Raw genomic sequence first — 144179 nt, 5'->3', positions numbered from 1 at the left:
AGCAGCACATGACCCCAGTTGTGCAGCCGGGGCATGCCCCAATTATCGACCGGCCGCAGGACTAGGAATCTCCTCCGAGGACGCTGACTGGCTGCAGACCTGCCAGCCCCAGCACCTCCCTGCTGTACTCACATGGTTAAGGCCACGACTTGATGCTGAAAGAGACAGATGGCCCTGCAGTGAAAGGGAAGGCAAGACAGGGGCATCAGAAAATTGGTGGAAGAAAAGAACAGGGACTGACAGTTTTTGGTAACCTTTGGAGTCACAGTTTATATAATCTCTATATTATCAAATGAACGTACAGTTGACCATTCACAAAAAAACCCTTAGTTACTGTTTCTTTTGTCCATTTTTTCTGTTCTCAAACAGCATGTAGGTCTATACAGTTTACAGTAACAGTGGCAAATTTACCACTTTAAATTATTATGTGATTTTTTTGAAACAATGGATCTTTGATTTCGAAGGGAGAGAAAAGCAGGTGGCTGCAGATTTTGCCATCTGAAATTACAAGCTAGTTAAACTAACGCAAGGTCCGAGAGTCTGTTGAAAATATTGGATTTAAGCATCCACTAGATAATTGTACACATGGTGTTATGTTATAGCTGCCGCAAGTGATATTTATTTTATTAAGATAAGTGTTATATAGCAAAATGCCTCTGTGCTCAGCATTGTTATTGTATTGCAATTGGAGTCCTAAGACCCAGAGAAAAGCATTTTTACACTTACAGTTTTGGTTCAGTGCCTGAAATAAGGTCTGTAGTTAACACAGGCTTTGATTTATATGTTTTGCTGTATGGCATGAAATATGGCAATACATACCTGACATCTGATTTATATAGCATTTACGTGTCTTAAAGAGGGTGGCTAAATGAGACTATAAAGGTTGTCAGGGACATTAAGCGCGATCACGCTGAACACGCATGTGGCCCCCGAACTATGACCCTTACCTAAACGTAACCAAGTAGTTTTTGCTCCTAAACCTCACCTCAGTGCAACTGAAAACTGAAAACAATAAGTCATTTTACTCTTCAACAAAAAGCACTGACTACACCTGGTGTACATAGCCGGATATCTGCTGTGTGACAACATTTAGTGCACATAGACAATCCAAACTTTACTCTCCAGGATGGTGATGTCATTACCCAGCCTACTCTGCCTCTGCTTTGTTGCCTTCATTGGTTGTTTGGTTAGGCTCGGGCATGGGGAATGAGATTGGGTATGCTTAGAGTAAGAAAATCAGGATTAGCCAGACACAGGCAGAGTAGGACGGGTCATGACACCACCATCCTGGGAGAAACAAAACATCTCCCAGAGGACGGCTCAGTGGCTCAGTGGTTAGCGCTGCAGCCTCACAGAGAGAGCTCAACCACACGGCTGTGTTCTGAGCGTTCCGTCCTGTGACCGTGTGGGTTTCCTCCGAGTGCTTCGCTTTGCCCCCACAATCCATCGGATGAATAAAAACATTTTAAAAAATCAATAAAACATTCAAAAGTAAAATTGGTTCCTCCATACTTGTATCTTGTAGTAGTCATCTGTCCTGGTCATTGGTTGCCTAGCGTCATAATAGCAGGTCTTAACATGAAAACATGATCACTCACATGATTGGCTCACTCTGTATTACTATACAATGATCATGTTAAACTGCTGGGTGGCAACTCATGATAAACCATGAGCGCTTTACTTTGAGCTGGATGTTCCAGTTACACTCAGAGGTTGAGGAGGTAATGTAGGGGCGGCTGTAGCTCAGGAGGTAGAGCAGGCCATCCAGTAATCACAAGGTCCGATGGTTTGAATCCCCGGCTCCTCCAGCAGGATGTCAAAAGAATCCTTGAGCAAGATACTGAACCCCAGACTGCTCCTGATGAGCAGGTCGGCACCTTGCATGGCAGCCTCTGCCATCAGTGTATGAATGTGTGTGTGAATGGGTGTAGACTGTGAAAAGAGCTATAGGAATGTCCACTGACCATGATGCTTGGTGTTATTTTAATAACGAATAAATGATAATAATAATAATAATAAAATAATAATAGTTCATTATTTCTCAAAACAAGCTTGAGCAGTTAACTAACAACATAAGAATTATTTTAAAAAAGTTTTAATAGATCTCGTTTTTATTTATTTATTTGCTTTTGGCGGAGAGTAATAATAACAACAATAATAATAATACAGCTAACCAATATTAAAATAAACTCTTGAAAGTGGTCATACATAATCAATACTTTTTCTTTTAATACTAATGCACACTTTGATGGGATAGATTTGATTAAAGGTGCAGTATGTAAGAAACGTGCTCCAAACAAATAGGGTTAGGGCAGCATATCACCAGAGTGACCGTTAACTGTAGCCGCCATTAGCTAGTAAGCTCAGTTAACCATGCAGCTAGCAGTCGTATTGGCTGAGTTTGTCTAGACTGGGAGCTCGCAGCACCATAGGAGTGTTGGTGTCATCCAATCGGACTATCACCTCTTAAGGTACAATGTGGCTAAGGGCGAGCTGGTTAGCATGCTAACACAAGACATATATGTCTGGCATACATTAAAAAAGTTATTTCTTCACATTCTGTTGATGAACTGAACTGACTGAAATAACTAATAAATAAATTCTTACATATAGCACCTATAAGTATTATGAAACTGCTACTTTTCCTTAAGTCAACAACTGCTGCCAGTGGCCGCGGGGCCCTGAGCAGCTGTTACAGGAGCCTGAACCAGCTATGACTACGTGTGTGCACCTTGGTTTATTCATAGCTCAGGGGGACTGTGGACTGTTATCTCCACATCTGAGTGACAACTCCCTGTCAGCCTCTACAAAGTTACTGCTTATCACCACTGGCAAGCATGTCACAAACCAAACTACAATACACCCACTCACTCACACAATCTTCTCAACCACTTTCCTTACATCAATTACTTTAAAATCTGAACCACATATTATTTCTGTGCACCAACAACACTGACCCAAAACATGGTGCCCTTCAAAAAAAAAAGATTTTCACCAATTTTAAGAACCCATGTATTTTTAAAATGAGGTTTTTGACAGCATAGTGTTAACATCTGGCAAAGCCCTAAACCTGCTGCGACATTTACATTTGCTAAGCTATTGGCGGAGGCGTGTAGACGACTATCAATTCATATGCACGACCATATGCACACAAACACAGATAAAAAACATAATCCTTGCTAGTAACCCTGAAGGAGTGCTGATGTGAGGAATCACGTGTTCACAACGTACCTGTAACCTTCAGGAGGTCTGCAAAGTCAGAGCGAGAGAGAAAGAAATAAAGGAAGAAAGGGAGGGTGATGTGGAGATGAGGCAAAGAATACACACATATATATGCGCACATACACACACTAACAGGTAATCAGCAAAGTCAAAGCGCAGGCCCTGAGCAAACGTTGCCTCCTGCAGTGGGGCTGGGAGCACCGAGGAGGCCGGCTCAGCTCCGGATGACACGGGGAGATGGATGGAGGGAACTAAAAAAGGAAAGGGAAGATGTGAGTTTCTGCAGTTCTGCCTACACAACACACGGCTCTGCATGGCTGCATGTATAACAGGACAACCGGGAGAAAGGAGAGGAGGTGGGAAAGAAGGAGGAGGGAGGGTGACGAGGGAGAGGCGGGGTGCTGTGCCTGGTAGTGTTTTTGCAACCCCTGTGTCCTCTGGATGTTAGGACATGAAGGCTACATCTGTATGTGTGTCTGTGCGTGTGTGAGTGTTGTTCTGTCATTATCAACGTTTAATTAATCCAATTTATTATATATCATAAATTAAATTATATGATACATATTATAACAATTTGTGTGCTGTTTTCTGTTAGTAAAACTGTCACACTCATATGCAGGATGACAGTGGCAGCAGGAGGAAAGACTTTTATAGACTGGAGTCCCAAGATGGTATGACAGGAGTGTCGTTTGTTGTGTTCACACAATTTAATAAAATGCGTGTGTCAAGTCAAGTGTGTGCTTGACTCATTCATCCACCTCAGTCTGTAACCTGTGTAGTTCACTGTGTATCTGAGTGGAGCTGAGTTTTGGCATTTTAGGGAGGTTAGTCCACACTTCAGGCTGCGAGTCACCGTGAGCACCTGGTGGCTGACCTGGATACGCAGTAGATTACACATTCATGTTGTATATATTTTGATTTAAAAACTCTATATGCTAATCTGATGTGGTGCTAAATGACACACAAATGTTGGTAAACATAGATGCTGCACATCTAAGGAGCATTTTAGCATCTTTAAGCTCATTGTTTTGGTTATATAGATCTCTCTACTGTTCAGTTCAGCCTCACTGCTGTCATTAACAGCAGGCAGTTGTTTTTGATGGAAAATAATACACCCATTGTACGCTTCCTGCCCAGCACCAAACTGCAGAGAGACAATAGCGGAGCATCGAGCACCTAAAGAGCCCAATATTTCTCAGTAGTGGGTGGAGACCAAAACAGAGCTAAAAGGAGAGTTAATGTTAGACTTAAAATTGTCGGTTGACCAGAAACATGACAACGAATGAATGTTTGTCAGCTGATCATGTTAAATGATTGTAATTTCAAAAGGCTATATAATAAGTCGGTGCTGTGTTTCCAGCTTGCTTCCACCAAGAGACCGAAAATAAATCATTGCTGTAACATTAGACAATTTTAGATTTTTGATTGTGTTAGATTTTTAATTAGACCATCTTGCGGCATCACATCAACCCCGACACCCATCAACATGTTGCCATTCCGACCCTTGACGACTGATCATCAGTATCATGACTATATCTTACACAGAATCTTAAAGAGAGAGAGATACTATAAACACCAAGAGAAATACAAAAAGCACTTCTGTGGTAGCCCCCGGTAGCAACAACATGACACATTTTGCCATGATGACACACATACACAGAGAGACTCACCAACTGAATACATTACCAGCCGTTGTTGTCGCAGCTGGTAAATATTTGTATTCATTTAGCCATATTTGCATATTGCTCTAAACAACATATTTGGTATTGACTTTTCATGTATTTTCTTGACATTTTGGAGTCAATTTCGGTTGTCATCGGTCTGCATAAGTATTAAATCCAAATCAGATTAATGGGAAAATAAATCTGTGTCCAAATAATGCAAAGAGGACTCAGATTATTTTAGATCCTAACTGGTAAAAACACTAAATGAAATCCTACTTTCACTGGATAACATGAGGAATAATGTATCGTGTTCTTATGTGTACCATAGGGACGTGTTCATGTTGGTGTGTGCGGATCTACAGCGTTTGGGCAGAAAGGTTAAACTGTGATTAAGCTTCGTGGGGTTAACATGATGAGTCGATGCAAAGCGTGCTGGCGCTCACATCAGTGTGTACACACGTGGAGAGATGAGGTTTTAGGCAAAATGACGCACACTGACAGAGTCGTGCGTACTGTATGAGCAGATGGTGTCGCGTCTTTCGTGTGCTCGTACTCCGTGTCACGTGTTGCGCAGTGATTCTGTAGCAGCCTTCAAATGACAAATCACGGCATCACACGAAAGAATTTTAATATTTGCATCGCTGCTCTCTGATTATCTTTCCTACTTATTGATGTGTTTTATACAGAAAATGACTTTTTTATCAGTTGAAAAAGTCCCCACAGTGATCCATCTCCTGAAGGCAATTTCGGCAAAGAAAGCCAAATCCTCTGCTATCTGCTTTGCTGCATTTGTCTCTGTTAAACCTAATCATCCTCATCCATCTTCTTGACGTTAAGACAGGAAATTAATTATGAGGCCAACTTCCTGTTTAATGAATTCGCAGACACACACACAAACACACGGACGGCATTAGAAGAGAGCGAGGGACCAAATCGTGACCGGAGTCCACGTGCTCGGCACATCAACGCGCGGTACACTGCATCCACGCTGCATTGTGATGAAGCTTTTATGTGCAACAGGAAGGAGGCATGAGGTGGAGGTTCGGTCGGGGCACATGGGCACGACACATGGAGACATAAGACAAGGAGAGAGCAAGACAGCAGATAGGGAGTCTTACATAATGATGCATCAAATATGAATAATGTAATGTCTGTGTTTACTGTTTGCTATGAATAATGCACAGTGTGTGTCTGTAAGTTGGCGTTTTGTGAGTGAGGGTGTGTACTTCTGGGTGGTGTCCCCTTGAGTTGGCGGATATTTGGGTGTGTGCGTGTGTGTGTGTGTGTGTGTGTGTGCATGTGTGTGTGTGTGTGTGTGTGTGTGAATAGCCGAGATCAAACAAACCCAGACAGGCACGGGTGAGGCAGGGTGCTCAGGATTCGCTTTGAACTGGCGAAGTACAGGAGAGAGACGGAGCGCGAGCAAGAAAAAGAGGAGGAGGAGGAGGAGAAAGAGGTAAATCAAAGAGCTGGCCCTCACTTTCCATGTTTCATTTTCTCACCCTGTGATCTCTCTCTGCACTTGTTCAAACTCCTCCGCATCACGCATGATGAGGACTTCTTCGTTTCGGGGTCGCCCTCCGGGAATTTTCAACGTATCGATTTTTGTAATTAGAGCTAACATGCGGGACGTATGTGCGCCATCAATATATAACATGACAGTCATTCCGAGACTGTGTTTTACTTGAAATATAATCCACTGAACACGAGCCAAATATCACCAAAGCTCAACTGAACGGAGCCTAACTTCTGAGATTTCTTTGATGTTCCGAATAAAATTAGCCACATCATGTTCAATAACGCCGCTGTTTCTATCCTGTGAAACTGGAACTGGGTCAAACATTCACTGACTGACACATAATATTGGCCATGAAAAGAATCAATCATCCAGTGGACAACAGAGTCACTCATGTTTGTAGAGTCTTTTGACAGTGTGGCAGCTCTGCCTGCACGGCTAAATGACGAAATGCTTTGATAGCAACAGTGTGTAACAACTGCATGAAGTTTCAAACTTGCTCCATGAAATGCTATTTTGTATGCGAGTGAAGTAATGAAAATAACAAGCATGTAAAAGTTGGGCTTTTACACCCGCGTGTCGGCAACTAAGGTTAGGATCACACCAAATTAAGTAAACTTTGTGGGTGCACCATCCTGCTCTGCACACATGAAACCCACCGTGATTACATACGTAAATATTGTTTTTGTTAAACATTACATCACAGTGTTTGGCATTAAAAATATGATCTGTATCTAGATATGTCATCTGGAAAAGTAGAAATGTTTATGCAATAATGCATTTGGAATGTGAATGAATCGGCCAGACCACATATTCATACGGGAAAAATCCACCCAGCAAGTTGAAAGCTCATCTAACTTTTCATGCTAACTCAAACTGCCCAGCAAAAGCTACAAAAAGTAGCAGTACCAAGCAAGTCTTCTCTGGCTAAGACAATGAATGGCATCTGTTCTTAGCCATTCACCTTGATCTTGGATGCACCATATTCGTTGAAAAGTCACAAAGATCACAATGCAGGAGGAATCTGGATCACCACAAGAGTTTTTGGTAGCAGGTGTAAATACAAAGGCCCATGGATCAGACGTCTTTATCCATGTTAATTTATGAACTTGTGATTGCTTATTTGTACACTATGGCAACAAAGTGGTGACCAGTGGGATCAACGGGTTAGACAGGACACTGGAGTGATTTTATTAATTTTTTTTTTTTTTCATTTTTTTTTTCAGAGTGTCAGGAAATGGAGAGAGAAAGGAGTTAGTATGATGCAAAGAACCACAGGGTTCTTTGTATCATACTAACTGATTTGATCCAATTAATTCAGTTTCCAATCAGCCATTTCAGTTCAGTAACTGTCAAGCACTCCAATACACACTTAAATGATGAATTGAGTCACTACAGGAAATAACAAAACAGACCTGACAGCATTACACAGAAAATGATGCGTGTCCCTCCTCCTCATCTGTCCTCGATGTAAGGTGTGATGTAACAGGCTTTTAATTTGAAAGCAAGAGGAAGTGTGGACAACAGGAAAATGGAACAGAGCAACAGTTAATGTGGAAACAGATCCATGCTGCAATATCATTTCATCAAATTGTATTTTAAAACAGAGAAATCAGAAATAAAGGACTTTAAAGGCCTGGTTCTCTCTCCAGTGGATATAAACACCCCTGTACTAGTTAAGAATTTACTATTTTTATATTCACTTCTATTTATTATGTAGTCCTGCAAATTTGATGCATGGAAAAAATTTCCTTTAACCTCAAATTTAAATAAGCTTAAAAACGCATTTCTTTTGTTCCTCCATTTTCAACTCTTATGGTAAATATGTCAAAGATACAGTGCTTCATAACAAATACAATAAAATAAATGTGATGCAGGCTGCTGTGTTAACACATCATCTAAGATACAATGAATTTTTAGAAACACATGCATCCGTGTTATTGAATGTGATCCCAATCTATCACAAACATGTGCATGTACACAGATAGACTGCTCACACGTACGCACACAGATATGAAGCCGCACACATGCTCCTCTGCCCACACATGCGATAACAGATGTACAAAAACACACAACAGAGATGAGCGATGCTCGTCCATCTGGACCACATACCGCTGTGTGTCATGATAATCACAGGAGGATGAAATGGACACAGAGAGACAAACTACAGTGCGACAGGGGAAGACAAAAGGAAAGAGGCTAACGGAGATCAAGGTGAGGGAGCAGAAGAAGCGTGTCTTGGCATGAACGGGTTCGTTTTTAATCTCTCTCTCAGCTCGTTCCACACAGCAGGTGCACAAACACTCTCTCTCTTTGTTTTGTCGGTCCTCGTTCTATCGTTTCTTTTTACCGCTGACCTCCCTTGTTTCTAAGCTCTCAGATGCTTTGGCCACGCTGAAAGCAGAGAGAATTGACACCTTCAGAGCTTTTTCCCGGTCAATTTCGCTCCAGCATGCTGAAAAATAGAAAGAAATAGACACCGGGATCGCTCTGTGCTGTCATCGTTTAGCTTTTACGCTCGCTGAGGGCTACTTTTGAAGGTCTCGCAGTGTGAGGTGTTTTTTATAGGGGCAGTAATGATGAGCGAGTGAGAGCTTCAGCTCCGCTACCGGCTCTGTCAAGATGAGGACAAAGAAAACACACACACACACACACACACACACACATAAAGAGATAACAGTCCTAGTGTGACCTTTATTTGCCCCTTCAATAAAAGTGTGGATTGCAGATGGGGGGCATTTTTCACGGTGCATGAGCGCACAAACCAAACACACACACAGACACACACGCTGGGTTTTCTCCCAGTAGGAGAGCTGGTGGTCAAATACGTCCAGCTGAGGAAGTCACCCCACCACCATATGTCACACCCACCCGCCCCCAATCCCAGATCTCCATCGCTCACCCAAACCTTTCCCTCCCTCACCCGCCACCACCGTCACAACCAAAAATCGACCTCGTCTCTCATTCGCCAAACCATCCCGCGCCACTTTTTCTCTCCCGTCAACTGTTCGCTGGTGTAGTGACATCATCTCCGTGCAGGCCGACACTTAATGCATAAGTAACCTGAGCAGCCGACTGTGTGCGACACTGACACCCAAAACAGTCGGCTTATGACTCAACTGCCCATTTAGTCACTGTTGGTGAGGAGAGGACCAGAAATACGGTGTCTGACTCAAGTTGCCTGACTTTGCTCAAATTTAGTAAAAGTGTAAAGGTAAAAGGGTCATGAAGTAACTATGAGTAATAATAAGATTTAAAACCAAATGTCATTTGAGATTGGTTTGCAATTCTCAAGTTGGGGGTAAAGACCAGAGACAGTGTTTTAACAGCCATGAATCAGTTTCTAATAGTAATGACGGATGATGATTTGTGTTGTTCAGCTATCTCATCATTTTCTGAAGAAATCATCAGGAGGCTGATGCACATCCATAAAGCCCTTGCACATGTTACGTTTCCATTTCCACCACCAAGGAGGTTGTGTTTTCAACCCTGTCGTTTGTCTCTTGGTTGGTTGGTTTGTCAGCAGGATTACACAAAACTGTTGAACACATTTTCACAAAAATTGGATGGAGGAAGGCATCTTGGCCCAGAATAGACCCAAATAAGTTTTGCTGCTGATCCGGATAAAGGAACAATTCCAGGAATTTTTTGTCATTTTATTTAAAGGCGCACAATGTCGTGTAGGGGAAGAATCAGAAGAGAAAGATCTTCATTGACTGATTTTTTTATGAATAAACAAACTAAATAAACAAACTGAATAAACAAACTGACCTTAAAGGCCACACACATACTGTTTTACTTTGTTTATATTTGGTGGACCCTGCCACCTTTCTAGCTTCAAACAGTGTTCTGGGGACCTTATTTTCCTCTGAGAACAGCATGTTTATTCAGTTTTGGAAAAAATAAATATTTGTATTATTATCTCATTAAAATTGTAAATATTAAAATTCTGAGTTGAAATTTCTTCTCCGCCCCTTTAAAATTGTGACATAGGGCGTTTTTCGACATTTTTGCTCATTTCTGATGGAATAATGCATGGATCTTGATGGAAAAGATCTGCCGTTTTTCGTTTGCTGGAATCCATGAGGAGTGAGTACAATTTGATGCTGAATGCCTTTCTTAGTTTTACATTGAGAAGTCAAGGCAAAAAGTGAATAAAGACATCTTTTCTAGTAAGATGTTTTTTTTTTTGGTTCAGTATGTACCTCATCTCCACTTTTGCCTACTGCCTCTGGGAAAAAGCCCCGGCCTTGTCCAACACTTTCGCCTTCACTCTCAAAGTGCAGCTTTCATGTACTACTAAAAAACTGCCAGCGATCAAAAGGGAAACATTTGGACACAGCGACAGATGCACGAAATTTACAGTGGTTAATATTCTGTTTCATCTCCCGCTCTCTTCCATTCTATGTGAACATTTGCTAATAAATAAAACCACTCAAATTCACGTCTTGGCTTTGTGTGCTCAACCGAGGCGAACTTTGACCAGCAAATGCAGCCACATCCAAAAGCAAAGATTTCAAAGTGTGTCACATCCTGTACTGCCCACATTCAGCACTACCAGGGGACGGTCACTCACCTACATAATGTGTGACTGCGCCCTTACAACATTGAATAGTGTTAGAAACTGATGTGGAAAAAAACCTTGCACTGTGACAGATACAGAACAGTCACACCAAAACCTTAAATAACATTACATTTGCTCTGCTTTATACAGTTGTCATACGTCATACAGATTCCCGTATCATCGTGTCATCCGACAGGAGGGCACCAGACAGTATTTGTGTGATTCTTGGTCAATTTCAAGAATTAGCTCATTCGGGAATCTCTTCAAGGATCATTCAAGGCTTTAATATGTACCTACAGACACCCAGAGTCTGCTAACACAAGTATGCCAAGTGTGAGGGACAGTGGGTAACCAACGCACAAATGAAACATTCTTATGAGATACAGAATAAAACATGATCACACATTCCTCTCACACAATCTCACTGAAGCTACACTTGTCATCCTCCAATACATTTGGACTTGGTAAAGTTTTTTTTATCGTAAAAAATATGAATACACAAGTAGCATCAACACAGTTATCACAATAAGTAAAATAAAACACCTCAAGATTTCAGAATCTTTCTCTTTCTTTTTTTTTAAATCTCCTAACATACTTATTCATGACATTGTTGGTGTCTTTTACGGTACAGTTTTCAAATAAATGCACTTGATTGCATTAATGTCTGTCTAAAAATGATTTAGAAAGCCAGAAATCTTCAAACAAAGTTGTCCTCAGATTGCCCTGCTGCAAGCAAAACTCTTGAGATAAACTGCAGAAGAGGCTAAATTGAAAGCTACAGTGTTTTAAAGAGAGCATCCCGACATTAGATGAATAAGCTGAGATAAAAGATGAAATTATTACAGTTGCTGCTATCTTCGGAGAGCTCACGGTGAAACGACTCTAATAGGCCCTCATTGCATCTTATTACATCACTGTTACAAAAATGATGAGAGGCTGGAGAGTTGAAACACGGTCCCATTGACTTGGAAAGTATGAAAGTATTTTGTTTTACAAAATGAATGTTTATGCTCAAGATACTCGATCTGATAGAAATTGTGTCTATACCATGTTTCCCTCATTAATGCTCATAATTTCAACCCCACCCAAACAAAAAAGTAGATGAATAATGGGATTGGTTGATGCTCGGGAAGCGGACCTCGTCGTCTGTACGTATAGGAAAGGTTCAGAGGGCTAGCTCAGCAAAGGGCGGTGGAGTGCGGCCCTGATGAGGCTGAAGAGAGCATTTAGAAGAAGAGGGCAGAGTGCGGCTGGAGTGTCATACTTACATTCTTCCCCTCTTTTGTCCTATTTATGACCATAATTCATTTCAGCATCACTATGGAAACTGGGAGGCCACAATCAGCGAGCGGCGTCCTAAGTGGTGCCTGAACAGAAAGACAATAATGAAAGTAAAGGCTGGAAAACACTGTCGACTTCGGTGAGAGATGGGGAATGAAGGGAAAAAAACATGCAAGCGATGATTTTGTATTGTCCACGGTGAAAGATTGGATAAATTAAGTATTGAATTTAAGTGCAATTTAGGATCCTTGATAATTTGAGAGTTATTATCCTGGAGACAATAAATAAGAGGCAATCAGTCATCCCTAATGAGGGAGTGATTGGGAGCACTTTAGTGAATAAAGGCGAGAGCAGCTTTGCCAAGACTTCAGTGTCTTTTCATTGGGTGGGGAGATTTTCAACAGAGCCAGGGTCGCTTTGTGTACAGCTTTTACAGCGTGAAGCCAAAACCTGTTAGGCATTTAAAAAAAATAAAAAATACTCACACACACGCTTAAACACTGGCCTCCCAGCTACGCTCACACCTCTCAGATGGGTGGCGGCTGCACGTCATGTGGTGTCAGGAGGAGGAGGGCGTTTTAAGCTAATGAGACATGTTGAATAAGTGCTTATTGTTTAAGGGTAGTCTTTCAAATGAAGTCATTCAGGATAAATGTGATTTAATCTAATTAGTTCGGGGTGTAAATGAAGATTAACACATTATTTGGATATAGTAACTGTTAATAGCTACAACTTCCAATGATGCAGACAGGCTGGAGGCTAAACTCACAGGTTTAGGTTTGACTTTGATATTCAGTGAGGTTAACCCTCAATAACTGTTCAGCAGTTTTCACCAGATTTGTAGCCAAAAAGTTTGACTGATAATTCACATGATTGTTATGCTTAACTCTTGATTTGATATTAAAGCCTGGTAATTGGCTCAACTTGACGGCAGACAGGAACTGACGAGCTGAAGTTAGTGAACGTTTTGTCAGCTGCCAGTTCAGACCGACTTTATCTGGACCTCCTCCAACAACCGGCTTTTCTTTTCTTCTTTTTTTTGAAATGCACTATGACCTATTGAGAAATCATGGACTATTTTAGCCATGCTAGCAGGATGTCGATGTTGGTCCACCAGACTGAAATGGCTCAACAACTATTGGATGAATTTGCCCTGAAATTAGGCACAGATGCATCCTCAAACGACAGTCGGGTTGTGTTAAAATGGAATGTCCACTATTAAATGTACTGCCAAAACATTTGGTTCACATATTCAGGTTCCCATCAGGATGAATTATAATACCTATGCCTCACAAACAACAGCAAATCATCAATTACCTTGAGCTTGAAGAAATGTTTTAAGTGTCATGCCCACGTTGCCTCCACATACAAGCACCACACATAACATACACATAGTCTGGTAGATGGCATCAAAGCTTTGCCAATAAAAGGCACAACCGTTTGGGCATTTGAAGAAAGTATTTGCGTTTCTGTTGGATTTTTTTTTAGCAAAGGAGGTGGCCAATTATACAAAGGCAGATCAGGAGGGAAAACCCTGCATGCGGTTTGGCCCAAAGAAATCCCGACTTCTATGTTCCCCTGTGAAAACCTTCTGTTTTAATCCCACCATAGAAGTGACACATATTTTATTCAGCCTCGGCTTAGAGATATTGTGTATATGGATTAAGTAAATGGATTGTGTAGGGATTAAATATTATTATCTTGCATATTTGTGAGGATCTAAGTGAAAAAAAAAAAACATTCCAGTGTTAAGACGTGGAAATTCTCGTTTAATTAAATAAAAATCAAACCAAGATCCGTTGCGATTCTAACCTACAATTAAAAATTATTGTTAACTACAAAATACCAACTTAACCATTCCTATTATTTACATTTTTGGCAATAACCACACCCAAACCAGAACTTCACCATCTCAGCTGAGTGGACAGAGTGATGAAACATGGACAGACGCCCCCTCACCTTGGTGAGCAGATCGGTACCACAGCAGGACAGAGCCAAGTCCAACGCACCCTGGGGAGGTGTGTGTCTGTGTTCATGTTTGGGCATGTGTGTGCGTGTGTGTGTGTGTGTGTGTGTGTGTGTGTGTGTGTGCACTCAGCAGCGAGACACACTGGCAGCCTGAAGCCCCCTATAGAGAAAGAAGGAGGAAGAAAGTGAAGGAGGGGAAAGTAACAGAGGGTGAGGGGCTGAAGGAGTACAGAGAGACACCTAGAGCGGAGGAGGGAGATGGATGATCCTGATGATGAAGAGGGGATAAAAGCAGTGATGAAGCAGGGTAAGATGAAAGAGAAGCTGTACTGTGGGGGAAAAGAGAGTATGGAGGGAAAAAAAGGAGACGGGGGAGGGGATGTGAAGTGAGAGGGAGGTGTTACTGTGCGGATGGCTGGATGAGGGGGTTTAGTTAAAGGGAAGGCTGTGCAGAGGATGACTCCCCCTCATCGCTGCTTCTGTCTGGCTGAGAGCATCATCACTAAAAAACTCCTCGTTGAATTATGAACAGCAGCCAGGCGCCCTCACTGCAGAGAGCATGCACACAGTCAGTGTTTCACCACCTTTTAGGGCCCATGTGAATCATTGATGATTTAAATTATTAGGCAGGATCGTGGCCTTTTCAACAACAATATGTTAGTTATTTTGTTTGAGCTATTTTTGCCTTTTAAACGGACAGTTCACCCCAAATCAAAGTGCATATTTTTCCTCGTACCTGTAGTTTATCCATCTAGATTGTTTTGGTGTGAATTGGGGCTGTCACAATATCACCGGACAATTATCAATATCTACAGATCATTTGAAATAAACTGTATATGTTTGCTATTGGGCAAATGAATCCTTAACTTTAACACCTTTTGTCTCTTTTTTGTCAAAACAATACACTCACAACTCAAAAGGCCTAACATCTGCCATCAATGCAATGTCAGAACCACTCTGATGTACTGTAGGGTACTGTGACGCAGCGAGTCCAAAAACTCCCACACTGAGTGTCTCACTCTCGCCTGTTGCAGCTGACAGTGACTGCAATTTCTTTTTCTTCTTCTTTTTTTGTTTTAAGGCATGTGGCAACAAGCGTTAAGCTGCACTACAGCCACCTATTATGACAGAGCAAGAACGGAAGTGATTCAAGAGGCACTGGATTATTTGCACAATATTATCATTTGTGTATTATTAACACAATATCAATATTTCATTTCTTCACATCTGTCCAGTGATAACGTTTGTGGTTGTAGTAGAAAATAGTTCCGACATGATTATCTTGAGTATGATCTTGAGCTTGAGGTGATGATTCCCGGAAAGAGACGTTGCTGTTTATTTTTTGAAACACGTTTTCTGGCCATTTTGAGAACCAGTCAAGTGCCGTCTATTTCCATTATATTCAGACGGCAGACATCTCTGCGGCTTTTATCTCGAAAACCCAGCAACTCTCACCAAAACAATATAGTAAAATAAATAGCACTCCAGGCAAGAGCAAAATATGTATTTCTGATTTGGAGATGAGCTGTCTCTCTGGAGATACATGTCTACACACCTCCTCATCCGTGACCTAAAAAAGCCACAGAGCGACAATGACCTTATGTTGATATCACACACCCCTGTAGGTCCAGATAGCCTTTGTGGCCAAATGTCATTTCTCCTGCTCTCTGTGTGTGTTTTGTGCCGCTGCTCCGACCTTCTGTGTGTTTGTTTTATCGCCCACATGTCAGTGTTGAGACTTAGATGTAATATCACAGTAATATATCCAGCCTGCCGCCACAGTTCCACTCTGCGGTCACTGCCAAGACCTTTGTTTCTGATGTCCCTGTTAACTTATAGTAACATGACCACACATATGTTAGCACTGATTAGGTTAATGGGGTGTTTGGTGGTGGTGAATCTGCGTCACATCTGAGCCAGTATGCTGCACTGAAGTGCGTAAAATCAAGCATAAAGCATTTTATTGAAATGTCATCCTAGACACAGATCTGATCCCCGTGCCTTGTTACATGTGCGACTGTGACCGCGTGAGTGCGTGTTTGTGATCACGTGAGTGTATGTGTGACTAATGTAATCTTGATTGGCTGTGATTAAAAAGCAGAGCTAAGCACGGCATCTGTGATCTGTGATATTGTTCCTGAAGCCAACAACCTCCCACCGCACTGGCAGAAATCCCTCCACTGTAGCTTGAAATGAGGAAGCATTACAGCAATTGAACACACACACACACACACACACACACAATGCTTTGTGCAGACTGAACTGAGAGCAGCTTGGTTCATCCATGGCTTTATTCTGATCAATTATGGACAGTGTGAAAGGCTGTTATTGCAACTTTGCAGCTGCAGAGCTCCTCCCAAGCAAACGGTGCATCTGCTGGTGCTCGGAGATAATGATCTATTATTTATTTTCATATCATATCATTATGTTAGTCTGTTTATCAAGGATTAAAGGGCAACCTCATTCAAAGAAGTTAAGTTTGAATGTTCATTACCGTCCTTCGAAATAGCAGCGTGACAAAGAACAGATCTCAGGTCCACTTACGCCACTTAATTGTGACAACAACTGAACTGTCTTTGCATGGTAACATTTATTTAGTCAAAGAAAATAATATTTTTTCACTCTCTGTACCTCGAGTCGTATCCAGTCATGCAGACAGCTGTGATGTATTTCCTCCTGTTTGAGATATTCACCTCTGAGACTTCTGCCTCCATCTTAGCACAATGGAGGTGAGAGGATTGTCAGTTCTGTTGTCAAAGCGATAAAAAATATTCCACAAAAGTTTTTATTTCAGCTTTTTGCCGAATAAACCTCTACAAGTTGTATCACCGAAGCTTCCCTGTTATCTCCGCCGGTATTGCCAGCTGTTTTTTTTCCCCGTAAAGTTGCTACTGGCTGCTTACAAAGCAGGGTGAAGTATTCAGATCCTTTACTTTAGTAAATGTGGCAATACACACATGTAAAAAATACTCTGTCACACCTGAGCAGATATGGTGGACCCAGATTCAGGAGACAGGACTTTAATACAAACTAAACTAACGAGGGGGTGAGGTGCAGGAGGGGTGAGGCAGAGAAACACAGGTGAGGGTAATGAGTGGAAAAACACTAGGAGCAGGGCCGGGCTAACGAAGGTGATGCAGTGCAGGTAAGCAGACTGGGGAGGAGCACAAGGACACCAGATGGAAACAGAGCAAAAACATATGAAACACATGGAACACATAAAATGAAAGAAGCGGCTGTAAACGGTGAATATATTTTTTGGAGCGTCACAACACTTTTATGGAAATGCGTGGGGCCACTGACCAGGCCGCTGTATTTGATGCGTTGGGGGTGAGTATCACAACACTGTGGCAACATATTTCCAGCCCCCTGCTGCACGCTCATCTCGCATTGTCAAAGCCCTTTACAGGCAAAATTACAGGCTGTGATGTATACACTGGAGTCAAAACACAGTAATACCGCTCCCCATCATCCAATGTAAAGAAATGCCACAAAACATCGAAGTGTCCGTACATAACAGTGTCACAGTAAAATGCTGCTCTGCTCTTTCAACCATTTCATTACAGCCGCGGACAATGAAATGGATTTTCTCCCCTACAGAACACACTGGAAGCAGACCTGGATATAATCAAATGTTGAATTATAGACATCAGCCAGGTGTGGTTTCTTTTCAAGGCTGCACATATATACACACATACATACGAAGGAAATGGAGGGATGTTGTTACACTGTACAGTACACGGGGAACCTTTTACACTCTTTTTCCATTTCTTGGCTCAGTTAATGGTCTTATCTAACAGAAATCAAGACTAGGAGGAGGAGAGGCGATTCAAACCACTCTGTGTGCGTGTGTGTGTGTGTGTGTGTGTGTGTGTGTGTGTGTGTGTGTGTGTGCGCTACCGTCACGAGGTTGAGTCTGCTTAGATTGCGCTGATCAATAATGCAGTGAGAGAGGGAGAGACAGAGAGCATCATCTCTGATTCAGATGACTCACAAGGATACGCTGGAACAAAAGAGAGAAGAGGATAAAGAGACCGAGGACAGGAACAGAGGAGCGATCAAAGGTGGGAAGATGAGCACACAGGAAGCAGGGAAAGAAGTGTGACAAAGAATCACAGAAACACAAAGATAGTATCAACATAATCAGCATTCAATTAGTCCACAATAAGCCGAATATTAATGACTCTATTATCACTGTGTGAACTCTGGAACCGCAGGCCAACCCACATGCTGCTCAGTGTTAACTTTTTTAAGGGCTTGTGTGTCTGTGTAATGAGGTGTAATGAGTACATATTCTCACACAATGTATGTTGACGGAGACTATTTGATATTGCCACATAGGGACTCATAAAGAACACAACGTTGAATTACTGCAGGAATATTGCTTCATTCATTCGGACAATTAATACCTTCATCTGCTGTCGTCTAGTTAAAAGGCACAATGATCTGCAACCAGCACATAACTTCTCTCTTCTCCCACGGCGGTGCTGCGACTTCAGTCTGTCAAAGCACTTCAAATATCAAATTCACAGTATGGATATTTTTTGCTATGGTGGATTAGTGTTGCTGAGACAGGCCTGTCTACAAAGCGCTGGAGAAATTACTTGACTGTATGAAATAGTTGACACAGCCACCATGACGTCACCCGTAGGTTTCTGAAAAGCAAGTGCTAGCTAATCAAAAAAGGGCAAAGAGGTAGTCGGTGAGTGGAGCTGAAGTGAGAAGGGTTAGTTAAACAAGGCCAGCTGTTTAACAGCACATTATAGTTTATTTCAGCTCATCTCTGGCGCGTTACTGCAGAGAGCTTGAGAAGAGAAAGTGAAGATAAATCCACTACTAAATGTTAAGCGCTCTCCTCAACTCCGGGCGTTTATTCCTCCAGAAGCTCCGGGCTCTGCCCAGGGCTATTGTCTCCAGAGGTCACGAGCTGCAGCAGCTGTCTGCCGATAAACGATAACAGAGCTGCTTGTAAATCCACTTAACCGCACAGCAATATCTGCATTAAAAAATAAAACGCACCAACACCACAAACATGGCAGAGAGGTCGGGATCAGTGACTCAGTTTAGCTGAAATAAGGCCTGGCAGACAGCTCACGGCTAGTTGTAACTCAAAGCATCCACGCCTGTAATTATGTGTAAATTTAAGTCATTTAAAAGAGTGGCTTGTATAAAAGCTCATCCCCTGAACAGTTGTCATGAGTGTGGAAATGAGCTATAGGGACGAAAAAGCATTGTTTGTACCGGGCTGTAAACATGTTTACCTCTGCTGTAAAGTTGGGCATTTTAAGAAGCAGTTTTATGAGGATTGCATTGGGAGCCAACCTCAAGTGGCAATTCGAGGAAGCGCAGTATTGGGTACTTCCACATCAGCTTCATTTTTCAGCCCTTGAGATTGCCGCTTGCACAATCCCTACATACTGGTGTACTGTGTTTTTTAAACCAATCACAATCATCTTGGGCGAGAATGTTGCCTGAAATAGGCATCCAATGGCAGGGTTATACCCACAGTCTACATCCGGTAAGTCACAGATCCCATCTATCAATTATCTGCTGAGTATTTTCAAGATTTAAAGTAATACTCACCAAAACTTTCATCCCTAAAGGTTTGACAGGCTTTAAAGTGTTTTCTCGTTGACAGAGAACAGCAGCTGAGGGATTCATACATGGTTACAATAGATTCATGTAAGGCCAATCTTTATAGGCGATCCAGTGATGATGTCAAGACACAAGCAGGTGAACTGGCTTGTCACTCAGACATACCCGACACGCCAAACACCTCCTAAGACTGAAACATTCGACTTCAGGCAGCTAGCCAAAGTGCCAAAACATGATGGCGTTCACGGAACTGGGACATTTTCTATCTTTGAGCCAAAGGGTTTCTCAAGTGTGATGTGAATCTACAGTATACACACACAAACCCACATGCACGGGATTCAGACACACAGTTTGCTGTCTGTTGGATTTCGGCAGATGTGCAACACATCCTGAGAGGACAGGGGCTGTGGAAAAACCTCGTTTTCGACAAGAAGTGTGTCACAGAAGCACTGAGCTCTGTCCAGCCTGCCAGGCCAGGAGTAGACCGTTACCATAGACACATACATACATCTACACACAAAAGTGTTTAAACACCAAAAACACTTGTGAGTCACCCTGCTCTTTCTCTGTCTGTCTATCACACTGACCCAGATACAGTAGCTACAGGAGTGAGAGGGGGTGGGGAAGCGTGCATCCACAAGAAAAAGAACAAGAATCACTCTGGGTTGTGTACATAATCAGGGTGTCTGACTTTCATTTCATCACCAGCTGCATCGACACTTGTCCTCTTTAGCTGAGGCCGCTTCCCTGTGGTGAATTTGTCGCGCTGCAGAGTGAGCGCATGTTTAAGTGTGTCACCTTTTTATACCAAACCTGCTTTGAAGTTCTAGTAATAAGACGCTGACTGCTCGGAGCTTCTTTGCAGCAGGGGAACGAGCAGATTTCAACAGCGGGGATGAAAACAAAGGAAGACTCAGATGTCTTTGCAAAACATGTGGTTGGTGATTTGGGAAATACTTGTAGTTGGCAAACTAGTGTAGCTGGCTACCTTTAAGCCAGCTGGGGACATGCTAGCGCTACTCAGTCAAAATAGCTTTTCAAGCTTCTCGTTTTATTTCCTCTTTTTCTCACGACTCATGTACTCCCCACTGGCATTTTGTTATCCAGCTTGTACATCACTTAATCCAATCCTGAGAAGCTAAAGAGGGAAAAAAAAGTTAGCAACCTTGCTAGCTTGGTTGCGGGAACAGCCTGACATTCCGAAACACCTCCATTACGAAACCCCTCCATCCCGACACACCCCACTCCGACACACCGCTGTTCCGAATCCGACTTTCAACTTCCAATAACTTCCCAATATGGTTAGGGTTAGGGGTGAGGGTCAGGGGTACCACAATAGCCTTTTCGGAATAGCGGGGTCTTTAGAAAAAATGAGAAACCACGCCATTACGATGAATGGAAGTCTATTTTCGGAACAGCAGGGTTTCGGAAAAGCGGGGTGTAACCCTTGGTTGCTAATGGGTCAATGTCCACACAACCTACAATTCAAGGGGGGTTATGTGGTTGCAGCCCACAACACGCAGTGACCATGATATTGATTTTGGGACAATGACATGGCTAGCTAGCTAGTGTTGTTGTTGAACATACTGTTAAATTAGATTTACTGTTTGTTTGCCGTACGCAACACTATTGAGTTTTATGCTAGTTCTTGCTAGCATAACGGTGGCTTGAGCTGAGGGAACTAGTTCATCTCCCATTGTAAGTCGTATCTAAGGTTTGTCCTGTTTAAGGAGCAGTGAACAACGTTTCCATTGAATTAAAACCTTATGGGACTGTAATGATTGTTCCAGCTATTAGTCAATCTCTCAGGTGTTGCCAGGAAAACTGATTTATTGTTTGTGAAAAACTTTATATTTTGATTGCAAAATGAAAATGAAAATATACATTAATGGTCTAAATGTCTTTCTTTGGCAAGTGACTCTTGTGTAAAAGAGATAATAGCCTATGAGACATCCATAATCAGGAATGAATGGCCTCTAAGTCGTCCATTAATTCCTGATAATTGACACCTTGGGCATTATCCTTCATAATGTGTTAATTATTGCTTTAGAGGTAATGGTATGCAGGGATCCAGCCGTCATGCCAAGCTAGCTAACCAGCTGCTGGGTGTAGCCTAATATTGAAAGGTCCATTGTGTAAGAATCTGGACGAGGAGGAGCTTTTGGCAGAAAGGGTATTTAATATTTATAATTATGTTTTCATTAGTGAATAATCCCCAGAAACTAATTGTTGTGTTCTCCATACATTAGAATTAACCTTTCATATCGATAGGGCCACCATGTTTCTACAGTAGCCCAGAACAGACAAACCAAACACTGGTTCTAGAGAGGGCCTTTAACGCTGTTACGTGTTTATGGCAACCACCGTCGGTGAGGGTGAGCGAAGTGTTGTTCAGTTGGTTGCAGTCTGACACCTCACTGCTAGATGCCACTAAATTTGACATGAAAGTATTCTGTTTCCCAAAATATCAAGCTGTTGCTGTAAGAACATATTTCCCTGTTGCTGCAGTTGTCAGCACTGCAGACCCTGTGGAGAATCCATCACTTCAAACAAGAACAGATACCAAAACACTGAGTTGAGTGGCAACCTTTTCCTCCCTAAATCCTCTCCCAGCTACTTCTTCTTGCCTCTGTGTCTGGCCTGACTTCCACCCTGCTGGCTCCTGTGTGTTCCCAAATACAGTAAGGGAGAGGTTTAAACAGCCAGGCGTGAGATTAGGTTCAGAGGGATGATTACTGCCAGCCCTTGTTTTCCTTCGTCCCCGTGTTCTCACTGGCCCCGGGGGTCAGGGGTCACCGGTAACCCGCAGCGGTATCGTGACACCTCATTACTCTTCCCCCCGCTGCCCGATCACCCCGCTGCCCGATCACCACGTTGCGTTGTTATGGCAACGACAAGACAGAAAGCTTATCTTGATGCTGAGAAAATTGCACCTAAGCACCGAACCCCAGGGCGTAGCCTGTGCACATTTGCGTGTGTGTGTGTGTGTGTACATGGCATATGGTGTCCGCTGCATGGGGAGGTTGTGGGCAGAGATGAGAGGAGAGTTCCTCTCATGCTGTGTAATGTTCATACACCCCCACAGTGATGGAGGTTTCCCAAATAATGAGGACGAGGCGGAGGGGCAGAAGGTAATGCCCAACCATCTAAAAAATGTATATTCATGGCTTAAATCCTGGCCGGAGGGAAAAGAGATTTGGAAAGGTGAAAAGTCATCTTATCACAACCCGTTTTCATATTAACTGGTATCATTCTGATTCATTCGGATGTTTTAGAAAAATATTCCAAAATCTACATCCACTTTAATTCCTGGAGGCTTTTTCACCATCAGCAGTGCAGTAGGAAATTATTTTTATATAATATAATAAAAACCCACATTATCAGTCCGTTATTAAATCAGATTTTTCTGTCGACACTAATTGAGATGTCATAGACTTGTATTATTGAAACCAGTTAATTGTATCCAGTAAGTCACTGACTGGAGGACTTTTGCACACACAAGAAAGGACAGATTAGAGCTGAGTTCAGAGTGAAACACAAAACCAGTGAGTCTTCTAATTAGCTGTCGGCAAGCTTCTTCCATAACCAGCTGGACTCCCCAATACATACTAATACTCGTCATGCAAGGGCTCAAGACGACCATGCGCTCGCCATTGGAATGAATGAGTCAACATGGATTCCTCAACCTGGCTCCACATCTCTGCTCCCATACTGGGTTCAATGGCAGTGCTCAGCTGCGTTATGAAAGAGAGACCTCGGGGAACTTTAATAACTAGTGACAGACTAAATTGCAACTCTCAAAGATGATTGAACATGATTGCACATGTGTGTGTTGAATCTGAGAATAGAGATGCGGCAAAAATACAATCACACAATATAATTCTGTTGTTTTTGCAGTGGTGTGTGAAACGGTGACATCCAGGTGTTAGTGCATCAAAATGTAAATACATAGCTTCACTTCTAAATCTAATATGCATTTATCAGGTGTGCTTAATAGGTCCATGTGTGGTCAGACATGCAGACAAGCTGTAAACAAAACACTATTATTTTTGCCCCATTACAATTTACACGTTCTTCTGTATTTGGAGGTAAAACTGAAAGAGAGTTGAGTGTGCTGCACTTTATGAATTAGGAGTACATCAGGTCAACACTGAACCAGGAAGTCGGTCTGTTTACTGGACTGATGTGTACAACAGACAGTTTCAATGATAAGTTCACAGTTTACGTTCATTTTCTCACGCTAACCAGTTAACATGTTTGAAAGCTTCAATGATTGTGCAAATAATCGATTATGCATTAATTTCAGTTCTTTATCAAGCAGATACGTCATGTCTGTGTCACATTTAATGGTTCCATTATGTAAATTGTGAGTTCTGGGCAGTTGGTCGGACAGATGAAGCAGCGTGAGTGTTACCTATATATAATATTATTTTGACAGTTTTCTGACACATAAGAGCAAAACGATTCTTAAATTAATCAAGAAAACAATCAGATTATTCGATATTGAAAATAGTCAGCGATCAAGAACTGATGGGCCGAGTCACAACAAGAAAATTCAAACTGTTGCTTCATTTAGGTAAAATAATCAAATCATTTACAGATCAAGCATTACAGAACTAATCCAAAAACAACTGACTCTACCAATTGAAATGTAGTTTGATCACTTTTTCATAATGTAATCTCATTAGACTACACAGATTGTAGCCCATATGTCCTCGACCTCGACACTCAACATTCACTGATGACTCTGGCGCTCCTTTTACATCAAGTGGCTGGCACTGGACCACGTCCTCTCCCTTCAGTAGTGATCAGTTGTGTGATTTAGAAACAGAAACACTTTAAGATGTTCGATCACAGATAAAGTGAAGGCGAGCACACAGGGTCAGACTTTTAATTTGGAGCTTTAATACGCTCCTTCTTTTATCTCTCTGTCTCTCCCTCTCTCACCGCTTGACAGTCCTTTTATTGTGCAAACTGGTAAGTGATTGTTGGGGTAGACAGTTTAAGGAATCAATGTTCATTTACAAGTCAGTAAACACCCGTCACACACATACACAAAGCACACACTCAGTCTGACGTAGCTCTAGATGCGAGTCAGACAAAATGGATATCTGTTCCTGTAAGGGCTATCGACTGTGCTCCATTTCCCCGTTGCAGAGATAAGACCCGCCCACCCAGAATAGTTTGGCCTGTGGACAAATTCAGCTGATAGCACCAATGAGCTGTCCATCAAGCTCCAATGTACCAGTCAAGCCTCTATTGAACCAAACCAAATCAGTCAGACAGATTGAACCTCAGCTGGCATGATGAGAGTGACTATGTCACTCTTTTTGCAATATCTTTCCATCTTCTGGCCCTCCCTCCTCCTCCTCCTCCTCCTCCTCCTCCTCCTCATCCTCCTCCTCCTCCTCATCCTAGTGTTTGCTTTCTTTCATTTTTCATTATTTCATCAGGTGCTTTCATTCAAATTGAGATTCTTGTCTCAGGACGAACATGAGCACAAAAGAATCCATAAAAAAAGATAATCAAAGTAAACAAAATGAGGCAGCAATCAAACAGCCAGACTGGGATTCACTTTACGAAAAACAAAGTCAGACCTCAAAGAAAATGTGAGACGTAGGCTTATTTAAAGGGGTTTTGCTCCATTTATAAGATGCATAGCACTTGCTTTGTTGAGAATAACGGTGGGGAGAATCTGAATCTGACTCTCAATGTGATCTGGCACCATAAATAATGGATTTCAGAGAAACATAGTAGCTTGAGAAGTTGAGTCTGGTGGATACTTTGAATCTGATGCAATTCCCTTCCCCTGGGGAACATCAACTTTCTGATCCAAATCTCCATGGTTACTGTAAAATGCATTGCCTCAAATAAAAAACAAGGCACTGAAAATTCACCCAGAACCTTCAGACTAGAAGGCAACATGTGAATAGAAAATGTCTCTATAGTCACTGTCAGGTGTGATGCTCTTTTTTTAAAACAATAACTGGTCAACAGTTTAGGGAAAACAGGGATGCTAAACGAAATGAGAGTTTGCAAACTCCTTTATGCTACACGAACAATAGACGATATACATTCATTTACATACATATATAAATAAAAACGTAGTATATTTTTTGAATCTGCGTCGGGGTGTATGTAAACAGCAGCAACAAGATGGTGATGATAATACTGTATGGTCGTCACCCTCGCATTTAAAGTCTGACAACAAGTAAACACTGTCCATCAACTTTGACTGCATGTGAGCACCAAGCATCAATAACTTACACAGAGAGTCCACCTCTCCTCGTCCCACTGTGGCCTGCACTCTGCCTGCCCCGAACACGGCCTGCCCATCAAATGCAGTAGCTTGATCTGAGATGTTGAGGTGCAGACAGGTCTCTGTAAAGATGCCGGCAAAACAGTCTCTGATTTCCTGTTGTTTGGCCAGCCTGTGTCCCGTTTGTCCTTTTCAATTTCCTGCAACCAGACATTAGCCAGGAGCAGCCTCAAAGCCAGGCTGGACGAGCGAGGCACTTATCCTGGATCTCTTCCTCTCCTCCGTGGGGCGAAAATGACCCAGTGAAAAAGAAAATGTCCCATCACTAACGTAGGGAGAGACCAAAGTTATGAGCAGGATTCACATTTTTAAATCTGTGTAACAACATTTACCCCCGAGGAAAGTATTAGGAGGTCCCTGTTGTTCCAAGTCTTTATGCTAAGCTAAGCTAACCCACTCACCGGTATCATGTTTAGCCTACAAACACCTAGCTAACTCATCTGGGAGTGCATCTACTGTTGCATCTATTGTTTTGGTTTAGTTTTTTTCCTGTTTTATTTTGTAAGTTCTCTCTTCATGTGTCATGTTTTGCTTTTCATCTCATCCCTTTGTCCTTTTCCCGCCTTTTTTCCTGTTCACACATGTTTCATTTGTTAATTGGTCCCTGTCTTTTAATCCTGTTTTTCTCGTACATTTTTTGTCAGTTCGTCTGTTCTCTTTCCCCTTGTTAGTCCTTTGTTCCTTGCGTTCCTGCCTGTGTTCCCAGGTTTTGTGTTTTATTTAGTTTTTGTATTTTTTGGACTTCTTTCATTCTTGGATTTGCCTCTCGTTCTGTTTTTGTCGTCTTTTGTTGCCAGCTTTTTGTTGACTGCCTTTTGAATTGGCCTTTTTAGATTTTCTGGTAGTTGGACATCAGCCTGATTATTAATGCTCCCTTTTTGTTCTGTCATTGTCACCTGCCTGCCTCAGTGTGTCTTGTGTTTGGGTTCTCCCTTTTTGATATCCGTAAAAGTTTGCTGATGTTTTCAGAAATATATTGTAATTTAACTCTTATAAAGTATTCTTTCATGAAATGTCTGGGGAAAATGTCTATATTCTCAACAGTCTCATCTTATTTTATGCCTATGCATTTCTTGCATGCAGTTACCCACTTGCTAGCGTGCTAAATTGTTAGCCTCAGTAGCCCTTAGACACTGTTGCCTAGCAGCGGTTTTCTCAGGACTTAATCACCTGAACGGCAGGCGTACCATGTGCACAACTTCCCATGTCTTAACCACCAGCTCACGAGTTCCATTAGCAGGCAGCTTGTGTTCCCACAGTCCTGTGGGAGAGCACATATAGAACCGAGGAACATACCCTTTGTCACGTTCCCATTATGTGCCATATAATTCTGGGAATATAAGAATGACTCCACTCATCTAACGGCGAGGAAATGTATAAGCTCCTCCTCTCTGTCTAACCATTTCTTTAAGAAGAAGGAGACACAATAATCCAGTGTTTCAGCGTCTCCTTTGCTGGTTCCTTCACCGCTTTTTGTTCCTAAACCCTCCACACCTCATCCACCTCTCCCTGCAAATTCTCGACTGTGTTCCCCCTTCACAGGGAAACAGAAGGTTAATATTTACATCACTTATTGTTCGTCACTGCTGTGTTTAATGCTCATTAGCTTCTCCTAAAGTAAACCAGTTGCCATGGAAGCCAGTGGAGAGAGGCATACATACAGAGGCTACAGGTGCAACACGCTGAGATGCGATTGCACTATGTTGGTGCAGTGGATACTTTAACATCATACTGTACTGCAGTCGTGCTTTACTGTAAGAAAAGCTTCATGTTGAATTTAAGTCACGACTAAAAGGTGGTGAATTTTTTCACTCTCAACCGGGAGAAGTCAGGGCTTGAGAGGAAAATAAATACTTTATCATCTCCACTCCTGTCATATTATTTTGACTCAGCCAGAAAAAACATAACAGCACTGCACCGGCATCCACAGCCGGTGCACTTAACTGCTAAATTGAACATTTTCCCTTTCATTCCCGGTTTGCCAAATCACGACCAGCTTATCCCTGAGGTCATCGGGGATGTCAATAGCCCCAGAAGATAGAAATCTTTCATTAACCTTTCATTCCATCGCAACCTCCAAGAATATTCAACACAATGCAAAACCGCGCCGTTCCATTTGTCCTTCGGCAGGAATGTGAAAATGGGAATAAATAATGTGCTCGAATGGTATTGTGCCGATTTAGCTGTCGTGGTGTTTGAGTGAGTCGAGGCAGCATTATCGCTCTGCTTAAAAAGAAGCACAGCCTGTTCCATAAAACTTGGAGGCCTTTGGAGTGGGCAAACACAGACGATGAATCACGCCGTTTCAGTGAGTACAGCAAATTGGGTGCATTGCATCTTTCTCCAGTGATGCCTGTATTACCGATGTACTGTGGAGAGCTGATGTTTATTACCAAGGCCAGTGCGCGGAAAGCAACCAAAGGGCTTTGGATGCTCCAGCAACACAATAACCAAAACATCATAAATTGCCAATACGCTGGGATTGGAGCTTCTTTGCTGTGTTGAAGAGACGAGAGGGGAGAGCGCATCCGGATGAGATTTACAGTAAGACAGAAAACACACCAGCAGATGCGCTTTTCTGGTTCAGACGTGGTTGATTTCCACCGAGTTTTGACCCAGACTGAAATAATCTCGGGGCAGTTTCTACTCGCAGGTCATGAAATATTCACCTCATGTGGAATGAATAATATATCCAGTATTACTCACTTTTACTCAAACGCTGTTGCAGTGCTTTGTCTCCCTCGCCTACTACTGTCACAACAGGACAAGGAATGAAATGCAGCTAATAATATGCTGACATGTGACTTATATAACGAACAGTGTTGTTCGGGGACCGATGGAAGAGGGTTTTTTTTACACAGCGCAGTCTTTCAAGAATGATGATGACATATTCTGACATGTCTGCATGTGTTCTTGACATGTTTCAGATGAAAGCTCACTGTTTCCAAACCAAAGCCCACTCAGCTTTTCACCCACTTCTCTTGGAAATCAATAAAAATGTGTTGATTTTAATGGATTTTGTCTGCTTTATTTCTTGATTTACTGGGCTATAAATGGATTCCCCTGACGGAGAGCACATGAAACAGCGCTCCCTCCGACGAAACCTCTCTCTCTCCCATCTGTCAGCCACCGCAGCGAGCTGCGTTCCTCTCTCCCTTCATTCTTTCACTCATCCGTCCTTCTCACAGGGGGATCCGTACAGGTGCCATCGATTTAGAGAGAGCGGTAGCGGGAGGCTCACAGTTGAAACCTTGGCTTCACCTGACACAAAGCATTACAACAGGCACGGTGACGAGCAGGATCACAATTATGGATTTGTTACAGTAGGCACATCACAAGGCTTATACCTTCTAATGCCACAGAAAACTGTAGTCATGAGTGGACTACATAGCAGCATTTTCTGCACACGGCTCACTGGCCAGTTGGAACATTTCCTAACTTCAGACGGTCATGAAACTCTCAGTTGAATCTTCAGTACAAGTGTGAGCAACTACATTACAAAACACTTAATTTACCTTGTAAAACATAAAAAAGCTTGATGTTTTATATGCATGTTGGCATATGTCCAATAAGATAGCTTAAAAGTCTGATGTGATGGAAGCTACAGTAAAGTTTAGGTGTTGGTGAAACTTCATAAAACATTCAGCAGTTTAAATCAATTCACTTTCCAGATTCAGCCATTTTGGCTTGCTCTTTTGGTCCCAATTTCACAGATGAAGTGTTCTGAATTTGCTCCAGCTGTGATTCACACCTCTGGCTGTCTGCTCTTTCATCCCTGCATGTATGCACAGTATTTAGAGTTATGTGCTGTAGCCAAAATAATTAGCGTGGCACCAAACTTTTCATGTTAACAAAGCAAAAAATGACATGAGCAGCTAAACAGACAGATGTTTTCATTGGTTGAGACCCAAACAGAGCTAAAAGTAGAGTGAATATTACACTTTAGCACAACAACGACCCAACATCCGCACATCTTTTCCATGTTTCCCCACCTCATCACACCTGATTCAGATGAATGGGTCGTTATCAGGCTTCAGCAGAGCTTGATGACGAGCTGATCATTTGAATCAGGTGTGTTGGAGCAGGGGAGCATCTAAAACATGCAGGACGAACAGCGGTGGCAGTGGCTGTATGTGGTGGGGCACCCTAGAGGGCACTTCACCATGTTTAGTCCACTGGAAGGGCAACCTGGAGGGTTGAACTGTATTAAAATGTTAGAATGGCAGTCAGTAGAGCTCATACCTCTACCAAGGCCCAACGGCCCCATCTACTTCAATCAAGCCCAATCCAATATCAAACTCAATAGCCCTGAATAACTCTAAATTTTATACCACCCACACCTGCTTAACCATAATTTATCACCTGATCGCCACATCAGATTGTCCTCACTCCTAGATACCACCCACCTCAATATGCCAGATTTCCTGAACGCTCTATCTCTCAATGTTAAAGAAAGTGAGAAAAAAATCCTGAATCTGTTTATCTGGATCCACACTGAAAGTGAATCGGATCTATTCTGGCCCGAGACCCATCTTCCATCCAAGTTTCGTGGAAATCCGTTCAGTGGTTTTTGTGTAATCCTGCTGACAAACCAACCAAACAGCGGGATAAATTACTTCAGAAAGTACTTTCTGCAACCACGAGACAGAGAGGAGGGATGGCAGGTTAACAAGCAGGATGCATTTCAGTCATTTTGATCACAAGGGGCATGTCATCCCTCCTCATCCTCCCTCAGATACCCGAATGTCTTTACCTGGAACAATACAATAAGAAACCCTGACTCAGGAGAGCCATGCTGTGGGATATTCTGACACCTGGCACTGCCTCATGAATCCCCTCGGGTCCCCGGCAGGTTATATAACTGCTCCTGTCCTCTGCTGTTTTGTCGCGTCTCACCTTGTTTCACATCCCGACCTTTCCTGTCCTGTCTACTTCCATTTAGCTCCCTCTCCAACTCTCTCCTTCCTCACACTCCAGAACAAACCCAGCAGATACTGTATCTCGCATCACTTAGTGTTTTCCAGGATGGGGACTGCTGGTGAGGGGATGGTGATGCTCCATATGGCCTAGTAAGAGTTAAACGACCTGACAGGTATTTGCCAGGAGTGTTCTTTCTTCTAATTAACGCACTCCTCCCTCCCCCTATTTTCTCCCCCTTCTTTGTTACTCCGCCCTTCTCCTTTTTTGCTTTTTTCCCCCCCGTTCCTCCCTGAACAATCGAACACATTAATTCCTCCAAGGACCCCGACAGCATGGCAGGAGTTCACTATATGACAGCCAATCAAATGTTAATCGCTGTCTCTAAGGAACGCCGCTCTCCTCGCCATTTCCTCTCTCTCTCTCTCTCTCTCTCTCTCTCTCTCGGTCCTTTTATTAAACCATCCTTTTCTTCTCCAAGGATGCACTTTCAGACTCTCTTTGTTCGCTTATATTAACGCCGTGCATCACAGTGGGTGCAGACGCCGCGGCCCTCTTCTGACAGGTTGAGTGGTTTTTGACAGTCAAGGATGGCGCGAGCATCTTGTTGCGCCACTTTAATTCCAAAATTATTCACAACTTCCTCACAGCAGCAAATCTATAGGTGTTCCTTCAAGGTGGCGTTTCATAGGAAGGTGCAGTTTTCTGGTCATTCAGTCACAACTCCACCAGTTTATTAAAGCTTTATCTGCAAGATGCTCATTTAGACTTTAATTAACTTCAAGATTCATTTATTTGTCCCGTGGGAGATTTGCCTTGGACAAAAGGCTGCCACATAACAGTACATACATACACAGACACAAGACATAAGTGCATAACACAAGAGCAAACAATACATTGTGCCACATACATTCCACCCCTCCCCATCGTCATACCCCGCCTTATGGCCGAGTTGAGGAGATTCACTGATATGGGGAATGAATGAGTTTTGTCTACATATCTGTGTGAGGCTGTCTTTCATTGCTGTGGTTTTTTATTTATTTTTTGCTCAGTGCTTCACAGAGATTATCTGCACATCAAATAAGTGTTTGGTATGTTTGAAGGTACCAGAAGACTTCTCCTATGAAAGACCGAGCAGAGACAGAGGGTCCAGAGAGCACATTTTTTGAATTTTTTATATCTACAATATTATTGAGGTAATAAAACAAACTCAGAAATATTTTTTTTCCATAACTGAATAAACAAGCTGTTCTCAGAGGAAAATAAGGTTCCCAGAACACTGTTTGAAGCTAGGAAGGTGGCAGGGTCCGCCGCATATAAACAAAGTCAAACAGTATGAAACTGTGTTGTTCTTTAAGGTCAGTTTGTTTATTCAGTCATGAAAACAAAGAGTGTTTGTTTATTAAGTTTGTTTAGACATAAAAAAAAAAAACAGTCAATGAAGATCTGTCTCTCTGATTACAACTTCTCCAAAACTACATAGTGCACCTTTAAAAATGTAATATATCACCTTAAAGTGTGTGTTCTACCTGCAATGAAATTATCATTTTGTCATCTGAGCTGCATCAGAGCAGGAAAGGAGACGATTCAGACTTTACAGCACCACAGTCATCAGCATGAGGTTTTGTTTGTGTTTATTCTCTATATCACTTTGTCTTTCTCTTTCTTTTTCTCAGGCTCTCTCTCTTTCTGTTTGTCTTTCTGGATGGATGGATGGATGGATGGATGAATGGATGGATGGATGGATGGATGGATGGATGGATATGCAGACAGTCTGTCTGCCAACACCATGTCTACCACTCCCCCGAGTGCACTGTAGACTAAATTGACTACACAGCGGCCGAGGAGCAATGCTATGATAATGATATGATAATTGGGAATAAAATAGGGTTGAAACTGAACATCCGCCTGGATGCATAATCACTGAGGAGTCTCAGGCTGTTTGATCTGATGTATGCTAATTCGGGACATGTGAGGCATGGTAATTTGATAGCATTTCATATTCGGCGGGGCTACCTCCCACCCCCAGCCCAACCCCACCCCCCAAATCCAGCATCTTAACCTTTCCTTTCTGCATACCTCAGCACTGTCAAGATGTCAGGACTACTGTGCGCTCAGGATTGCACATAAAAACAAAGGCAATTAACTTATCATCTCCCGGAAAGAACGGGGAAGTGAAATGAAAAATGCAAATGGTGGATTTATTCCTTTTCCATGTGGACTTTTCATGCGGCCCAGTATTCACACACTCTGAGCTACTTTGTTGATTTTTGGGGCTGCTTTATTCTGACCGACAGAGGCTGGTGTTAGAGACTGTGATTACATTCATATGTAGCGATCCACAGCCACACAGAGCAGGAGAGACAGGAAAACCTGTGTCTTTTTTGCTGCTTTGTTTGGTTTTTATCATTAATCCTAATAAAAAAATAATTTTTCCTTTCCTGTCAGCTCCAACTATGAATACATTCATTCTCTAGACATCGTTTTGTTTTTGTTTGACACCTGAAAAATGCTGGTTATGATCAATTTCTCCCCATTTTGCTCCCACCTTACAGAAATATTGTTGCTTTTTGATATACTACGCTGGCAAAGTGGGAATGGTTTCCATAAGACAGCATGACGTGGTGCTGGTTCTAGCCCAGTCACTTCAATCTGCTGGAAATAAGAAGACCTCAGTCTTTCAAATTGTGTGCAGTATGTAGACTAAAGTCCAATTTTGCGTGCAGGTGATTCATCAGTCTTTCCCATTAAGTTCTGTGGAAGACAGATGTGTCCAAGTGATACGATATAAAGCAGCGTTTTTCAATCTAGCTCCTGGAGGCCCCCTGCCCTGCATGCTTTAGATGTTTCCCTGCTCCAGCATACCTGATTCAAATGATCAGCTCATCATCAAGCTCTGCTGAAGCCTGATGACAACCTATTTGTTTGAATCAGGGTGGAGATTGGACTTGTTGGGGGGGTCAAACAAACACAGGACTGTCACCCAGGAGACCGGTGTTGGTGTCCTGTGTGAAACTAAAACTCAACATTGACTTATTTTAACATATTTCCATGAGATACTTACATATTTAATCTGTACCTTTTCCTTAACCAAACCAAGTAGGTTTGTTACCCAAACCTAACCCAACTGCGACTGTTGTTTGTTTATGTCACCCACGCGGTGAGGGGTGTCTCATCCTGGGTTTTTCGTCTCGTGAATTTCATGTTTTATTTTGAAAAGTAACTCTCCTCTCGTTTCAGGTCACTTGCCCTTCCTCATGTGTCACCAGTCTGACGTCTCCCCTGATCCCTGATTGTTTCCACCTGTTTCCCATTACCCTCTTGTGTCTTATAGTCCGTGTCTCCCTTTGTTCTGTGCCAGAGTATTTCGTTCATTCATGTACCTCCAGCCAATGTCCACAGTCCTCGCCTTGATCCATGCCAAGTGGCCCCACGTTTGTATTCTCAATTCCTTGCTTCCTCTTTAGAAGAGTGATTTTGTATTGTAATTTTGTCAGCTCAGTTTTGAAGCCAAGTTAATTTTGTAGCTGTAATGTTCATAGTTTTTTCAGCTCAGTTGTGTAGCGTAGTATATTTTTTATAGCCTAAGCATCTTCCTCCGTTGGAGCGTTTTTTGTTGTTAAATTTTTATAGTGTTATCCTCATAAGAGTGGAGTAGTTTTCAGCCTTTTCTTTTCCTCCCTTTGGAGTGATTTTTTGTTGTGTTTTGGTTTTGTGTTTATTCCTGGATTTCCTGCTTGCCAAGTTACTAGAGTTCAATAGCCTATTTGGCTGTCACTCTGTCTAAAGAGTAAACAAGCGATTTTCAGAATAAAAGCCTGCTTGAACTGTTCTCGCTCTGCATCTGAGTCCTCCTTTCTGCCCAGGCCTGACAGTTTATTTGTGTTGCCATGACAAGGAGGTCACCTGATCTGTTCTCCTCTGGAAGTTAATTAGAAGAACTCGCATATCACCTGCAGGCAAAATTGGACTTGCAACTGAAGAGTTATCTGTATTTTGAGATTGCTGAGACCAGGTTAGCTGTCCTGCACCAACTTGAGTAAAAGGAAATGCTTGTTTGCACGAGCAGTATCAGTAAGTAATAAAATAAGGCTGATATGTAAAGTAATATGACATGACTGTCCAGCTTTTCACAGCTGACGAGACTGATTGTGTTAAATACAGGATGTATCTCTTTACATTTTACAATCTGCCCAGATCAGCCTACTGAAATTGTTGCTATGAGTCACAAATATCATCACAATGTCCCTGTTTCCTTCTACAGAGGGAGGGGTGTGTCTAAGGCGTGGCACCTACACCTGAAGTCTCATTGGCCAGCTGAAAACTACTGCAGTTGATTAAACATCTGCTTTTACAGCCATTTAAAAAACCAAAGACCAACTCCTTGCTATTAATGTGAATCCTGCCCGGACTGTCTGGAGGCAGGCATCATTGATTACCTCTGTTTACATCTCCACACGAACTCGCATGCACCCCAGAACAGCATCGAGCCACTTTATGCACGCCATTTATTAAACTCTGGTTCAACGCTGCCACTCTGCTGGGCCCGCAGAGAAACACAGATTAACAAGATATAAACAGATGAGAAGAAGGACTCTGAAAAACACTCAGACACCTCATGAGGAGCCAAGCGAGGATGTAATCTTAAAATAGCCAGGCAGTGACATGGCATGGTGACGGCGTTTTTGCTGTGTCATCCTCAGCCGTTTGCCAAATAAGGGGAGAATCACTCATGAGGCTGCAAGAAGTCGATTACATAAAAGCTGCTCTGGGCAGCACTGTCACTCCAACATTTACTGGCTGGCAACAAGCAGCTAGTTCATGCAGTTATACATACTGTATGATTGAATTGAATTTTAATACGAATTACAGAACATTGTTTGGATCACTCAAGATCTGAAGCCGAGCACCTCATCGATGACGCTCTCATGGGAAAAATAAGCTTAGCCCCATTCAATGATCTGGAAGTGTGTGTGTGTGTGTGTGTGTGTGTGTGTGTGTGTGCGGCTGCGTTTAAGCCCCTTATTAGGGGCTATTCCTGTCTGTGCCGACTGTAGCACACAGGTGCTTACATAAGCTGGAGGATGAACCGCCCTGAGTGACCAAAACATTGTGTGTCTATATGTGTGTGAGTGAGGCTGACCTCGCACAGTGACATTCAAACAGAGCAGAAGGCCAGATGACACTCACATTATGAGGCGATCTGCGTCATTTATACACTCCACACACTCTGCCTTCGCTGCGCTCAATCTGTGACTCCCTCTCTCTCTCTCTCACACACACACACACACACACACGTTCATCATCACACACGTACGCACATGCTCATTAGGTAGAAATTATTGGTGAGGGGCGTAGATGTGCGTATATATAGGCCTACTCTGCAGATGGAGTGTGACTGGCGAACATGGATTAATTAACACATATAGCAGGCATGTGCACACAAGCCCATCAATCAGCATGCAAATGATCTCACCAACACACTGGCAAGGGTGATATGGCACCCATGTTCACACACACACACACGCACACAAACACAGCAAAAAACTAATCATGCAGAAATAATAGTCAGTTGAAAGCCTCGCTATAGAGTGAGTACCTTTATGAACATAGGAGTGGAAATCGCTCCCTGTGTGTTAGTGTGTGCGTGTGTGTGTGATGTATTGTTTATCATGCCTGATCTCGACCCCAGCAGCATCTCTAAGACCTAAATCTGTTAACCTCCATTACGGAAAACAAAATCCCGGCGGTGCTGTTCCGTAAAAAACAAGTCATTGTAAATGTGATTTGGCCATGCACACAAACAGACAAGCACACACACACACACACACACACACAGTGAACCGGTCCACAAACTCACAGTGTCCAGTCACTGGCTCCCCAAAGTGAAAAACAGCTGGTGGTCCATTATTTTTTAGGTGGCTGAGTTCAAAAGCACCAGGGGAGTGCGAGGTTCACAGCAGAGGCTGCAGTCGAGCCGTGTGGACCCTCACATGTCCCCCTTTAATGTTGCCACATCAGATGCAACCAGATGGCAGTATGTGGTCCGTTTGTGCTGCGTTTCGGTCTGTTTGTGGCGTTCAAACCATCTTCTTTTTTTCTCCCAGCATTAGCATCCATATCTGAAATGTTATCAACTGCATGCAATTTAGATCCAGACATTTGAGAAAATATGCTTATTAATTTTCCTGTCAAGAGTTAGGTCAGCACTTCACTTTGTTCAGTTCTTTGATCCATGACCAAATAACAGCAAAAATGTTAACATTTTTATCAGCCTCAGCTGTACTTCATTATTAGTGCTAATGGGTAAATGTTGGCATGCTAACAAGCTAAACTACGATGATGAACATGGTAAACGTTGCCTTTTAAACAGGGAGTGGCCATTGTTCCAGCAGCCCATTGGTCCAAAAAAAGTCCCATTGGACCGAAAGCCTGTTATCCTGAAAACCAAAGCCCACTGCTACAACAGCCTATTGTTCAGAAGATAAACACTCACCACAGAGTTTTTTGCATGTTTAGGGTGCTGCAGATATACCGTTTTTTGGTTTTCATAATAGCAGGCCTTCTGAGCAATGGCCGTTTTTCAAATGGGACATTTTTCAGACTACCGGTTTTGGCGTCATTATTAGCATGTTAGCTTGTTGACATTGGCATTTAGTTTCAAGGTACCACTATGCCTGTTAAACTGCGGTACAGTTGTGGTACACTTTTTCAGAGATGTTGGCAAATATATCTCTGATCACCTCCAGGAGGCGGTCTGAACCATGATTTCCTTGTGTACTTGCTTTAGTGCATTTTTCTCCATCACATCACAGTCTGATCATCCTGCAGGCGTGTCGGTGTCAGATGAACGGTGAGTTACATCAGCTGTAGCCTGAAGGTAAAAGAAAGGGTCTTGAGCCCAAGAAGTCAGTGGTGCAACTCCCCAGGTGAGCAATGTATTCCCTACCATCAAGGTGCCCTTGTGTTAAAGGCCAAACCTCCATCTGTGATAGAAGCAGACATCTGTAATAGGTCTACTACAGAGCAGCTGATGTGAGCTGTGAAGTAGTGTGTTGGAGAGCAGTGTGCATGCTGATTATTCCTCTCGGACTCTGGAGAGTTGACTGTCTTAGCCTTAGAGATCTCCAAAACATCAAGATGGAGTTCTGCCTGTTATAATTAGCACAACTCCCCCTTTAATACCAGTGCCAACATAGTGAGACTGATGCTAAAATGAGTTTAAGAGGGTTTGCTTTAATTAATAAAGATTAGCCTACTTTTACCGCAGACCAGAAGGAAAGCAAAGGCTCAGACACACCCCCATCCAGCCGGAGTAGTTTCCCTTCAGCTTAATTTATTCCAGGAACCTATGTGACATACTTCCATCCCTTGAGCATGAACTATGACGTCACCGTCTAATCCATCCTCATCCCGTCCTATTCCTGTCGAGTGAAAGGAGCGAGGGTGACCTATGCGTCTAAATAAAGATGCAGAACCTTTGGCTGGTTTTCGCACAGACGTCATGGTGGCACATGTTGTTTGTTTCTGTGGATCTGTGACTTATGTCAAAGCTATTTCCAGGTCTGTGCATCTTTCACAGAGAAACACGGTGTGAGGACTCTTGTGATATTTTATTTGAGGGATTTTGATTCTTTGATGAGAAACAGGAGCCAACAGATCAGAGATGTAAAAGCAGCAGCAGGTTCACATGAAAGGATGACTTCTAATAAAGGGCTCTGGCTTTGAATAAAAATGTTTGGGTTTTTTCTATTGTGAGCGATGAATATGTATAAAATGTATTTGTGCAGAGTGCGTGCATGCCCTTTTGTGACTGTGTGTGTGTATATGTGAGGGTGTGAATGCTGCTGTGATGTGAGAGAGGATTACTGTTGTCCTGACTCTAAAGCAGGCAGAGTCAGACACGTAAAGGACACACAACAAACAAAAGGAACATCCCCTGAAAATCACCTGCATTTACTGCATTACAGTCTCCACGCTACGTATCCAACCAGGGAAATTAAAACGTGTAAATCCAGACAGATTAATTGTCTTAAGTAAGCTTATGGACATGGATAAGAAAAGCCAAAGACATCCTTAGCACAGCGCTGCTCTCGCTTCTCATTGTGTGGAGGCATGAGGAGGGGGAAAGTGGGTTAAGGGGAAAGAAAAATGAAGGCGCAACGGCTGAAAAATTAAATGCAAAGCTGCGAGGTCTTTGGGAAAGGATTAGTCCATACTCCCTGCGCACTCACAAATGATCTGACACGCAGTTTAAGTCCAAGCTATATCGCACGAGAATTATTTTAGGGATGAAGAGATGGATGTACAAAAGGTCTCCGACTGTGACTGTGAGTAAAGGGAGCGATTGCTGATCTGACGTGTCCGACCGTGACCTTATCAGTGCTCTGATGTGTCAAATAAACCTTTAAAGGGATTATGACAGTGTTTCCTGGGATATGATTTCTTCTTTATGTTTGATCAAATCAAGGTTTTGCTCTTTGTAATATGAATGTGTGTCTTTCAAATATGAGGACAACATTATAATTTGCCCCTCCACTGAACTCTTAAAGGGGCAGTCCAGAGATTTAAAGTAGAATTACACTTTCATGAACTTGGAGGACTCACATTAACCAGCTAAGATAGGCCATGAGCTAATGTTAGCAACATGCTGATGCTAAGCAGGTGTGATGTTTGCCATCTTAGCTTTACTCACTGGAACAATCTAATCAGCACTGAGCACTAAGTACAGCTGCATCAGATGATCTATTTATGATAAACTACAACACTGGACAAAGTGCTTCTTTGAGCTTTGAGAGATGTTGTTACAGTTCATCCTCAGGGGAACATGAATGTCCGTACAACGTTCGTGGTAATCCCTCTAGTGGTTGTTGAGACACTTCACTCAAAATCACACTTGTTAACCTCATGGTGGCCCCGCAAGGAAACGTCAGGAACCACAAACAGCATTAAAGATGAATCCTCTGAGGACCATGAATGTGTTCAAATCACCAGGATCTCAGTCTCAACTCATCAGATATGGCAGCTTTATCAGTGGCCCTACTCTTCAAATGATAATGCACCATGTACCCCTCCTGAGTCAGTTTTGCACGCGCAGGACTCCGGACTCAAGTTATCAGTAATAAATATATGCAATGCCAAGTTAGTCAAAATAAAGCGTGCAACAAAACATTTCACATTTTATGAATTTTGAATGTGCAGGAAAGGACGAAGCCAGGTGATATTGGTCAAAGTCAGGTGAACTTTGGTGTCATGATAACAGTAATAAACATGCAGCTAACGTTGTGACAAGGCTGTAGTTTTTAGGTTTAGGCACCAAAATTAAGTGGTTGGGTTTAGGACAGGACCATGGTTTGAATTATGTGAGTGTGTTACTTACATAGGTTAAGTTACGTAACAGAAGTTAAGAAGAAGTCAACATTAACTTTTGGTTTCACATGGGACACAAACCACAGCTTCCTGGGTGAAAGTTCTGCATTTGACACTGACAGCTACCCTGGCCTCCTCCCAGTGTGAAACCAGATCAGCAAAATCATCAGGATTTATCCTCTGGGAAACATGGATATCTGTACCAAATATAATCAAATTCCCTAAAAATAGCTTCTAAGACATCACCGTCTGGGCCAAAGTGGTGTGGTCTGACTTACCAACCAACATCCTTTAGTGCCTAGAATCAATCAAATGCTGTGTCCTACATTTCCTATAATGCAAACAATAGTTTTTTCATCAAACTCTCCATGTCGCAAGTGCCCAACTACATGTCCCCAGTTTGTAATGTAAGCTTTTTGTTACAAATTTGTTTCCAAGCCCAATCCCAGATAACCCTGACAAAAGACCTCCAGAGCCTCAGAGGAGGTTTCCTCAGGCTGAGTAGTCCTCCTCATGACCAGTAAACATCATGTGTTAAATAGATTGCGTACCTACGGAAACCCTGAGGGGCAAGTGAGAGAATATTTTATATGGTGATCCATTTTCTGTCTGATTGAAATTGTTTTCTCTACTGTGTTTATGACTTGAGAACTGGTGTAAAAAAGTTCCTTATACATTTTTCTTTTTAAATCTATGAAAACGAGTGAATGGATTTCAGAAAAATAGAAATTCAGGACAGTTTTTAAACAGAGTTTCGACAGGAGAATGTTTTTTTGTAAGGCTGATTTTTCTGAAAGTTATTAACAAAAGTTATTAACAAAGGAGAGAAAACAATTTGGATCAACAGAAAAAAAAAAATCCTCACTTGTCCCTCAGGGCTTCTTTAAGTGCCTCTTTTCTGCAGCAAAGAGAAATAAGTAAGAGTGCAGATTGGGGCCATCTTGACACGGTTTCTATTTAAAAAACACTTTTTCCACATGAACCTCCCTTACTGTACTTTACCTTACTCCTCGGCTCTCTTAATTCTCCACGTGTGTTTGCAATGAAAAGACAAAACGCTGACATTGTAAGAATGTCAGCAGCTCATGACTGTGCACTTTAAACTAACCCACAACCTCCACCACCACCATCGCCTCCACATCCACCCTCCCTCTAGAGATTTAAGCAACAAGGCAATTATACATTTCCTCTTTTTGTAATTTCTAAACGTCACACAGGTTGACGTGGCGGCTGTACGAGCATGTCCACAGAGGCAGGAGCGCACACATTCACATATTCATTGATTTTAATGCTCTGTGGTACAGCAGTCATGTGAGCCAGCACCAAGGTCTGCTTTCAGCCTCGTCAGGAAGGATTGCTTCGGGCATGCATCATCACTGCAAGCAGGTGTTGTTGTTTTTCTCTGCTGCTTTGTTAATTCACAGTCATCACTTTCACCTGGACAAAACACTTTCACAACCACAGCTATACGTCGAGAAGCAGGAAAAATAGTTATGTCCTTTTAACCATTTCTAATCCTCAACCCTGCACTAACTTATTCATGGAGCTGACTGAGTGCATTCTCTCAAAAAAAAAAAAAGTGTTTGGTTTGGGCCTTGAAAGGTGAAAATAGTCCAACTCACATGAAAAAAGCGTAAATATTTGATGACCTTGTCTTGGCAGCTTTTTCTCAGGTCTAATGAGTCCAGCATTGATTCACCACAACGCTCAGAGAGGTTCTTTGAGGACAGCACAAATCTTACTTCCAAATTAACTTGTCCAACGGCTGAACATTGGCATAACATTTGAATTATGCCTTAAAATGTCATGGTTCCAAGAACATCAGTCTCGCAGCTGTGAGAGAAAGGCCACATCCAGTTCCATGACGTGGTGTTATGTAACTCTCAGCCAGCGTTGCCACTCTGCCAGTCAGGACAAGCCATTAAGCTGCTCGCCCTGCGAACACAAGTTAACTGGGTCTAAATTTGACAGCTTAGGCTTAGCCAGGCGGCGATACACTGACTGACTGAAAGCAAAGGGGATGACCGGAGACTCTATGTTTTACTCTGGGAACAAGCTGATTCTGGCTTTAGCCGCAGTGTGAAAGCGTACGGTGTGTGTTTGGTGAACAGCAGGTGTAAAGGGTGAAGCGCAGCGGCCGTGAAGGTAACACACAGCAGGATTTAGGTGTTTGGCACTGAGGTCTGTTGGACGCAGCCAGTGAAACTATTATGTGACATGCTGATACCGGCAGCGTTTCCTGCCTAAGCTGCTACATTTGTGACAGGCTTGGTGTGCTTCCAGACTAAGCTCTCCTTGGTTGTGTCCTACTGAAAAACACTCCAGTGCCTTCTGATGGGCTATTTCTACTGTGGTCCGCGGTCGACACAGCAACGATCAAGGTGTTCAACCAAAGGAGGAATTGCATTAAGACCCCCCCCCCCCCAAAGAGGTGTCACCAACAGATTTAGGAGAAGGGTCGAAACATCAATATATCCTTTTCACCTGTAATCCTGAATATTAAAAAATATTTTCCATATTAATGCCAGGAAGAATCTACAGACATCCCTACAGTGGACCATGTCACTGCAGTGGCTCATAGCCTCATTTAAATCACTGTTCATGTGGGTCGCATGGTTAATGTACAGTAGACGCTGTAGGTTAATATAAGTAGTTATCTAGCTAGTGTAACACTCTTTAATTTCTAACCTTCAGTATTCCTGAATCAGATTGTATTAAGTGTGTATGGATGAAAGCTGACGTTAGCTAGTTTCTAATTTTTGCTCAACTTTTTTCGAAAAAGATAAGGAATCACTCTCCCTTAGTCCTACATTATGCTACCCATTCATTTTGATGTTTGGATCAGTACAAGATACACAGTGTGGAATGTTGATTTAGTTTTGTTATTAGACCATTTTCAAAGTGAGTAGATATTTTTATTCATCATGACTGATTTGGCCTCTTCCTTGGACTTTCCCAAATTGTGGGTGTATACAAACTGCACCTCCTATCAGCTTTGTAGCAGCTGTTAGTGTCATAGTTTGAGTTTGTGGTTTTATTTCCTGTTTCATTTTGACGTTTTATCCTCCCACTCTCTACTTCCTCCCTTGGTCCGTTTTCCCACCTTTGTGACTGTCTGCCCCTCCCTGATGTGTTTCACCTGTGTCCAATTATCCCCACCTCCCTTGTGTATACAGTCTGTGTGCTCCCTGCTCTTATTCAGTTCCTCTGTTTAGCTGCCCTGAGTCTGTTCCTGTGTCTCCGTGTCCCATCTCCCAGTGTTTTCTCTGGCATTTGATTCCTTGTGTTTTCCTGGTTTGTACTTTGTTTATTACTTTTGTTTCTCGGATTTCTCTGGTTTTGTTATCTGCCTTTTGCCTGCCTTGTGTTGTTGCTTCTTTTTTTGGATTCTGGATTTTGGATTTATTAGACGTTGGTGTTCAGCTTTATTTAATAATGCTCACTTTTTGTTATCTGCCAGCACGCGTGCCTTGCGTTTGTGTCCCTTTCTTGTGTAATCGGACAGTTAGCTGCTTTATCAATATGGAATGGTTTGTAAGAGAAGGAATGCAGTATGTCATTACAAACACTTCACCAACAATTTGCAATCTGACCGTATGGTAAATGCATGTTTAAGCTTAGACTGCTGTTAGAAACATCCAAAAAAGTTCTGTTGCACCAAAAAGTCTTCATTACAAAATGTCTGTAAACTGCGAAGAGAGCAGAAATCCTTCACACTATCAAGCTATTGTACTCTTTATTAAGTTATGACATTTCAGTCAATAGACCTTTATCGAACACGATTCTCATCAAGTACACTACCAAATGAAAATGTCATAAAGCGACATCCAGACAGAAAACAGCTCAGCATTAAAAATTTCAATGGTATAGTTGTTGGGGGCGTCTTGTATGAAGTACAGGTGAGATCCAGGCAGTTTAGTTGGAGTTACTGATCCCAAAAATGTATTTAACCAAACAACCAATGCTTTCTTTTCATTATTCATCATTATTCACGCTCACAGAAAACTGCACACGTGGGTCATTGTAAGCCACGTCAACACGAGACCAACCTTGTCATTACTCACGCTTGAATTTCCCGAGTTCACAGTTCAAAAAGCCTGACACATCATGGCCTCGAGCAGTGTTTACTCTCCAAAATAAACAGCATTAAGTGGAAATGAAACTCATCCATTTCGCTGTGAAGCTGAGCCCGTAAGCCAACATCTGGACCTCCTCCAGAATCATTAGGACCTTAATGAATTCTGCTGGAACATCTTGATCAAAAGTCATTAGGCAAGCCGTGGGCAAACATCGGCCTGGTCCTCCCACCTCGGCTGAGGATAGAAAGTCTGCGCCGGTGAAGCTAGAGGAGGCAGAAACAAGAGAGTGGGAGGCACAGAGAGATGAGGGATGATTTAATAGTTCTTTTGTCCATTCACTACTTCAGAATAAGTCAAGTGTAGGCATCAGGTGGGTTCGGGCAGTGTGGGTTTGCGTCATCCATGAGGTGGTGTGTGCGTTTGTGTGTGTGTGGGCAACACAATCTGCCTCCGACCTGATCGAACAGCACACGTAATTGTAGGGAGGATCAGGAGAAGCAGAGCAAAGTGAATTTTGTTTATCAGATTACCGCAGGTCCCTCTGCACCTCTTTACAGCTGGAGATATGGCTGCCTGTTTGCTTATGTTACGTGTTTAAAGGAGCATCACGCTAAATTGTATTACCCCGATGGTGTGAATCATTTCTCTAACACTGTTCCTGAATCTCTGGAGCTGAATGACGCCTCAAGCAGAGATATGAATATGTGCGTGTGTGTGTGTGTGTGTGTGTGTGTGTGTGTGTGTGTGTGTGTGTGTGTGTGTGTGCTTGTGCAGAATCAGAGAGTTGCAGTAGCAGCTACTGGTGTTTTATGATGTTGGTGTCACATAATACCCCCCCCAGCTAGACTTTGAATTAGACTACTGTGAAGACCCCACCCTGTCCCAACACACACACACACTCCAGGGAGTTCACACACTGCTTCACATTTAAATTCTTCAGCGCGCGATGGGATCAAACTGAACGCACCAGTGGCTGCGCCTGCAAATATGCTCACACGAGCACACACACACACACACACACACACTAAAGAGGCAGACAGAAAAAATGCAAACATGCAAAATGCAGCCCCACACACAAAAATACACACACTAAAGACAGTGATTAATGAGCTTTTGTTGTCGCTGTGTAACACCACATCTGCTGCCACGGGGGCTTCAGCACGAGCCGGAAACAATATGGTCTTCTTGGCCCATTATACAGTGGCCGGTCGTGTTAAATCACACACACACATGCACACACACACTTGTGCCCTCATTATGCTGGTGGCAACCTCATTTTGTCCCAAACCAACCCCCTCCTACACACACACACACACACACACACACACACACACATGACCCCCTGCAAACACACACATATGCCCATTATACATTTTGTATCCATCATCCCCCCCAAAGACCAGGCGACCTGCATCCGTAAGAACTCCCACAATGCTTCATTCAGGCTTTCTACAAAGACCCCCCTCTGAGTGTAACCTGCAGAGAGTGAGCTCAACCACACCACAAACCAAAAAACAGACTGAAACCATGATTTCTGTCTCTTTTCATGTTGCTTTTCTTGCAAGAGCAGCAATAACGTGTTTTAATAAGAACTAGAAACTAATGAAATCCTCAGAAAAAACATTAAAAGACAGATACACATTAATATATATGTATTAGCCTGTTCCCTGGCTTTGTTGGCTCATTAAAATAAAAACAGCTAAAAGTTATGCAAAGTAAGAACTAATCCTGCATTTCTGTCTCGATCCTCTGGAGATACAATCAGTTCTTTGCCTCTCCATGTCTTCCCCCTCCCTCTTTCTTGCTTCCCTGCAGCCCTCTTGATGTAAAGGCCTGGCGCGCGGTCAGATGTACGTGGGCGGAAGTTTGTGTGATGTGCATGTGGCCAGGTCACCTTGTGTGTGTGGTGGGGTGTGCGCTGCGCATTTGTTGGGGAAAGGGGGGGGAGGGTGGGGGTTCGACCAGCTTGGCATTTATGTGATGACCTCCGCGGGGGTCACATCAGAAGACAGAAGTTGAAGCCAAATGGCGAAACAAAGGCAAGGCGTGGCTGTGAGTTTTATGGAGCCTGGCGTATGTGTGTGTGTGTGTGTGTGCGTGCGTGTATGTGTGTGTGTCCATAGGGATAAAAGAGACACCCCGAGGACAATAGAGGTGTGTAGCAGCTGACTATGGGGGAAATTATTCAAGAAACAAATTAACATTTCACTCGACCACTTGGGTCTCCGCCTGTTAATGTCACATAGCTATCATAAAATGATGTGCAGCGTTCGCCTTTAAATACATTCTGTTCATCTAATACAGGCTGGTGAAGCTCATCTATGATTCAGCCTGGTTCATTAGAATCGGGCATTTAAAATTTCACTTTATTTTCTAAATTGATCAATAAATCGTCTGGACCGTAAAATGTCAGAAAATAATCAGAAATTACCAGCACATTTTTGGGGATTCGTGACGAAAATTTCAAGTTGCTTGTTTTGTCTGACCGGCAGTTTAAAACCCAACGATACTCAGTTTTCTGTCGAACACATATGAGGAGTGAATCCTCACACCTGAGAATCATAAACTGCCATTTTTGCTTGAAATTTCACTAATATGAGGAAATATTTATTTATTAATAAATATTATATAAATATTGTCAATGTAGATGGTGATTGATTTTCAATCAATTAAAGGTCCAATTTATGATAAAGCCGATTTTTGAGTCTCATTGCTAACCTGTCAAATACTGACACTGGGATTGTAGGTCAGGTCGGCGCCATCTCAAAGCGTCAGTATTCGACAAGTTGGGAATAATTACAAAATAGACCTTTAACCAATCAATCAACTAATCGTGTCAGCGCTATACGTAGAAGTATGAACAGAAAAATGTAGCCTACTCATGAAGTGTCAAAGGTAGAGCAGAATTGTCAGTGTGTTATTATTGGATTGATTTCCCTGTCTGTTGGTTGGTTTGTTGGTTTGTCACTAGAATTACACAAGAACTACGAAATGGATTTCCAAGAAACTTGGATGGAGGATGAGTCGCTACCCAGAATAGACCCCATTAACCTTTCGAGCAGATCCAGATAAAAGGACAGAAAATGTGTATGTGTACGTGCAAAACGACTCCAGCAGTCAGATAATAATGCAGTGCAAGATTTTGAAATGTACAGCCCAGTCACCAGGATAAAATGCTGCCATTACGGCAAACCACGTTGACATTTCTACAAACATGTCACAACACGTACACATTACGTGTTTATGACCTCAGTCTCATATCGGACGATGGAGGGGATGGCGGGGGAGGTTCAGGTTTCAAGCCAGTGACCACAGTTCAAAACTGTGTTTCAACATGAGCGTGACAGCAGTGAATGTTTTTAAGGAGACATTGGGACAGCTTCCACCTCTGTTTGCAGGCACAAAAACAAGCTTTTCTTTTTGTTTATCCAAAACAGGATCTTTCGCTCAACCTAACCAAGTGTTTTTTGTGCCTAAACCTAAGTGCATAAGCACAGCATGGTCACACCATTAAATTTAAAAGATCACCTCTCGAGTTTCCACTACTGCTTAAAGGTTAGTTTGAAATCTATAATATAAAGTCAAGTTGGTTAGCGTGAGCAACATTAGCCACAGTAGGTATACAGAGAAAGATAACTGTACAACAGCACCACAGCAATGATCTCCAGGGTGTTTCTTACAGCACACACTGTGACAAGTCATAGCAGAAAAAACACAGGTGGAATTAATAACATTAATATTAATTTAATTTGCAGCGTGATCACTTGATTGGCCTGCGCCATCTTGTTGTTATCTGTTACACCTGTGCTTTTCGTGAAAAGAAAAAAATGTGTATCTGTTTAATAACAACAGACAGATTTCAAATCAAATCAACCACCAAACAAACAAACAGCATTTGAAACAAAGAAACCGACAACAGCAAATACATAATGAAGCCAAATTCCCCCGCTACTCGTCTTGATATCCTGAAAACACACGGCCTCGGGGCCAAAACAGCCTCTGGCAAACACCAGTATCATAATAGCGGTTGTAAAGATGTGAGAATCTCCAACGAGTGTCTTCCCAGGCATTGTTTGAAGACGAAGACTCGTTTAGAAGCTCCAATCAAAGCGTGGTGCAGGGGAGGGAGCGCTGCACAAGTGTACAGTAAATCATAACTATGAATATGATGGCTCATTGACTTGTAATCACACAGTGACAGCGGGTGATGAAAATGATCGATTTCCTTTTTTCATTGTGTAATAAGCAAGGTTTAAACATCGCGGTGGGATAAGGCTGTTCTCCACTCAGCGCTGCCTTGTGCTCGGTTGTGCACGGCATCGACACACACCGGATGAAGAATATCTCGTACGCGATACACAGGCGCACACACAGATGGCTCACATTTTCACCTCTAACATTTAACGACGAGAGAGGAAGAGTAGGGCCGTCGACAGGCTCAGATAATTAAACCAGGGGGAAATTATAACAAGTCTCCCTCCGCTCCTCCTCCCCCTCTCCGGCTCTTCTCTCTCTGTCTCTCTTTCTGTCTTGCTCACTCCCACTCTTACTGCTTGTCAGCAAATCAGCCTGGCTGCAGATGTAAAAATGGCAATCCAAAAAAGGAGATAGAAGTGAGAAGAGGAGGAAAGCACACACACCGCCAGTTGGGCCACGAAAGCAGGGATGAAAGTAATATTTTCCATCTATTAACTTCCATCTGTGGCGGGGGGGGGGTTTAGCACGATAATTCAATATCTGCTGTTGACGGGCGCTTCGCTGTGGCAGGTGTGAGGAGCATGGTGCGGCAGACGTTAGCCGGCTAATTTATAGTTTTCATTTAGTGTTTTTATCATCCCATTATTGGCCATTAAACACACACACACACACACACACACACATTCAAACAGATACTGAGATCGTCCTCCTGGATCGTCATCCTAGAACAGTCGTGCTCCTCACTAGCCTTTGTGTGGTGTGTCTCATTACTGTTTGCAACACAATCAGGCCCTGCTCACCTCCACAGCAGGGCTCTTTGACTTGACTCACTCTGTATGCCTATGCGTGCATGTATGTGTGTGTGTGTGTGTGTGTGTGTGTGTGGGTGTGTGTGGAGTTAATAGATGTCCAAACGCAGTACGTAGGAGTTTAACTCCTGCTGTGATGTGTTTTGCAATTCATATCTGAGCACTGGAGCACTGTAGAATCACCAACACAAATCAGCTGAGATGAGATGTGGCCTTTTAGCCCAACACACACACACACACACACACACACACACACACACACACACACACACACACTTTTAACATTTACCAAAAAGCACTTGGACACACACACACACAAAGCAAAGGCCATTGTCCAGAGAGGAGAGAGAAAGGGTGGGTGACGGCGAATGGGAGGGGTGTTTCCATGGTGACCAGGGCGACAGAAGGAAGAGGGGGTCCGCCTCCCGACCTTCATTGAGAAGGTGAATGACTGTCACTAAGCTGAGGCAGCCAGTAGTCACAATGCTGCACACAAGAGCGAGGCAGAGAGCGATCAGCAGCCATGTTAGCCCATGGTGGCTGTGGGCCGTGTGAGCTTCACTGGTCAGTCTGAGGCACTTAGCATTAGCATCAGAAAGACATTATGCTAATAGCATCAAAGGCAGCAGCCCCTGCTTTTGTGTTTCCTGCGCCAACCCAAGGGCACGGGAGGATTTTACATTTCAACTGCCGTTCCAGGCCTAAACTCCCAAAGCATTTGCATGGAGATAAAATGAAGAATAGAGGAAAATGTGATGCGTTACACAAACGGTGGAGCGCGGCCAAGTTTCTAAAGGTCCACAGTCCACAGGCACGGAGAGGAAAGGCTTCAAGGCAGCAGGGTAAAACAAGCTAAAGTCAGTGCACGGTACGGGATGGAGAGTCAAAGTGAAACCAAACTGAACCTTCTGTAACACTGTGCTCTAAAAGTCATTTAAAAGCTCATTAACGTGCAGTTACTCAAGATCCCAATCTACATGATAACCTTGTCCAAAAGTATGTCGGGGTATGCTTCATTTGGCAGGACAGGGATGGTAATTTCTTTAAATAAAAAAGTCATGTCTTATGTCTGTTTTCAGTTGCCACTCAACTAGAAGTTGTTAAAGCTGGACTAATACTGATATGTTTGGATGAATTGTGTGTAATGTGACAGGAGCCTCTCACACGCCCTCAAAGAATCAACTCAATTCCACTGTGCTTTACCACCTTTAGCTAATTGTTTGGTTTCATGGCCCGCTAGCCTACTTTACTGTGTGGTTAAGTGTTCATCACCTTTATGTCCAATGACTAGCTTATTTTGTAGCAAAAAAGCTCTGATAAACCCACCGTAGCCAGGCTAACTGCCTAGCACCAAACATCAGACCGACAGAGATGAACTAGCTTGTGAATATTTGAGCATTTAGCAGCTAAAGAGTCAGATATTCACCTCAGGAGCTGGTGGAGATCCAAAATAGAGCTAAAAGGAGCATGAATATCGGATTTACATTCAATAGAGGGATAGAAACATGAGTCAAAATGAATGCTAATGCTGCTCTGTCAGCTGGATGTGTAGGTAGGCATACTCTGCTAACACAGCGACTTTAAAATCGTCTTGTTAAAGCTAAGTGCTGTATCGTAAGCAACTGGACATGTTTCAGTTTCTTTCTCTGAAACACGTCCAGTTGCCTACGATACAGCACTTAGAATTACCATGACCTGGATGACTGAGAACCTTCATCAACATGTTTTGTCAAAGGACGCTAAAAAGCATAAATACTGAATAAACGACTACTACTACCATCCTACTGCTATCCTATCAAAATCCTATCCTAAGCCTATATCAAATAAAATCAAATAAATTAAAAACTGGAGGTTGTTTGCTTTGTGGTGAGTACTCACTCCCTGGTTTAATGCCTTTTGACCTAAATTCACATTTTCAGGTAATTTGATTAACTATTTAGAGACTGCAAAGGCAACACATCACCTGATACCACACCTTCTCAATGTGATACCAGCAAGGCAAGGTCAGAGGCGCAGAGCACTCAAGCCTTTGTTTTTGAAAAAAGCAATTTGTTGAGTGTGCCAGTTACACCGTGAAATCTGAGAAATTGGAGGGCTCTTTCATCAGAAAAAATTTAATATCACAGGATCTGGCAATTACAGTATTAACTTCACCCAGCAAGTTATATGAACTCTGTCCTCCTGCGCTAAAGCACCCTTCAAGCCTATGAGAGCAACAAATAACAAAGCTGAGGAGAGTCCACCTCCACATGAATCATTCCAGTCAACACCGTTGACACACTTCCACCACACACCGCCACCGCTCCTCGGGGGGATGCGTTGGCCATTGAAAGAGGTAAGAAGGTAACTCAAGTAAAGGGAGACTTTGTTCGTGGGCGCACAAGAAGAACAGGTGGGCGGGGCGAAGAGAAAGAGGAGAGATAAAGACTCAGTCACCTTGGATGAGTCATCCACCACACCTCAGCACTTCATACAGAGACATATTTACAGCACAATACCCTGCCCCTCTCCTTCGCCCCTTTTCTGTTTAGTCAAGCCATCACGACACACGCAGTCAGTGTCCCCCCTGTGAAAGGAGTGTCACGGCGCACAGACACAAACACAAACCGGATAAAAACAGCATTTAATTTAATTCCTCGTCCCTCTGAATTGGCTTGTTATTGGATTGAAAGGGTGCCCTTGACCAACACCGCTGTGACTCGCTGCAGCGAGGATGTTCGTCAGCCAGAGACAGAGATGCGGGGTCAGAGGGAGAGCAGAGAAATAGAGGCAGCTGACGGCATTCGATAAATAATGCTCAAGGTGCTCTGAGTAAAAAATAAAAAAGGGATGTTTGCATCCCTACTGAAGGACGGGTACTGCGAGGTGATGGCTGTTCTTATTCTGCTGATGGCGTCATGGGCTTCCAGTTTCTTTGGCACCTCTGAGATTTTTTGGGGTTTAAGGTGTGACGTGAAGCATCGTAAAACATTTTTAAACATCGCTGTGTAATTCTCAGATTTGGACTGCGTGTACAGTAGTTGTCCTTGGGTCCCATTTGGATCATCCCTTTTGTGGTCTCAAATACCAGTCGCAACAAGCCACCATGCAAGGTGCTGGCCTGACTTCTTTGCCCCAACACAGCGACGTCCATGATACACTTGTGGATAAGTCATGCTGGTGTTTTTACTCGGATTTTTCACATTCAGTTCATATTTCCTGTACAGTAAACGCTGTTGGCTCCTGTTGGCAAGCAGCTTCACATCCCTACACCTGCACCAACGCACGATTTGACATTTGCTCTCGCTGCAATTTTCTCTAAAAGGTTCAATTAAGTTTTTACAGCAAATATTTAAATTTAATACTGGCACTCTTTGAGCATGAGAATAAAATGATAAAAAGAAAAGAAAGGAAAGGTCGGCGTCCGAGCTCCTTAAGCTTTATTAGCAAACTGAATTAAGCTTTCTTTTATATTCTCCTTTTTTTGTATCCAGCACCTAGCTCACTAAGGTTTTGTGGATCTGTGGACACAAATGTCCTCGCCAAAAGCAATTATAAAATCAACAGTAATAGTCGGTGCATATTTTTCATGAAAAGGCGTCTTTAGCTCTGAATAGTTTGAGTGTTTTTGGTAAATATGCTTATTCACTTCTTGAAGAGAGTTACATGAGCAGATCAACACCACTCATGTTTGTATGGTAGATATGAAGCTGCAAGCAGCAGCCAGTACGCTTAGCTTAGCTTAGCACAAAGACTGGAAACAGAGGGAAACAGCTAGCCTGGCTCTGGCTGAAGGTTACAATATCTGCCTATACCAACAACTGTCTTTGAAAAAGTTTTTCAAAAGTTTATAAAGACCGTATAATCCTTGGCCAGACTATGACTTCCTCGAGTCGTAAAAAAACAACATGTCGATGTTTCACTTCAGTTTGTGTCAAATTTAAACAAATGAGATATAATGTGCTTATTAGTGAGCTTTGGAGATGTTTGTAGGCGACAGACAAACTTTTCCCCCTCTGTTTCCAGTCATTGTGCTAAGCTAAGCTAACTGGCTGCGAGATGTAGCTTTCATACTTAATGTGCAGACATGAAAGTGCTATCAGTCCTCTCATCTAACACTCTGAAAGACAGCGAATGAATGTAATTTATAAAATGTCCAACTGTTCCTTTCAAAACCAAGAATGAAAACAGCAAAAAAAAAAATATTCCACAGAAATATGTTTATACAAGAGAAGAATGAATCCATACACATTCTATTAACCAAGTTAGAATTCTCTAGTACGTGCAACATCTAAAAAGCAGTTTGAGAAACAAATCAGAAACAGAATTCTCTGGATGTAAACACGGCATCTGTGACTCCTCCTCCCCCAGTAAAAGGAGGAAACTGAGCCCTTACTAAACCGCAACTGACAAAATGAGACGTGTGTTCGGAAATCCTCGGGGGAAGACTGACAACGAGGGAAGACGTCTGTCTGACTTCACTGCATAGATCACAAACCAATAACAGAGCTCATTTCACTCCTTCTGTCCCAGCGGATCGGCCTCCAGGGTCAGAGGGGCGTGTAGCCTGGGTGAAAGCCCCAGCAGGAGGAGGCGTGTTGGGCCGTAACCCGCTTGATGACGCAGGCCTGTCTGTTTCCACAGCAACTATCCCCATCTTATAGACAGGGAGACACACACTTTCACAGTGTATAGTTACAGTGTTTCGGAGGCGACACTTGAGCTGACTGACCCTGAACATATCACCATGTCCATGCAGGTCATGTCTGCAGGTGACACACTGACACATTAACCCATGTTGCAACTGTTTATGTTCACCATTTTGAAAATCATCTTGATTAATAGGATTTGAATATATATAATTCAAAAAATATACATATAATTATAGAATATTTACTTGTAGTGTCAACAGCAAATAAATATAGTAGCACCAGTGTCAGTAGTTGTCAGTCATTTTATTATATAGTATTAGTGTTTTTCATCCCTGAAAACAATATTTTTGGGGAAACATGTATTTGAGTGCATGAATGTTACATATTTACTGAAATAGTCAAATACTATAATGAAATTTCATGTTTCATGTGATCGTATACAATTTTTAAAGATGGCTACCAACTGACTTAATTGATTGAATTTGTTGCCAAAGATGTGCCTTTCCGTCATTGTAATGAACTGACAAAACACAGCCTCAGTCCGGCAAGGATCATTTAATAACAAAAATTATAATACAAACAAGTTACAAATAAAGAGTGGACTCTTTTCTGATCGGCTGATCAGGCACATAATTACCATCAAATAACATTTGCATTCGATAATCGTGGCCGTTAGAAACCTGAGCTTGATACAAAATGTCATGAATGCTGTGTGTGTGTTGTACAAATGTATGTTGCACAATGACTAGGAAGCATTACAAAAGGTAAAGTGTAAGAGTATAAATATACTGTATGTACAACTGATGGAGTCAATTCCGCAATGCAGAATCAGACGGGTGCCGTGTAGGTCTTGAACATCTTCTGTACAGATAGTAGTTTTAGAAATCGCTTCTGCTGCTTACTCGGTGTCCATGCATCAGCAGGGACATTAAAAACAAATATGTCTCCTGGCAACATAAAATTATTTGTTTCTTCTCTCCTCTGCTTCTCCCCTGCTGCTGTAATTGTATTTCTTAAAATTAAGTTTAAATGTTGATAAAGGAGAGGACTGGCTGAGTCAGGATGCTGAGCAGAAATTAAACCTCCTCCCTCAAGGTACGAGTCAGCAACAGCATCACAATATTTAGGAAAAATAATAACAGGTTATTATCATATTCTGCTGGCAACCACAGAGGATCCTGTTTGGTTAAACTCCATTCAGGTTTTCACTTCAAGGCTCACAGGCTGAAGGTCAGGGGTCTTGGTGCAGCAGTCACTAGGAGGGGGCATCTTCTCCATGTATGGCCTTATACTTGGACATCTCCTCTGGGAAGACTTTGCTGAGCTCAGAGATTAGAAGGCTCTTGAATTTCTGGAATAAATGAAAAACCAACAGTAGAGGTCAGATTATTGTTGATTTATAACTACTTTTCATTTCACGTAGAAGACTAAACTTATGCATGTTTATGCCAAGGACACAAGTAATTTAAGACCTGATCAGTACAATCTGCCTTGTGGCCATGGTCAATCTCAATTACAAATAAAATGTTATCAACAACTAAATATGTTATAAATATTGTGTGCAAAGACAGTTGATTTTTTCACCAATACACAAGGCCACATAAACAGAGAGGGCTGTCTCAAGAACATGTCACAAAGGAGATGATCCTTGAAAGGGACACTTTTATCTTTTGAAGAATTCCAAAATATATTTTGTAAGCATTTAATCAGTGAAATAGTTTGTTGGCTCTGTTTATCCTTGCAGTGTCATTGGTGTGGAATCTCAGTGACCCTGGAGTTATCTCTTACCGTCATGGTGTCAATCTTCCCTTTGACCTGCTCGTTCCTCGCCAAGGCTCTCTCCAGACATTCCTTGGTGTACAGCTGAGGGTTGCGACCTTGGTCAATGTATCTACGAACACAAGGCATAATATCAGTCGAGGGAACAGTGGATGAAGCTATGAAGCCTAAATGAAGGATTACATACTCCATTATCAAAATGTGCTAAATTGATGATATATGAGGCTAAATTGATAATATACGAGACCATGAATAGTGGAAACAAAAAGAATGAGCCATTTATTAAAATTGAAATGGTTACTTTCATAGTATGTGTGTGCCGAATTGTAAAATGGCAGCCAATAATACAGAATATAAGTAAACGAGTCATGTGACATTACCAGATTTGCTGTCAAAGAATGACACTCTAAAATCGTCATATTTTCGAATGGGGTTTGGCGTAAAGTAATATGTATTCTCCAAACAAAGCACACACGTGTTTTTACAACATACAGCAATGACAGAGGACAGCAGTGGTGTGAAGACAAGACAATGTAATAACATTTTGTTATGAAGCATGACAAGAACAACAATATAACAGCTACTGGACTCACTCAAAGACCTCCAGCGGTACGTTGATCTCGTGAAGCTGCTGACGGCACTTTTCGATGTCTTGTAGTCCAGATATCATGAAATTTCTGAGAAGAGAACCGACAAAACAGTTTGAGATGTGCTCATTTGCAGATTTGTGCCGTTAAAACGCTCTCAGTAAAACATGACTCACAGTTTCTGGTTGAGTCCTGCCTGGCTGCTGGGCTGGAAGTCGCTGACGATGATTCCCAACTGTCGAATATTCTCGATGAATTTCTCCAGGTGCTCCTCCAGGTTATCAAATTTTTCAGCCATTTCGCGTAACTGTCACTAAACCGCTAAAAATAAATAGAAACTACTCCACGTAGAAGACTCCTTTTGTCAAATAATCGCTGTTTACTGTCAGGCGCCGACTCTACGACAGCCACAGTGAGAAAGTGCTTTCCGGCAATAAAATAGCCAATGGCTGTGGGTTCTGTTCTGCTACCTAGGTGACAACGAATGACGGATTGTCGTCAAGTGGCGCGAAGTGTCGTGCTGCCGGTCTGGAAGAAGCTTCTTTGTGAAGACCAGAAAATGAACTGAGTAACGGTAACTTGACTGCATCTAAACCAGTGTTGTTAAATACCTAAACCAAATGTAAACGGCCTATTTATCTAATAAATATGGAGGATATATATTTATTCATTCCAAAATATGTGCCATATAAAATTATAGTGGTCTATCACAAAAATAATACTCTAGAAACGGTGCTTTACTGTTGTCTATGCTATATTGTATGACTTTGCTTGTTAGTAGCCTAAATGTGCATAGACAGCACTGTATTAACATGCTGATGATTTACATATCTTCTATTTCTATGATAGAAATAAATTCAAAGACAATTAAAAAATATGCTAAATATTGCCTATATTTGTCGTTTTTCTGTAGATAGTCTCAGATATTGTTAGTGTTTGAATGGTGTGTTCAGTCTTCACTGCTCAGTTTACATGAAAATACAAAGAATATATGAAAATCACAATTTCAGACACAGAAATTGTATAATTCTTTTGTTAGTGTCTATTGTTTTGCTGTTACTGATGTCAGTATTCACTCTCTTCATATGGTCTGCCGATTAAATCACATTGCAGGGCAGTGAGGGATGAGCTATATTCAGTCTATGCTATTATATATTCTCTCAAATGAAGCTTACACCTGTAAAAATGTAGAAAAATGTGAGATATGATTCCTTTGTGGTTGTGGGCTACTGCTACTACAGGACATTAGGAGCTGAAGATTTGTGTTAACCCTGCTATCTAAATCCTCCAACACATTCAGTCATGAATGGAAATGGTTCCACATAGCCTGTGTTTTCCAATTGAGCTCTAAAATAATGCGGAGCTCTGCTCACAGTGAAGGGAAACTTCCACTCACTGTAAAAATATACATGTGCTGACGGCATTGGCATAAAAAAAAAAAAAAGAAAACTAGAAGTGAAACTAAAGTACAGTGACGTTGAGAAGTCCTCTGACATCCTTCTTCTTTCAGGTAAAAACAGAAACACCAAGCTGCACACAGTAAGCCAGCTCAAAGCAGGAAATAAGACATGAACCTTCAAAATAAAAGTAATGTTATAGTAACAGGGCACCCTTGCACGTCAATGATGGTAGTCTAAATATTAAATCTAAATATTTAGGAACGACAACAATGGTTTATGTGAGGGAACGATCATAAGTTTTTGCCTTTAAAATATGTTTTCTTGATAAAGTCACTGTAGATTTAAAATAAGGCTTTTTTTTTTGTCTCAGTAAACCCACGGTCAAGTGCTGTGGAACTGCTCCTCATGCTGAAACTTATATTGTTTCATATGTCTATTGTTTTTTATATGTAATCATTCATTTTGTTGTGTGCACAGTGTGAAACCTATGTCCTATTCAATTTATTTTTTCCGTGTCAGACCAGTTGTTCATTTTCATTTCCATTATTAGACAACCAGTCGTGTGGTCATTAGGTTGATATAGCTTTAAATATATGAGTATAGCAGGGTTATATTCTAAATGGCTATGCTGTTATGACCCTTACTGTAATTGCCAACAGGTATATGTCATTTCTGTAATTTCACATACAACATTTGTCACTATAAATGTTCCTATGTGGGTGCTTTGGGGTAACCTAACACCGGGGCTTTTATTTTGAAACGCCGTCGCCGTCGCAGCGCCTCGCCGGTGAGCAGACGGGCTGAGAAGGATTACCGGGGGCTGGCTCGTCCTCGGCTGCATTAAAGCTGGAGCTGCCGCAGCTGCACACACATCAAAGGCTCTCCTCCTCCTCCACCTCCACCTCCTCCTCCTCCACCACCTCCTCCTCACTGCAGCTCCCACCGACGGCAGGTCCACTGGATGGTGGAGCCATTTCTTCGTTTTACGCACAGCGGGATCGGTGTCCGGGCTACATAACGGGACATACAGCGGACATCATTCCAGCCGTCCACGGTAAGCACGGGCTGCTGGCGGACTGCTGCTCTGGTACTGGGTCTGTGTGGGCGGAGGAGGACATATAAAGGAAAATGTATGGTAGTGTCACGATGAGGACTGTATAGAGATCTTATAGTGACTTCATCGGGCTTTAATGGTAATTTAATCCTCTGTTATTACATATTTCTTAGTCTTGTCGTTTAAGACAGTTAACAGTGATCTCAGTAATATTTATATTCATGTGTTTTAATCTTTTACAGCTCGTGTCTCTATATTATATCTAATACCTTTCCTGTAGTGTGTCTAATCATTTGTGATGCGTTCAGGTGTCCCTTCTGGCAGCCTGTGTTCCTGCCATGATATTACTGCAGTATAATCCTGTAGCCTGTGTTATTTCGGTATGCAGCCTTCTGATAAAATGTATTATCACCTCAGTGCTTCTGCGTAACGCATCGTCCTATCATTGAGCAACCGCAGTCATGATGTCGGTCCACTTGCGGGGAGGGAGAAGAGAAAAAAAAAGACTGAATTCTATTGATGTTTTGACGTGATGTGTTTTATTTTGCTGCTATTATTCGTCTAAACTCGCATTCATGTGTTGTTGTTGTTTTTCTGCTGTTTGGTCCTCAGTCGAGCCGTGCGGAGATGCTGCACTGAGGAGAAAACAGCTCAGGCTCCCCCGGTTGTGTTCATCCTGAGGCTGCAGTGAACGGAGGGGGGATTGCGGTACAACAAGGTTAATAATCGGCATCACTGAAGGTCTTCTCTGCGAGCGGGTGCCGACTCGGAAAAGGGTGAATCTTGCCCCTGTGCGGGGGGATCGGCGGAGAAATAGAGTAAAAAATTATGGCCACCCTACTGCGGAAGATCGGTCTCATCCGCCTGCACGACCGAGACACCGAGGACCCAAAGCACCATCAGGGCTCGTTAAAGGGCACCAAAGGGAACCAGAAAAACAACACCAACAAACACTGTCAGACCGCCAACGAAACCAACATCCTGAGCACCCCGGAGATTAAGGCGAGGAAGCTGGACCAGCTGGGCAAGGACAAGCCGTCCGGCAAGGATAAGCAGGGCAAGGATGCGAAGGAGAAGCAGCAGACGGGAGGAGGAGGCGGGAGTAAAGCGACCAGTGCCTCCTCCATACCACCGCTGGCGCCTCACCGGCAACACTGCACCCAGGTCCGGACGCGGCGGCTGATGAAGGAGCTACAGGAGATCAGGAGGTTAGGGGACAACTTCATCACGGTGGAGCTGGTGGAGGACAACCTGTATGACTGGAACGTCAAGCTGCACCAGGTGGACAAGGACTCGGCGCTGTGGCAGGACATGAAGGAGACGAGCACCGAGTTCATACTGCTCAACGTCACCTTTCCCGACAATTTCCCCTTCTCGCCGCCGTTCATGCGCGTCCTGACGCCCCGGTTGGAGAACGGCTACGTGCTGGACGGCGGGGCCATATGCATGGAGCTGTTGACCCCCCGCGGATGGTCCAGCGCCTACACGGTGGAGGCGGTCATGAGGCAGTTTGCGGCCAGCCTCGTTAAAGGACAGGTGAGGGGAGGAAGGGCTGGTGGGTGAGGGGGCTTTGCATGGAACATCATGAATCACACGGCATGTTAATCATCTCGAGCACATTTAAGTACGGACGTGACACGCACTGGATGTGAGCTGTTCCATTTGGCATTCGTGCGTCATGCGTAATTAACGCGTAAAATTGTTTTTACGCATTTACAATACGTCCATAATGGCGAGGCTTTGCGTCTAATTAGGATGTTTTAAGCAGTTGTTTGTATCTTTGAATTAAGTGTCATTTTTGGACACCAGTGGAATGATCTCTCAAGACAACATGTTTATAGGAAAATCCATGAAACTAGTGTATCCAAATACGAAAAAATGCCCAATAGGAGATGGTTTACTCTTTGTTTTTAAAGAAAATATCAATACAAGACAAAATCATTCAGTCATCTGATGTTTTTTGCTGTATTAATAGCAGTGTGAGCTATAGGTGGACTGTTTTAAGGCAGGCCTCTGGTGTCCTCATCCCCATCTCTCTGCTATGAGCAAACCCATAATTGTGAATATTATCAATCTTTATGTGACTTTACGGCGGCCATTTCATGCAACCCTCTGTATCTCCTTGATTCCGGCTCCTCGGTACAGTCTGGGTATGCTCTTCGTTTTTATTGCTTCCATAAATCAACATCCTTTGACAACAAAGACCTGCTGCCATGCAATGGAAAAGTCCCCCATACAGAATCCGATGCAGTCTCACTGTATGTGTCAGGTTATTCTAAAGGAGGAAGAAGACACGTGTGGTGATGGATAGGGGGGCAGATGGATAAAAAGAGACAGCGGGTCGCCTACCTACCAGCCGTCCTCAGTGACTTAGACTGGCTGGATTATGTAATCCTGTCAAATCTGTTTTTCACATCCTCAGTGCACTGCAGCAGCAGCAGCAGCAGCAGCAGCAGCAGCAGCTCTGCAAGTCCGATGGAAATGGCTGCGTCTCCCAATGCACTCCAGGCTGTAATCGTTCAAACCCTGAATAGATTTTTAGTTTTCCACCTAGATACGGATCACAGTTTTCTGATGTTCACAAACGGTCAGTTTTGTGTCATACTCCGGTCATCTCATGTGTAGAGTCTGCCTCTTTCTGCTCGCCGACTCTCTGCGTTTTGACGTCACCAGCATGACAGCACTGTGGCAGGAGACCTTATGTAAACTGTCACCAGATTCTCCTGCCCAGCCCCCCTCCCGACCCTTAGTGCTTTTTTTTGTTTTTGATGATATAACTGAACCTTATTCCCTAGTCATCTGTAGTCATTAAGCATCTGTTACCAAGAGAGGTCATGCAAAAAAACTGTACCCACAGCAGAGAGAGAGAGAGAGAGAGAGAGAGAGAGAGAGAGAGAGAGAATGAGCAAAGTGAGAGGGAAATGTGTGTGTGCGTGTGTGTGTGTTGATCTTGATTTGCTGCTTGAGGAGATGAGCTAGCAGCTCTGCAGTGCTCCCTAATTATGGTGCAGTGTCTTCCTTCTCCAGTTTACTAATGGAAACAATATTGATTAATTATTCCTGTGTGTGTGTGTGTGTGTGTGTGTGTGCCGGCGCGCATCCCTTTATCTCTTTGTTTCCAATCTTTTGTGGATGTGTGCCCACACAGGCACCCGCATGTGTTTCATGTCCTAATTTTCTGGGAGATGTGCTCAGCCTCTCACGCATCACGACGAGCAGAGCGACGCAGGGCTATATATAAACCTAAACACACGCGGTATATTTATTCGTCCTTGGGCAGCGGTTCACCGTGACAATAGTGATGTGGCTCATTTAGAAGCTCCCTCCCTATTTTTAGTGCGAGAGGATACAGGCGGCGACAAAGTGGTGAGGGGAAAGTCAACAGAGACGCACGTGTCTTCACCTGCAGACGGAAACGCACTCAAACACACACACACACACACACACACACTCGGAATCACACGAGCTGAGGCAAGGTGACATTTTAAGAGGTTTGACTGAACTAAAGGCAATCATCAGTTCACCAGTCTGGCTTTCATGCACTTAACTTCCAATTCGAAGGCAATCTCTGTCTCAGTGTAATCTGGCGTGTATGACAGTGAGTTAAGGCCCACAGTGCTGTGCAGGTGGGAGAAATCAGCTGTAGGGAGAGTCAGTGTCATGTCCGATACAGGTGTCTTTGCAGTGTGAGACAATTCTTGGTAATTGATCGGTACTGTTGTGTTGTTGTCTGCAGCGCAGTGTTTACAAAGTGCACTCGTGTCATTTAGATTTATAGTCCATTTACTACTGGCCATAACATATTGTCTTCTTGTCTGCTTGCACTGCAGGAGCCTCCAATTAGGCTTCTTTGCAAACATTTCTTCACTAATTGTTTCTGTGCATAACAATCCCACACACTGTCACTCAACTCTTCAGTCTTCAGACCTTCATCATGCAAGGATTCAGCTTCATCGGAGTTGTTAATTGATCATTAGTCATTTGAAAGTACAGACTTGTTAAAGGCGCACTGTGTAGTTTTGAGGGAGACATTTTAAGAAAAGAGAAAAACCTTCTCCGACTGAGTTTCATGACTGAATAAACAAACTGTCCTCGAAGGACAAAACAATTTCATACCAATTTACTTCTAAATAGCTTCCTCTCTAGCATCAAGCAGTGTTCTCGAGACCTTATCTCCCTCAAGGACGGCTTGTTTATTCAGTTATGGAAATATATGAAGTAACTACAGTATTTCCGAGTTTGTATTATTATCTTATTAATATTGTAAATATTAACTCTGAGTCTGAACTTCTTTTGCAAAACTACATAGTGCAGCTCTAAACGTACCTTGAAATGAAGTGCTAAAAATGACACCCAAAGTAAAAAGTTATATTTTGCAAGATGACAGCAATTTTGATAATTGATTACTCCTTCTATGTCCTTGATTAAACGTATAGTATAACATTTCTGCCACTCGGGGTCTCTCAATCAAAACAAACAAAGGACACTAGTAGTGTGGGATCATGGGAATTTTTGTCTTCATTGTTAAAAAACAACCATTGCTGATGACAATCTACCTTTGTGATTTGTTGTAATGTTTTAAAATGTAGTCACGTTAATGTATGGTGAGTCACGTTCGCTGACAGGTGACCAAATGAAACACACCGTTCCCTCAAACAATATTAGGATTTCTCTGGGTTTGAACATTGTTGGAAACATTTGGGATGATGTTACTACATAAGTCAACAAAATATTTACCAAAAGTCATTTTCAAACCTTTTAATGAATAAATGTCATATCTTTAAGCAAAAACACACTCAATGGTTCCATCTTCTGCTTTTATATAACTCACAATGGAATGACCTTGTGTTAGTATATTGAATAGTATTTTATTCATCTTGAGAAGATGAAATGAGCAGCAGAGGCAGATATATCCTGACCTTTGGCCCAGTATGGGTTAGACACTCAGAATCTTTTTTTTCTCCACAACTGAATAAACAAGCTGTTCTCAGAGGAAAATAAGGTCCCCAGAACAGTGTTTGGAGCTAGAAAGGTGGCAGGGTCCGCCAAATATTTAAAAAAGTAAAACAGTATTTTAACACAATTGTGTTGTCCTTTAAGGTCATTTTTTTATTCAGTCATGAAAACAGAGTTTGTTTATTTAGTTTGTTTAGGCATAAAAAAACAGTCAATAAAGATCTTTCTCTTCTGATTAAAATGTCCTCCGCAAAAACTACATAGTGCACCTTTAAATGCCAAATTTCTCCCAATTCTCTTCCAATGTTGACTTTGTGTTAAAAACTTGTCCTCCAAGCCCAGGCCAGATAACCCCTGATGACATCATGTGGGTTATTTCACTATGGAAATTTCCTCAGAGCCACAGAGGACAGTTCACTGTTTATCTGTTTTCACTGACTGAGTAGTACTCTTGAGTAAATGATAGTAAACTAAGCTGAATATTTGAAATCGGTGGAATTTCCCTTTACAATTTCCTGTTTTATTTGATTGACTTCAAAATCCCCCCTGACTGTGTGCAGACAGAAGAATCTCGACCAATCACGCTAACTTTTAAAAAAACAACACAGCGGTTTTACCCTTTAACGACCCAGCCATCAGTCCCACGGGGCTCTCCTTAATGATCTGATGAGGATGATGATGATGACATTGATCCATGTTTGTTTATCCTGTTATCCTGACCCCTTTAAGCACATCTGCGTTATGCAATCCCCCACCTCCCCTCAGCCCCCCCGGAGCTGCTTCCCAACATGCACTGGGGCCTTCCCTACTCTGCCCATTGACTGATCTCCATTCACACGATTACCCAGCAGCCACTTTACACGAGTGTGTACCTCTCAACGAGCAGGCGCTTAGCTGAAATAGATAAACACTGACATGGCACTGTATAGGCCCGGGGCGCTCGCTCATCTGAAGCGCAACACACACACACACATATGCACACACTCTTTTGTTTGCCCATTCTTTCTCTCATGAGCAGATATTTTTACTTCCTCTCTCCGGCCATCTATGGATGCATCATACTGAGCCATTCTTGTAGATGAATGCCAGCACAATGGCGCTAATTAATGCTCAATTTCCCCTTTTCATGCTGAATTCATAGACTTTTGTGCCGGCTTGTGCATCGATACACACATTCACAAACTCGTTTTCACACACTCTCTTCCACTCTTATGTTAGGTACGTCTGCGTTTCTTTTCCCATCTCTCATTAACACACACACACGACCACTTTTTTCAGCGTTGGCGTACGCAAACAGTCCATCAAATGGGCCCACACACATTGTCGTGTAATGTTCCCCTTATAGGGAGCAAACGAATGAGAAATCGACAGTTATCGTGCTTAAAAACAAGTACATGATGCTCGCAGCGCTTTGCTTTAATGACAAGATGTTCCCAAGATGCCTCGGGTACCCCTCCCCTCGCCATTGATCACCATGGTAATCACACCTCTTTAACAATGGCCAATTGCCATAACGATATCCATCCAAGGCAGCGGCCGCCATTTTGAGGTGGTGACAGCAACCATATGGTGCTATGTGAGGATGTGCTTGGTTATGAGAGAACAACATATCAGAGCTCTCCACCGACGCTCTCTGACAGTAGCCAACCGGGGCATTATCTGTGTTTGTCAACCGGGGTAATCTGCATTACAGGCCTCTGGCAGGGCAGGTTTCAGGCAGTGCCGCTTAGGTGACACCCAGTTGGTTTGTTTCCTAATTTTGGATCAGTTGTTTGAAAGAGGAGGTTGTCTTTTAATGTGGTTTAGTGAAGGAGAGGAACAGAAAGTCCCCAAGAAGATTGAGTCATGCGTTGAGTTTCTCAAAACGAGTGGAAAACCCTGCCAACGAAACAGGAAAGTTTTCAGGTTTCCAGCTGAGATCAACTTCCAGAGTCGAGTCATCGTCATCGGCCCTGACGCCAGCGACCATGTACTGACTTGTTTCAGTTGCGTTTCGTGTGTCAATACAAAATTGACGTTAAATGACTTGTCGTGCTGGATATTCATAGCAGGGATTGATTTCAATATTGATTGAAATCGAAAGTTGAAATAATTGGACAAGCTCTTCAAAGTGTGTGCGCGCTCAACAGAGACAGAGGGACAAATTGAGAGGGAGCGCGAGCTTGGCTAAGCCCCGCTGTGAAATTAGGCCAGTGTTGCTACAGGAATGGAAACTGTAACCCTAATCTCCAGATCGTTCAATGTTATCACCTCATCTCCCTTTAATCCCCTGCATCACTTTTGACCCAAAATAGCCCAGCAAGTACACGATAGGACATACTGATCATCCATCAGATGTCATGGGAGCGGGGAATTAAGTGTGGACTGTTTGATGCATCTCATTGCACAGAGAGGCATTCGGTTCAAAACTGTGGTCGTAAAATCCACTTTTTGGTCGAGGAACTGGGGACTTAAAAAGCTGTGGCACCAATCCTTCCCCTAAGATAATATAGGATAAACTGTTATCTTTTTAAATCTCAAATCCTCGTCTTTATCTTGTATTTGGGCTCTTCTTTCCAGGATTTGAGACAAGGGTAGTTAAAAATACCTTGAGCTGTTATGGTTCGGACGCGGTGGTGAGTCAGTGAGTCAGTTAAGCCAGAGAGGAACTAAAAAGAACCAAGGGAAAGAAAAAACAGAAATACCGAAAGTCCCAAAAACCCTAAACCAGCTACTGGCTAATCTTATTGTAATAAGCAAGCAGGGAAGTTCTTTGACCCAAAACCTTAAAAAATTCTACCAGCAATCTTTTTTAATACGACTCAAATAAAACTCTGGGTGTTTCTAGATTGACTTGACAATGTCGGCTTACTTGTAGAAAAGTCAAAAGGTATCAAACAAACTAGCTCAATTAGCACTGATGCAAACTAGCATGTTATCCCAAGCAGCCATTTTTCTTTTGCTTTAAAATAATTGCTTTAAAGGTGCAATATGTAGGATTTTTTCTTGAAAAAATTATCTCAAACTGTGAAAGACTGAAACGGTTTTGGCTTCATGAAATCTATATATTGTGTTTTAATATATTTACTGAAGTTAGCATGCTAACCATCTAGCTCCGGCTGTACTGCCAGCTGCACAGCTGACCGAGCTAGCTTCCTAACCGCAGCTACAGTTGGCAGCAGTTAGCAGTTACTCTGATGATATTTGTTTTGAGTACAAATTCAACATATTGCAACTTTAACTAGTTAAATCACCCCCAGGTTTTTAAATATCCATTTCTGACATGTGTTGGCCAGGATCAGTTTATTTTTTTACACTTTTTAATAGATTAAACAAACAAGATATGATGTGTTCATTCATGAGCTTTAGAAGTGCTGGTCGACAGATTTTGTTAGCTTCAGACAAAGCCAGGCTAGCTGTTTCCCTGCCCTGTTTCCAGTCTTTGTGCTAAGCTAAATTAAGCTAACCAGCTGCTTGCTCCAGCTTTGTATTTAACTCATGTAACTCTCGGCATGAGCTATTCCATTAACCGCCTGCTGAAACATGAAATGTTGATTAATGCTGCTGTGAGTATCAGATACTGCGTTGCTACATAACAATAGCTTTAGCTGGCTCTATCTATACAGTGTTTTTCTCTCTGAAAAACTGGATAGGAGCGTGCAGCTGCAGCAGTGAGGTGCAGGCCATGGATTCCAAACAATACAAGGATATTTATCTGTACTGCACTGCAGCATGCAGAGAAGCTCCCCGAGAAGAATTTCATTAGTGTTGGTTGGCGGAGTGGCCTCGGTGCCATTTTTTCCCTGCCAGGAACCATCCTGAGTGGAGGGAAGTGGTGCAGTGTTACCGAGTGTGTACAAACATGTACAGTAAAGTAGATGACTTATTATTACACGGATGCTCGTGTGTAGTGAGTCAACTACAGCAGAAGTTCAGTACAGCCGCAGGATGACCAGTGGACAGACCTGTTTGTCATGATTTTGTGGTGTCTCTGTGTTTTATATATAAAACGATGCACTGGTGACATTCATGTGAATCACACCTTTGTTATGGCTTTGAATCCATCAGAGGCTTCAGTGCGAAGACAGTTGTTTCTTTTTCTATTCATGCGCCCACGCACTCTTCTTCAGGGAAGACAGAATAGGCAGCTTTATCATCGCAGGCGACGCCCACACCTTTTTTCTCCCTGTTTTTTTATTTTAGGCCCACGCTTATTATTAGCCCCAGTGTGTGAAGCAGGGACAGCTTCAAAAAGGTGGCGCACTGATGAAAATGTCTCCGTCAGACGTCACAGAGCTCTGAGTGAGATGCTTTTCACACACACACACGAGGCCGACATGCTTGTATACTTACTCTCTGTCATATTTACAACCTTTTCATCATTTAGTGTAGCGACCGCTCCTGGTCTTCACTTATCTCCCCATTGCCTCATTCAGCGGAGGGTATATTTTCACCTCTGATTGAATGTGACACCTTAAAAGCCCTTTCCCCGCCTTTAAACATTGATCTAATGTTGGTCAAACTGCATTCAGACCACTTGTCCTGTCAACATCTCCCCTGCGGCTGTGCATTCACCATCGAGTTCATCCATGTGCACTGTGTGTCTGTCTTTCTATATTTTACCTGAAAAACTTGAAAGAGTTTTTCCAGATGGAGATGACAAGAACGCTTACAATACAGTGAACAAGAGACCCGTTTTTCTTTTGATCTAATGATGCATACAGATCAGAGAAACTATGTTTTGACGTATGATGTTTTTCTTTTGAGTAGACCCAGGAAAATCAATGTCAACGTGTGAAAATCAAGAACTTCTTTCCTTCTCTTGTGTCTGATTTGAAAATATCTTTCTTTGTCATCATCCGGTTGTGGTATCAGGAACGGCATGTATTCATACTGGGGTGGAATGGGCTGAAAATAGGGCTGCAACTAACGATTATTTTCATTTCCATGATTAATTTATTGTGAAAAATGCATCACAATTTCCCAGAGGCCAAAGCGACGCCTTTGAATGGCTTCTTTTGCCCAACCAACAGTCCAAAACACACAGACTGTAAATTACGAAGAAAAGCAGCAGATTCTCACATTTAGGAAGCTGGAACCAGCAAATATTTGACATTTCTGTTTGACTCTAAGACTGCATTATTTTCCCACAGAGAAAAAATGTGCAATTATAGTTTTTTTGAAAGATGCAGAGCTGAAATCTTTAGTTGATGGATTGAGTGAACACAGTAGTAACTGGCAACATCAAGCAAAAACTACCACAATTCTCTTTTTGCAGCTTCTGAAGTGTGGTGACTTGCTGCTTTTGTCTTGTTATGTAATTGTAAACTTATTAACTTTTGCTTTTGGACCGTCAGTTCTGACAAAATGAGACATTTGATGACATCATCATGACCTCTATGTTACTGTGATGGACACTTTTCAGGCCAAACAGTTCATTGATATATCAAGAGAATCGGCATCTTAATCAATAATGAAATTAATTCTAGAAATAAATAAAACTTTTTAATTTAAAGTGAAATTGATTTTCCAGCTGTGCAAACACAACCATAGGACTTGGAAGGAAGCCTCTATCTCCATTAGTTTCATAGTTGTGACTGAACAAAAATACATAAATCCTACATTTAGACCATCACCGGCACCTAATCAATTGTTGCCTTGACTCAGGACCTGTTTATCTAACAAGTTTGTGAAAATTCATTCATAATTTGGGAGTTTCCTTCTGTCTGCTTGAGAAAAGCTTCTTTGGCAGACATGGTATTTTTACCCAGGGCTGTAGCCAGGAATTTAGAAATACTGAGGTCACGAGTCCATCTTCCTCCAGCAAAACATCACCTTTATAACAGCATCTTTGGGTAGAAACAAAAAGAAACTGTGAAATCTTCAAATATTTTAATAAAACAAGACATACAAACACACTAGGTATTAATATTTATCAAACTCTCCATCAATAAGCAAATAAGCCTCCTAAAAAGTCTGCTTTGCTTTAAAAACCCAATTATAGATAATAATAGAAAGTACACGTGTGCAGTTTTACTCTGGTTACTACTAGAATAGGTTTACATGCTTTATTTTCTGACGCTCCTTTTTAGCTCCTGTCTCTTTAAGGCCCCATTCCTGAATACCCAGGCTGCTCTGATTGGTCAACTCGCACACGCCTGAACAGTGCCACTAAAAACAACAGAGCAGCTGTGCTATATTCATTCTCACGTGCTAAACTAGCTTTTAGGCATAAATTGACGTGGGACTACTGACGAGGCGTTTCAGGAGCAGTGTTTTCTGTGGGAGAGAGGAGCTTCTGTTGTTGTGGACTTTGACCTTTTTAAATTTGGAGCTCTTTAACCAATAATCCTTAAGAAATGAAAGAATGAGTCAATGCGTGATGGTTCCAGTTTAATGACTTCTGTATTTTGTATTTTTCAACACAATCCTAACCTCATCTCCCTTCCTTTCTCTGTCTTTTCCTCACAGGGGCGTATATGTAGGAAATCAGGGAAGTCCAAGAAAGCTTTCAGCCGTAAGGAGGCCGAGGCCACCTTCAAGTCCCTGGTGAAGACCCACGAGAAGTACGGCTGGGTGTCCCCGCCCGTGTCCGACGGCTGAGCGCCCGGCCGCCGACCCTCCGACCCCTGCGCTAGCCGGACAAAAACCCAGCTAGCACTGACACGCAAAACGACACACCACGCTAACTCAACAATCTCTCACCTTCACCTTTTGCTGTTTCACTCAAGAGTTTTTTTTCTCTCTTTTTTTTTGGTTTTGTGTGTCCGTGTAAACATTTTTTTTCCTCATCACCACCGAAACTCTCAGAGAGCAGACACGCCGGCTTCATCGTCACCCCTACGACAAGAAGCGTCTTTCGATCCCCTCCCTCTCGCCCAGGGAGGTTCTTTCCCCCATTTCGGAAAGACCTGAGAGGGAGGTGTGTGTGTGTGTGTGTGTATTACTATGTGTGTGTATATTTGTCACTCCATCGGACATCGCCTGGGAGTGTGTGCGGGTGCATCGGAGTGTGCGTTACTGTCGGTGGATTTTTCCTTTTCTTTTCCTAACGCACACCCATGCACGTGCAGCGGGATAAATCGGACAGTGTGGACTTTTCCACCCACGTGAAAGACTACTGAATGAAGGAGACTCATCCCTCTCACCCGTCCTCGCCATCCCCTCCTCTCTTCTATCTCCACCCCTCGCTCCCTTCCCCTCTTTAGCACTGAACTGGCGTCACTTCCCACCGTCTCTCTCTGTAGCTGTCGGGTCATTTACATATAAATGAAGCTGTTAATGTTTAATAGACGGGCAGCGCACTGGCGTTTCTACTCGCTCGCTCACTCCTTCATTTCCCCTTTCTTTTTTTTTTCGACTGTGCCGTTGCTCACAGTTCAATGCAACATGAAGATTGTAATTTACATGGAGCTGTGCTCTCTCTCTCTCTCTCTCTCTCTCTCTCTCTCTTTATCTATCCATCTCTTTCTTTCGCTCGCTCGCTCACTTTGTTTCTCTTTCTTTCTCTCTGTCTCTTGTGGCTAAATTTAGAGCTCACTGTTGCGTAGATGGATATTGATTTCTAATGGAGAGATAAGAAGTCACATGTTGCTTTATGCAGAGACTATGTATGATAAATAGAATGACAGTCAGTCACCTCTCTTTCTTTCTCTCTCTCTCTACTCTCATGTTATCGTGTGTGTGTGTGTGTGTGTGTGTAGGAGAGAAAGAAGACTGTAATTCCCATGATTTAGATACCAGATGGTACAGCTGAAGGCCAGGCCTCAGCACGTGTGTGTGTGTGTGTGTACATTTGTGTGTGTGAGCAAGGGAGACGACCCTTTAAACAGAGAATATGATTTACTGTGAATGACACTAAGGCCTAAAGGGAGTGCTGTTTGTTTGTTTTTTTTCGTTAAATTACTCGTCTTGTTCCACGTTCTGTGTCAGCTCCTGATTATTACTACTGTAAACACGTGCGTGGTTGTGACTGAATATCTACGTGCACATAGCCTCGTCTGTCTCTCTTCGACCCATGAAAAGAAAAGTCAGTAGAATTTACGCTTCGGACGTTAAGCTGTGCTCCCCACACACACACACACACACACATACACAAGAGCTCGTCCACGCGGCACACACACACTCGTGCGTACACCTGCGGCCTTGACGTCAGCGGTGGAAGCCAGGAATGAAGACAGACAGGGGCTCGGGCGCCGCCGTAGACGGAGAGGTGCTCTAAATGAGCGTACGCCTCGGAGCCCGCCTGAGTGATGTCTGCTGAGAGAGAGAGGGAGAGGAGGGGATTGTGGGAGCTTTGATCACTAGCGGCTGCTTCTGGAAATGTCAGGTGGCTCGCAGAATAGACGAAGACAGATATTATTTGCTCTACCTGGCGTGATTACCTAAGAGACACACAGTTCCAACCTTTAAAAGGACTTTATAAATATCTTATATGAACTCTTCGTCAGTCTCAATCAATCGGGCGCCTGCTAGCCACAGACTATCTGTCCGAGCAGTCCAGCGCGCTCCTCGTGTGTTTGTTTTGCTATCTGCCAGTTAAATGTCAGAGGAGAAGCTGCTAATTGGTCTGACATTTCAGCAGAGCTTCATTAGAGAGGAGCAGCTGAGAGCAGAAGGATGGAGGACGTCAAACCTCCCGCTCTGCGCTGACATTTTGTCATTTTCCGCTCCTGGCCTGTTGTTTTCTAGGGAGGCGGGAGGCGGAAAGTGGGCTAGGTGAGGAGAGTCCAGGGGTGTAGGAGCACCTCGACGCCAGTCAGCTCTCAGCGGGCCCTGGCGTAATCCTGGAGCAGGGCGTTTAAAGCTCTGAGATGAAGCCGCGCTGCCAGCATGCCGAGATGGGACCGGGCTGCGTTTCAAAGCCCCCCGCCGCGTTGCGTTTGTGGTCGATAACATGTCCGTCCGTGCGCGAGTGCATGTGTGAGCAAATATGTGTGTTACACTCCCATTATTTAAAAAAAAAAAAAAAATAGGCAAAAGAGTAAAAAAAATAACACACCATCTGGTATGTGATCATGTACGAGAGTGTGTTAGTCCTCTTTGAATTTGGCTAGTCAGTTCAGGGTCGATCGTATAGTGATCTCTTCAGCGGAGAGAACTGTAAACTGAATTATTATTAAGACAAAATATCTCAAAAGCTGAGTGTTTGCTGGTTTCAAGAGAATAATTTTGTGATATAGTTTAGATTGGTAGTTTGCAGACACTAACTGGGTGAACTGATTATGTTGTATTATATCTGCATGTGATATGTGATTGGTAGCTAGCTACTGTATATCTTTTTTCAAGAAAAGCAAGAAAAAACCTGGCGAAAAACAAAAATGCAAATGCTTCTCTTTACCTGTTCTTTTTCTTTTTCTTTTTTGGGTTCTGTATTGTATGTATATTTCTTTTTTTTTTTCTTTCTAAGCGTCCTAAAAATGTCACATTGTGTTATATGAATGTTTGTGTTTTAATTTATTTGTGGTTTGCCAAAATGAAGATTTGAAGCATGTTGCAGGTATTGTCACAAGAAAACGAGAAGAAAAAAAAAAAACTTACTAAGAATGATAGCCTATGTGTTTGTGTGATGGGGGAAGGTGTGTTTATTTGGGGGGATTTCAGGGAGTACAGAAGGACAAGAAGGTTGCAAAGCCTCAAGATTATATAGGGAGTATTTCCTTCATTGGGAGTGCATCAAAGTGGAATCAAGAAAATTCCTACGCTCCCTTGAATACTTCCTAGTCCCCTCCATGATGTCACTACTGTCCCTTCCCCATTGGTCCTGCTCTAGATTTGGCTTATGGGTAACGCAGTCAACACAAAGATCTGGACTGGAAGTTCCCCCCAGTCACAGATCTAGGATCAGTATGACCTCCCTGTTCTTCAAATCTCACGCGTAAAGGGAATGTGCACATCTGACCTGCGATCAGTTACTCTGGGTAACTTCAACCCAACTCCCGACTTGAGTGTTTGGTCGAGACCGAGGTCTTAAAAGTCTAAAAGGTGAAAGGTCATTGCAAGACCAAACAGGAATGTGCAATAAAAGTTACAGCTTATTCAAACTCTGCTGATTGGACTGTGGTTTTGTTTCATATCTGCATTATGAGCTAATGTCACACCTGGGAGCTTCGTTTGCCGCTACACTTACATTTTAATGACCCACTTCAGGCTGCTGTGTCCTCTGCATGGCCCCTGCATTGTCCTACTTTCATTTACTGCAGTCAATAAGACACTGTTTCTACTGTCCCCGGCTCTTTGGCTTTTATCAGGCTGCCTCTAGCTTGATGGTAACACAGTGTTCCCTCTTTGTGTGTGGAGTGGACGCAGGCGGGACCATTTCGACTTCTATCAGGGCACAGTCACGTGTGTGAAAGTAACTTTGGTGAATATTCACCTCCCATTCTCTCATTTTATGCAAGCAAAGGGGTGAATTCATCTATGTTTCTTCGATCTATAAGCATTCCAGGTGAACAACGCCAAAAGTTAACGAAGAACTTGGCTGACCGTAACAAAAAGATCTCTGTGGCGACTGTACTCACAATTAAACCCTCAGCAGTGCAGCCTCCTTGCATATACAAAGAAAAGACACGAGATGACAGAAGTCATTATTATTTAATTTAACAGCACTTTCATACTTGGAAACGTATCTAAATTTTCCATTCACTCGCCTAATTAAGTAATTAGTCGACAAATACACTCCACACCTCCTCCCTATGGGTGCTGCCATCGTTGCTTGACGTCAGACAGCTGCTCCCTCTTGAAGTCAGGATAGATGGATGTGCCCTGAGTTTACAATGAACGCCACTCCAAGTCAGAACCCTACTTGTGAACTTGTGTGAGTCTGAAGTCTGAAGTCGATTAAACATGGACGCCCCCGCAGCAAACTGATGTTTGTCTGTGAACTTCTCAAGCAGCAGATTTAACAGATCAGCACACTTTAAAGAGAGCCAGGGGGAGTAGGCTGCTGCCGCATGCTTGCAAAGACTTCTATCAAACATGAATCAACTGAATGGAAATGAAAGTTGTTGAAGAAGGTTTCACATCTCAAACATTACATAAAGTGAAAAAAAGTGATGAAATGGTTATTGCTACCTGCGTGTGCCACCATACTGCTATGACATCGTATGCGGTATGTCGGTAAAGTTGGACTTGGTGAAACTTGCTTCTGACTTGGAAGTTCAACTTGGATGACAGTTCAATTGCACTTTTCTGCATCAGAGGTCGAGTTCCGAGTACAATGGATGGCAGCACCCATTGTGAGAGGGCAAGGTGTAACTGTAGACTACAGTATTTGTATTAGAATATTTAGACATGTTTCTAAGTATAAAAGTGCCACAAAACAAAATGTATGATGGCGTCTGTTACCTCTTGCGTCATTTTCCCTCTTTTGTTTAGTTTAAAGGAAGCTGCCATGTGAAGGGTTCACTTGTGCTTTTGTTCACTTGCCACAGAGACATGATTCTGTGACGGTCAGCCAAGTTTTTGTCGCTTTGTGGTCTGAAGTTGTAAATTTTAACTTGGAAATTCCGACTTCCTACTATGACTGTAGCGGAGCATGACCTGTGTGTGTCACATCCTGCTCTGCCCACACTCAGCACCAGCAGACAACAGTCACCTGCTCACCTGCATTTGCATATGTGTGACTGTGCCCTTATCCTTATTAGTACTTGGTGACATCATGCCAAGTCCAGGGTGGCTCCACGAGGACAAGTGAATAACATCGACGACAGAATGAGACAACTTGATTTTCTTCCAGTAATTTTTTTTTTTTGGTGCAGTGCATCTGGTGTATTTAATGATGTCACCAGATAAAGAAGATTAAACAAGATGACTGTCATTGGAAATGTTCATCTCACTCTGGTGCCAAATCTTATTTTAGCTTCGGAATGGAAATTTTTCCCTGGGGACATTTTGCATGTCAGAGCAGGAAACACATAGGTGTAAATAAGGAAGTGAATTTAGATGCCTGGTCCTGGTACTGACCCTCTTCACAGCAGACATGTTGACTCATATAAGCAGGAAAAATACAGGAAAAACGTTAACACTGGCTCCATTCTCTGAAGTGTCCCTGGAAGCCATGCCAGTGAGCAGGTACGCACAATTCCAGAAAACAAGCTCACCTAAATGGAATGCAGCCATCACTAATGTTATAAAGTCCATCTGTGCTTTTCCTGCTTCGACTAGTGAAAATGTCTATTGCGCATATAATATGAACATTTATTTAAGAGAAAAAACACACTGGATGTAATCAACAGTAATGTTAGCTCGGAAGTGGTTGAATGCTAACGTTAGCTGTTGGCTCACGGCAGCTAATTTGTTGTTTTACCTTGAAAAACAGCCGGATGTCCCTCCAGAAATGAGCTACCCATCATGGGAAGCGGTGAATTGATGAGGATTAGTCAGATTTCCCATGTTTATCCCACATAGAACACAGCGGTATAACATAAACCCAGCATTCGAGCTGACCTCGGAGGAAAATGGCCGACGTGCGGATATGGGTGATGGCTCACTCAGTCAGCGAAAATAAATGGCGGCATTGTTAATGTTAGTTACACCCGCGCTTTTACTGCTATGACAAGTTAAAATGTCAGCAATAAAAAAGGCAGACTGTATCCAAGTATTCAAGAAACATTTCCTGTACAGCAGCAGGCCTATCAATTAAAGGAATTGTTAGGCATTCTGGGAAAATGCTTAACAATCGCTTAACGCAGCAGGTGTTAGACAGCACTTAAAAAAATTAATGAACACACCTACATCCACCCTTACACACACACACACACAGCTATCATCATTGCTGACATATCCCATTAATTGATCCCTGAGCACTCTTGTTTTTGTCTAGTTGATATTTCCCCACTGCTCATTAGGACGGGAGAGAGACCGAGCAGTGTATGGATCAGAGAGAGCGAGCAAGATATTGATGACACCGTTCTGAATCCTCTGGGGACATGGCAGCAAGCAAAGAAGCTTCATTTGACTGATTAGTTAACACAGTCAGCATGCAAAAAGAAAAAAAAGCCAGTTCCTGTGCTGTGTACGTGTACGTGTTTGCGTGCACTCCTGCTTGAGTGGAAGCAACAGACAAAAACATTCATTATTCAATTGTGAGACAACAAGACTCAATCCCCTGAAGGTTACCTTGGCACAGAATACATCCAAAACAACCTCGGCGAGGCTCAGAGAGACAGAAAACAACAGGAGTGAGACGAGAATGAAAGCAAAGAGGAAGGTGACCATGACTGTGTTTATGTATTCAGGTTATTGCTTTTATTCCCCCACACCCCAAAACAACAACCACAACCCCCCCACAGGAAGCTGTTTATGTGATTTGTAAAAGCAACACGAAGCGTGATGAAATAGCAGCACGGCAATCTGAGAGATGAGAGCATATGGCACCTGTTTTCATGGGGCAAGCTTAGTTGGAATGGGATTTTAATAGGGGTGAGGAAATGGTGATAAGCTGTTTTATGTGGGTGGTGTCATACCTGGAGAACTGTTTTATTCAGGATTAGAGATAAAATGGAGCGGAAAACCTCCTAAATGTAGTCTAGCCACAATTTTTTTTACTTTTCAGAGATATCATAAATCTTTGTGATAACATCAGCGGATACGTAACTGCAGCTAATAGCACACTGGGGTGTTAGATAAGGATAGGGTTGTTTTTTTTCTAGACAAACATTAAGCAAATGGTTTCTTTAAAGTAGCCTGTAGATTTCTGTATACAGTGGTGGCTGTTCACACATCATTTTCCAATCATTAGCTACTAGGTAAAAGAGCTGTGTTCATTATGAAATAGTTTATTTTGAAGGAATAGTTGAACAATTTGTGTTATCAGCTATACTTATTCGCTTGCTGGTGGATTGTTAGATAAAAAATACCACCTCCTTCTCATAATATGAAGCTACAGCCAGCATTGAGTCAGCTTAGCTTAGCATTAAAAAACATATAAATTCAAAACAGGGGGAACAGCTCGCCTTTCAAAAGGTTTAAACAATGGCTAATTTCGCCACCTTTTGAAGCAAGATCACTCCAAACAAATAGGGGGCAGCATATCACCAGAGTAACCGGTAACTGCTGCTAACTGTGTCTGCCGTTAGCTAGCTAGCTCAGTTAGCCTTGCAGCTAGCAGTCCAGACTGGGATTAAAAGACAGGACAGGCCGGGGCTATCTGGTTAGCATGCTAACAGCATTAGATATCTCCGCAACACAATACATGTCTTTGACATCACATTATCACATTCTGTTGATCATTTTAGTTCGTTTTTTTATGGTTTAGACCAAAAAATATTACATATTGCACCTTTAACATAAAACTTCTCATTTGTAAGTATCCTCAAGAAAGAGTATTTCCTCAAATGTCGAAGAATTCTTTTAATAATCAGTTAAATGGTGATTGATAATGATGAATGCCAAAATGTAGTGTATTGATAGTTCGAGGAAAGCACTATCTGAAGTTTGCTAATGTTAGCTAACGTTGGCTAATGTTCTCTCTTTTGTCAAATGTAGGCCAGATAGTTTTGCTTTATTAGTGTCAGATGAATGAATGCCCTTTACAATCTATGTCTCCAAATTACTGATTTTGTCAGATTGAGAGTCAAAAACACAAAAAGATTTAACTTACAACGCAAGGCTAATAATGACATAAATCAGAGGAACAGAGCTCTGATTCAAGAAGATGGAGCTAGCCTATGTTAGCTAGCAAGCTGCATTTTTCTTTATAAATAAGGCCTTATTTATTCATTTGGTTAATGTCCTCATCAGAAAATCAGAGTCAGTTCTTGGTTGACGTAGCCTCTCATGGTTATGCCAGTGCCAGTGATGTATATTGTTACAGTGTTGTTCTCAGCTGTTCTCTTACAAGAGCTAACATTGGTCATCTTATCACGTACATTTAGTTGTCGAGTCTTAAACAAGGTGGCAGATTAAAGCACCTATAAATAATATTTGCCGATTTGTATATGATTATCAATATTTTAGTCCATTAATTGTCAGTCGGCAACTCAATAAGCTTATTATTTGGGTCCTACTGGGGAACACAAAGGACTAGTGACCCTCCATGAAGCCAGCAGAGACAGTGAAAGAAGGGGTTTAATAAACAAAAAGGGATGTAATAAGACAGTGAAATAAGGCCACACAGCCAGAGGAGCAGGGGGTTAGCTTCTCCTCTCTGTCTGAATTATATTAGCTTCATTAGATAAGATGTGATTTGTGAGTCGCCCATTTCCTCTGCCCTGTCCTCGCTGACACACACAACGCCGAGAAGATTTCCCAGAATGACTCTGTGGGAGATCAACCATGTCGAGAGCGTGGCAAGAGGATGCGGAACACACAGACATGAACGCCATTACGCACGAAACACACTCGCACGCGGAAACACTTGCCATTCGATTGGTGACAGAGTTAATGTCAAGAGGATCAGTAGAGGCAGGAAGGGGCCAGGAAAGGGTCGGAGAAGAAAAACCAGAAGGGCCAGAAACCTCCTGGGAGAAGCCATCAAAAAGCCTGTGTTGAATTATAGATCGTCCATCCCTCCCATACATAAGCCAATGATGTATATAGCTGTCTTTCAAAATGCATGAAATACTGGAGGTGCTTTTGCATCAATGATATATAGATCACACATAATATATTATCTGTTGATCATGCGAATTCCCACAGGATGATGTACAATGATGCCGTCTTGGAAAATCATATTGCAGAGTAAGAGCTGAAGGATTCCTCTCCTCCACAGGAGGATGGGAAACAATAGGAAATATTGAGTGGCTCCAGCGCTACATGAGATGAAGCTGTACTATGCAAAGTGACGGACACTGGAGATGTTATTTCATTCTATACAGCCTGCATGCATTATGCATCTATGCCCAACACACTGGTGTCTCGCTTGGAAATATGGCGCTAAATAATGAATTTGTTTTCCCTGTTGATACACCAACGTATGGATAAGATGGCCTGTGTGTATGTGCGAGGGAAGATTTGCATATAGATAATGCGGGCATTGTGCACGTGAGTGAATAAGTGGGTCCATCAAAAATTTATTTTGCTTCATGAGCAAACATCTGCCGGATAAATTAAGCTGTGTGGAGAATGGAAGCTGTTTACGGCAATCAAAATAAATGGAGCTCTGTCAGTGCTCAGTGGGCATAGCTGCCGTCATTTACCAAGCTAGCGGCTAATTTTGGTGTATGTCATGGGCTCTAAATAATACTGATACATGGCAATATGCTCCCATACTCCAGTTCTGCTCAGCATCAGGATCGTGCAGTAAAAGCAACGGAAAACAACAAGAGGTAAAAGAAAAAAAGAATGAAACTATGTACAACATATACAATATCTGCACTTTGTATTGTTCCGTCTAATGTCTCTCTATAAACAGATACTGCATATGAGTGCAGAGTCTGTAGTCTTAATTTTCAATTTTATCTCATGACAACGCTGTGCTTATGGTCTGGTTAGGTTTAGGCATAAAAATACTTGGTTAGGGTGGAAAAACATCATGTTTTGGCTTAAAATACCTGCTTTTGTGGAGATGTCCAGACTTTCAGCCAAAGATATCCAGTTTTTGTCGCCACAAACACTGCTGGAAATTGTCCTGAGGTCTCCTTAAAAATATCCAGTGGTTTCACACTTACAAATGTTGAAACTGTACGTCGTCTATGACACATATGTGAATGTATCAATGGTTTGGAGAAACATCAACTGCCAAGATTGTATACAGGGAACAGGCAAAGGACAAGATTTTGGCATTGTAGGAGCCCAAGTATTAATGACCAATCAAGTTTGAGCAAGCCTTGTTAAAGAGTCCGTGTGAGGAGCAAAAGAGGCTGAATAGGTTGGTTGAAATACACTCTCTGAAACCAACTGAGCACAATTTTGCCTTTTTTTATTTATCTGTATTCATATGCAGTTAAATCTCTCAATTCCAACTTCCTTCTCGCATTTTAAACATGAATGTATTAAGAAGAAACTGGGTGAAGCATCAGAGGTGGGGCCTTGTTCAGTGATTATCAAAGCTGCTCCTTGGAAGCTAAAAAAGTTCGACCTCCCTGTTATAAAATAACACAGATCTTCTGCCTGGGCCTCTACAGCATGTGCACCAGAGCGGCCTATGCTACCACGAACATGCGGGTGAGCAGCAGGAGCTCAGCAGTGCAGCCGCCACGCACTACACAAGCATCCAGTGTGGCCACCCTGTTGCCTGGATATTCCTTATCCAGATGTCCGCTGGTTACACTGGAAGCCCCAAAACACAGGCAGCTGCCCCCAGAGGCTAAATGGACATCAGACCATATCCGATCCCTTCAGAGACTACTTACTTTGACATAATTGTTATCAAGCTAAAACCCCACCATCAAAGGATATTGTTTCATCTGGGATGGTGTCCAGACTATACAGCCAGACACAAGATCAGGAGACAGACAAGGTCAATGTCAGCCTAAATTGTTTTATGCAATTATGGCATGGTATTGAAATCACATTACCAGAGCTCAGTGAATATAGTTTTGAACTGACATCAGAAACAAAGGATGGCCCTCAGATATATGGAAAATGGATTGTTAGAAGCTGTGGATGTTTCATTCATGATATATTTACACAGGTTCTCAGTTCATGTGCATATAAAACAATATACGCTTCCATTGTCACAAAGCTACAGTGCATAATACAGAATCATTGGTTAATCATAAAATCTTATTGTGTTATGAGTAAATTCTTCGAAATGGCTTTTTTTCTTTTCTTTTCTGTTCTTCAATAGAAGGTCAGAGCGTTTCCTCCCACTCTGAGGAAGACAGTCTGTCAGCGTCATCATCCTGTGCGTGCTGGTAACAGAACTGAATGTGAGCTCATTTGTAAATTTGCTGCTGAAAAGTCCACAACTTCCCACAGAGAGGGAGTGCTTTTCCCCAGTACAAATATTGTCAGTCCTAATTATTAGACTGCCATTCAAGTGAAGCTGGCGTGAGGGGTATTTCCTACTTGACAGCTTCGTGAGAAATGAGAAATGAGGTTTGATGTTTGCTGAAAACCCCTAAAATACCAGAGCCTATTGTACAGTCACGCTATTCTTTTTACTGACTTTATTGTTTACTCCTGCATATGATGTCATATGAATACAGTCTAAATCATGATTTTGTGTTATCTCCACACAAATGATGTCTTTCAATGATGAATATCTCCCACAGCTGTAAGCGTGGTAATCAGGACATGCGTAGTCGCGGGCTGTAGGATACAAAGAGGTGATAAATATAGATCCCTGGAGAAAGAACGCACAGTAGATCCAGTCCTCTCTCTCTTCCTGTCTGTCTTTCTCTGTCACTCTCTGTCTCTGTGTGTGTGTGTTTAAAACAGAGTGTAAAGCTCTGTACTCGTCCCTCTCAAACTGCAGTTAGCTCTTATGTAAGCTCTGGCAGCAGGATGGAGGCTACCTCGAGCTTTGGCAGCTACTTCCCCTTTCTCTCTCTCTCTCTCTCTCTCTCTCCCTCCCTCTGTAGCATCTTTGCCATTCTTAGCAGGCTGGGGCTCACTATAAATATTTTATATGGCACAGTGCATGTGGGAAAAATGTATTTTTAGCCTCTTTCTGTGCTTCCACAAGAAGCCAGCTCCGTGTGAAGCCAGACAGCTTTTTTGGTGTGGATTAATTCCACTCTCCTCGTCTGTGCATGTGTACGCGCATGTGCACCACTGCCGGCCTTGATTAATTCGATCAGTCCTGACTGCTGCGCACTGGCAACAGTTACAGCATTGATTCTCGATGAGTTCCTTTAAGGTAGGATACGCTATGTTAGCTCTGAATTCAATAAAAGTTCCGGTTTTAAGGACCTGCGTCCCCAGCGCGGGTGGGATTATGCACAAGGTGATCCCTCTCTCCCAAAGGACAATTAGGCAGATAGAGACACTGACAGCGCAAGACGGGGACTGTGAGGGGGGAGATCAGAGAATAGGAAGGGAGAAAAAAAGCCTTTGCAGACGTCGCGAGTGAGGGATGGGATGTTAAAATGCAAAGCACACCCTTCCCCCGGCCACAAAGACATGCATGCATGAACATGAGCAGCAGCAGACAGCAGTTGGTCACACACTCCCAGTCAGCAGCGCCTTGCAAACACCTGAAGATGTAGCCTTTTGCGAACTCAAAGAAAGGCTTTCTTTTTCAAAAGACGGAGACACTCATTGGTAGTCCAGACATTAAACACATCAGTGATGCAATTTGTGTTTCCGCGCGCAGACATTGGAGGATCTGTTTTTGAATTTTGTCCGTAGAAACAACAAAGACACGATGCGATTTCCTGTCTCTCTGTCCTTCTTTTTTACACCTGATCTGTTAGTTCCTGTATTTTTTTAACAAGGCAGTAGATAAATGGGTCGATTACACAAACGCTCTCGCGCCCAGAGTGCCCTCGATCTAACCTTGAGGGGTCACGATTGGACGGAAGGCGCGACTGCACACCGAGTGCTTCGCTGAGCCGCCTTCCTTCCCCGCTCGTTTTATAAGCTCTCCGGCAAGATGCTGACCGTAAATCAGAGTCATTAAAAGCCACTGGTCGGTCGGATGTGTGCTGTGTGTTGGAACTGCAGAACAACCGTAAAGAAAGAAAAAAGAAAACAAGCTTTCAGAGGGAAATGGTAAGAAAGTGGAACGGAGCAACAAATGCATGGCAACAGCCTTGATGGATGTTTACAGGAGGATTTCACTGCATTTTCTCACCTCCGTGTCTACTTTTCCTCCCTAATTCATCTCCCTCCTCCTGCCTCTCCTTGCCCTCCTTTCCTAGCTTCTTCCTGACAGGAGGACAGCAGCCATCCTGACTGCTAATGAGGGACAGGGCTTTTTTCTATTTGTGTGTGTGTGTGTGTGTGTGTGTGACAGAGTCTGAGGGAGAAAGACACAGAGAGAGTGTCTTTGTTTGTGTGTGCGTGCCTGTATTGGGATTTTGGAAGAGTGTAAGGCCAGGAGCAGAAAAGAGAGCGAGTGAGAAAGATAAAGGGAGATGTGCTCTCCAGCTCTCTTCCCTCGATCTGTTTCCTCTCTGTTACTAGGCAACACCTGCAGGCATGCACTAAATAAAGCCTTGTACCCACTATTCAACCCCCCCGCCTCCAACTCCAACTCTAACTCTCTGTCTCTCTCCTCATCAACCTCATCCATCTCTCCTTCTCTCATTCATCCCTCAACTCTCCAGGACCCTTACCCTTCACCCCATCCACCCAGCACCCATTACTTTCCTGTTCTTTCCTTTGGCGTTGTCCTCTTCCTCCTCTATCACCTCCTCAGCACACCTGAAAGCAGGCTTTTTTTTTTTTTTTCTTCTTCGATTTGGGTTCCGGCCTGACACTGAACAGGAACGACAGCACTCCTCGGTTTGAAAAACCAAAAAATCACCAAGGTTAGGGGCGCAGTAAGCGAGGTAAATCAGACTACAGGGCGCAGTGTTTTGTTCAAGGACTTCCGTCTTTTTGGACTGAAAAGTAGCTTCACGTACTCTTGCCAAAATCAACAACAATGACTTTCTTTTACCACTAATGAGTGAAGAAGAAAAATGCACCTGAGATTCAAGGTTATCAGCTGGGTTGGGCTGCACAGGCTGCTTGTAAATCCATTACATTCTGGGTAAACCAGCTAGTTTTAAAGGGGCTCTACAACTTGCAGCGGTTCAGAAGTGAAAAATGGGACCTTCCCTCCGTCCTTCTTGGTTGCCTATACAAGCCTGCCTATTTATTTCAGGACCTACATATATCAGTGAATATACATTTACACAGACAAAAAAATTACATTTTAGAGCTTCGCCTAAATTTCAGACTCTCAGGAGATCTCATGTATCTTTCTGGGGAGCTGAGCTTTATGTAAATCTGAATAGCATAACTTCCATAAAGTAGTTGAAGGTGGTAAACATTATATCTATTAGTAGTATTCATGCCTAGCTAACCTAGCTTAAGCTATTAGGCCACTCAGCAATGTAGATATTTGTCATTTCTGGTGTGTTGCCATTTTTGTGAAATGTGATTAAAGTCTCAGGTCAAATGTTTGTATGTATCATATTTCACATTATCTCTTTAACACTTCGATCTAAATGGGTCATACTGTATAAGGTAACGTTCATTAAACAGTTACATCTGGAAGTTACTGGGTGAAAATATGTAGTTACAGTTCAACACTAGTACAAAGGAACTGGTTAGTGTGGCGCAACCATTTTTAATTGAGTGATGCATAAATGTTCACTTTGTCACGCTCATGTTACAGCCAGGTTTAAACTTAGCCTGTGCAACCGGCTTCTTGTCAATACAGGTTATTATCAGCATTTCAGACATGGCACTCCCAAACGGATTTAATGAAAATCCCACAGTCTCTGACTCATAAATGCACATTTAGATTGCCTCTGGGAAGCTGCAATAAGTGCTTCAAGGCACTTTTAAAGCATAAAATGCTTTATCCAATGGCTATAACAAAAGGAAAGTGAAATTCTTCCTCGTCAAGGAGAACCTTAGAAAAGAACTTGTGTGAGTGGGTTGATTTCTGACAGAAGTCTGCAAGTGGTTCTTTAGTACAGGTAATGGAGGCTTTTTATTTTATTTTCTAAATGTCTTTTATTCATATTTTTGCTATGTTTTCTATTATTTTGCATGCAGAGTGCCTCTGAACTCCTTCGGAGCACCAACAAACCAGCGTCAACAAACCGCCTCCGCAGAAACACTCTCCATCCTTCTCAGCACTGTTCTTTTAACACAGCTCCTATCTGAAGCATTTCATGCATTCTTTAAGGGTTCTGCGGTGGTAAAAGCCTCCAGGACTATTTTCTGGTACTGTACTTGTTGAAGATTGTTTTAGCCACTTTATGAGCACTCAAGTGCGGAAAGGTTGAGTGGTCCGATGAGCTATATCTGTTACGAAAGATGGATATGAGCGAAGACATTGCTGCCAATTTAGCGCTGGGGAATCCCATATTGATGCTTAGGGTGAACAGGTGACCCGGCCTTCACCTGGATTCTGCCCTGAACCCTCAATTAATTTACAGTGAGAATATTATTATTTCTCTTTCGGCGATTTGTCAGCTGAGAGTGGATGAGGGCCGAGGTTACACAGAGACAGAGACAGATAGAAAGAGAGAGGCAGTAGTTCAAGAAGGCGCACTTGTGGGCACAGGCAGCTAAAACTAACCCCAAACTGTCATTCTGACATAGTACCCCATCTTCTCTCTGCGCTGCTGAGGAGGATAAATCTTTGGACCATATATGAGATCAGTCAACCTGACAGGCAGCAAGTAAGTACAGTATGTAGGCAATGACCCTGGACTGGGCTGTGACCGATAAGAAGGGATTTTTTTTGCTTTTAGACCTCAAAAACCCTTCTTTTATTAAACCATAGTAGATAATATTTAAATGTAATACCATTTTTTTTTCATTACAAATGATAATATAACAATATGATAAATATAAATGTGAATTGTACAAAAAATGTACATGAATTTAAGAATATGTTATTATTTAGTTTTACCCCCTTTTGCTTTAATGACAGCGCGCACTTGACCTGCATGGACTCCACGCGGGATATGCGAGCCAGTCTACATGCGTACCCGAACACGTTGTTAAAAGCAAGTATTTCTTCAGGCCTAAAGGTTTCTAAGGAGGCGGTGCATGGAGCGCTACAACACTTTTCAGAAAACTGGATCAGTTGCATCCAAAGTATGGCCACGCCATCAGAGGATTCATACTGCAGCAGGATATTGACCCCGAACACACCTCAAAGCTTTGACAGAACTACTTGAAGACCAAAGGCGACCGAGGCGCCCTGACTGTCATAGACTTTCCTCCACAGTCACCCGATCTCAACCCCATTGAACATTTATGGGGGCACTTGAAGACTGAGAAAGCTAATCATCCTGTGACATCACAAGAAGCTTTGTGGAACACTGTCAAATCATGCTGGGATAACATGAGTCAGCAGGACATACCAAATACTGAAATTCATGTATATTCTTCATGTGTATTCAATGTATTTTGACTTCCTGGCCCTACTATACATTTGTATGTATTACCTAATTCATTGTAAAAGACTGTATCACATTTATATCAATGATTTGACCAAAGTTGATCAATAAAACATGAATACTGGTCCGATATTGGTCTGATATTTGAAGCAGATAGTGAAGCAGAGAGAGTCATTGTGATGTGGGTGCTGTTCAGCTGTTGATTATAATAATGGCAAAGAGTACTCAAGTATACCTCTTGAGGCATTAATTTGGCCTAATGCAGGAGTGGGTGTTTGTTCACCCCGGTAGAGTTGATTTTATTACACATTAGAGGTAAATTCAGGTTTAAACCCTGGATGCATTCCTGAGAGACAGCACATTCACACACACACACATTTACCACGAGTCCCGGGCGGAGGACGACAGGAAAAAAAGGATTAAAGCCTGTGAAAGCTGTGGCATCATGCGTTAGAGAACAGAGTGTGTTTCAGAGATAGAAATAAAATCGCATAGGTCTCTGTGCATGTGTGGAGTGGGAAGGGAGCTGCTTTAAAATTGTTATATTGTGAGGGTGCACGTGCACACATGGACACAAACACACACAGGCTTTGCACAATAACACTATCAGAGAGAGCCAACATCCATAACCAGAGATTTACCAGCGGATTTTAAAAGGGCGAGCGGTTGTGTGTGTGTTTGTGTGTGTGTGTGTGTGTGTATGTGTGTAGAGCTGAGTGGGATTTGGTTTAATCCAAACATGAAACACAAGATTCCCCCCCACCACACACACACACAAACCACACCACCCCTCCTATCTGTCACTCTCTCTCTCCCTCTAAGTGTGTGTGTGTGTGTGTGTGCGAATTTGCCTCCCTCAGTCTCTTTTAGCGTTGCGTAACAGCTTGATTATATAATCCCAAACATATATGCATGTCCACGAGGCTGAGGGCTAGAGTGCATGAAGCATGCAAGAGCATCAAACTGAAGAGGGGGATGATGTGGAGGAGGAGGAAGAAAGAAAAGAAACGAAAGAGGTGAACGGGGGACAACATCCACACTGCTGTGGTTACTGAGGACATTTCTTGTGTGGCTCAGAGCTCTAATGACATCACACATTTATAACTGTCAATTCATTAATGTTGATTTAAACTCATCTACAGCTGAGCAGAGGAGGCGGCATGTCTCATATTATTAAATAGTGTAAGGTGGCGAGTAAAGATGATGTCGATAGATGTAATAAGATTAAATGTCAGATCTGATTTTGATGGCTGTAGGTCTGACCTGAGAAATGACAGGAAACACAGTTGTCCTTGGCTGTGTTGCGACTGTCCCTCTCACTAGTGCTGGCTTATTGTGTCTCACAGCTGCTGTGTGTAGCTCCCAGCGTTGGCACAAGGTGATGGTCGTTTCTCCTGAGCATACCTTGTGGCCATTGACCAGGTATGATCTTGACATAGGAAGTGCAGATGTCACCGTGCAACACATCGTCATACCAAAACAACCGAATTGGTCGATTGGCAGCGACTCCCAAAATGACATACGTATATCACCGTTCCCAAAACAACATGACTGCATTGCTGTGTACCAGCGACAGACGTAACGGATCGTTATTGTATGCTTTCGTTAGGCTTAGGTGAGAAAACTACTTGGTTGGGTTGAGGAAAACGTGGTTTGGCCTTAAATATTACTTCTGTAACTTCAGTTATAAATGCACCTACGTCACCTACATGACGTAACTTGACTATGTAAGTTAGAAGAACTCACCGTTGACTTCTGGTTTCACCCTGGACACAAACAGCAGTCCAGTCAATCAAAGTCCTGTGCATGTTTAACCCAACCATCCATCGCGATCTTCTTCCTTGAGGGACTGACTGTGATGATTATTATAGCCACAAGAGGTCGCCACCCTTCATTAAACATCCATATTGGTCATAATAGGCTGCTTTCGCAGTCGACCTATGGTGGTCTTTCTGATGAGGACAGGCTACACCATGCCTATCGTCTCGGGGTCGGCTGCTTTTTTCAGCAATGTTTTGACAGTTTTGACTGCTGTTGCTTTGTAGATACCTGGAGTTGTGTGTGACGTGCTTGAATCCCTGGTCTTTCATGTCTGGACCCTAGAACTGAGGCCCATTGTCTGTGACTGATCCAGTACACCATGTCCAACAAACATTGATTTACATTGATTACATTGACTACAATGTCAGTGCATCTTGCCAGGCTCAGCTAGATGATCTCTATGGATCTAGAGAAGTTGTCTACTATGAGCAAGTATTTGATGTTGCTCAGTGTGAATAACAGTGTAGGCCCAGTGCACACAAACTGACTGATGACAAAATCCGCACTTGGATGCCAGTTTATAGGCGTTGGTCGCGCAGTGGGCCTGCAGTGTAAGGCCCCGATCACACTGAGATGTGTGTCGTAAAATAAACCCAAAACTGTCAATTTGACAGCTACTACAGGCGACGCCGCTTCAAAAACACCTTGGAAAGTCCACGATGTCCATGGTCCTCTGGGACTGCGCTCACCATCCTGGATGCAACATTGAGGTGCTGTCCAGCATTTTTGGGCATGACCTGTGCTCTGCTCCGAGTGCTGTTTTGTTTTCCTGATTTGCACTGCATCCACAGTAGCTCTGCTGGCATTTGCACTGTTGAAATATCTCAAAGCCAGTTTCAAATGTTGGTGTATCGTCATTAATAACAGGTGATGAGTTTCTCTTTTTCTGGTAAGCTTTCAAGCACATCTCACAGATATCTCACTGGAGTGGTTTTCCTGATTGATGTAAAAGCTAGTTAGAGATATGTTTTCAGAACTTGGCAACCCGAAGGTTGATCTTGATCTAGTAACTTATAACTGTTATTAGCTTCTAATTAGCTGTTAATAAAGCAGTTACAACATATTTTGTACATTCACCAGAGGAGTTGAAAATTTCAACTTTAGCTTGCATGCTTTCTGGTGAATTCTAAGATTGTCAGAAAACTAATGAAATATAGGTAATTATCAAGATTAACAGCCAACAGTTGCGTTAGGCACGTTGTCTCGTTGAACACTTAACAACACCTGTAACGTAACCTTGTAGAGCTGCTCCTGTGTATTACTTGTATAGTACCAACTCTTCAGTTGGTGGCCATGTTGGTGTTGGTGATGTGTGTTGAGCGAGACAATGTAGTTCACTGAGGGGTTTCACACAGAACTAGATGATATTTACTTTATTTAGGACTTTTTTTTTAAATTGACCAAAATCATGTGTGTGATTCATGGTACAATCGCGTGCCTTTGGCTCAATATGGGCTGAGGCTGCAACACAAACGCACACCGTCACACTACATACATGCTTGATACATTGCTTGCTAGGTTACAGCTAACATCTGAACTAAATTGGCTGTTTGGTGTGAATAAATACAGGCCAAAAATAGGACAATAACACTTTCTGACTGCTTCCACAGTATAAAGTCTTGTGATCCATGGCTGCCATAAAATATCATATAGTGCAGCTTTAAAGTGTACCAATACTCAGTCAATCAATTTATCAGGACTAAAATATTTTAAGTTTCAATGAATAGTTTTTTTATTGCGTCTGTGACACAATGTCTTTGAAGCCTTGAAACATATCTTGATGTACTTTACAATGGACGGTGGAAGAACAGTGCTGCTGTATTGAGGGGAAGCTAAAAGCAGAGACTTAAATTGAGACGACAGTTTGAGAACATTTTAGTATCCGAGCTTCGGGAGGCCGTGAGTGCTTTCAGAAAGCTCTTCCAGGGACAAAGATAATCAAAAAGGAAAGAGGAAGCGAGTGGTATGAACAAAGTTAGAGACAAGGACCGGATGGAAATTTAGAAAGAAAGCAGAAGACAGGAAGAGGAGAGGATGAAGGAGAAAGAAGACATAAAGTTAATGTATGTGTCCCTGTGCCGAGCTGATGTCATTACTAGTATTAGTAGGTTGGCAGTAAACGCTGACGCTAAATGGCAGAAGGCATCACTCACACTGACACACCAGCACACACACTTTTAACACACAAAGACGGGCTTAGTCGAAGCATACACACATATTCACACGCAGGCTTAACTCAAACACACACACCCACGCACACAGACAGGCCTATGACTCAGTAACAACTTTTGCCTTATCTCCAAACCTTTCTCTATCTGTCCAATTCAATTTATTCATCCCCACCCTCTCTCTAACCCTCCATCCACTCATCTCTCTTCATCCTCCCAAGGCTTTTATCATTTTCAACTCCTTCCATTTTCATGCGCTTTCCTCTACTCAGCTCGAAAAAATTGAGCGTTTTTCTCTCCTTGTTCATCCTTGACTGACTCCACGAGCAGCTCCACCCCCCACCTCTGTTATGACTTCACCTTCACTCTGAAATACCTTCTACACATTTCAAAAGATCTCCACCTCTTTTATTCATCCCTCCTTGATCTTGTTTAAACTTCCCCCCTCTTCTCTCGGCAATGTTGTTCATATCAACCATTGAGTCTTTTATTTCCATCTCGTCATATAAGCTGTGAGGAAGTGTGGAAATCAGCCTAATTTGGCAAACAAAAAAGAAAAGCAGGTTAAAAAATGCTGTACAACTGGGCTTACTCTTCCACTAGGTCTTCTCTTCTTGTCCCAGACTTGTCCGCCTCTGCCTCTGCAAACAGTGCTGTCACAGGCATATCCACAGCTGAGAGAATTGACATGACAGCAGTAATACCCGCTGCCGTGCACTTTAGAGGTCACAGATCAAATAAAAAAAGGATGGGAACAAGGGCCAACAGAGGATGAAGAAGAAAAGCGAGGAGGGAGTTGGGAGAAAAAAAAAAAAAAGAGAGGCGAGCAGACGAGTACAGGATGCTCTCTGTGGTCCCTCTGTCCTCTGTTCCCTTTCCGACACCAGAGAGAGGTGAGGGGGCTGGTTGTCATGACGGCTGTTGTCATGGTAGCTGGACTGGGTAATAAACAGGAGGAGAGATGTCCGTCCGTCCGTCCATCCAGCACAGTGAAGACGTGGCTCATATGCTGTTGTCATGGGAAGTTGATCCTGTGTTTTGCATATTTTGATCATCACCTTAAAGTATTATGAGGAACTTTTGAACTGGTTATGAAACATTCTCAGTTTAATACTGATGCCTGTATATGACCTACATATGCAAAAAGACTGGTTGTTTCCATTAGAAATACTTACATTTTAGAGTTTGTTACTTCCTGGAAAATCATTGAAAATGTTGTTGACTCTGCACTCGGAGGCGTATATACATTTTTCATCCAATAAGTGCCTTCTTTCTTGCTTGTATGGATGTATGAAAAGAAGAAAGTCTGGGTTGTGCGTTGCTCGTGACCGGAGCGCATGGATTACTGTACAAAAGCACAACTGTATATCTTTATTTAATGTTTTGGGTGAAACTGGGTCATGTTTTATGGAGAATATTTGCTGGTTTTCCCTCTGCTGCCCTCAGGCTGCTCTGCCTTGAGCAGCTCTGGGCAGGTAGCTCTACTTGTTGCCAAAGTAACTGCTAACAAACATACTGATAACCAACAGTGAACACCTCTGGGGCAGGGCCACAGTCTTGTTTAATCCGTTGCTCCTTCATAAAGATTTATTTTCATGGCACCTTCCATAAATCTGCTAATTGGTTGAAATTACTTTTGTTATTCAGTTTTAGGTTTTCAAGGACAAAGACACAGATTCTGTTTTTCATCTTAGTCAATGAAGAAAAGAAATATAAAAGGACAAGGTTATCCTTTTTGATTAAAAAGGCATGTTTTGTCTTTGCAGCTGAATCTGACTTTGTTTCTGACAACTGTGAACTTGGAAAACTCGCATGCTGGAGACCTTGTTGGGTTACTATGGCAACCAGCAACACTGAGCTGTTGTCATTAGTCTTACCAATGATTTCATGCGAGTTTGATGGTTTTTGCTTGTTTCTTCAATTATTCTACATTTAAAAAACAATGTGAAAAAATGAACTTGCAACACCTTTGTTTATCCTAACCCACTTAATCTACTAAACTTTATTTTTTACCATTTTATTTCCTCATAGCCGTTTCATTCTGTCTGTAATTATCAGAACCTAATCAACCCCATCTCAAGCATGCCCTTCACACTTCAAGAGTCAAAAGTCAATCATTTGACCGGTGACACAGTTCAACCTTCAACGCTTTTAATCAACTCCATATTTCTGCTTAATTACAGGTGTAAAAAATGAGATGGCAGCTCATATAAACCTCTCGAAACATTAGCAAGTGAAAGAAAATTGACGCCACTTGGTCAGTGGAATAATTTGTTAAACCATAAAAAAAAACAGTTATATAAAATAAGACGAGCCATTAAACTAAAAGCTGTCTACTGGAGGGGCTCCAAAAAATTAAAATTCCCAAGTGAGTCCATCTCTGGGAGGGAATCCTTCTGCAGTGGCAGTGTGTTGAACAGAGAAACCCTCCTCTACCACTTAATGTGGTCTCGGACCAGGTTTACAGCTCTTAGAGCTCCAACACGTCTTCAGTCAATCTTCCTTCCTCTTCCTCTCTCTCACAACATCCTCAGCTGCTAGTCCCCTGGTTGCCGCTGTTGGCCTTTGGTTGTGATGATCCATTTTCATCACCGTTCTCCAAGTCCAGCTCCGCCTCATTCTCTGCCGCTCTTCCCTCCTCTCCCTTACCCTCATCCTTCTGTTTCTGCCCGAGGCCCTGTTTGTCTCTGAAGACCTCCACGCCTAACATTCGGAGGTAATGAAACCTCTCGTTACGGGGGACGAAGGCACGGATGGACGTCTTTCCCCTCCAGCCACACAGCTGGATGGAACACTGAGGGTCCACTGGGGCACTGACAAACAGAGGGTTAAGGTGAGTATCAGAAATGACCAAGGACACTACTTTAAAATACATTTTTCCCAAAAACACACAACTTACTCTGGGTTGGGGATGTACTTCAACACAATGCTACCCATATCTGTGGAGAGAATAACAGATTAATGATAACTAGAAATCAATTATGGATTATTCAAAGCATTTCATTTCCATTTTAACTAACGATACTCCACCACGCTCGCCATGCACAGTTACTTACATTCATATCTGACAAGTGCTCAGTGTAAGTACAGTTTTCTTTTGTTGGGACTGCTCAGCTACTATTTTGAGGTTTTTGGGTCAGTGCCTTGCTCAAGGGCAGCTGAACACCAGTTGTTGAGGAAGATCGAGCATTACTCATTCATTTTCTTCTTTCATTTAATGCCAGCCGAGCCAGAAACCTTCCAGTCACTGATGCGCTACTCTAACCTCTAGGCTGCATCTCAGACTCTTTTTGTTGGCGGTATCAAAAGGAAACCTGCTGTAGCACAATCCTATTAATTACACTTTAAAGTCTTTATTTAGTTGAAATACATGTTCTTTATTATGGGATAGAAATCTTTTGGCATGCGTACTTATTTTCTTGGCCTGAGCGTGAGCGTCCTCCTGCAGTTTGCTGAGGAAGGGGTTCTCCTGGGTCAGCAGCACTTTGATGTCCTCCACACTCACTCTGATTATCCTGGAGCGAATGTACGGCTGAAGAGTGTAGATACCCTTCAAGGATAGAGGAGAGAAGTGGTTCACAATCTGAAGAGCAACTAAATAAATCCAGATTCCTTACAGTTACATAGAGCATAAAAGATTAATTCATTATAAGCATATCTGAGTGTGAACTCTGCTGTCTGGCTCTCTTGTTATTATTCATCTGTGTTCATCGCATCTGCAGGGAATAGAGCAATGATAGGAAAAATAACTCTGCATGATTGAGGAGCTGCTTTTATGGTGAAATGTAGTATAAAATCAAAGAATCTGTAAGGTGTCGAGGTCCTACAAATATAAGCTATGATCACTATGCATCACTGCGTGTATCACTTCAATTCATGAGGTTGATTTGCATACAAAAAGGAGATTATGGGAGTAGTGTGAAAATGTGCAGCTAAGGTGTGAATAGAGAATGTTACGTTTTCAAAAATAACAGAGCTTTCAATTAATAAAAAGACACTGCACAACAAAGAGCAGCTGGATTTACAGAAAATGTGTGTGTGTGTGTGTGTGTGTGTGTGTGTGTGTGTGTGTGTGTGTGTGTGTGTGTGTGTGTGTGTGTTACCTCCTGAGCCAGTCTGAAGGCACAGCCAAACTCCTCTCCATCACTGTTGCGAGACCACACCTTCACCCCTGTGTTAATGACCTGAGAAACAAGTGAAACAAGCATGCTGACATATGGCTCCGCACAAAAACAACACAGGATGCCAAATTCTTCTGGCCAACACCACTAATTAACATCTCTCTGGAAAAAAAAAAGGCTGTATAAAATAAAAATACATGACTAATTAAGCTACTTGTGGTGTTGTAGTATTACTGATGTTAAAAAAATGCCTTGCTCAAGGCATCTACTGTACACAATATTACAAAACTGTGTGTAAACACTGTGCAGCTGGTCTGGTGTCCCAGCAGGAGTGGGAGGCAACTGTCAGTGATTTGCACAGGAAAAAATTAACTTCTGAAATAAATATGCATGTTGAATTCTTTACAAACCTAAGGGAGGTGAAACTTGTAAAATAAGATTTGCATGATATTTTAATATCAGAATAGTAAGGCAGGAGAAACAGATACTTTCATTAAACGCTACGTAGATTTTCTCTGTGAAATGAAGGAGGAAGGAAGGGAACACAGGGCCTGGTTTATTAATCACCACATCTAAAATATGGAATCGTGTGGAGGGATGCAACTCACTGTGGTTAAGCCCAACAGAAAGTGGCTTAAAGTGAGAAACATTAAACACAAGGAGGACAACAAAGAGACTGAGGCACACAAACACACATGCACACAGCCACCTGTGCAGGTGCTACAGGGTGGAGGACCAGAGGGATTTGGGATAGGAGAGTGTCCCATCTGTTGTGCACGTTCCCTCTGATGGGCTAGTACATGTACACACACTACAAAAATAAACTGGTGAACCGATGTAAAGCCAATATGTCTGTGCCCAAGTTTGTTGTTTGACTACACTGTGAAGTCTGATCAATACTCGATGCATTGTCTCTAGGAAAGAATTGACTCTTGATTTGTTGCTTCTATTTTTAAATCAGATTAACAAGCTAGGAAACGCTTTATCATCATCACCATCAAACCTAGCTTTGAATGTGTGCGAGTATCTGAATGCAAACACACCTTCATGCGCTCGCTGTTATTGAGCAGCACGTTGCGCAGCTCTTTGGACACCATGTACAAGTGTCTCTTCTTGCCCTCGTGGGTCCTGGTCAGAACATTCATTTTGGGGAAGTTTGGCGACAGATCATAGAAAGATCTGTAAAAAAACAGAACAAGAGCAGTTTAGCTATACATAAGTGCTGAAAACAACCATTTGCATGCCTAATACACACAGAGACACTCACTGTATGGTGGTGAAGACAGGGTCATCTTCAGTCAGGAACACAAAGGGGTCTTCTTTATAACCAAACAGCTTCATCTTCTTAGAGGCTGGAGGCCTGGGGGGAGGAGAGACACATTCATTTATGGCTCTAATTAATTACTAGGGTTTATTTCAAATCAAATCAATTTTATTATGTAGCCCAAAATCACAATCACATTGCCTCAGTGGGCTTTACAAGTTGTACAGTGAACCACATCCTCTGTCCTTAGATCCTCGATTCGAATAAGGACAAACTTCACTTGCAGTCATTTGAAATATTTTTCCCAATATTGAATACTGAACAACTGTGAGGGCCTCTTATAGGGCTTTTATTTTGAAAAGAAAATGCACGATATGCTAATTTTTGCATTTCATTTTTACTGTAAACTTATGATATGATTTTTTTCTGGGGTCTGTACTTAACAAGCATGTTTGATTTGGATATTGCACTTGTTCAGCCCTAAAACAATTCTTCTTTATGTAACGGCTCAAGACTGCAGTATTCCTTTGTTCATTAGCTCACCAGACCAACATGACTCACCCACACACTCCATCTTGTTTCACAGCACTCTCCTGGGCCAAGGATGCTCCTTTGGGTGCCTCCTCTTCTGCCTCACCGTCTACTTTTCCCTCTGGGCATCCCCGCTCCCCCTCCTCCATAGCACTCTCAGGCAGACAAGGAGTGTCTACAGGGGTCGAGGCCGCTGGAGAGTTTCCAGTCTGGGCCGCTGAGAGGGACGAGGCATCCTTCCTCAGCTGGAGACGACGGGGAGGGAGATGAGCAGACAAAGAAGAAAGAAAGAAGTCCCAGCTGTGGTTAGTAACACTGAACAGGTGAGAGATGCAGCGGGGGGGAAAGGGACTACTGCTGGTTCAACACACATACCCACATGGGGGGGAGTTCTGCTCCATTTCCCTCTTCAAGTAAGACTGACAATCTAATCATCCATTAACTGTGAGTGTTTGTGAGGAAGTACCTTGGGATATCTTTTGTTCCAAGGCATCGGGGCTTTCTTCACCAGCACTGCCACAAAGAAGCCTCCAGTGTTCTGGTGATGTGGCAGAATCCTCATACTGACATTAAAAACACACACAAACATCACAAATCATGCCGTTGAGTTTTATGGTGCCACCTACTGTGTAGATAAACAAGGATTTTTTTCAGCATTAAATAAAAAGGTGCTGAGGCAGTGTGACAATAGCTCCATCTGCTGGCTGGCATCGTGTCAGTCTGCGCATTAAAGTAAAAGCTGCAGAGCAGAAATGACATCATCCCCCATTAAGTGAGAGTGCAGGTGTGTACATGTATGTGCATCCATGCAGACAGAGTGTGTGTGTGTGTGTGTGTGTGTGTGTGTGTGTGTGTGTGTGTGTGTGTGTGTGTAGCTGTGCCAAGAAAATAAATCAGACACATTACTCAGCTAATGAATTTGGCATCAATGAAAACAGAAAAGACTACAAGTGTGTGTTTGTATTTCTCTGCTTTCAGAACAAATTACTCTGAGGAGGCTAAAAAGATGAGAAAAATTAGCTAAATTAAGATAGAGGTTTTGTGGGGGAGGGTTCCTTTTCTATACACTGAAGAAATTCCAGCAGGGAACCACCTCCTTATTACAGCACTGAGCAATAGACTACACTGATTGTTTTGGCAATCAAAGTCGTGCCATATAAGGCTTGCCTTGGCTACAGAGCCTTTAGTGAAGTCATTACAGCAGAGCCGACCATATGTGGACTTAAAGATTAAGGTTTGGGGGGTTATAGTCATGAAAAAGGAACTGAAATGTCTTTAAGTCCTCCACAGTTTAGAAGAGTACGTATGTAGAGTACATACTTTTAGTGTGTGAGTGTGTATGTACCATCTCTCCAGATGCATGCTAGCAAGCTTCTCGGGGTCTTTTGGCGGGAACATGGTGGGGCGGATCTGTGTGTGACGACTGCTTGGAACCGCGGACCAATCCGGGTACCACTGGCCCTCCTTGGTCATCAGCTATGGAGACAACAGTCAAATTAGTCAGGACACCGACCTGCCAAACTCAGTCAGACTTTGAAGCTGAAGCGCTTCCATGACTTAAACACCGTTTTCCTGTCTGGTTTGTTTTTGTAGTGGTTGGTTTGTCGTAATGACCGCCAAAGACTAAACGTTCCAGTACCTTCCAGGAAGTGACCCCAGGCATCCACTTCAGCCCTGGCAGATCGGCTGAGCTGTCGGCCAGCTCCAGCGCTCCTGGCAACGGGGATGGGAAAGACATTACAACTTGGCAGAAAAAGACGGAGTGGTTATATTTAGATGTGATTTTCATATACTTTATTCGGATACATTTAGCAGCTCAAAGGTGAAGGAGGTTTTATTGTAAGCTCTACAGTTATAGGCCTTGCGTGTTTCATCTAAAAGTGCTCCAACTCTTATTTTTTTGTGTCATCTGTCCAGTTTTATGACACGATATATATACACACATTTACAGTGTGTAAGAGTGCCATGGCAGAAGGTAAATGAGACGTCCTTGGCAGTCTTTAACAGTAATATATCGTAACAGAAATGTTCTTATTGAGCACTCAAACGTGCGCTAATACAATATTCCTTCATCCAGAACAGAGTCCCTGATGACATTTGGATTGGGCATGGGGTGATATGAGAATCTCATGTCACAACTATCCTGGCCACAGTTATAAAAATTGTTTGTGATAGCCGGCTTTCAGAACCAACAAATCAGACTTTAATCAGCAACTATTAAGATAGCAGATGAGTTATTTCAGTAATTTTTCAAATCAAAATGTCATAAATAATATCTGGTTTCAGGATATATTATAATAAATATAATATTGTTTAGTTTTAGATTGTTGGTCAGACAAAATAAGCCATTTGAAGATGTCACCTTGGAGTTAAAGAAACTGATTTTGTTTTCTGCCATTTTATAGACAAACAATTTATTGAGAAAATCTGGAGAACAATCAATAATAGAAAAAAGAATTGTTTGCTGCAGCCTAATTGATCATAGTAATAGTTCAAGTTTCAGGGCTTTTAAAATGGTTCAACATCAAAACATCAACTTACTTTTGCAACACAAGGTAACCTAGTTGTAAGCCAATTGTAAACATGTTTTATGCTAGCTGTAAGGGCAGAAAAAATGGTCCACGCAAATACACAAACACAGATGTGAGGCAGACGCTTCAAGTTATGCAGGGTCAATTTCATGCATTGTTGCATTCCAGAGTTATGTGTCTGAATGTGTCAGTACGTCACAGTATCTTGCTTTGGTGCCAGACTGTGGTGACAGCTGTATTGAAGTCAATGGGAGATGCATGGAGAAACACACTAAAACCAAACATATCTACGTCGTTTGACTTCTGATGAAGAAATGCCTCCAGGAAATGAAACGCTCTATTTTTAATCAACACGTTGTTCGTACCTCCACAAAGGCTCCTGTTTGCAGTGTAATTGCAGTCTCATCAGCTTGATCACAATATTATCAGCCCTGTCAATCATTTGGGGGGGGGGGGTCCAAATATAAGCCTGTTTTTGCCCTAGGCTGTTTAACGCCATAGGCAACTTGGTGACAGAGATCATCTTTTTAAATCAGATATCTGTGGTGGATGTGGTTGAGTGAGGCCACATGAATTCCTCGTAAATGTGGCAGTGTGTTCCCATTTTTGAGAAATTTAAAGCCGGCCATGTGAAACGATCAAGGCCAAGACTATTGACATGTGTTTCACAGCCAGCAATAGCAACTGAGACGTAAGAGACAAGCAGGAAATGGAACAAACAAAAAATTAGATAACATTAAATAAAAGGAAATAACAGTTGAAACTGTAGATAAATTAAACTAAAATTGAGCTCATTTGAATAAAAACTCTGCCACATATTGCTTTGATTGTATAGCCCTGTGAGTGTTTGCTACCTTCGCTCTTCTCCAGCAGTGCTGCGATGACAGCTTCGTCCTCTATAGGGTTGAGTGAACAGGTGGAGTAGACCATCCTCCCTCCTACAGCCAGCTGTTCAACGCCACGCACTGCAATACGCAGCTGGAGCCTGGTGAACACACACACACACACACACACACACACACATACGCTCTGTAATATTGCCAACTTTTTTAATTAGCACCAAATGAACACACTCCATTCCCTTGTCGTTTCGTCAATTTGGTCTACCACAAAAGTACGTGGATTCCTCTGTTGTCACAAAAGCACAAACACACACTCCCCCCCACTCACCCGTGGAGGTGCAGGCTGTTGCTGGTCGTCCACTTCTTCCACACGTCTATGTTCTTCCTCATGGTGCCGTCCCCGCTGCACAACACAGAGCAGACAGCAACACCAGTCAGACACATCCCCAGTTTGGCCCGAGGCGCTGCAACCACCAGAGATCCCCGACACTTCTCACAGGGCAAAAACTGTCTGCCAAGCGCAAACTGTCTAAACGCTGGGCTTTAGCTGACTGCTCACATCACTGCTGCCTGCCTGCCTGCCTCTCTCTGTCTTCATTACGGCTTTTCCTCCCCTCCCTCTCCCTATGTTGTGCTTGGCAGGGCCCACTGGCTTCAGCGCTACAGCTGGCCAAACTCAGGCAGCATTTGCAAACAAATGCAGTTCTGTTTTGGCCATAAAATGACACTAGATTTCAAGAGGAGAAGGATGTTTTACCACTAAGCCTGTACTGAAACATTAAGAACAAAACACTAGAAACATTCATTTATAAGGACATGTTAATCCTGCATTTAACAGACTGAGTAAAGTATCATCTCCATCTGTCACACAAAATCTCCTCTCCAGCCAAACAACCACACATACTGCACAGTTTATCAACCATATTTCCGTTCTTTATCCACTTCCTCCTCCGACTTCCAAACTCCCACAGTTCTGTAAAATGTGTCAGTGACAGTGTCCTGTGGCCTTTTGCTGACCTGCAGGGCACGTCACACAGGATGCGGTCATAGAAGAGGATGTCCTTCTGGCCATCGGCGTCGATCTTGAGTGAGGGGATGCAGGAGGCGTCGTGATTGATCACCATGATGCAGGGGCTGTTGAGACGCTTGGCTTGGTGAACGAGCAGGTAGCAGCGCTTGTTGTCCACGTCGTTAGCAATGACAAAGCCCTCTGAAGGGAGGAAGAGTGGATTTAGGTTAACTACTGTTAAAGTGGAGGCACAGTGGCAAGAGCTGTTGTTTACTGCTAGGTTATTTCGTACCAAGAAATACAGAGGATTCATACAGAGTTTCAATGATACAATTCAAGCCCTTTTAAACACTTTCAAGGTACCTAAACAAAACAGTTCTAGATTACAATCACATCTAAATAGTTACAATAGATGAAATTGCTAAAATCAAGTTTACAGAATTCCTTTATACCCACAGCAACTAGCATATATTGCAAAATGATTAATTTATGAGCTGTTCATATGAATTTTGATCATGATTTTTTAAATGTTTGTTCATTTTGACACCAGAAAAGGTGTTTCTAGCTTGTAACAAGTAAAAAAAAGATCTGCAAGTATGTGTAAATATCTGCAAGTATCTGTAAAAACAGTCGAAAAACAAGTCCCATTTATCTCACTGAAATGCTACTTTCTAGGTGATATATTTTTAACATGAATTAAATTAAACAGATATACTTGGTAAGAGCTGCGCAACAAATATGATAGAATCCAATATAACGAGATTGCGAAGGATTTTTGGTTTACAGTACATGAGTGATTGTGTAGATGAAACACCAGTTTCCTGTTGAAAATCAAGCATTTTTCAAGAAGTATATTTGAATTCACATAACATAATGGTTAATATCAAGCATTACAAAAACTTTCCCGACTTTCTACAAAACCTAAATATACTGGGTTATGTTTATAGATGTGTTCTGTGCTTGATAACAACAATAAAAGCCTTTTCACGCCAAGCAAAGGTTTTTGTCTAGCTTGAGATCGCCCTGCAGCTGGGATACAATGAAGATGGTAATGTAGCCGATTTCACTTTTGTTCCTGGTATTAAACATGCATGTCTTACCTGGGAATGACACATCCATGTCAGCATGGAGCATCTCAATCAGCTGGGCTGTCTTTGACCCTGGAGCTGCACACATGTCCAGGATCTGCACAGAATCACATGCAAATGAACACTTCAAAACAATATCTTTCTTTGGAAGACCGATATTTTTCCAAGCCACAGGGAAAAGGTTTTACAAGGAGGGACAATGGAGAATAATAATAAATAAAAAATGCATAAAGCACTGACAGACGTGTTATTCTTAACCTTCAAAGAGGGCTTTTACCTTATGGTGGGACTCAATCTTCATCAGGAGAGGAGGGATCATACTGACAGCCTCCTGTCGGCTGATGTTGCCCTGCCATGACAAACACAAAAATGATGCTCGTCTCTTCATTTCTCTGAAGACAACTGACATTGTGTTCTCCTTAATTTTTCAACAACCTATCAAGACCAGTGATTGAGGCCAATGTTCAAGCCTGCAATGCTGCTGTTATAAATTAGCTCTTCTACAGGGCCGCAGGTGTTTATGGTTAATTTCCTGTGTGGTTTGCGTTTGACTCACAGACTCAGTCTCGCTGACCAGAAACTGGTGGAACTTCTCCAACAGGGGAGACTTCCTAATAATCTTCCTGCTCATGTTGGTGTGCCAGGCCTGCTCATCCGGATACCTGCAGTGGACAGGATACAGTGTGTACTGACTTTATAGAATGAATCTGTGTGTCCATTTAAACCAGAGTAAACCATGAGATCTTACCAGCTCAGAGGCTGCGGGGCCTCAATCTTCTGGCCTTCGATCTCTAGCTCCTGAATATCCTTAAAGTATTTGTCCTTCAGACAGTGGAGGATTTCTTTGGCATGGCTAAAACAAGACAGAGAGCAGAGGAAATTGGGCTTGTAGCAACAGAATCCAATTATCAAACCACTGTCCCCTTTACAAGCCCAGATACTGGAGCTTAGATCAAGACGAGAGAAAGAAAAGACACATTCATTTTACACAAAATGTATGGGGACACTTTTACGAGCAAAACAAATATTCTGAATCCAGGTTATAAATCTGCCCAGCCCACCTCTTGTATCCAGTGATGCGGATGGTTGCTGGCAGCGGTTCCCTCATCGCGTCCATAAACTGTTCGAACTCTCCATCAGGCACCAGGCCTTGTTCCTTGTAGTAGTGCTCAAACAGCTTATTCTCCTTGACAATGTCAGCGTAGCCAGCTCCCCAGCCCTGAACACAGCAATGTATGGTTATTAATATGGGTCATATATACAGAATATTTGAACTGCCTTTTTGCAAACTACCTGGACAAGCATCAACTAAAAAATAAACTGAATGTCATTCAAAATTCTATCAATTCCATGTTTACGTGCTTATGGTCCAGTGTAAATAACCTGTAGAACATGTCACATGACCTGTTACAATTCAGTACGGTCTAATGGACAATTCGGCATGTTGTAATCCATAAAATTACTTTTTCAGTTACATTTTCTATGCTTACTACCTTCACAGGATTTTGAAAAGGACATTTGGACTTGGAAAGCATGGCCACTTAAAATTAACACATTTCTGAGCAATGTCTGGTGAAGGCCCACAATCTCTCCTGACAAAAACAAACAGGTACGTGTCTAGACTAATGTTTAATGTGAAAAAAGGCGGTCACACATGGCTTTTAAAACATTAGCAGAGTTAACGGTGGCTAACAGTGAAGCTCTACAGCTGTTAACCAGCGCCACAGCGGCATGACTACACAAGTTTAGTGAAGACAACTTGGACACAGAACCGTGCTCGTCACAGCTCACTTCGCATCTAGTAAATAAAGGACATAAACGTGGCCTGAATGAGCACTTTCCATCCAACATTAGCAAGAGTTGCTGCAGCAGAAGTGTGAATCTTACAGCGTCTCTGTCGTCTCTGCCAGTAGACTGGTTTTTCTGTCGCTGCCTGCTTCTCTTCCCCATGTTGGAGCAGCAGACAACTCTGGAGATAAGTCTGCGGAACAACGTCGTGGGTGAAAGCGGAGAGAAGTGACCTGCGACTCCGGTAAAAATATAAGCCTGCGGAGCGTTTGATGAAGGACTGCTGCTGCGCTGTGTTGTATCCTCGAAACGTGTTGCCTCTGACGCACGTGAATCAGGACCCTTTCGGGGTGGCCACGAAATCTGCCTGAAAAAAAGTAAAACACCTTCGTGGCAGTTGGTGCGATTTTTGAAAACAAAAACAACAATAAAAAAAACGGCTTTAGTGTAATACAAAAGCATTACAAAGTGACCGAATTCTTCTATACATTTTTACGTATTTAATTTCTTTCTTTCTATTATATTTGAATTGCGTTTAATCCAGCTTGAATGTCACGTAGACCAACATACAAGCGTTAGCAACAATAGAGTAACCTACAAAGTAACCAGGTTATTGTCTACAACAAATAATAAATGCAAATTGTATATGAATATGAAGTGATGACGTCAGACAGCCCATACACAGCCGAGCATATGATTGGCTGATAAGGTCCAATTTGGTATGCTCAGGGACCTGTGATTGGTCCGGGATGGGACACCCATGCGTCAGTTGCGTGCATGTACTGCATGCCATTCGTAGCATGTATGGGTACTAGCTTATGATACAGCATATCTTGAAGTAGTTTTAGATATTCGTAACATTTAAAACATTAATATTTTTAGTTGTGCAATAGTCGTCATGGACTGGCTGCTCTCCAGGCTCTTCTCCTCGGAGAACGAGGAGCTGTACATGTTGGACTGCCTGGCTTACTTCATGGTTTTCATGGCAGCCTGCACGTTCGTTACTCTGCTCTTCGAAAACGTCCCATACGGCCGATATGCTACCAGCAAATATGGCTTTCCAGTGAATGTAAAGTTTGCTTGGTTCGTTCAGGAGCTGCCTGCCTTCCTGGTGCCTTTGTGTCTGGTAGTCTGGACGTCTTGTGCGAAAACATCCCTGCTGCCCAACCAGCTGCTCATTGCTATGTATTTCTGCCACTATGTTCAGAGGTACGTAATTACAGTCAATTACCAATCAAGCTGCACTGTATTTAATATGACATCAGTGGTAATCGCTCACTAATCTACACCAGTCGGCCAAAATAAGTATTTGGAATAACTTTGACATTTTTGTTCTGTTGCAGATCCCTCATTTATCCATTTTTAATCCGTGGAGGTAAACCAACACCATTCGCCTCGTTTGCCCTGGCCTTTGTCTTCTGCATCTATAATGGCTACATGCAGATCAGATACCTGAGCCATTATGCTGAGTACCCTGCAGACTGGGTTACACATCCATGCTTCATTGCAGGTGGGTGTTCTGTGTGTGTCTGGGATCCCACTGTCTTCAAGGAAATATGATGCATTTTTTATTTTGCACAAGATCTTCACACCTTTTTCTGTGTAAAATAGACCTGCTTTGTCATTCACATTCCTCACTGTAAGCAGTAACTGGTGTATGTTACAAGGGCATAAGATTAAAAAAGAATTGGTTATATTTTATATTGGCAGAGTTCAGGATTCCTTTATTCCTGCTTATTCCCATCCAGCTCATGTGTTTTTTTTTAAAGCAGTTTGAGCTGAACTATTTTATCTTAAATAACAGTGCACTCTCATTTTGCAATAAAGACAAAATATTTCTGGAGCTTCACATCAAATAAAGAGTAGCAGCATTCACGTAAACAACTGAAGTAGATGGGAACTTGTTCTAAAACATAAGAAAACAACGTTAAGAAAAAAACATTAAAGTTGTCCATCAGCTTGTCCAACATAATCCAAGTCTCCAGAAACCCAGAGATCCTAAATTGATTTGAAAAGACATTGTTTACACCCCTTTTCAAGCATTTTCAAAAATCTACACTGTAAACAAACAAACAAACAAACAAGTCCCCATCTACTTCAGTTGTTAGGACAATGCTGCTACACTGTTTTGCTGTGAAGCTCCGGAAATGATCTATGGATTACGAATTTTCACCCAACTTTCCATCGACATGGGGACGAGTAGATAATGCATGAATTTTTATATTTGGATTAACTTGGATGAAAAAATCATTGCTAGCATGATATTTTATTTATAATGTCATTAAACTGATTGCTGATAAATAGTTAGATCATTGCACTGTTCAGCTTGTGTGATTTCTGTATCTTATTCCCAACACTGTCTGCAAACGAATGGAGGAGCTGCTGTTTTGGAAGACACCATAAAACTGTAGCAATAGTTTGCTATGTCGTTTGCATTCCATTTAAATCCCCCACCCACTTTCCCTCTGCTCTGCAAGTGGCCTCTGTGTGATGTATTTTGTTACCTAATACCGAGGGCTGAGAGGAAGTGGAGCTACTAATGAGAGAGTAAAAATGTTCTGTGTGTTCCTGCAATATTACTGCTGTTCTTTTGTCCTATATTGCGCCCCACAAGATTAGATTTTACCAGTGAATTTGGTAAATGCCAGTGATGTTGGTGCATGAGTGGTGGAGGTTCTCAATGCATGTGAAAAAAAACTTTTCAGTGGCAATCATAAGCCTGCTATTAGAAAAATGAAAGTTTCCTAAAATCTCATAAATAGTTGATTTAAATGCATGAGCAGTTTTTTCTGCAAAGTGATTACTGCGGTTAAAACAGTCGGCAAGTTTTAGTGTTCAAATGGCAAATTTCTATTTTAATGTCAAGTTAAATTGCTTTTAGTTGAGTTTGTTCATTTTTGCAGTTTTTACAAACTACATTTGGTTTTGCTCGTTTTTATTTGTAAACTTTTATTTCTTTGTATTTCATTTATTTTTTATTGAAATAAGTTTTAACATGTAAAGTACAGTGAACTCTTTAAAGTCATTATGAATATCCAGTAGAGATTATTACACCAACAGCTCATTGTGATTTCATAATAACTTCTGTGATTTCATCTAATTACAACACTGTTTGATTAAATCTAAGAAAACTTTTGCAGATTTGGATTTAAGGACATGTTGCTCTGATAACTATTCTAGATTAATTTTAAACCATTTAAAAAAAATAATGATAATAATTATAATTTCAGACTAATGCCAAATGGTCAACATTCTTATCTGGATCAATCCGTTATCTGCGTACAAACAACAGTTTATCCCTTCTCCCCTCCTCTCCTCCCCCATGCTGTCTCTCTCTCTCTCCATTGTAAATGAAATGATATGGCAGGGCTTTGCTCAAAATCACAGCTGTCATTCAAACTGTTTTGTCGTCTCCTGGCTGTGGTTCCACTGCAGGTGCTCCTCACGCTCTCCAAACCTCAAAGTGCTCAGCAGTTTTTCTTGGCTACGCTTGGCTAATGCAGGAAACTGTCAATTTAGGGTATACTGTATGTTTTTCCACTGTAACCGTCCCTTCATGAGCCTTACAGTCTCTCTCAGACCTTCAATCAGCTTCAACTTACAGTTTTTAAGTTCAGTTTTTTACTTCAACATTTACTCGCCATCCTTCACAGGACAAGAAGATTCACAATAGATAGTGTGAATACATGTATACACAGTAAATACATTGTTGACTTCCTATAGTAATGAGCAGTTTGTGTAAATGGAGTAAAATGTGACCAAGAGCTGGACAATAAGACATTATTACATTGAATTGGCAAAATTATGACTCTCCTACCAACCTAAATTTATATTCCAATTTTCAGTCAATATATAAATTATAGCCTGGTAATCTGATGTAACTGCCGTTTTATTTTGAATCACAGAGAAAATCTAAGGTGTCCGTGGCCATTTTTAAGTTGGAACCCGGCTGATAACCAGTAATTACACTAATTGGGTAATTAGCCCAGTCTGCCCACAGTCCAGCCCAGGTTATAGTGTAATTAATCAGGACAAACGGGTCAGAAGTGACAGCAACATGGTCTGAAATATCATATAATGTATGTTTTATTTTTTAAATAACTATGGGTACATGTTTCAGTATAAAGGTGAAATTGATGATATAGATTTTAGGTCATAGATGGCCCTAATATAACTAATATACTATATATACGGAACATGATAAGTGTTTACAAAAAGATTATATCGCGGTCTTCATGTAGTGTGACATGTAAGATTTCAAGTTTATTTTAAAGATACATTATATAGAAATTTGCTTGTGCAATTTGGCGCCCCCCACAGTTTCCGAGTGCAACACCACTGTCGTAAATACAAATCCCAGGTCTGTAACAGTTTGTCAGACGTAATGTAGGTGCTAACTACAAGCACAACTCATTATGTCATAACAATGTTATGTGCTGAAAACTTGTGTGTTGAAATCAACATGTATGTAACGCTGTGATCCTACCCTCTCACTGAAGTCATAGTGCAGAAACAAGTGACAGAGACAGAGGTGTCTGAGACAAATGGTGAAAAATGCTGATCTCAATTTCCGCAAACCCAAAGTTGTCCAAACAGTCCATGACCCAAAGACTTCATTTAACATCATAAATGACCAAGAAAAGCAGCAAATCCTCAAATTTAAGTCGCTGAAACCTTTAAATATTTGACATTTTTGCTTAAAAATGATGCAAATGAATATTCGAATATCAACTAATCATTGTTGCTCGAAGGAATATTAAATAAATACTAGGGGTGGGAAACTCTAGGAAACTCTCCGATCCAAATTTTATATATTTTATATATGATTATCTTTTCTCATTGTGTGACTACGTGGTACTTTTAAAACAAATCACATTTGTAATGACCCATAATTTAAATAAACCGATGAATTTACTTCCATTATCTTTACTCACGCTCAACCAACCTTTGTTACATAAATTGTTACAGGTGATCATAACAACAGTAAAATGTTGATTAGTGACTTTTCTGCATTGAGACATAATCTCTGAAGAAAGAATCACGATGCATCTGAATCTATTTGACCCCCACTCCAATTATTACTGTGAATAAATGCTGTGACTTTTGAATAAATGTTTCACATTTAGAAAATATGCTCATTTTCTCTCTTTCTGAGCATTCAAAGGAAAACGTAGCTCAGACCAAGCTCGTGTCTGTGCATGAAGCATGGGGCTGGAGCCGGGAGGCGATAAGCTGAGATTAGCATAAAGATTGGAATCGGGAGGAAACCGCTTACCATCACACAGATATGAGAGTGGTATTGATCTGCTCATCTCACTCCGGGAAAGAAAGAAAATAAAGAGTTTTTCATCAAAAACACAAGTTGGCTGACTAGGCTCATGGTCAGTAAAATGTCATGCTGAAGCAGCTTTTGCTTGGTTTGTCTCCAGGGTCTGTCCTGTGGTTAGTCGGCTGGCTGGTGAATGTGCACTCTGACCACATCCTGAGGAACCTGAGAAAGCCTGGAGAGACTGGTTACAAGATTCCCACAGGTAAGGGCTTTAATCATGAAGTGCTGGGTGGAATTATTTCTCTCACCACAGCCAACAAGTCTGATACTCCTATTACAATACATTGAAATCTCACAGAGGAAATCTTAGATATTGTACAATTAGAAATACTAAAATTCTTGAAAGGGACCATTCTTTAGAGTATTTTTCATTTTGAGCCCAGCACATATGCTGTTGAAGACGTTTCACATCGCCATGCGACTTCTACTTCAATTTAGAGTTTGAGTCTTTTTTCCACCGCTGCTGTGGGGTGACAAGAAAGTCAAGAAAGCAGTAATCACATCATGGCACAGAGCTCTGTGGTCTTTGTGCACAGCGCTACATGCTAATTTTCCAGTGTGGTCGCATGATTATACAGGATCACACTGTGAGCAGAATCACAGGTTGTCAGTAGTTATCTTCTCCTCGCTGCCTTTACCCTCTGTGAGCCCCAACATTAGTGTTCTAAAAAGGTTCTCGCTGTTTTCTCTCTAATATGGTCCAACTCAGCTTGTGTGTCAGTGACTCACAATACTTGTAGTGTGTAGTTTTGCTTTACGTGACACATTTTCGAAACCGCACAGCGTTGATTGTAATCGTGTGGGACAGTAAGCCAGCCCTATACTGGAACATGCACATTATATGTCTGTACATGTACTGACTAAACCGAATCTGGATTCATGGTACAAAGCATTCAGTCTGTGTTGCCAGTAAGCTTTAATGGCCACTGCTATCGTACTGAACCAGTTCATATCAGATGTTATATTTCGGAGACTTCTGTGCCCTAGTAGAGGATGAAGACCACTCAACTACATTGATGTTGTTGGCAGAGACACGCAACATGTAATCGAGGACCTAACAGTGTCCTGGTTGTGGCCACAAGATGATGAGAACTGTTTAAAACTGGAAAAAAAAATGCCCATGCCATCATCCATATTACTTTCAGGTTTAGTAATAATTGCTTCTTTTTCATGAGACAGATAAATAATTCAGATTGTTGAGATGCAATTATTCTAAAACTAGCTTCAGTATATGAATAATGCTTAAACAAAACAGTTTGACAATTTGGGAGAACACTTTTTTGTCATTAATAGGGCAGTAACTAATGGTTATTTTCATTCTTGATTAATCTGCTGATTATTTTCATGAGTTCTTGATTTTGATTTTTTTTATTGATTTTCTGTAAAATGTCCAAAGATTGTGAAAATGGTCACAATTCTCCCGAGCCAAAAGAGACGTCTTCAAACTGCTTTTTTTTGTCCAACTAACAGTACAATAGTCTTCGTTTACTGTCATAAATTTAAGAAGCCGGAACCAGAAAATATTTGACAATTTTGTTTTAAAAATGTCTGAAACAATTGATTATCAAAATAGTTGGCAATTAATTTTCTTTGGATTTACTTATTATTGCAGCGCTACTTGATTCCAGGACTCATGTTCGCACAGTCAGTATGAAGCTACAGCTAGCAATCGGCTATGTTAGCTTAGCATAAACACTGGAAACACTGGGAAACGGCTAGCCTGGTTCTGTCCACTAACAAAGTTAACTAGAATGGCACTTAGCAAACACATACCTCTCCCCAAGGCCTAACAGTCCCCTTTAATTCAATCAAGCCTCAATCCAATATCAGATAAAATATCGTTTAATCCTCTAGATCCAGATTTTTATTTGGGTCTGCATCATAATGTTGTCACTCATAGACACCAGCCACCTAATAAAGCCACATTTTTTTCATCACAATCCAGGCATTATTGATAAAATGTAGAAAAAACACACCCTATCTTGCCATGTTCAAGGTGCACTGTGTAGTTATGGATAAGAAATTTTAATCAGAAGAGAAAGATCTTCATTGACTGATTTTTTACTAAACTAAATAAACAAACTCTTTGCTTTCATGTCTGAGTAAACTTAATAAACAAACTGACCTTAAAGGACAACACAGTTTCAAACCGTTTTACTTTGTTTATATGTGGCGGACCCTGCCACCTTTTTTAGCTTCAAACAGTGTTCTGGGACCTTATTTTCCTCTGAGAACAGCTTGTTTATTCAGTTATGGAAAATCGAAATATTTCAGAGTTTGTATTATTACCTCATTAAAATTGTAAATACTAAACTTCTGTGTTTTGAATTTCTTTTCTAAAACTACATACTGCCCCTTTAAAGAAAGTGAGAAAACAATTCCTGGATCCAACCATTTATCAGGATCAGCACCAAAAGTTAATGGGGTCTATTCATCTTTCATCCAAGTGTCTGGAAATCTGTTCAGTAGATTTTGTGTAATCCTGCTGACGAACCAACAAATTAACCAAACTTGGCAGAGGTAATAAAATCTGCCTCCGCCTAAAGCTCACCAATTAACGTGTTGTAGCTTGTTTGTTGTAGTTGTACAAAAACCAAGAACTGGGGTTTTACAATCCCAGGCCATTTCTGGTCTAAGCTAAGCTAACTGCTTGCTTCAGCATCATGCTGAATGGACAGTTGTGAGAGTGAATTATTGAAAACAATTCATTATCGAAACAGATGAAAGACTGATTTGATGGTGCATTTTTGCAGTGTGTAACCTTTACTATGTGAAAATGGATGCACATTCTATGAGATGTGACAAGCACAGGGGTGGGGTTGGGTAAACAAGATTTTGGCCCATCTCCAAATTCCTTTTGACAAACAGCCTTGAGGGCGGGATGTATTGGAAAAGCAAGATAAAATCCATACTGCTGCTTTTTTAGGTCACATAATTGGCAAATTCAAGCCATACGTTGGATTTTTTTTCCCCTTTGCTAAATGAATCAGTAATCATAACACGTTCACACAGAGCGAGTGGCTCCCCTGACTGTGAACATAGTCACAACAATAGCACCTTGAGCCTGAACTTGTGGTGAACCTGTTGAAACAATCCATCCCGGGCCCTGAAGGAAAATAAAGTGGAGGAGGAAGCTGTGAGCCGCGCTGCTCCAAATGAACCTCCAGGCACGTCTGGAATCTCTTCAGCCAAGAATCTTTCACATAGAGTGGAGCAACACGACACATGGCCTGCAGTCAAATAGTGAGCGCTCAGCCATCTTTAGTCAGTGTGGAGCTAGTTGTGTGGATGCGCTTTGAGTTTTTATCAGCATGCCCTCTCAGAATTTCATTGAGAGAAGAAATTGAATGGTCGTAAGGGAAAATCCATCATTTTTCCAGGGTAAAATATTTGGGTTGATTTTGCTTCTGGGGAATTAAGAAAGGATGATCACACCTGTCCTGTTTCCTGTCTTCCACCCACAGGCGGCATGTTTGAATATGTGTCTGGAGCCAACTTCTTAGGAGAGATAACAGAGTGGGCGGGCTTCGCTCTGGCCGGCCACTCTGTTCACAGTTCAGCTTTTGCCATCTTTACCGCAGTGGTCCTCGCCAGCAGAGCTGTGGCCCACCACAAGTAAGAATAATAACCCGCTCACACACACGGAGTAAGAAGGTTTTCACAGAGTGTGTTGCACACTTGGAAGCAAATACTTGTATTAATAGAAGAAAATTCCCTTTTTCTCTGTCTACAGATGGTACCTCACTAAGTTTGAAGACTACCCTAAAAGTAGGAAGGCCCTGATTCCCTTTCTCCTCTAAAAACACTGTGGGTACTGGAAGCCTGAGAAGGTACTGGTTTTTACGGTGGCTGAGAAGAATATACGCATAATCCTTTTTTCTAATTCAGGAAAGCTGTGATGTCAGAACAAACCTTGAAGATACAGATTTTGTTTTTTCATCTGATCTGCAAGCAAGCAACAGTTAAAATCCATCATGTTCAAAAGACTTGTACTGCTGTCATTTCTTTGGTTATAATGTCTATGAAGCACAGAGTAACCCCAACAATTATCAACTGAATGTAATGGAAGAGTTTTTATCACTGCTCTGGAGGATATGAGATAGTGATGTGAGCATACCTCAACACTAATACAGTGGATTTATAATGCTCTGCACCAGCAATAAACAGTTTTAAGAGCCTATGCTGATCTGCATATTCTCCCAGATGGAGCATAAACTTGGAAATGCGAAGCAGACCTTTAAAGTTTTTATTCCTTCTCAAGAATCATCTGTTGCAATGCATCTATTTGAATTAAATAGATGAAAGATGGTGCTTGAATTAAGTCCTGCCTCGTTTTGCTCTGGGTGTCACCAGAAAGAGATTTCTTCTTCTACTCTACCTCATCTCAAGCTGCGGGAAGAAAGCCACTTTGGAACAAACGGTAACCACATCATCTGTGCTGAAAAGACTGTAGCAGGCCGGTCCACGGCTACTGAGCTGCAAGGAAGTAGAATGGAGATCAAGCGTGGCCCCTCAATAACTCACCCATGCCTGAAATGAGAAGATGAGAGCACAGACTCAACAGATCACTCCTGGCAGGGTGTCTGAGAAAGAGAGAAGAAGAAAAAGAAGTGAAGTAATGAAGGGGGGAAGTATTGAGAAGCACGTCGAGCATAAATGACTGTGTGTGATTGAATGAAAGACGGAGAGAAAAGTGGAGAAAAGGAAACCTTGGTATCGATCTTAACATCTCTTTTATTCTATTACTGTCTTATAATTACTTTCACCATGAGCCAAATAATCTTCTTCTCCAAGAGTCAAGTCTTAATGTTTAAATACTTATAATGTGATCTGCCTTTTGAATGTTTTCAGAATTTTCACTGTTACTTTAAATAGGTTTAGACTGGAAACAAGCGCAATTACCTCATCATTTTGTTAAAATAACTAAACAAGTAATAATGACATCGGCTATCATGACACAGGTTGCATTCTTTTTTTTACTGAAGTGCCAGCTGCAGTTTCCTCCTGTAACTCCAATCCCTTTCCCAGCGGGGGACATTTCCAACACCAGTATCAGCCAAGGTCACGTCACTGTTGATGTAAAAAAAAAATGTGTTGTACCAGAAATCAATTTATTTTGTCATTGTTTTTACACATGGAGTCATCAATAAATAATAGGACCGCTGTGTCTGAGTGTGATGAAAAATGAAGGCTGTGTGTCGCTGAAGGCTACACAGAGTGACATCCTTCATGTTCATGGTCCCCATCGTCCCTGTCTCTCTTCCAGGCTATTTCCTCTGTGTATCCTCTTTATCCACGCTTCTTGTAATTGCGGCACTATATTACATAGCCAGTATTTACTGTGCCTGCCATCCGACTATAACACCATGTATCTTCCGGCAGACACCATTGGATTTTCTTTTTATATGCAAAGCATTTCAATGGAACGGCTTTTAACTCTTAAACTTCATTTAATTCACACAGGCTGCAGATACTCGGATATTTAATTTGCACTTACCAACATGTAGCACCTATAGGAAAGAAAAGCAGCAGCGGTTTAGAAGTGCAATGGCGCCTTCCACAGATGACGACAAGATGATTCATAGGAATAGCTACTGCAGTTGTAACACTTGAGAAACCTGCACTCAAGCTGGCGTGGACTCCACAAGTTTGTGCAAATCCTGATGTTAGCCCAGCAGGATTTGACAGTGTTCCACAAAGCTTCTTGTGATGTTACATATCCGATTTCACTTTGTGGACAAGCAGACCCTTCAGCCATGGTGACAGGTTTAGGATTAAGGAATGACTGTCAAGGTGCAGGATCGTTGTGGTAATTCAAAAACAAATCAGGAAATCAATATAGGGCTGAATGTTAGTGAGCTAGACAGCGTCTTCAAGTCACTCAGGTGGATATTCACAATTATCCCAATAATGGAAATTCACCACAATCAACTTTTCCTGGATGTTTTATCACAGTCAGTGAAAAAATATTATATTGTCCCATCCCAACTTGTGGAGTCCATGCCAGCTGAAGTGCATGCTGTCATTTAAAAAAAAGGGACATATTCTGACATTCATGGACATTATTCAAAGATTCAACTTTTCACTCAAATTGTTAAGCTGATATCAGTTGTAATGAAAAAAATATAAAATTTTAAACAAATGTAAAATAGAAGTGATTTGACTTGTGCTCTTTCTGACCCTAACTTGTTTCACCAAATAGACCTTAAGTGACTCAAGCCTTGACAATATAAAGATGGATGACACGTCTTCACTTCCTCCCACTGTGCAAAATTGAAGCCAAAATATCCCAGAAAACAAAAAGCGATCTGGCGCTGGTGATGGCTGATTGCTCAACTAAGTTACCACCAGGGCTCATCTGTCAATCATGACATTTCACCCCCTTTTCATAGCATGAAATAACTAATTTAAACCAAACGTATAGAAAAATGAACAGCTGAACATACGTCGCTGTGATAAGAACGACATTTGAAAAATAAAAATGTATTTGCCTTATACTTGGAGCTGTTAGTCCCATGTCCAATCTGCTAACATGGAGGTGCAGGGTTAATTAAGTATTCTGCAGTGAGCCATCAGGGGGCGATGAAGATGTTTTGGCTTCATTCTTTACATGCATGTAATATGTCGTCCGTCTTTATATATGTCACTGAACAACAAGTTTGTAAATTAGGTCAATAAAAAAATGTGTAGATAAAAATCAGACACCCTTTGTAGTATTAAGGTCAAATCACAATGCTAACGGCTTGTGTTTTCCTTGCCTGTAGATGGCACACATCTAGCCTGCCTACTCTACATTTTCAGGTCTGAACTGCTGTTGTTACTTTTCTTTCAGGTGGTACGGGTTGAGTGGACCTGCAGGGCCAGGTTCAGTTCTGAACCTGCTGCTCTGCAGTTGCTGAGATTCTAGTGGCTGGGCCCATTATAACTGTCCTTGTTATGCTGTATAACCCTACTGTGCGGCTGACATGCCACAGGCGATATGTTCCTGTGTAGAGATGTGAAATGGCTGTTGATATAACAGAGTAAATGCAGCGTTCCACTAATGTGGGTTAAATATCTGGAACATGCTGCGGCCTCATTATCATTCGAGCCACATGCAGCCTCAGACTACTGCCTGCTTCCTTAATATTATCAGCTATTACTGTTAAGCCTCGGAGCATACTGTTTACTCCTCTTGGCCTGTCTCTGTTTATGTATGTGTGTGTATGTGTGTGTGTCTGTTAGGCATCTGTCAGCCATGGTCCAGTCGTCACCAATGTGGTAATCCCATAAAAGCTGACAATGAGGCAAACCAGCCTTGAAATCACACACACGCACACACTGGCACACACTGGCACACAGTCAGTGTTGGCGTTAGGCTTGAGCCGAAACTGTGATGCATGAGAGATGAGAGGAATAACCTATTCAATCTGGTGTGTCACTCCAACGCCTGCATTTCATACAGTGTAAGATGTAGAGGGAGATAGAGAGAAAAGCATAGATTTCCACAGGCGTACAGTGGGAGTGAGCAGCTGTGTGTGTGTGCGTGCCGCCTGTGTGTGTTATACAGAAAGCTACATATCCTAGCTGGCATACACTTTGCTCTGGGGGGTTTTCCTTGACTCTGTCACATGCTGCACGTGAGTAGCAGCGGCGGGGGGCGGGCATTATGCAAGACACTCTCTCCCTCACTCTCTCTTTTACATGCATACACATCCCAGAAGGTGCTGGTTATGCCTTATCCAGCCTGCCTCCGCTCCATCATGGCGCTTAATGGGCTGGGAGATGGCTGTTACTGGTGCCGGAATGATCAACACCACCTGCTGTGCATTGCCCCTTGAAAATGAGCATTTGGATTCACAGGCCGCGCCATAGCTACATCTGAAACAATAAACAGGATAAGAAGGAGCTGCGTATACGCATACAGTGAGAATGACCTGTATGTGTGGTACCCTGTGGAATGCAGTGTGAGAGTTCTGCCGTTTGTTTGTATGTGGGCAGCATTTCAAGGGCCAGAGGTCGTGATTATGGCCCCCAGCAGGATTTGAGATGCCAGCTGACATCACAGTGTGGTCTCCCTCTCTGTCTAATGTTTATGGAAATTGTATTTTGCTGAGGAGCTATGTTGCTCTAGTTTCTATTTCCAAGGATTTCAAATGCTCACAGTGGGCGTCTTTTACTGTCAGAGTTTTTCTAAGCAGAGGCACATGAAGCTATGGATCCAAGACTGGGTTACCCACAGAGAAAGACTGATTTCCTGGGGTCCCAACCTGTTAGTGGCCCCTAAACCCATAGCTTTGCATATACGTATGTAATATCCTTCTATTTTTGGGTTTATAAAATATGTGCCGATACTAAAAGGTAGCTTTCAGACACAAGGATGTTAATAGTTACCTGTCATCCCTGCAATTTTCAGCTACTGTCCACAAGTTGATGGGGGATCCCCTATGAACCCACCCACCTCTGATGGCCGGGAGGTGGAGATAGAGTGCTCAAGGACCTCTGGGCTCCCAGGCCTTGTCTCAGGAGCCACTGGACCACGGGACCCTTATTCATTACTGACGTTTTACCGTGTACTTCATTTGTTGTCCAATTAAATATTTATCAAATAAAAATTCAAATATTTATTCTGTGCAATTCATCAACCGGCCGGAGTGATGAAGGAGTGGGCGGATGGGGGGCGCAGTCATCGTTTAAGAAACCCCTCGTAGAGCGCATGCGCATGGATTTGAAGAGAATACGCCATATTGAATTCCCGTAGGAAACGGCTAGCATTTTTTTCCAGCTAGCGGTGTAAAGGGGCCACTTTATCAATGGTCCTAATTCGGTTTAATGTTTAAATACTTCTCTTTTCATTACCCCGGACAGCGTAGCGGCCTTTGAAAGGTCCAGGAAGCGGCGCAGATTCACAACGGGCTCGCTAGCGTTAGTTAGATACTTGTAGGGGGGTTACCAGAGGAAGAAGTTGAATGGATCCGAGGGTAGCCTGGATTCAGCCCGAACAGAAAGGACCTGCGAACGCCTTATGGATGCACGTCTGGGAGACCTCTCAGGGAGTACGGACACTCTCCGCTCAGCAGCAGCTCCACAATCAAAACCACAACCAGAGCGTGAATTACGCTGCGTTGGATGTTTTAAAAAATGTGGCGACCGCGGTGGCATCGAGTAAGAGCATTTGCAGCAGCAGCGGTAACGCTGCTGCCAGTTTGAGCAACGGCAGCAGCCATCACAGCATCATGAACGGCACTACGAGTATTAACGGCACTGCGATTTCCTCGCTGGGGATAGCGCTGTCCAACGGGAACCTACATAACTCCTTCTCGACGGCAAACGGAGCCGAACCAGGTGAGGGTAAAACCTTGCCCCAGAAGACGGGATCCGTCTCCTCCTCGTCCTCTTCACAGGAATCCGGGACGGACAGCCCCCCTTCCAGCTGCTCACTTGAGAGGACTATGGGTGGAAATGTAACGGGCAACATTAATAAAAACGTCGGGGGTGCCAATTTGCTCTTCAACGTGAGCGACAGCATGGACAATAACGTCAACCTTTACCACCATCATCACCGTCACCTACAGGAGCACCCGGCTTTCAATTTACAACAGATTTGCGCGAAGCGCCATCAGGTTCACCCCTCTGTACCTGTAAATCACACACACAATCACCATCCAGGCCGAAGGAAAAGTGACAACAAAGCGAGCACTTATGGGATGAATTACTTGCTTTCAAACTGCACTAATGGCAATTATGCGAGCACTTGGACGCCCTGGAAGACGAGGAAGTACAACCCTGGGGTCCTCGGGTGAGTGGCTGAACACTATAGCGTTAACATCTTGAGGATCGAAAAGCTAACGTTAACGTTTGTCCTTTGCAGCTGGTTTAAAATGGTCAAAGGCCATTGGTAATCCTCGATTATGTGTGTTAAGTACTGTGGTACGCAACACGGGATGTAGCTTTTCCCCCTCAGCAGTCAGATATAACAGTATGCCCAGCATTGCAGAGCACTGGAGTTAGGCTGGTTGCTGGATGGCTAAAAAAGCTACCGTTAGATTAGTTGCGTAAAGACGGCGATTGTCGCCCAAGAAAGACCGGAAGTGCTGTGTTTTGTCTGCTGAAGTTTGAACTGAGCCGTATAAATAATACCAAATGCCAACAAACTACTGACAAGTACGGTTACAAAACATATATAACATGACTGTGCAAAATGATATAGCAAATTACGCCACTGAATTTTATCGAGTAGTGTTTTCCAGGGGGTGATTTATTTAGAAGGTTTTGACCGGATATGGTGCCTTCTAGTGTAGTCCGTTAGCCTGACTTAGCTTAGCTAACGGTTCACCCTGTTGGCTCCGTATTAAAGTTAGAAAACCAGCTATTAAAAGACAAAAACGATCAACCTTAACGTCAACCAAATGAAATTGGGTCGAAACTGTAAATAACAAACGAAAACAAATATGAAGTAGTACAACATGCCCTGGTATTAGCTGACGGGTTGGATAACATTTAACTTGTGTAATGGTGTGTAAGTAATGTGCATCTCCCTCGGGATATCTACAATGTGCCTGAACTATTTTCATATGCGTCATTATAAAAAATAAGCAGTTAGAATATGATCAAACTTTTGGGCTTAAACGAGGAACCTTTTATATTTAGATTAAATGTTTTAATAGTTTTCCCTACATTTCATTACACTTAATTAAAACGAATTAAAACTATTTATCAGTATGTTGAGTTACTACACTATATTCAATTCTGGATAATTGTTTTACTCAGAAGTCATTTTTAGGTGCAGTCACAGTTAGTTCTCTCTTTTTCCAAGTTAAACTTCATGGAGCTCTCTGTCAGTGTGTCAAAACAGACAGAAGTGAGACTTAATGTACATACACTGTCCCATTGATACATTTGTCTTATGTATATAAAAAAAAAACACAGTTTGATTACATCTTAACTTGAGTATATATATTTTAGTTCATGTCACTTTTTTATAGTTTGATATGTATGACTAGGTATGTATGATACCTACATTGTTAATAAAAGTTGTGTCAGTGAATATATCATATTTTTGACACAGTTATAACGGTAGTAATTTTGCTCTGTCAGGAACCTTCTTCAAAAAACAAATGGACGAGGAACTTGCAGCTGTGTTGCAGGACCTTGTGATATTTGTAATGGCTGGTTGCACCCATCTGGGAATTTTCTGTACAAGGAATCGGTGTTTGTCATGAAAGCTCTTCCACATGCTTGAGGCCAAGTTTAACAATAATCCTAACATTAAGTTAACTGGAAATGTAAGTTATTCATTGATTTTATTATTTTTTTGTCCTGAAAATAGTGAATGAGCAACATATTTAACTTTCTTGTGTTTTCTGATGCAAGTTTTGGCGTGTGCACTGACTTGTCTTGCAGTAGTTTGCCTTCAGGGGGACCCCCTTTGAAGTCCCACATAGAGGGATTTGCGCTCCAATTGGAAAAATAAATAATGATGTAATTATGCTGCATTGACGTTTTGATAATCAGGGATGATGTTTGGGTAAATGGGCAACTGTTTGTGTGGCAATAAAATTGATTCCACAGTAAGACACATGGCTGCCATAGACTGCACCAGTGAACAGCATTGATTACTTCAACAGCGAGCCCTAATGTTGTTGAAGAGGTGATGTCTGACTCTAAACTAGTTTGTCAGGAATGGCTGCAGTAACAGTTCTTATTTTGACTGTGTGGGGCCCAACAATAACCGTGCCCTCTGTCAGCGGTGGATTATTGGCATGGATACGCCCCGGCTTGCTGGCAGAGAGTTTTCACCAAAAGAGTGGGCACATGGGCTGACTGCATTTCCTCCAGGGCTCTGGTAATTGATTCTGACAGTCTCCCTGTTCTGTATTTCACACTGACATCATGGCATGCATTCCTAGAAAAATGAATGGCCGCAGGGTTGAACAGAGTTCCTCTGTTCGGAGGCATTTGACTGGTCAGAAATCTTTACATTATATGTGCCCCGCCGCCATACAGGACCATATCAGCAATAACAATAAGGCCTGGGAGTCCTCGGGCATAGTCTGGATGATATGGCCCTCAGTGTTTTTACGAAAGCCTGTTTTCACATTCCTCTCCAAACCTCAAAGGTGTGTGTTGCTGTACCAGCATCTTGATGAAGACCAAAATGTCCTCACTGATAATGAGATAAGAAGGCTTGTGGTTATGTTAAGAGCTGTGGTTAAAGTTGTATGTTATGGTTAGGGCTACGCAGAGTATTAAAGTTAGGTTAGAGAAATAGACCTAAATTATTTGTGGTCCTAAAAAACATTAAGAGGAACTTGCATGTGTTTTGTCACAGTGTTCGATAATTTAAAAAAAAAGAGTTGTGAGTTGTGTCATTGTTGTGATTCTAAAATAACAATCACAAAATAAGTCATGTTTAAAGATAAAAAATAAATGGAGTCATTGTACAAGAAGAGTAATTATAGTTTTATGGATTTTCAGACTTTACACATACATTTAATTACATCAGCACCAATACTGATCCAGTGTATTGCTATGTATCTTTTTTTGCAATCTGACAAGTTGAGTAGAGTCAAGCAGAAGCTAACAAAGCAAAAAAGTACCTAATTTTCAGTACAGTACAGAAGATACTGTGCTGTTGCTTTGATTCCCCGGCTCTGGCATGATGGGGGTTAATCAGAACACTGATAAGAAGGATGCATATCAAAGGGTTATCTGTTTTTTGGGGGGGGGTTTCTCCCAAAAAGCCAAATCTGGCATGTGTGTAAGTCAAGTTTTAGAAGATGTCCTCATGTGATTGTTAGTTGTATATAAGTAAAATGAAAGCAAAAGAAATATATTTCACATCGTACACAATTCCTTGTCTTTAATCTATGTTTCATGTGTAGCAGAATATCTATTGTGGTGAGAATAACCCCTATCTGTCTTCCTCCTTTCTGTCCAGACTGCACGAGGAGGTGATGGACTTCTACAACTTCATGTCTCCTCGGCCAGAGGAAGCAGCTATGAGGAAGGAGGTGGTGAACCGGATAGAGATGATCATCAAGGAGCTGTGGCCCACTGCAGATGTAAGATACACACTCACGCACGCACACACACACATACACACGTCTCTGTTTATTTGGATCAACTTTCCCTCTTACAGGTTCTTAATATCTTAGAGAGCAGTCTCTTAAATCACACAATCCACTCGTGGAGGAGGAATTATTGGCACACAGACAAACTGCCATATCAGATTGCTCATAAATCTTGTTGGAATACTGTTTCTTTTTAAAGATAAGGCACTGTTTATGCAAGATAACACCTACTTCTTGTATATTTATTTAACGTTTTCAATCCACTAACTACTTCACATGAGTGAGGCGGATCAGAGCTTGCCAAAAGTATAGAATTTGTTTGGTAGTTATCCTAATTGTATAAAAAAGACACTTTTGTAGCTGCTTGGGATTTTCTTAAACTTTAAGGAAAAGGTTGACATCTTTGGAAGTATGCTTATTTGCCTTCTTGCCAAGAGTGAGAGAAGAAGATCTCACATCTGTATGCTAAGTATGATGCAACCACCAGCGCCTGGCTAACTTACCTAAGCACAAAGCCTGGAAACAGGGGGAAACTGCTAGCCTAGCTTTGTCCAAAGGTAACAAAATACACGTACCAGCATATCTAAGTGGTATCTCCTTTGTTAAATACGTTAAAAAACCAAAGTCTGAAGATGGCAATTTGCAGGGGGGTTATGTACCAGACTGTTTCCTTGTTTGGGAATAGTAAAATTCCTGGAGTCTCTACTTGTTGCCTAGCAATCAGTCCTGGCCAAGAAATAGTTTGGCTTACAATGTTATTCCTCTTAAAGCTAACCAGGAAGTGCATTACACTGAATCTGCTGAGATTGAAATTAACACACCACAGAAGAGGTGAAGCTGCAGAAGGTAATTTAATCAAAAGTAATTTTAAGTCATTGTGTTTAAAAAAAAATCCATTTATATACTGACGTGCACTCACTGTGTATGTGCAGAAATAGTGATGGAGGGTCCTGCAGCTGGTTGAGTAGAGCAGCGACGTAGGGTTGATGTAATGCCACCTCTCATTACTTAATCATGTAAAACACGCGCTGTGGTGATTTGTTGGCTGCCAGTCTTCCCCCTCTTCCACTGTGAGTCAGATTGTCAGGTAAATGGATCAAGCCTGTGATTTGTACCAGCCTCCCTTTTCATTTCAACGTATTAATCCCGGCCTGTCTTGGTGCCATTGCCTTGTTGTATTTACCAGACGGGAAGGGAAAGAACCCCACTCTGCTTCCTTTTGAGAACTTTCACTTGCTGTCCCCAAACACAGCATTTCTTTTTTCCTAGCTATTGTATACTTAATTTGGCAGCTTATTCAACTTGGCAGCCATTACTGTCTCAGAAGTGGAACCTGGAAATACCTAGTTCCTGATAGTTTACAAACATCATGACAGATGAGCTGTGGTTTGATTCAGGATCTGTAACAATTAGAAGCATGTAGCCAAGCCCTTTATAGTTAGAATGTGATAGGACAGTGTGAAATTGGTAAGGGTCTTTTTTTTTTTTTTTTTTTTTTTAACATATGTGCTGTCTTTAAGGCTAACAGTTGAACTACAGTGATTTTGGTCATTGATTCAAATGTCTTCAACATTATTTTTCCAGGTCCAAATATTTGGCAGCTTCAGCACAGGGCTGTACCTTCCAACAAGGTATTTATAATTGAAGAAAACTACTACAAATTTTTCTACCTGGTGTGATTTGCTGGCTGGTATTTTAACGTTCTGATTTCTCTGTTTTGCCCACAGTGACATTGACCTGGTGGTGTTCGGGAAGTGGGAGCGCCCCCCGCTGCAAGAGCTGGAACAAGCTCTTCGCAAGCATAACGTGGCCGAACCTTTCTCCATCAAAGTGCTGGACAAGGCTACAGTGAGTAGTGGCACGGGAGATGTTTTTACAGACACACGTCATGCTGTGTTCATATCAAGACCTTAAAAAAATGCCACACTGGTTCAAAGCAACAGATGCCTATCAAATACACAAGTGATTTTGATAAAGTGACGATGATATTATGATATTCCATGTGCACTGATGTAACTATAAATGGTCTGGCACAATAGAATTGTTTGACGGTTAATTTTAGTCTTGCTTCTTCACAGTCAGTGATAAAAATATTACAGCTCCAGTAAATGGGAGACCAATTGGAATAAACCCAGCCAAATCCAATATTGGCAGCACTTTCTACATTCGTAAAAAAAAAAAAAAGTTCCTTTGGACTTCAGATGGTTAGTTAGAAGTATAAAGTGTTGGCGCCTTTTACTCTTATCTCCATGGAAATATGAGGGGGAAAGAAGACACTTAATTAGTCTCTTCCATCTGTTTGCGTGATAGGTGGCACACTGCCAGTTGTGTGGTTATTTTTCTGTTCAACTGTAAATTTACAGTTGGCTGTTTATACCCACTGTCATGTTACAAGAGCAGTTGATACTCTATCAGCTCAAGTGCACCCAAAATTAAAACTGGTCATCAGTTACTCACCCTTGAGTCTGTGATACATCACTGTTTGTTTGTCTATTAATTTGAAGTTAAATCATTATTTTGCAGTTTAAAAAAAGCTACATAACGTAATGTGGGGCCTTCTCTGGTGGAAGTGTTTATAGCTACAATCCCAGAGTAGCATGATAGCTCTGTAGCGTGCACTATCATCCCGTGGGGTGTGCACACGACCAGGCTAACCACTGCGAGCTGCAGTGCTGTCTTGACTGACACGATAATAAGCAGTTAATGGCTGAATTTCCTTTTTTGGATTCCTTCTAAAAGGCTGTCAGTTGTGACAGATGGGTTTTTTTCCCTTTAATTTCTGCACACAGTGAAAGTGTCTTTAGCTGATGAGTTGACTGTTATGTTTGCTAATACATGTCACTTTTTGGTCCCCCAGGTGCCAATCATCAAGCTGACAGACCAGGAGACTGAGGTGAAGGTGGACATCAGTTTCAATGTGGAGACTGGAGTCAAGGCGGCAAGCTTCATTAAAGATTATGTTAAGGTGAGAAATGCAGTACCTGCAGTGTACTGCTGTCAGGATCTACAGCTTACGATTAATCTTGTTATCTTAGTGCCATTTTTTTTTTACTGTGGATGCTATTTACACCAAGGTTGGACTATTCACACCTGGTTGTTCACAACTTAACCGAGTAGTTAATTTACAGCTCTGCCCATAGATTTTACATTGTGATGACGTCACATATTTTTAAATCGCCTTTCTCGGTTCAAGGAAAGTTGTACGTATATAAAACCCCCATAGATCAAAAATGAATAATAGTCAAAATTGGGCCTGTTTGCAGTTCGTGGTGTGCTCTCAGCAGTTTAAAAGACGTCTCTTTAATGATGGTGCTGATGGGCTGTGGGGGAAAATTTTCACTGCAATACCAGGAGTGACCACTGGGCGAATTTGGAAACAAGGCTGAGTCTTTGTATCCAGGTCTATAATACATTCATTGGTGTGACTGGAACCCTGGTCTCGCAATGAAAGTCCCGTGTTTGACCCATTCACCCACCACAACTGCCGAGCTCTCGACTCGTGCTCATAGCACCGTTATGCGGGACTTGCGCCCACAGCTAGCATTCACAGGTACAAATTATGGCATTGGTTACCAGCCCTTCACAGCACAGTAGTACAAGCCAATCATGGCACAGAAGACTAGGTGGAAGACGCTTGGGGAAAAACAATAATGCTAACATGTAACCATGCTTGCAACACGTTTTTGTGGAGGTGAGGGGGCCAGGTGTCAATAGCTGAATAGCTTTGACTTAAATAGACACACAATTGGTAACGCTTTAAACAACCATCATTAATAAATGGTAAATTATAGTTTATTGAATTTAAATTAATAGTTATTTGACTGTAAAAGTTCCTTGAAATGTTTTATAAACCACTTATTTAGAACTGGTGATTATAATACGTTGCAAACGATTAATAAAGAGTGTGTCGTTTATCTATAAAAATGATCTGGATGGCCATTATAAAGTTATAACTGATGTTTATAAACCTTTACGATTGCTTAATAAATGGTTTATAAAGCTTTTTTTTGTTTAACAGTGAAATAACTGTTGACTAAGGTTTAATCAACTTTAAATTCAACATTTGTTAATGATGGTTATTATATAGTGTTTGAATGGTTGAATCGGATCAGAAAGCATCACATGATGCACAAAAAATCCATTTGCACATTTTGCAGCTGCATTTTAAGAGCAGATGGGGATTATGATTTAAAGACTTCACAGACTAAATCAAATTGTTCCACAACGCACATTACAAGCAATACATAGATGGAGTAAGAGAGCAGGAAAAGGTCATGAAGACAAATTTAAATAAAAGCCACCAGAGGAGTCACATAATTACCATTTTACAGTGCGGTCTATATACAGAACTTTGGAAATTCCCTCTGTAATTCAGAAGCCAGCAGTTTTTAAAGCATGACACTTTACTTCACTCCAATGTCGCTTTGACTCGTCTCATTTCCAAAGTGAAGTTGGAACGAACCCCAGCAACCACGCACAGTGTAATCTTATTTCAAACTGAGCCTCTGTGTTGCTGAAAACCTCTTCGCCAAATGTACTCAGCAGAGGTGAAATCCACCCTGTGGCTCTGACAGGATTCCTGCTGAAGGTGGATCTCTGCCTGCTTTAGTCACGGTTGTAGTAGCTGCTAATGCAGGAGAGGAATTCCAGGTGCTGATGTTCCAGCACGCTGTAAGGTTTTGGCTTTTGTCCTTTGTTGTTGTAGTTTTTGTATCACTGCTCTCTGAAACATGTCACTGCTTGAAAGTTGACAGCTCTGCTCGGCATTAATCCAGTGATAGTCGATGTTGTTAGTGCGTGGGCGAGACGCACTCAGGTCACCTCAGAGTTAATCCTTATATGTCAGGTTCCCATGTAGCCAGTTGGAGCAGCGTTACCCTCCAGGTCTTGTTCTCACTTCTTAAAAGCATATTTGAAAAGTCAACCAAGCCCTGCTGCTCCACTGGCACAGAAATGCACACACAAACTGCCAGGAGGACATGCTTCCTTTTCAATTGGAAAATGAACATATTTGTAATTCCCATTTTCAGGCCCTCTGGGGTTTGAGCACATTATCGAGTCACAGGCACTAGGAAGCCTCATTGAATACCTTTTTAAGAGCGTTTGGCCCAGTTGGAAGCTAGATGGAGTATTTATTTGCTAAGTAGGGGGGTAGCAATTCATATGTAGCACTGATTACTAATTATGATTATTCCGCTGCCTCGACTTACTAAAAAAAATAATAAGATTGAATCATTACTGTCTCAGCTGTGGCATCAGCAGGGTTTTCTTTTCTGGTTTGGCAGCTTGAAGCTTCCTTAACAGTATACAATGGTGTATCAAAGTTACTATGGAAACACGACTAATGTATTGAGCCTGACCGATACTCAGTTTTCGGGGCCAACACCAATATTAGGGAGTAAAAGATTCCAATCAATATGTTAGCTGAGATACACACATTTTTTTTAAGGTCCTTGTAATCAGTGTTAAAGTAATTGAGGCTCTTATAAGTCCTTCTAAGATGCTGATGAACATTAATAAGACTATATAGTTGTTAATAATAGCATCATAAATATATTTATTGATTAAATTATAAAACATTTATGAGCACTTATGATAAACTTGTTAACAGTTTATAGATGCTTAAGAACGTTAATAAAAACCTAATGAGTTACTTATAATCGTTATAACCAGTGTTGGTCAAGTTCCCTCTAAAACGTAATGTACATATTATTAAGTGCTACCATTTAAAAGTAATAAATTACTTTACAATATTACATTGTAGACATCAAAGAGCACTTGCCCCTAAGGCCTAGACGTTACTACAGTAGGTGGGAAGATTTTTGGCCTTCTGTTATTGTGCTAAAAGCAAAAGCCAAGAAGAATGAACTTTTAAAATACCGTTTAAAAGTGCATACTAAATAATTTATTAACCTTAATAAGGCATTGTTTTGATTTAGTTCTGGTAGCAGCAAAAAGCACAATTAACTGCCAATAAATCTTAATAAATCAGTAAAAGTTAAACTCAGTAAATGTGTTTTGTAATGCTTTTTTAAAAATGTGCTTATAAATGCTTTATGATCTGTCAATGTTTATTATATGGATACCTATTACGTCTTTTTTAAAGGTTAGGGTTTAATGGTTCCAAGATTGCCTTATAGCAGCTCAATTAATTCATGATTTATAAAATGGGTTGCCTCAAAGTTTAAAGGAAACAATGAACGGTTCCTGGTCTGTGATGTATTAGAATTATTTGTATCATTTGAATAATTTGCTCTTAACTTTGAATGTAATCTTGTCCTGTCTCTAAACTCACTGAACCCTATACATCTCACCAGAAAGCCCCACTTCTCCTCAGTGACCCATACAAATGAGTGAAATTTAGGATTTTTTTCTTGGCTGCCTTCTTTCTTCTTCTTCTCTTCTTTGACTGAATTAACCGTTCTCATTCTGTCTCTTTCAGATGTATCCAGTGCTGCCTTACCTGATCTTTGTGCTGAAGCAGTTTCTGCTGCAGAGAGATCTGAACGAAGTGTTCACCGGGGGAATCAGCTCTTACAGCCTCATCCTCATGGTCATCAGCTTCCTACAGGTACAGGAAGGCAAAGACTCACACACACCCCAAAACAATGCAGAAAGTAGTTCTGGTGCAGGATGTGATTGCAGTTAGCGTTTCCTGGCACATCCAGTGTCGCACACATCAGTGGTAATCTTTACTAATGCATAGTATTACCTGTTGTTGTAATAAATCCTCATCCAGTCTTCTGTGCTGTCTCTTCAGCTCCATCCTCGCATTGATGCCAGAAACCCCAACGAGAATTTGGGCGTGTTGCTGATCGAGTTCTTTGAGTTGTACGGCCGCCATTTCAACTACTTGAAAACAGGGATTCGCATCAAAAATGGAGGCGCATACATAGCCAAAGAGGAGATCATGAAGGGCATGACTAATGGATACAGGCCATCCATGCTGTGCATAGAGGACCCACTGCTTCCAGGTGTGTGTTTCACAGGTTTACCACGAATATAATGAATAGAAATGGTACAATACTTAGACTGAATGAATAGCTGAGTACAAGAACAAATGCCAGCTCACCCAGAAGTCAGAACTTTTCATCGTTCATGTCATGGATATTCTCAAAGAATTCATAGAAAAACTTGTATTCAATTCAAGGGACATTGTAAAATCCTAAAGCTGTACTCCAAATACGTTTTTAGTTATTTTTTTAAGATTTGCCCTCTGAGCTAAATTTCTGCATGTTAGTGATTCTTTGTATGTGAATTCAAAACCTAACCAGTATTTTATTTTTCACTGGATCAGGCTGAAATTTATCCCGAACATCAAAGAAACCCTCAGGGTGATTTGCAACATGTGTTAATTTAAAGAGTTGTTGCAGAATAGTTACAGCAGCTTATCAAGAATCTTTCAATTTCAGAATGTTCATATCTCCACTAGTTCAGTCACTCCGTTGCCACCAAATTATGATTCTGTGTAGTATTAATATTTATATAGGTGTTAAAAAACTTAAGTGTCACAGATCTTGATTAATATACCTTTTGGAGCTGAAAAAACCCACTTGTATTTTTCCCCAAAGAAGAATATTTTAATTAGTTGTAGTATTAATATAGAAATAAATTTAATTAAACCATTGAATATAATTTTGCAGTCCAAAGTACCAATAAATGAGCTATTAAAAAAAAAAAAGTTGAAGTAATATCACCTTTTCAATTTTTTTATATGTCTGCAATAAATATTTTACACTCAACATAAAAGTGTTTCAGGGATATTAAAATAATCCTCTCTGGCGAACTATACAGTCAAAATATGTAACGGTGAGGTCGTCCGCTCCATCTGTGGCACTTATTTTTTTATGCAAGACCAAAAACCTTCTAGATATGATAGAACTTTATGAATACTACTCAAAACCAACATTTGGTTGCATTGAAGTCGAAACTAGTGGAAATCTAAATTTTTGAAAATAAAAGATTCCTTGTTTGGATTATAATTATGTTTATTTATTTAAGTACTGTAAACATTTTGCAACAACTTTTTAAATGAATACATGTTGCAAATCATCTTTAGGGTTTTTCTTGGATGTTCAGGAATATAATATATGTCATAATAAAAATAATAATAATGCCTTATTAAATATTTCTATGTACAAGCATGTCATATCACACAGCAGAGTTTAGAAAGAGTAAAAAAGGAAGCAATACAAACTCAAATCACAGGTTGAATACTGCTGGGCCAGATAACATCTCTTCATCCCTCAATATTTACTTTTGTGTTGCTGTGTTTGTCTGTCCTCCTTGTAGGTAATGACGTGGGGAGGGGTTCCTATGGTGCCGTGCATGTCAAGCAGGTGCTTGACTATGCCTACACTGTCCTGAGTCATGCTGTATCCCCGCTTGCACGGTCGTATCCTAACAAAGACTGTGAAAGGTTAGTACTGAATCCATTGAACAGTGTGAAAGATACCCAGGATGAAAGTGGAGCTTTTTTCAAACACTTCTCTCTTCTCTTTAGCACCTTGGGCAGGATAATCAGGCTGACCCAGGAAGTGATCGACTACAGGGAATGGATCATTAAGAAGTGGGGGGGCAGGGATGTGGCTCGAACTGACAACAGAGGTACGGGTCCTGAGACTTAAATATACTGCTCTATAATAAAATAGAAACTGCTTGAAACTATGACTGAGTATTTTATTATGATAAGAGGAAAATGACTACAGCTCAACAGCTCAAGGAATTTTATGAAAACAATAAATTTGAGCGTACAAAAGACGGCTGAAAAATGATGTCCTTTAAGTATAAATAATACAATCCACTGTGAAAAGCTTGCAGAGTGATTAACTGAACCTTTTCAACTGTGTTTTTTAGTTTCACCTCCCAAGGAGCTGGTGTCGGAGCAGGAGCCCTGTGTGCTCGGTGGTGGTGTGGGGTCGGAGGAGCAGCAAAGGGACTCGGTGTCGCCCCACAGTGCAGACTCCCCCATGTCCATCTCCAGCCCCCAGCAGCACTCCTCAGCCTCCTCTGTCTCCTCGCTGTCCGGGTCAGACAACGTAAGAAAACACATGCAAGATGAGCAGATAGGCACACATTGTTAAAGCACATGCGTATTGCTTTTTGTGGGTAAGAGTTGCTACCTAAAGGCGTTTGAAACGTACAGTGTTTGTCAAGTAAATTCAGACATAGTGAAGAGTTAATTAATATAAGAGCTTCTCTGTTCAGTCAACACTTATTTGTAAAAAACTGCTAAATGTAACTGCTACAGACAGAAGCACAGTACAGTTCCTGGTGATTTTGCAATTGACATCCAACAAGATGGAGTAATACTGCCACCCACCTGAGTCTGTTCTCTCCAACCCATCTGATAGAAGCACTGAGACCCAGTTTGCATCAAATGTAATTGTTATGTTTCGATGGACGCATACAGTAGCTACAGTGGCATACTTGGCCTTGCTCATCATCTCGTCCTTTTGGTGTGATTTGCCAGGACTCTGATTCGACGCTGCCGTGCCCCGTCCCTCCGCCAGCCCTGCCTCCATACCCGTCTTTCCCTCCTCTGGGCCTAGCTTTACCACCAGGCCTCAGCATGGGCACGGGCAAGCATGGTATGGGAGGACACCCACTCCTCATGCCTCCAGGCTCACAGGTAGGCACATAGAAATGTCTTTGATTAATAATAAGGGTTAGGTGGCGTTAAGAGAAGTGTAAACGTTTCAGACAAAACGGCTCTAATCGTAAGGATGTTTCTTGAGCGGACATGTTCAGACTAGACGTTGTTGCTCTTTCTTGTAAATAATTCTTATCCCTTCTGTCCTCCAGGCTCGCGTCTCACTGCCCGGTGGTCTAGCAATGCACTCCATACCTGGCAGACAGGTGTGTATAGACACCGGGCTCCCCCCCTTCTTCCACATGCCCCCCCTAGCCCATGCCCATGCTCATGCCCCTGCCCCTTCAAGCCCCCAGCCTCCGCCCAGCCCCCACTCCAGCCACACACACAAGGTAGGCGCCGGATGCCACAAACGCACAAGGCAAACTTGTCTTACACACACACACACACACACACACACACACACACACACACACACACACACACACACACACAATCTCTCTCTCTCAGACTCTTTCCATCTCATACATTGTTTCTCCTCAGCGGTCTCCGTTCTCTGTCAAGTGTCTGAATTCTCTCTGTGTCACACTCAATTTTTCCTCTCTTCAATCTCGTCGTGTAACAGCTTACATGAAATTGAAATTGCCATCTGTAGTCCATAACTGATCTGTAAACAATAACACCATCAGTGCTGCTCCGAGGCCTGATGTTCCAACATCTGGTGTGTACCTGTTGCCATGGGAATGACATAAAAAGGGACATTAAACATAACAGCGTAATCCAGTTTTTAGTATTTATAGCCTTCTGGCTTTTTAAAGGAACAGTTCAACATTTTGGTTCAGTTAATTTAATGTTAACAAATACAAATATAAACATATGGCTTATAAAGTAGGCCTAGATCTAAGGCAAATGTTAGTTTCTCGAAACTGCTATTCCACGTATCAAGAGCCCCGTCCCCTTTTTGTAAATAGGCCTGTAAAAATGTTGTGTAGTGTACCTTGTAAGTAACATTCTTCATAGGGTTACATGTACGTCAAGTCTGTTTCTATTTTCTACTTTTGTCACATTTTGCCTTTATTAATACACCAACTTTTCCACCTTAGCAAAGCGTAAAAACTATTTTGCATTATTAAAGTGGTTTTTTTTTTTTTTTTTTTTTGCCTTTTCCACTCAGATTATTAATGCCCACAATTATTTACGCATTTGTTTAAAGATATTTTCTGTTGGGTCCCATAAATTCCAGTTAATTCCCATGGAGTTTCTACCTTGAATATTCTGGGAATTTTTGACTATAAAACCATATTTTGTTCTCTTTTTTTTTCTTTTCTTTTTGAATGAATTCACCAAATGAGATATAGCATCTTAATTAATCAGTTTTAGAGATGCTGACATTGAGATTGTTTTTAACATTTGGAGCCAGCCTTTCTAGCTGTTTCATGGTGTTTCTAGCATTTATGCTGAGCTAACCACCTGCTGACTGTAGCTTCATATTTAGCATACTGATATGAGAGTGGTATCAATCTTCTCATCAAACTCTCAGCAAAACTCTTTCCTTTTTGGTGCATCGTCGGTAAAGAAAATGAAAGTTGAATTGTATTTTTCCTCTCTCCCTCTCTTCTTTCCACTCCTCAGAACGGAGTCAAGTTCAACGTGAAGGGCTTCCACAACCCACCTCTGGTCAACAACCCTGTTCTGGCTAACCGCGGACACACACACGCTCACACGCACACACAGTATCACCGCAACACTTGGCGACGCAGAAAGAGGGACAACCTACCGGTTAGCCTCAGCAGATAGAAACCACTCTTGTTCCCCCTCCACTTTTCCTCCCTCTCCTCTCTGGCTGCGAGAGCCTGGCTCTTCGTTCGTCCCAACGGAGGATGGACGGGCAGACAGAGGACCAGAGACCAGCAGTTTTCACTCTGGGGCTGCCGCCACACGGAGCAACAGCCCTCAGCTCTGCATCTTCCTCCTACTATCTCTACCTTTCCATTTCTGCATGACTTTTGTTCACAGTTTGGTAGTTTCAGTATTATGTTACTGTCAGTATTTTGTTTTCCTCATCTTGGTTTCAGGTCAGTTCCTGTTTTATTTTATTTTTGTAGGACTCGGTGGTGATGCCATTGCCAAGTTCACTTGACCTCGTCTTGACCCCTGCAGCCAAGCTGCTTGTGGTTCAGTGTTAATTTACTTTTTTTTTTTTTTTTTTTTTTTTTTTACAGTTTATATACTTAAGAACAAGCGTTTTTTCATTTTGTGCAATAATGTAATTTTTTTCTTTTTGGAACTAAAGTAAATGCTTATTTAATTTTATGTGTGTATATGTAAAGGCTTTTTTATACTGTTTTATTTTTGTAGAATTTTAAATTTTGTTTACGAAACCTTTCCCCAGGCAGCATCTCTGGAGTGTGTGTGTGTTTGTGTGTGTGTGTGTGAGTGTGTGCATCATTTGTTGTTTCTGTGTGTGAGCAGGAGTGTATGCACCTGTCTGTCATAAGGTTGAGATGGCCCCCCCTCCTTCTCTTCTTCTCTCCTCTCTTGACTTGTGTCGTTCTCTTTGTTAAAGAGAAGCAGGAACAGGAAGGGATACCGAATGCTTGTTTCGAAAACCCTTTCATTTTTCCTTCATCTGTCTTGTGAAAATGGGCGAGGTTAACATGAAATTCCTTGTGGAACTTTTGTTCCTCGGTCCACTTAGTCTAAGGCATCCTGAAGGGAAGTGGAGGGATGAAAATTGCACCCTGGGATATCCTGAGACATGAGGGGAGAGGACGTACTTCTGTTTTGGCCTAAAAGAGGTAGCTCCCGAGCAGACAGAGCTTTAGCAGTGCCACCTCGAGATTGTGTGTATGTGTTTATCTCCGTGTGTGTGTCCCTCATGGGACTGTGTTGTTGCCATATTTTGTCAGTCAGGGGAAGGCTGGCAGTGGCCTGCTAGTTTTGTCTTGGCCATCTTTCTCTCCGCTGGAGGCCATTTTAAAAGAAAAGCTTCCAGACAGTGCAGGATTTTGGTCTGAAAGAGCCTGTTCTGTTGAACATATATGCTAGTGTGTTTTTCATTTTTGTGCTTGTCTCTTTTTATTACATGTTGTAGGAGGGTTGGGGCCAAGAAGGCAACAGCTTATCTGACTTGAATTTGAAGATCAAGATTAGGGTAAGAGGGCAGAAAGCCACTGAATCCAGGTCAGAGAAATCCTCTTATTCTCTCTAGTCGAGGGACGCGGTCGCGGAAATCTGATCCCCACAGGCTGAGGTCAACTCTCGCCCGCAGCTGTAAATCAGTGCAGACCAACACTAAGATGCTCAGCGATAAGGTTTTCTCCTTCGTGGTCCTGGACAAAGGAGAAGGAGGGAGAGGGAGGGGGAGTCTTCCTGAACCAAGGACCCTAGTGAAAGGGAATTATATTTTGATTCCATTCAGGAATCTTGTGTATATTTGATTGCCAGGTACTTCCGCTAATTGTTTGCAATGCCTTTCTTTGTGTTTACTTGGAGTGTGTGTACGTCGTATTTTTCCGCGAGCACACCGTGTCACACAAATACACACACTCACAGACAGGACTGTCGAAGGCTGTGACTCGCCCAGAACACTACACACGCTGGTGTTATTACTATGCAAGTGGATTCTTCTAATTATTGTGTCAACTCTCTAGTCTTTCCATTTCTTTTTCTTTTTTCTTTCCAATGACAAACACCGCTTGTTGGACTGGAGTAACTTTACTGACTGTCAGACTCGCAAGCCAACTCATGTGAACTCCAACCGCATCCCCACAGCCCCGTTGTATTTGTATGAAGGTCCTGACATGTTTCAAAGTCTAGTTTTCTACATGTATCCGTCAAATGTAAGGAACGGGGGGTTGTTAATGTCAATGGTTGGGTCTGGGTCTGTGTAGTGTGTGACATAGTAAAACGTGTGTGAGAAGGTGTTAAGACTCATGTCGCACCACGACAGGTTTTTAATCAGACGCCCGACGGTTCATGAGCAGGTGCACCCAGAGAGCGACTTGCACTCTGCAGGTGCACCTATAGAAGGGGCCAATGTGTCCACCAACAATTCTTTACTTTTTACTGAGACTTCTGTCAGTACTGTTACACTTTTTATGTGTTCTTTTTCTTTAAACCATGGCAACTCTGATCCCTCAGTCAAAACTGCATCGGGCATCAATTCGACCTCAGATGAAGGGTTTCTGCTTTGACAGATTATGAGCTAATCATCACCTCCAGATAGAAATTATCATTTTAATGATTTGGCCAAGAAATATCATTGACCCTCCCAGCCATGATATCATAGCCTTTCACCCTGTTATTCCCAATGGGTTATTGTCCTCTTCTTTATTATTTCCATCCATAGGAAGGTGATCACGTTGGTGCATGAAATGCTCAGTTCCATGCAACCCTAGCCCGATATAAATTGGATGATAAGTTGGATGTAGTCAGCAAACCCTTTCGAGTCTTTCAAGCTGCATCCCTGACAGCCACGTCTGCTTTTAGAAATCAGAACCAGCATTGATGAGAGGCTGAAAATGAAATTGGTAATGGAAGGTTGTTGACTGGGTAGGAGTTGCCTGCATATTCACAGCAAAGACTTGACATGCAGTATCCTAAGAAGTCTGTATGGATTAAAATCTCTGTGCATCTCAGCGGTCCGATGTAGATCACTCTGTGTTCACTTTTCCTTTGTCACTTTCTCTCTATCCGACGGTGGTGGAAATGGTTAAACAAAGGTCTTGGTTGTGCTCCGGCACATTGCCTTCACTTCACACTGATTGGTGTAAGTGACAGTAAAAGTGAAGCACCACAGAGTGGCTGGGACCGCTGAGACTTTGACGTACACATGTACATGTAGATGCAATGTAATATTACCCTCATTGCAATACAATGAGGGATCTTAAACTGGCGGCTGCTGTTTAGAGAAAGGTGGCAGCCCCTCTATGTCCTGGCTGATTCATGTGAGCAGTGGCCCACTAAATGGACACCTAGCTACCGGTGGCCAGAGGGAACCACTGCCCAGCTTTTGTTTTTTTGTTTTGTTTTGTTTTTTTGACATTTTTATGTAAATATATTTTTTTCTATTTTATTTTTTAATAAACATTTTAAAACTGCCATTCAGTGGGTGTTTTCTTTTTAAGTGAAAGTGTAATAATGTGGATACTTAAAGCAGCATTTAAGGGGCAATTTTGAAGATATGCCCAGGATTTTAGTCCAAAACATTTAGAAAATGAACATTTCTAACATTTTCAACAGAGTGTGAAGAATTGAAGATGGTTTGGCTTCTGGTTTGGTCAAAATAAATCCTCAATTCACAGAGTAAGATGTGACAATATTCCAGCCCTACACTCTGTTTTCAGTCCACTGCTGATATCGGACTCTTCCTCAGTCCTCTGCCGCGTCATGCCTCTCCTCGCCTGCCATGTGTTCTCATCCCTGGAGTCTTCATCTGGTCCTGGTCAGAGCTTCTGTAAATCACCCGTATCCCCTGTCTTCAGAGGCTCTTCACTTCCAGCCCGTTGTCCAGCCATGTTCAGTGTATTCAATCCCTGTTGCTCCTGGTGCCTCCTTCATCATCCAAGGTTATGTTGTGAGTAGACTACCTTCAGCTATTAGGCCTACTTAGCTCCACGACTAACTAACTCACTATACCTCAAGATAGCAAATACTGTAATGAGCAGCAGTAAGCGGTTATGCTGCCCCCTATAGTTTTGGAGCTACCTTCAAATTCAGGTCATGTCTTACAAATTATACCTTTAATACATTGCTGACCATTTTGCTAGCAGCCCAGCAGGTGTAAACACAACACAGTATATATCATAGTATGCTATATTATCATCGCATACATTTTCAACTAGACACGGCAACAATAGCATTCATTTGGCAAATGCAAGTTCAGCATTCACTCCTTTAAGCTTTTGTTTTAGTATCAACCAACTTGTGAGGGAAATATCTGCCTCTTTAGCTGCTAAACACTCAGCTATATTCACCAGCTAGCCTCTAACTGCAGGAGGGCTACAGTGGGCTCATCTGCCTGCTGTGGGTGGGTGTAGTGAGACTGAATCAAAACAGTAAAGGTGTAGGCCATAAAACCAAAACAATTAGCTGGGAACGTTTTTTTAGAGCACCCTTTACATTATGTAATAATCATTTGATCCATTCTACAGATAAAAATATGGACTTGTGCAGCTTTAAAGGTGCACTACGTCGGTTTGGGGAGGAAAATTAATCAGACCAGAAAGATCTACATTGACTGACTGGATTTTTTTTATGCATAAGCAAACTAAATATACAATCTCTCTTTGTTTTCATGACTGAATAAACTTAACAAACTGACCTTAAAGGACAACACACTTTCATACTGTTTTACTTTGTTTATATGTGGCGGACCCTGCCACTTTTCTAGCTTCAAACAGTGTTCTGGGGACCTTATTTTCCTCTGAGAACAGCTTGTTTATTCACTTATGGAAAAAAATTAATATGTCAGAGTTTGTATTATTACCTCATTGATATTGCAAATATTAAAATTCCAAAACTACATAGTGCTCCTTTAACTTGCCATTTTTGAAAGCTTGTTAATTAGCCCGAACGCCTGGGGTTTACAGTTTAGTTCCCACTGTGACTGTGTGGCTCTGGTATCTTCTTCAGTCAACATGTGCTTCTCCTCATCAACACTGGGTGGTGCACATGCACTGTACTGCTGCTGGGGCTGCATCAGCCCAGCCTTTTCAGACATAAGGCTGCTCTACATTGCAGGGCTCTTTGGTGTCTTCAGTACGCCTAAACCCCTCGAAACCAAATATAGAGGCGTTAACTCCACATTGCCAGACTTTGTCCACAAGCTTCACATTCAGTCACACTGGGCCCTCGTGGATGTCAGGTGTTTGTATGTGTGTGGTTTTGTTCAGGATTAGGTGTACTGGCGGCGCTGCTTCTCATGATAGAAAAGCACAAGTCCAGCCAGCTCTGAAGCACCTGCCCAGGCATCTTCGTGACGATCCTGATCCCCTTGTCTTAACCTCGCTTACATGAACTCTGAACGGGGATAAAGCTGAACTACAGTGGGAGCCTGAAAAGATTAGACCAAAAGCTTGGGTTGAACAAGGTGAAAGAGGCAAGAAAGTAGGAGCATTTGAATTGTAAAGCAGGAACCTGCTCAAAAGTGGGATATATGGATTAGTGTTCAAAGCAGGTGAGGATGACAGGAAAAAGATGAAGAGATGAGAATCAATGGTCTTTCAAAGGAGTCTGAGTGCTCTTCAGGGGACTAACTCCAGTAAGAAAGTTAAAAACAGAGACGGGATAGGAGCTCCTCTTTGTAATGATGTCTAAACCTGTCTATTCAACTTAAAGAAGGCTGTATTTTCACAGAAAACCATCTCTGATAAATAAGCTGGAGAGGAATCTGTCCAGTAAACAGATTGCTGGCTTCGATATGTCTGAGCAGTGCCAGCAGTATTACCTGATGACCCAGGCCAATAGTCTCCCCTCAGCCAGAGCTGAATTAAACAGCTTTGAGTTGAAATTCTCGATGCACGGCTGAATGAACAAGTCAGTGATTAGCTGCATCCGCGCTTAGTTAGAATCTTAAACCAGAGCAGAGAGAGGACAGGCAGCTGAAACTTTGTGTTTGACTGTTTGACTCTAACTGATCATTTAAAATTTACTTTTCTGCTTGTGATGAGGAGCATATTTGTGTTGGATTGATTTAATGAGACCACAATATTGTTGTCTGCATGTTGTACAAATTGTACAACATTTTTTAAAGGATAAGTTCCCCCATAAATATTAATTATCTATTCACCCTCATGCGAAAAGAAAGCAAGGTGTTTCAAAGTTCTATGGAGCCATTTCAGGGGTTTCTTTTGTTTTGTTTGTTTTGTTTTTTTACGTTTGAAAGCAAGTCTCCCTCTACTTTAGCTGTTAAGGGGAATGCTGCAACACTGTTTTGCTGTAAAGCTCCAGAAATGTTTTGTGGAAACTTAGAAAACAGTATGAGGGTGAGCAGATCATGACTGAATCTAACACTGTCAGCTGAGGACTGCCATCTGCACAGTTTGAGTGTGTTTAAGAGCTATGAGTAGTTTAAAGCCTCTCGTATCAATATTTTTCAACATAAGTCAGTCCGTCATATGTTTATAGTTAGTAAAGTTATCACACAGTTCTGCAGTTCACTTCGGTTTTAGGAGCATTTCAGCGTTTTGAATCACTGTTTTGATTTTATGGCCCAAAACTTCACTGTTTTGTAAATTTTTCAGAAAAAGCTCCAAAAAGCCAGTTCAGCTGCCTAACCAGCACTAAACAGCCGACAGGCAAAGACAGCAACTAGCTGGGGAACATAGTGGAACATTTAGCAACTAAAAAACTTCTAATGAGGTAATTATACAAACTCAGAAATATCTATCTTTTCCATAGCTGAATAAACAAGCTGTTCTCAGAGGAAAATAAGGTCCCAGAACACTGTTTGAAGCTAGAAAGGTGGCAGGGTCCGCCAACGCAAGTGTAGTTAAAGAATGAACCTCCTCCAACCTTTCCCAGGTTGTTTAACATGAATCATTTTGATATGGCTGTGTAGGATGGGAAAAGGAGGGACATTTACGGAATGACATAAATATATCATGTTTTTATGTCCTTGCTTTCCTGAGAATTATCTTCCATTCCTCAGATTGATCTTGTGACCCCTGAGGAGGACCTGACCTGAACCATTGCTTGAAATATTAACATAATCAGCCATGGTTATCATAATATGTACCACTGACACTGAATGACAGTGAGTTGTTATGATTTTATGTCAGTAGCCATTTGTTACAAACCAGCTCATTAAGTTAAGTGTTGTATTTACAGTGTACAGTGCCGAGAGAGAACACCATCTCCAGTACTTAATGATGTTGTAAATCCCCAATATTTTTCCAGGGAGTCTTCTATCTCAATGATCATCCAGTTCTCAAGATTTTGTGCTGGAGCAAACAGAGACAAACTGCATTTTAACAAGCCTGGTAAGAATCCCTTGCAGAATAGCAATCAAAGGCAATTAAAAGCCTGATTAACTTAGCATTTTGTCGATTCCCAGATACTTTGCGTATCTCTCAAATAAGGAGTTTTTTGTCAGGGGAGCAAATGCAAAACAGGCTGGGTGTACGGCGCAGTTTAAATAACTGTGTTTGATTGAGAAAAACATTGCGTGTGGTACCTAATGAATCCCACAGTGTTCATCTTAATGAGGAATCAGGAGTTCTCCGTGTGGGTGGCCTCTCTCTCCCTTTCTCTCTCTCTCTCTCTCTCTCTCTCCATCACTGTCTCTCTCTCACCCACCTTCCCATCTTGATTGCTACTTATCTAGGTCATCTCCGTGTGTTTTAATCACCGTTGGGTTGAGAGAGACCCAGTTAGGTGATGAGGCCCACTTTGTTAGTCCTGCCGCAATTATCATTGTTCGTGCTCAGCTGCAGCTGCTCCAGTTCAATATTCACAAGATGCTTTTTAACCTAGATCCGTTTTAGCCCTTTAATATGTTCAACAACTTCATATCATATATTGGAGACCGAGGAGCAGATTTGGTTTTGACCTTTTCATTTCAAGTGCGCTTCGGTGAATCCATTAGACAGGATTGATCTCCATCCCTGCTGATTTCCCAGATGAGTAAAGGTGGATGTGTGACACCAAGCAGGCCCAATAATATCGTCCACTCACTGATTTCTGACAGTCCTGCTGGATGCAATATGTCTGTTTCTGTATTTGGTCTACATAAAACGGCAACACACAGAGGAAGCCATGCTAGAATCCAATCGTAAAGCTCTCTGTTCTTCCTGAGCTCACGCTGCTTTCTATTTAAAAAAGTGACAAGCTGCAGATTTCTCTCAGCAGGCCTGCCAGCAGCGTGCATCCTAATTATTTGATTACCCAAGACAAGCTAAAAAAAAATAAAAAATTGATTCTTAAACACAGAAGAAACGTCTTGAGCCAGGCCTTAAAACAGCACAGTGACAGGCGCATGTGCAGCAGAGCAGAACACACAAATACAATTTATCTCCATCACAATGCACATGTGCAGGTCAGATGTCGCTGTCATTTTGCTCCTCAGGCTTCACTGTTTTTCTTCCTGTTCCCTTTCTATAAATAAAACTTGTTACTGTCAGCAGGCATTTTCAATTTGGAATAGACCATTACCATGACCACCACACCGTATCCATAATAGATCCTGTGACAGTCAGTCTTTGTATTTCTGTTTTGATGCAACAACGAAGAGTTTTTCTTTCTTTCTTTGTTTTTTGCAAATAGTTAGTTAGTTTCGGCACTAGGTAGAGAAAAAAAAATATAAGAATTTCATTGCATTAATACCTTGATTATCTCTGAATGTGATGATAAAGCCTTTGGATCTTTGAATCCTTTGAGGTGAGAAACCTACCAATAATTTGAATATTTTCCTAAATGTCATATTTGATTTAAATATTAACGTTAAACGATTCACCATATCATTAAAGCTGCACTTATCAACATTTTAAATAAATGTTCGATCATATTACTTGAGTAGAATAAGAAAGGGTTTGCTCGTGTTGACGAACCAACAGAGAATTATAAGCCCGACTCTCTTGTTCCCTTTAGGTTTATAAACCGACTGCTCACTACATGTCCAGTCCTGGTTTGTCAACATAGTGGAGCTTTTAGCACAGGAGTTGGTGGAGACCAAAACAGAGCCAAAAAAGAGGGAATATTACATTCATCGGTTATTTAGAAACACAATTTCAAATAAATGATAACATGAGTTTGTGTCTCCTGAATGTGTAAATCGTGGACGTTTAATGAGAACTTGATAGAGCAGTGATGCTGGGCCCTGTTCAGTCCCAAAAAGCTGCTCAGTGGTGCATGAAGCCACAAAAGTTTCAACTTATTTAAAGCATTGGTTTCTTCAAGACTTCAAGAGTTATTTTGTGGGGGGTTACAGCTGCTTCTTTCACAATGTAAGCCTGTGGGGAAAAAGTCGCTTTGGTCCGCTGTGCATCACGTGAAAAATGACACTATGTCAAATTGGCTTCAAAAGCTCTTCCCGGGGGCTTGGTGTAAATAGGCAACTGTTATAGCTTACATGCCAGCATAACTCGTAAGCAGATGCCATATCTGTGGACAAAATCTATGCTTTCTATGAAAATATTTGCTGACTTTATCTGAAAATTTTCATAGAATATTGTTTTAGCAGTTAACAGCTAGCATACAGGTGATATGGACTTTAGGCTACTGTTAACATGAAATAATATAAATCTTGCGTAACTGCCAAAATAACTTTTTTTTTATTTCAAAGATATACCAATACAACTTAATCAGGTGATAATATGTAAGAATGTGTTTTCAGTTTGTTCAAGTGCCCCCCAATTGTTCAAAAAAATGCATAAATGCACCTTTAACAAAAATGTGTTTTGTCTAGGTAGGAAATTCTCAGAAACAGTAGTAGTAGCAGTAAAGATATTCACAGTCTTAACCTTTAAATGAGTATTTGCCACTATATTAAGGGGTTATCTCATAGTTGCAGTATTTCCCGCAGCACGTGAAGGCAGCATAGCTCCATCGTCCTCTCTCCATCTGCTTCCTCGTCTTCTACCCTGACACCGTGCCTCTGTCTGTATGTGGGAGGGTGTTGATGCAGAATTAGTGTGTTAAGGCCACTCTTCCTCAATGTGCTCTCATTCTGTCACCGCCTTTAGCGCTGGGTGTGTGTGTGTGTGTGTGTGTGTGTGTGTGCTCGTGTGGAGTGGGTAGCAGGTGGTCAACACAACCACACCTGTTGTTAATGTGATGGAGTATCAGAGCTTATATAGAATACTCCATTTATAGCACATCGGACACACACATGGATGATGAATGGGATGTGGTTTGACAACATGACAAAAACAGGCGTTGTTTGTCTGTGGCTGTCCGTGTCTCGCACACACTTGCTCATATCCGCCGGTCAGTGCGTGAGAGTGTGTATGTGTGTGTGTGTTTTTGTTTTTGTGTGTGATATTTTTGGGGTTGTTTCCTCAAGTTTTATCTCCCACCTCCTCCTCCTCCCCTCGCAGTCTAAGTTACACTTAACAGATTAGCTCCACAGTGACACTCCCCTCACATGTGGAAGGTTGTGTGTGTGTGTGTGTGTGTGTGTGTGTGTGTGTGTGTGTGTGTGTGTGTGTGTGTGTGTGTGTGTGTGTGTGTGTGTGTGTGTGTTGATCTTGGTAAATAG

General features: G+C 42.0%; 5 protein-coding genes across 8 annotated transcripts; 3 read left to right on the top strand and 2 right to left on the bottom strand.

The window, feature by feature from the left end:
• Positions 1-54669: 54669 nt before the first annotated feature.
• Positions 54670-56930, bottom strand: med10 (mediator complex subunit 10). Its single transcript, XM_084378951.1, has 4 exons — positions 56674-56930; positions 56504-56587; positions 55920-56022; positions 54670-55482 (listed from the first exon to the last, which is right to left on the bottom strand). The coding sequence occupies exons 1-4, from the start codon at positions 56793-56795 to the stop codon at positions 55387-55389; spliced, it is 405 nt and encodes a 134-aa protein (XP_084235077.1). The 5' UTR covers positions 56796-56930; the 3' UTR covers positions 54670-55386.
• A 1783-nt stretch (positions 56931-58713) lies between these two features.
• Positions 58714-73934, top strand: ube2ql1 (ubiquitin conjugating enzyme E2 QL1). Of its 2 annotated transcripts, none has more exons than XM_084379607.1 (3): positions 58714-58951; positions 59564-60487; positions 70358-73934. In XM_084379607.1, exons 2-3 carry the CDS (start codon positions 59780-59782, stop codon positions 70487-70489), a joined length of 840 nt encoding a protein of 279 aa, XP_084235733.1. In that variant the 5' UTR covers positions 58714-58951; positions 59564-59779; the 3' UTR covers positions 70490-73934. The 2 variants fall into 2 exon arrangements, with proteins under 2 accessions (XP_084235733.1, XP_084235734.1); XM_084379608.1 differs by lacking the exon at positions 58714-58951 and adding an exon at positions 58967-59090.
• Positions 73935-92967: 19033 nt separating this feature from the next.
• On the bottom strand, positions 92968-104340 carry nsun2 (NOP2/Sun RNA methyltransferase 2). The gene is made up of 19 exons (XM_084378868.1): positions 104107-104340; positions 103281-103438; positions 102968-103072; positions 102776-102881; positions 102497-102568; positions 102232-102316; positions 101140-101332; positions 100451-100525; positions 100135-100265; positions 98389-98462; positions 98095-98225; positions 97216-97312; positions 96780-96994; positions 96222-96314; positions 95998-96133; positions 94937-95017; positions 94245-94383; positions 93733-93772; positions 92968-93646 (listed from the first exon to the last, which is right to left on the bottom strand). Exons 1-19 carry the CDS (start codon positions 104167-104169, stop codon positions 93364-93366), a joined length of 2277 nt encoding a protein of 758 aa, XP_084234994.1. The 5' UTR covers positions 104170-104340; the 3' UTR covers positions 92968-93363.
• A 441-nt stretch (positions 104341-104781) lies between these two features.
• On the top strand, positions 104782-117884 carry srd5a1 (steroid-5-alpha-reductase, alpha polypeptide 1 (3-oxo-5 alpha-steroid delta 4-dehydrogenase alpha 1)). Of its 2 annotated transcripts, XM_084378917.1 has the most exons (6): positions 104782-105216; positions 105351-105517; positions 109437-109538; positions 112801-112951; positions 113070-113166; positions 117732-117884. In XM_084378917.1, the coding sequence occupies exons 1-5, from the start codon at positions 104906-104908 to the stop codon at positions 113134-113136; spliced, it is 798 nt and encodes a 265-aa protein (XP_084235043.1). In that variant the 5' UTR covers positions 104782-104905; the 3' UTR covers positions 113137-113166; positions 117732-117884. The 2 variants fall into 2 exon arrangements, with proteins under 2 accessions (XP_084235043.1, XP_084235042.1); XM_084378916.1 differs by lacking the exon at positions 117732-117884 and having other exon boundaries at positions 113070-114503.
• Positions 117885-118086: 202 nt separating this feature from the next.
• tent4a (terminal nucleotidyltransferase 4A) lies at positions 118087-137085 on the top strand. 2 transcript variants are annotated; one of them, XM_084378867.1, is made up of 13 exons: positions 118087-119114; positions 122256-122379; positions 123973-124019; positions 124116-124236; positions 125246-125353; positions 128831-128959; positions 129149-129362; positions 130681-130807; positions 130892-130995; positions 131245-131426; positions 131861-132019; positions 132193-132246; positions 133613-137085. In XM_084378867.1, exons 1-13 carry the CDS (start codon positions 118285-118287, stop codon positions 133775-133777), a joined length of 2364 nt encoding a protein of 787 aa, XP_084234993.1. In that variant the 5' UTR covers positions 118087-118284; the 3' UTR covers positions 133778-137085. The 2 variants fall into 2 exon arrangements, with proteins under 2 accessions (XP_084234993.1, XP_084234992.1); XM_084378866.1 differs by having other exon boundaries at positions 132193-132372.
• Positions 137086-144179: the final 7094 nt, after the last annotated feature.

Source organism: Pagrus pagrus (genome assembly GCF_965226575.1).
Source record: "Pagrus pagrus genome assembly, chromosome: 17".
Taxonomy (NCBI): Eukaryota; Metazoa; Chordata; class Actinopteri; order Spariformes; family Sparidae; genus Pagrus; species Pagrus pagrus.
This window is presented reverse-complemented; position numbering and strand designations above follow the sequence as displayed.

Excerpts from the sequence above, each read along its gene's own strand:
- tent4a (XM_084378866.1), top strand. The coding sequence starts at position 118,285 with ATGGATCCGAGGGTAGCCTGGATTCAGCCCGAACAGAAAGGACCTGCG. Across the intron at positions 119,115-122,255 it reads TACAACCCTGGGGTCCTCGG|ACTGCACGAGGAGGTGATGG; the intron begins GTGAGTGGCTGA and ends CTTTCTGTCCAG. Across the intron at positions 124,020-124,115 it reads GGGCTGTACCTTCCAACAAG|TGACATTGACCTGGTGGTGT; the intron begins GTATTTATAATT and ends TTTTGCCCACAG.
- nsun2 (XM_084378868.1), bottom strand. The coding sequence starts at position 104,169 with ATGGGGAAGAGAAGCAGGCAGCGACAGAAAAACCAGTCTACTGGCAGA. Across the intron at positions 102,882-102,967 it reads GCCCCGCAGCCTCTGAGCTG|GTATCCGGATGAGCAGGCCT; the intron begins GTAAGATCTCAT and ends TGTCCACTGCAG. Across the intron at positions 98,463-100,134 it reads ACTGCTGGAGAAGAGCGAAG|GAGCGCTGGAGCTGGCCGAC; the intron begins GTAGCAAACACT and ends CCCCGTTGCCAG.
- srd5a1 (XM_084378917.1), top strand. The coding sequence starts at position 104,906 with ATGGACTGGCTGCTCTCCAGGCTCTTCTCCTCGGAGAACGAGGAGCTG. Across the intron at positions 105,518-109,436 it reads ACATCCATGCTTCATTGCAG|GGTCTGTCCTGTGGTTAGTC; the intron begins GTGGGTGTTCTG and ends GTTTGTCTCCAG. Across the intron at positions 109,539-112,800 it reads TGGTTACAAGATTCCCACAG|GCGGCATGTTTGAATATGTG; the intron begins GTAAGGGCTTTA and ends TTCCACCCACAG.
- ube2ql1 (XM_084379607.1), top strand. The coding sequence starts at position 59,780 with ATGGCCACCCTACTGCGGAAGATCGGTCTCATCCGCCTGCACGACCGA. Across the intron at positions 60,488-70,357 it reads CCAGCCTCGTTAAAGGACAG|GGGCGTATATGTAGGAAATC; the intron begins GTGAGGGGAGGA and ends TTTTCCTCACAG.
- med10 (XM_084378951.1), bottom strand. The coding sequence starts at position 56,795 with ATGGCTGAAAAATTTGATAACCTGGAGGAGCACCTGGAGAAATTCATC. Across the intron at positions 56,023-56,503 it reads GTACCGCTGGAGGTCTTTGA|ATACATTGACCAAGGTCGCA; the intron begins GTGAGTCCAGTA and ends TTGTGTTCGTAG. Across the intron at positions 55,483-55,919 it reads GGAAGATTGACACCATGACG|AAATTCAAGAGCCTTCTAAT; the intron begins GTAAGAGATAAC and ends CATTTATTCCAG.